This window comes from Eleutherodactylus coqui, chromosome 3 (assembly GCF_035609145.1).
Source record: "Eleutherodactylus coqui strain aEleCoq1 chromosome 3, aEleCoq1.hap1, whole genome shotgun sequence".
Lineage (NCBI taxonomy): Eukaryota > Metazoa > Chordata > Amphibia > Anura > Eleutherodactylidae > Eleutherodactylus > Eleutherodactylus coqui.
Genome location: NC_089839.1, coordinates 202,792,191 through 202,915,558, shown reverse-complemented (window position 1 = coordinate 202,915,558; position 123,368 = coordinate 202,792,191). Strand labels below are relative to the sequence as shown.

General features: G+C 46.6%; 3 protein-coding genes across 5 annotated transcripts; 1 reads left to right on the top strand and 2 right to left on the bottom strand.

Moving 5' to 3' along the window:
• Positions 1–3,917: 3,917 nt before the first annotated feature.
• Positions 3,918–34,421, bottom strand: ARIH2 (ariadne RBR E3 ubiquitin protein ligase 2). 2 transcript variants are annotated; one of them, XM_066596811.1, is made up of 15 exons: positions 34,276–34,421; positions 25,309–25,666; positions 22,594–22,661; positions 20,334–20,397; positions 18,653–18,800; positions 18,434–18,555; positions 16,609–16,718; positions 15,565–15,682; positions 13,250–13,300; positions 9,176–9,197; positions 8,847–8,998; positions 8,614–8,757; positions 6,076–6,144; positions 5,918–6,001; positions 3,918–4,523 (listed from the first exon to the last, which is right to left on the bottom strand). In XM_066596811.1, exons 2-15 carry the CDS (start codon positions 25,555–25,557, stop codon positions 4,452–4,454), a joined length of 1,473 nt encoding a protein of 490 aa, XP_066452908.1. In that variant the 5' UTR covers positions 25,558–25,666; positions 34,276–34,421; the 3' UTR covers positions 3,918–4,451. The 2 variants fall into 2 exon arrangements, with proteins under 2 accessions (XP_066452908.1, XP_066452910.1); XM_066596813.1 differs by having other exon boundaries at positions 34,291–34,399.
• Positions 34,422–41,012: 6,591 nt separating this feature from the next.
• LOC136621355 (rab GDP dissociation inhibitor beta-like) lies at positions 41,013–72,248 on the bottom strand. 2 transcript variants are annotated; one of them, XM_066596809.1, is made up of 11 exons: positions 72,204–72,248; positions 64,193–64,300; positions 59,795–59,891; positions 58,794–58,928; positions 57,261–57,459; positions 52,980–53,111; positions 52,172–52,271; positions 48,227–48,398; positions 46,727–46,871; positions 43,327–43,381; positions 41,013–41,351 (listed from the first exon to the last, which is right to left on the bottom strand). In XM_066596809.1, the coding sequence occupies exons 1-11, from the start codon at positions 72,246–72,248 to the stop codon at positions 41,199–41,201; spliced, it is 1,341 nt and encodes a 446-aa protein (XP_066452906.1). In that variant the 3' UTR covers positions 41,013–41,198. The 2 variants fall into 2 exon arrangements, with proteins under 2 accessions (XP_066452906.1, XP_066452907.1); XM_066596810.1 differs by lacking the exon at positions 58,794–58,928.
• A 5,531-nt stretch (positions 72,249–77,779) lies between these two features.
• On the top strand, positions 77,780–108,596 carry SLC25A20 (solute carrier family 25 member 20). The gene is made up of 9 exons (XM_066596808.1): positions 77,780–77,953; positions 80,114–80,206; positions 89,625–89,752; positions 90,658–90,748; positions 94,194–94,311; positions 97,261–97,333; positions 103,274–103,383; positions 104,677–104,801; positions 107,790–108,596. The coding sequence occupies exons 1-9, from the start codon at positions 77,846–77,848 to the stop codon at positions 107,850–107,852; spliced, it is 909 nt and encodes a 302-aa protein (XP_066452905.1). The 5' UTR covers positions 77,780–77,845; the 3' UTR covers positions 107,853–108,596.
• The last annotated feature ends 14,772 nt before the right edge of the window (positions 108,597–123,368 follow it).

Sequence of the window (123,368 nt, the reverse complement as noted above, 5' to 3'; positions counted from 1 at the left end):
ACTGGAACCATTACCTTGTGGAATGCAGTCTGTGCAGAAAACTACAGCAGCTGCCTGGGCATGCTGGGGGTTATAGTTCACTCTGATAATGGGGCCCCCCACAGTGCTGTTAGGGGGGGATGACCCTGAAGTGCACCATCACCTACCCTGTTTCCCTGAAAATAAGACATAGCATGATTTTCCAGAATTTTTGAGGATGCAAAATGGTCTTTCAGGTTTTTTGAGGATGCTTAAAATATAAGCCCTACTCAGTTAATTTAAAAAAGTCAATTTAAATAGTGTCCATGCAGCTATACATGTAAAAAAGTTAAACCTTTTTGAACAAAAATTTAATATAAGACACTGTCTTATTTTTGGGGAAACACGGTAGAGGTCACCTCAGCCAGCTCATGCGTCTATATATGCACAAGCAAATTTGTCGTACCCCCGCCTTAGTGCTTAGCGGCCAGGGGTGTGGGGTCAAACTCATCTCCTTCAAGGACCCCCGAAATGCTGAGGATTTAGCTATCATCATAACTCTCATCTTTCCATCAATAGCACTCTGTGAACGTTTGTTCTATTCTTGCTCTTTTTATTTTTAACCCTTTCCAATCCAATTTGTATTCTGATTTTCCTAGATGGCTTACTCTTTTCCTGCAGTTATACAACGGTGCTATATGCTGGCTAAAGCCAGTACTGCATGAGGTGACACGTTGGATAGGCTCCGACAGCAGAGAGGCTGGCAATATACAGTGAGAACCCTGACGGGCATCTTCCAACATCAGAGCTGTACAGACAAATCAGAATGTCTTCAGTCGTCAGACAGTGGATTGGAAAGGGTTAAGTATGTTTCAGTCTGCTATGCTAGTCTATCAGCATCCTCTATAAGCGCACCCCCACCCACTGACTGCCTCTACACAGTCAGCTTTGACCCCAGCACCTAAACAGTTGATCATGGCAGTTCCTGGCGCCTGTCAGAGCCAGCTGTGTTATATTAACCCATTATAGTCATTGGGTTCATTCATATGTTGTGATAGTTGGATCTCATGTCCTGTTTTCATGCAAGGTAATAGGACTTGTACTGTCCAGGTTCTGAATGATGGGAGTTTTGCCCAAGAGCCTTGGGTGCTACTCCCTCGCACCTTTATTCAGTAGCTCATCCTCTTGGAATAACTAGGCTGATTTGCCATTCAGGATTCTAGGAAAGCTGGTGCCAACCAACAAGAGTGACCGTCATCTAGCTTTCCTGGACTTCCTAGGACTCCCCAACTCTCATGGTCCTTGAACTTATTTTCCTTAAAGAAAGTTGGACTCTTGTAGGTTAGTAGCAGCCATGTTAGTCATCACTCACCTTTCCCCAGACTCCTGAACGGCACGTTTGACTAGAAGCACCACATACCCTCAGGAGTGCCCCCAACCTTTATGCTGACTAAGGCGAAGTGTGAAATGGTGGAAAAAAAACCAAGACACTCATTTTACAGGCGATGAAAGTACGAATACCGAACACATATTTGTATCACTGAGAATTGCCTGAAGTGACAAAGTAATGACCCCCTTTAATGACCCCAGTAGTTATCAGGAGCCCTATAGCGGTGCCACTAGTAACAGTTACACCCCACCCCCCAATAGCAGCAACCAAACAAGCATATCACACAGGCCATAGCCGTCTGCTGTAATCTATCTGTGACCCCCGACCTCTAAGCAAGAACAAACAGGTTGGGGGGAGAGGGCAGGGGGCACAGACCGATTACAGCAGTGGTCCGTCATACAACTGGAGCCAAGGCCGGAGTGAGTGAAATGCTTGTTGGTAGCTGCCTGGCGTAAACACAGGCCGGGTGGCAACCCTTTCACCACCCCTCAGAGATCCTGCACCCTGCTGCCTCATGGTAGGGGTATCCCTGCCTACCCGAATAGTGGGGCATAACTAGGCAGATTTACCATCCAGGAGCTGTGATCGTCACACGCTGTAGTCACCCAGAAGCAGACAGATGACAGCGCTGCATACCACACAATGGCTACATCTAAAAATACCGGCAATCTTGGACTTATCACAAAGCAGGAGCCCGAACTGAGCGCATTCCCCCGAGATAACGGTGGAGGAGCTGGTCTTCATCAAATCCCACACAATTCTCAGTGTGGCACGACCCCCCGGGTATTTATAGACACACATTCAGTGATTGAGACGTTGTGCGCATCTCACATGATCTAATCCCAGCGCACTTACCAGGCCGACGTCTCATTTATCTACAGGAACAGGCTGGCACAGAGAGCGGGCATGTGCTTGTTATTAGAAATGCAGCCCTGGCACCAAGGCATTACAGCACAGTGACAGGACACGAGATGGATAGCAGGGGGGGGGGGGGGGGGATTTGGACTTGGCACAAGCCCCTTAATTGTTCATTGTCGGTCCCATATCTTGGGCAGCATGCTGTATGAGGCTTGTGTAGATGCCTCCATACGGGGAGGCGCAGTGTTGACAAAAAGGCATCGTGGCTCTCAGCATCCAAGCGGTACAGCAGGCAGTCGGTCGTAAATAAGGAGCAGGACCACCAGGTAAATGCGGCTGCTTTTATGGTTTTAACACAGTTAAGCTAGGTTTACAAAAAATTAAAGAGTGTCTGGCAGTAGAAGTTGATGCCAATCGGCATTATTAGATTGTGGCTAAAACAGACATCGGCAGGATTCCTTTGTCTCTGCTGCAGATCTACTGGTTACCAGGCCCAATTTTCAGTCTCCCAATATGGCCACTGCACTTTTCCAATTACCAATGCATTATACCTGTTCTGATTGGCCAGCACTCGCTCACATGAGCAGCACTGGCCTATCCAAAAGAAGCACGAAGTGCCTCAAACTACCAATGGAGAGGTGCCAACATAGACAACTAGCAGAAGGTACCGTGTTTCCCCAAAAGTAGGTCCTACTTCCAGTTTCCCCATCTGCCATCTCAGCTTTAAATACCCCACTTTCAACAAAGCGAGCGCTGTGATTGGCTAATTAAAAAGACAAAAAGTTGAAGATTTTGGTGCACTGGAGTGTGCCAAAATGTGACATTCAATGCCAGTTTTCTGGAGTACAGCCACCATGTCTGAAGGAAGCCTTACTGTGTCTTGACTGGGCATATAAATGATGCACAATTCTCACAGCAGGACCTGCTGTGGAAAAGCTGCAGCATTTACAATACATGCAGGGGGACAAAAAGTAGAAAAACTAAGAACTTTCATGCAGAGAGCGGAAAAATTCTGCAAAGAATCCACAGCCGTATATGACGTACGTTGCCAATTCTAAATCCAGGGATTTTATGGGAACCTGCATGTCCCCACAGTACCGTAACGGAGTTAAGGTGCTGTTATGGGACGCGACAGGGAGACGAGTGATGGATTTTTTATACTCAGCTGCTCCAGCGATCAAGCTGTGTCCTTCTTTGAAGTCCGTGCGCACTTTCCCATTGACAGGTGCAGACTTCAGAGGGGGAACACGCTGGATAGCAGGAGCAGGCAAGTATAAAAAAATCAACACATCACCCGGCTCCCTGTCATGTCCCATAACAGCACCATAAGTCCAATTAGGGTGCAGTAGGGATGTGACAGGTTCCGTTTAAATGTGCATTTTGCCCCTGCAGATTTTCAGCTGTAGAAGGCTGGCAGATAATGTGCCCCATGGGAAAGTGCCCTTAGGGTGACTTCACATGTGGCAGATTGATTTTCAGTCTCATTCACCTGGATGGGGATGTTTTTGTAGCCTTTGCAGGAATTTCCCCAAACCTCATTCAAAAGAGAACTGTGTGTAAATTCACTGATATACATATATCATTCTCACAGATGGCAGCTCTACAAAAAGGAGCCCTAAACATGGAGATTCAGTAACCCCGTATTCATGCATGTCATAGCAGCAGGGTACAAAAGGACAAACAGAAGAAAAAAAAGAAAATCTTCCACAAATTAAGGTTTTTAAAAAGTGTTTTTTTTGTAATTCTATTTTTTCTGTATAATTGTACAACAGTTCAAAATGACGGTTTGCATAATAATCTAATTCTATTAACAGCCATTCAAAAAATTGAACTACTTTTCCAACACTTGCCATCCGGAACAAAGAAAGAACAACGAAAACTTAAGATCGAACCCTTTCACTGCCCAAGCAACTGTCTGCAGGCTGGTGGAGCACTGAAAGGGTTAAAAAAGAGGGATGGAGGGAGGGGGAAAAAAAAACTGGAAAAGAGCGAGCAATGTCTGGACCGGCGCACCGCTGACAGCATCTACTCAGGGAAAGGAAAGCGCCTGGGACTTAGAAGAAAAAAAATAAGATGGAGGGAAAAAAGTACGAACGGACACGTTCCAAAATTAACGAGCGGGGTAAGAAAAGTGGATTCTCTGGTTGTCTTCACATTCCTCAGAGCTATTGTGTTTCTTTGCAGCATCAATTCCTCCTCACGTCATAACATGCGCTCACTTCCCCAAAGGAAACGCTTCAGCCTTCTATGTATCGTGAAAGTCCTTTAACAAAGTTCTTCTACGCTGCTCGGCTATATGCATCTGATTCTCCAGGTCCTGCGGGAGGAGGAAGCAGACGTCCTCATCAGTCACCGTCCACAACCTAACTCTTATGGCCACGATTTCATGCTTTTTAATTTTTTTTTAAAAGGGGTTGTAGCAAAAGTGACTCATCACCCATCCACATTGCAGGTGATCAGCTGATCAGCAGGGATCTCATTGCAGAGACTCCCACTGATGCTGTGAACGGGGGTGCTATGTCCCCCTCTACTCCTCACTGCAGGCTTGCTGCATCTTCTGCAGTGATGTGGAGATTGAATAGATATGTGCCGCTCCATTCCTCTTCAATGGAACGGCTGGAGATAGCCATTTCCATCAGCCCCATTGAAATGAATGAAGCGTCACCACTTATATGTGACCATAACTCTATTCAATCTCCATATCACTGCGGGGTGTGCAGTGATGAAGAGGGGGAGACACCGGACCCCATTTCTCAGAATTGGTGAGGTTTCAGTGGCGAGACCCCTACAATCAGACTTCTCACATATCCTAAGCATAGGCTACAAGTCTTTTGGTACAGCCCCCTTAATATACCATAAAGTGACATCTTAAAGCTTTGGTTGCAGTAAGGCCAAGGCATACAGCTGTAAAGAGAGTTGCACCCGAGAAACTATTGCACAACTCACATTGGACAGTACACAGTCGCCCATGTGCTGTCAGATACGCATGACCATTGCACGTCCTGTTCTCGTCCATGAAAATGAATGAGAACAGGACATGCCATGAGTTTTTTCACGTGGGCCATCGGTACATGTGAAAAGTCGTGCATGTGACTAGTCTCAGGCAATAATGGGACCATGTGGTGTCTGAAATTAGACAGCACATGGCCCAAAAATACTAACATGTGCCTTCAGTCTTAAGAGTGTCTAAGAGAAAGTTGTACAAAAAGGTTCCTGCTGCTATGCAAAACTTCACTGCAGTACGGCATACAAGAGTCACATCAGCCCGTCTGCGTCACAAACTTTAGTTTCACATCCACCACAGAAACAGGGTTAACGGGAACCCCATCACGTCCCCACAGCACTATAAACTAAGTCATGGTGCTGTTAGTGAAGGCGACAGGGAGCCAGGTAATGTATTATTTTATAGTCACTCGCTCCCACGATCCAGCGGTGTCCTTAGAAGTTGGTGCACAGCACGTAATTCTGACTCTTTACAGTCCCATGCGCGCTCTCCCATAGACTTGTATGGGACTCTGAGAAGTCAGATTTTTATGTACTGCCAGGACTTCATAGAGGGACAGTGCTGGATTGTGGGAGCGGGAGAGTATAAGGAAAAAACAAAACACATCACCCAGCTGCCCATCACCTACACTAACAGCACGATAACTTAGTTTTTGGTGCTGTCGGGGATGTGACCGATTCCCTTTAAGAGCTTAACCCAATACTCACCCCTCTGTCATAACTGTCGGCTCTCTCTACCTTCCAGGAAAGGTTCTCAATTTCTGCCTCTAGCTGGGCCTGCTGATACTCAAACTGCAAAAAAAGTCAGCAAGAGTTACCAATTACAGAACAGACTACGGTTCTAGACGTATAAAACACGAACTTACCAGCTTCTTGCGTGGGCCGGACTCCATGTAGTAAGCATAGGGATATGTATATTGCAGAGTGTATCGGCACTGAATGTACAAAGAAACAGAAGTGGCATTAGGAGCAGAATAGAATGAACATCAGCTACTTAAAGGGGTTGTACCTTAAGTTATCCTGCCTCCAAAGGATGGGAGCTAACTTGCTGATCGGGGAGGGGGGGGGGCCCTGCTGAAACCCCCACTGATCTAAGAATGAGCGTCCAGTGTCCCCCATCCTCCTCACTATGGTCTTATTGCACCCCCTGCAGTGAGGAGGAGATGGAATGGAGCTATGGTCATGTTAGCATGCTGCCGCTCCATTCACTTTCGATAGGACTGCCAGAGATAGTCGAGCAGCAAGCGCTCAAGTATTTTTGTCAGCGCCATTGAAAGGAAGAGCGCCGACCGCACATGCCGTGTCTGTGCTCCATTCATTCTGCCGTCAGTGTGTGGGAAGAAACGCCGCAGTGACGGGCAGAGGGGGACATTGAACCCCTGTTCCAGAGATCAGCAAGGCTCTCACCCCCATCAACCAACAAGTTAAACACACCCATATCTGGTGGACGGGGGATAACTTGTGATCCTGGCACAACACTTTAAAATGTGCCAGCCATGCCAACAATATGCAAGACAAATCAAATCTAGGAGAAAAAAAACCTGCATGACTGAAAAATGTGTGAGACTTCATTTTATGTGACTATTTTGGAGAAGGACAGGCAAAACAAAAAAGCCACATTCGCACATGATCTGCATTCCAGTATTGGATTGATTTGCCTACAATTTTGGATTTATTGCGACTGTCGCATCACAATAGGTCGCAATGCAACATCACTGACAATCATGAGATGCGATGACACCGTTCTTGCCTCAACGTACAGCAGGTAACAGGAGAATGGCAGGCAGCAAGAGGAGCTGAGAAACCAGACATGGAACAGAAACTGGAGACATGTGAAAGGAGATTGAACCCCCATCAAAATATGGCTGTGCAAGCACCGGACGATACCAGACCTGTGAGTTGGCACACACACATTGTCAAAAGAGCAACAAAAAAACTAATCCCTCCTCTGGAAGCTGTCAGAATAGAATGAAACTTTCTCTGTGATTGTAACGTTAATATAAGTAATTGATTGAGAATTTATTGTGGAAAACTGACCCCTTGATGGGAGGCTCTAGTACCCTGTTGTACCACCTCTAGCGTGGATGCAAGATGTGATACAGGTAGACATGGAGGCTCTAGGACCCTGTTGTACCACCTCTGGCTTGGATACAAAATGTGATACGTGCAGGCATGGAGGCTCTACTACCCTGTTGTATTCAAGCTAGAGGCGGTACAAGATGTGATTTGGGGGCATACAGGCTCTGTATGGTATCGTGCAGTATAACACTCTACATTTGCTTTAACGGAGCCTCTAGATCGTGCAAACTCATAGGCTGTCGAAGTTGGCATCCCAGATCTCGTACATGTTCTACTGGCGATAAATCTGGTGACCACAAGTGTGACAATGTTGTGGGGGCTCCTGTGACCCCCTTGTGTGTGCGGCCGAGCATTATCCTGCTGGGAAATGCCTCCTGAAAGCCGACATGAGAGGAACACATGTGTTCAGGACATCCTGCAGCCACATCACTAAGCTGTCATTGTCCCTCATACCACTACTAGGGGTGACTGTCATGTGATGCCCCTCAGACCATCACACCAGCAGGGGGCAGTGTGCCGCTCCACAGTATAGGCAGGATTGAGGCGCTCACCCCGAGGTCTTCAGACATGAGCACAGCCATGGTCAGTGCCCAAACTAAACCTGGATTCATCGCTGAAGACAAACCAGTTCCAGTCTGTGGTGTCCAGTTTGGTCGTTCACGACACCACTGCAAACAGAGGTGATGGTGAAGGTCAAAGGCAGTAGACGTAATGGGCGCCATGAGACTAAATGTCCTTCAGCCAAGCGCCTAGAAATGTTACCGGCAGACACGGGTCTGTAAAGATGGTGCCTCTTATCTCTGGATGGCCGGATAACGAGACAGTTGGAGCTACTTGTGCTTGCCGGACGGACCAGATGATCCTCTCTACTGGTGGCCTGTTGAGGGTGTTTTGAGACTTGTGTGCCTCACACATCCACTGGTCCCAACACCTCCTAACAGTCTGGTCAGAACGGCCCGATGGGGGACAATTCATCGATACAACCATCCAGCTTCTCACATCCCAATAATGCGCCCCCCTCTGGTAACGGGGTGACATCTCTTCTCTCCGTCGTAGAGGCGTCTAGTGGCCAACAAGCGGAAGAAGAGGTCACTACACACAAGGAGCCTCTGAGAGCCTTTTATAAGCCAAGGGGGGGGGGGGGGGGGGGGGACAGACAGACCACTTTCAGGGCCTCAGGTAACAAAGCCATCTATCTAATCATATTGCTCTAAGCATTTGTATATCTGCCCAAGATGGAACTGCATGCCCAGTTTTGCAGCAAAACAACTCCTTTTTCCGGAGCGGGATTGTTTGACATAGTGTATTATACAGGAACGTCTCACCTTTGCCAGCAGCTTTGCAGCATTTTGTAGGTACTGCCAATCAATCCAGGTTCCAAGGTTGTTCATTACCCGTTCCTGAATCTTCTCCTGAATTTGCTGGTAGGTCTGAGCTTCCAACTGCAGACTCTTATTATGATTTTCCCACTGCCGAACAGCAAAATGAGGAGGAGATGTGGGTCAGTTATACGCTTTTCTGCATAATGCATTTGGAAGCGCCAATAATGCTTACTTACCCTCTCAAAGTAGAAGAGGTATTTCTTGAGGGCCTCTCTGGCCTGAGCCTGCTGACTCTGGTTTACAATATCAGGGTTCTCTTTATATCGGCTGCACTCGTAATATTCACTGCCGTGGGTTTTCCAGTCGCCAAGGCACATCCAGCAGAAGTCTGAACGCAAAATACTATATTATTGTACAAACAACCATATTTCACCTGTGGCCATAGGTGCATGCTGGGAGATGTAGTTGTGCAGCAGCTGGAGCTACTGTAACGACAGCTCATGAGTCAATATAGATGCAGAAATATAATGTTGCCTAATCTGACATAAAAACTGAAGTCGCTTACCATGCTTGCACTTCGAACATTGCTGTAAGAGATAAAATACAGAATTACATGCGGTTCATCCAATCAGGACGGTATCTGCAATGCCTAAGAGGGTTGCACCAACGTGCACAATACAGGTCCCATTCTCTGCACCCCCAGCAAACAGTCGATGTGGCCCCAATGAGACATCTCACAAGTAGCAGCTGCTGCAGGGAAATGACGTATTACAGGACAGCCATCCTATAATTACAAGGACGGCACACTGCCCACTCAGACGGGAACCCCTGTTACAAAGAGGCTCTCTTTTCCAGCCAAAGAAAAGGGTTCCAATTGGGGATCCCTCTCGGACGTTCATATATCCCAATAGGAACTGAGAATGGGGGAATGCCATTTTGGTGCAAGCACTTTAAAGGGGTATTCTGCCAACTGATAATCATGGCATCTCTCTTGGATGTCATAAATGTCTAAAAAGGTGGAGAAACAACCACCAAGACCTCAACCTATCTGGAAAATAAGTATCCCCACAATGGCCGAGTGTGGCAAGCAAGGCTGCAAAGGGAAGGAGAAGAGGTAGTCCAAGTGTAGGACAGCCTGGCCGATTCTTCAGTGCTTTTCCTTAACTTTGTAGCAGGGAAGTCAATCTACTACTGATGACTTATCCTGAGGATAGGTCATGAGTAATTGACAATCAGACTACTCCTTTACAAAGGGTATTACCACCTGAGACATTTAGGATATCAAGAGTATATGCCATAAATGTAGTTCTTCTAGAACTTCAATCTATGAGGGGAATGGGGGTCCTCTTCTCCCACAGTCATAGCCCAGGGAGGCAATACCATGCATGCAGCCATCTCCCTTGTAGTCTATGCAAGTTACTGAAACGGCCAAGTGTTTCACCACTCCCATAAAAATACAATGAAGATAGCCACACGCACGACCGCCTCTCCACCTCATCTCCATTCTGTAGTGCAGCATATTGGGGGCCCACTCTGCTAAATATATGGAGGCCTGGTCTCACAGAGGACCACACAGTGCACCATTAGTACTTAAAGGGGGAATAGGATAGGGGATAGTCTGATTGGTGGGGGGTCTCACTGCTGAGATCTCCAATGAACCCAGAAAAAAGGGTCCTTCTCTCAGTGCTGGTTTAGTTCTCCCTTTCCCCCTTTGCGTCAAAAAAGGGGCTGAATGAAGTGGCGGTTGTGCATGCACGGTGCTACTCCATCTTCAACTTCCATCTGTATCATTGAAGAGGAATAGAGTGGCACCGACCATGATCGGCCACGGCTCCATTTAATCACCGAGTGGGGAAAACTGGGCCCACAGTGAGGAGACCCAAGACTGCCCATTCTCAGAATCAATGAGGGTCCCAGAAGAGAGATCCCCAATCAGACTTATCTCCTATCACCATTGATAGGTGACAGGACAATTTTGGAAATACCCCTTAAACCCCATAGGTGACTCACTGTATGTCCTGTTAAAAGCCCATTAGTCAGGACAGTTATTTGCAAATACATCTTTTTAAGGCAATGTGTTAGCCGACAGCCAGCCAGGAACCTGCGGTAACTGGCAGGAACGAAGAAACCTCAGATCCTGCCAGTTTACACCCTTATTTGCTTACATGCTGCAGTTGCTACTAATTGTGGCATATGACAGGTGAAGGGAGGTCCTTCTGTCACCCATCAGCACCCCACAGTTTGACTGCAAGGTACTAATGGGTTCCTATGGCAGCCAGAAGACTGACAAAGGCCTCCATATCTGCCATGTAACTCAGCCTATAAGACCCCCATCTCCAGCAGAGTCTAATAGGCTGCTGTCATAGGCTTGGTGAATGCACTACGTAAGTAATGCAATGTACTATCCTAGCGATCGAACTATCGCACCTTCGAGTCCTTCTGAGGGACTAAAAAGTATTGTCAAAGCTCAATAAAGTTTAATTTGCAAGAAAAAAAAAACGCTTTAAAAAAAAAAATAAAAAAATGGATAAACCACCAAAGAAAATATTAAAACAGCAACACAACAGGTATTAATTACCTGGATCACAATGACAGACAATGAAGATATTTTTATTTATTGCACCTGTTGAACGCTGTGAAAATGTTAAACTAATGCCAGAACTACCATTTTTCTTTTGTTCGCCTCCCCCCCCCCAAAAAAATAAAAATCTGGAAGTCACATGTACTTCGAAATGGTACCAATAAAAACTACAACTCTTCCCGCAAGAAACAAGGACCTCAGAGCTCAGTTGTCAGAAAAATAAAAATGCTAAGTGACGTAGGTCGATTTTCATTAGGAAATGTGTTATTGTGCAAAAATATTTTTAAAAAATTTAAAAAACCTGCATAAACTTGGTAGTACAGTGATAATGTTGATCCAAATAAAAAGTTATGTTCATCTTACTGAATGGTGAATGCCGTAAAAACAAAAGACAATGGTGGATTTAAAAGGGATTATTTTTACCTCCACCCCAAAAGAATATAATAAAAGTTATAAAGTACAATATATGTACCCCAGAGTGGTGCCATAAGAAAAAAACAAAACAACAAAGCTGTACAAACATAACCTGTTGGGGTGCCTTGAGGACCGGAGTTCAGAATCACTGATCTAGGTCATCCATGGCACAACGCCAGAAAGAAGTGGTGTTAGGAGGCCCAGTCCGGGCAGCCCACCAGTCTGCTCATTATGAATTTACATGCAGCACAGGAAAGTTTATACCATCTTCTCCAAGGCATGAGTTGATTAAAACGTATTTTGGTCAAGTCCAATCCTTGTTTTAGCAGTACAACTGGTTTTTTTGCACACAAACTGACGACAGATCCCATTAATTTTGGGGTCTGGCCTTCTCACTAACATACAATAATAATACATCTCAATGCAAATACGTCCTCATTTGTAAAACATTCAGATAACATTTTCACTCTTGGTTTTCAGCTCGGACATTGACCGGTCCACAGACCCTGGTGAGTGTCCTTTATTAAGGCCTCATGTCTACAGGCAGGTTGGATTCGGCATGCGGGAGCTCGCAGCGGAATCAGACCTGCCAACAGCCGAAGCCAGTGCTTACCTGTCTGGGTCTTCACTCGGATGTGTGCAGAAGTGCCGGCCGCCACAAATGCACAGAAGAGATTTTTATTTACAGAGATACCTTGTGTTAAGAGTGCCTCAGCTTACAAGCTTTTTGACTTGAGATCAGGCTCTCTCCCGAATTTTTGCTCAAATTTAAGAGGAAAACTTGGGTTACGAGCCTGGTCAATGGTGCCGCCGCTGCTGCCAGTGGCCCCATTGAAAGCAATGGCTTGCCGGCAACCCCTGCAGTGATTTTCAGAAGAGCTTTAAATATAAGCCCTTCCCTGAAAATCATCCCTAGCTGTAGTAAAAAAAAAAACAAACAAAAAAAAAAATACAAAAAAAAAAACTCACCTGTCCGCCGCTGCCGGGGCTCAGGCATGTCTAGCCGCCACTTGTTCTCCCTGCATTTTTAATTCTCGCCTGCTGAAAAGCATCAGAGCAGTGAAGGGAGAACAAGCGGCGGCTAGATGCGCCTGAGCCCCAGCAGACAGGCGAGTATATACTTATTTAAAGCCCTTCCCCGAAAATCACTGCGGGGTCGTCGGCATCCTACTGCTTTCAATGGGGCAACACCATCGCCATTGAAATCAGTGGGAGAGCTTCGCGATTCGTAACGGATTAATGGCTTTTCCATTGATATCAATGGTGAAAATTGATTTGACTCCGAGTGTTTTGGGTTAAGAGCTCCATCACGGAACAAATTAAACTCTTAACCCAAGGCACCACTGTATTTTTTTTTTTTTTTTAAATCTTCTGTCTTCCCGCGGAACCCACTGCCCACTTCCATGGATATCAATGGAAGTCATCTGTGCGGGAACCTCAGCAAAATGGAGTTTGCTGCTATCAGTTTTCCGGACCACAAGGTCTGCAAAACAAATTTGCATGCTTCAATTAAGCTGCAGACGCCCGTGTCTCCCTATGGGCGGCTTGTCGGCAATTCAAATTTTTTTTCCGTGGACATTGGGCCTATCAGTAGCTGAGTATCCCTGATCTAGACAAATGTTCTCATTCGTGCTCATTACTTACCATGTGGTTGCAACCTCCATTTTTTTCAATACAGATATTGCACTTGGGACACTATAGGAAACAAAAAAAAACAAAAAACACACAGTAAGTGTGCGGTTAGTTAAAGCAGCAGCACCATTTGCCCCTTTCTTCCAAATATACTGTATATAGTGCTCAGTCGGTTGAGTAATAATTTATCTAATACCGCCAGCTTTAGGTCTCCTCTTCCCTCCCCTTCTGGCACAAGGCCAACATGAATAAAGGGTTTAGCAAGAAAGGGGGTGAGATTTTCTAGCGTGTGATGTACACCTTCCACCACTGTGAGCCTGTGATACCGCTGACGTGAAGCTGGATTACTGACACAGCAAACAGCTGCTACAAATGCCAGCCTCTTAACACTGTGCCAGAGTCAGTGCTGAGCATGCTCTACTACTGCAGATCAGTAGGACCCGAGCGGGCAGTCGTGTGGGCGAGGAGAAAGTATAACTTGTCACTTACGGATTTTAGGGGGTATTCCAGACAACACTTATGGGCCCCCCAGCTATCACTAGAACAGGACACACCACCACCAAGACATGAGTATGAAATGATGTATATTCACCTCTATTCAAGTTAAAGGGAACCCGTCACCAGCTAAAAGCACCATAAACATATATGCTCATCATGCAGGTTCCACGGAGTTCAGGAATGTAGATTTTATACCTACCCAACTCTCCATTCACCCCCGGAAAGACGGCATGGGACCTGCGGCAGACTTAACCCTTTCCAACCCACTGTCTGACCTCTGAAGACATTATGATTTAAGGCTGTACAGCTCCAATGTTGGAAGACGTCCGTCGGGGTTCTGTTACTATATGTTGCCAGCCTCTCTGCTGCCGGAGCCTAGCCAATGTGTCACCTCATGCAGTACCAGCTTTAGCCAGTATATAGCGCCGTTGTATAACGGCAGAAAAAGAGTAAGCCCCCTAGGAAAACCAGGATACAAATTGGATTGGAAAGGGTTAAAGCTCCAGGCTGAGCACATACACTCCCATTGATCTCTATGGCAGTGCGCACACACAGCTTGCAACATCGAGTCCGCTGCACAGTTTGTGTGCAGTGAATATTGAGCAAGTATAAAAACTACATCCCTGGAGTGCTGGAAACCTGCACCATGAGCACATCGCTTAGTCTATGGTGCTCATAGCTGGTGACTGGTTACCTTTAAGTCACTTGGCTGGAGCGACAACACGCATGTTCAACCGCCACTTCCTGCAACACATTGTGAGAGCAGAAGATGGCCTTTAAATTTCTTCCATGAGCATCTATACCAGTAAGGTATGTAGTACAGGAAAGCAAAATCCTTCCCCAAACCAGCAGTGTTGGTACCTCCACTTCTAACCAGGTTCGAACACCAGGTAACATGGTAAGGACCCATTCTGTGCCCGTCGTGTCATTGAAGGGAGGTGGTTGCAGGGCTCATGTTAACTAGGCCAGCCCCTTTGTCTCTGCAGTGGCTGTGACAGAAGGGGGCTGGCTTAGTTACTAAAGTTTAGCCAACAGTCACCCCTTCTAATGAAGCAAAAGGCACAGAGAGGGTCCAAAGCACGTGACCTGGTGTTGGAACCAGGACAGAAGTGAAAATCTTAACACCGCAAGTCCCAGTAAGGATTTTGCCTCCCTAAATAATCCCTTTAAGTCATGCAATAAAAAGACCTGCAACTCTAATAACTTTGCATCTATTACTAACTTTTCTAAATTTCTGCCTTCTTAAAGGGGTTGTACCACAATAGATAAAGTCTGATCAGTGGGAGTCTTGCGACACTAACTGATACCAAGAGTGGGACTCCTGCGCTTCCATCTCCTCTTAACTACACCCATCTGCAACAAGGAGACAACTAAATGGAGCGGCGGCTGAGAATGTGCAGTGCCACTCCAGTCATTTTTTATGGGATTGCCAGAGATAGCAGAGCTCTTGTACTTAGCCATTTCTGTCAGGTCCATTGAGATTAATGTAGCAGCGCCACATTCAATCTCCTCCTGACAAGACAAGGGACATGGGAGCCCTATTCTTGGGAATCAATGGAGGTCTCAGACTTATCACCTTTCCTTATGCATAGGTGACAAGTCAATTGTTGTAAACCCTTTTAAATGAACACAACTGTTTCCAGCAAGTAAAGATATTGAAAACTGAGGAATCAAACCGAAATATATTAGAATAATGCAAAAAAACTTATTTTATCACGAAACTTCAATTCCATAAAATTAAAAGCTCTTCTAAAGTGTCCGAGATCACAATAGGACACACGAGTAAAGTTCTGCACGGTCTCCTAACTTTTTGTATGTACATTTCTTACATCTTTAGTGTGAGCACTGATGTAGTTTGCTGTTTCCGAGTCGTCTGCACATTTCGTCAACCACTTCCGGATGGTGGCGCAGTCTGTGGGAGCGTGGTACATTTGGCGGCACCGAAAGCTGATAAATATAACATGCAGAGATATTACTAATTCAGAAAGTGAGGCATAGGACAATGGCATACAATAGCTGGCTAAAGTGTACATGAGTGAGTTTCATGTCTATAGTATTGAAGGGAGGGCTGTGAAATCATTACCAAGCCAACCCAGTGAGGGAAGGGTCAAAGTAAATGGCAAGAACTTTATAGACGCCGCCGTGTAGTCAGCAGCCTTATAAAAATAGCCCTGGCAGACGGTGCAAATTTTCTGCCTTTTTCCTGAAACATTAACCCATTTGTGTCTGAAGAGCTTAGAGCTAGACATTGCAGGTTTGTACTGAATGATGTAGTAAGACCACTCATTTATTCAAAGAGCCAAATAAGGATCTTAAAGGGGCTGTCTGGTTGTCGTAAAAAAACTTTCATATTTAAACCCTCAGCAGTATTAGAGGAGCTCCATTCGTTCTGCAGGAAAAGGACTCGACAGTTTTGTATGAACAGAGCCCATTCTACTTTTAATGGCTGTAGCTCCTGTTATATTAGAGCTACCAAGATTCTTAGCTTTAAAATGACACCAAAAGCATGTTGGTAGCCCTTATATAACCGCAGCTATAGCCGTTTGAAGTGGGATCGGGAACAATGAATTTACAGCTGTCATTTCAGTCAGTATGTGCAGAGGGAGGAGGCACCAGCAGCAGCAGACAAAATTGATTATTCTCTTGCCTCTATCCCTGTCACAATGGAGGGGGTGACATGAATTTTTGTTCATTTCATGCCATCAATCAGAAGCCAATTCCATCAGAGAAGTAAAATTATATTGTATTGAGAGGCAAAACAACCACGTCTCAGCACAAAAATGTTGTATGAATGCAATACACGAGTGTCTTTACCCGGTCACAGAGAAGACAGATAAAGAAATAAGCGTCCCCGGACATGACGGAACACTTACCAAAAGACCTCGCTGCACCTATTGCACTGCACTCGCCGAGCCTTGGGCTCCTGAACCTGTATGACCATTGGGCAGTCAGCACCGGGGCAGAGCTGGAGCTGATAGTGGCTCTGTGCATGGAGAGAAAGATAATCAAGATCATTATCCCCCCTCAATATTGCATTAGGGAAAGACCGAGGTAATGGGAAAACTGCAGGAGCAAACAGGAAACCATGCATTAGTAATAAGCAGGATGTAACAGGTTTAAAGGGGTATTCACATTTAGTAACGTGATGGCCCATTGCTATGATGCGCTATCAAAATAGGGTACGACCTGCAAGACCATCATGATAGAACCAAGGAGCTGCAGCAATCATATAATGGTGTGTACAAGCATATATTGTGCAGGAAATCATTTCATCGCTGTGACCCCCTGGGTGCCGGGATCTGGGAGATCTCACAGGTTGTACACAGTGTATTAGCCAGATACAAGATGGAAATGCCCCCTTTTAGGGGGAGGTCCAGACATGGTGGATTTGTGGTGCAGACTTCACAATACACATCCACAGCAGTTTACAGTGCATCACAAGTAGTCAGGGTTTTTGATCCCTAATCCTCATGAAGTATAATCCTGTTTTTTGCACAGATTTGCAGTCCTGCTCGTTCTTGTACAGACAAAAGTGCGAATGTTCACTGCAGATTACACCCACTGCAATGATTTGCAATTGAGGTAGGGTGAAATCTTCCAGAGAATCTATAGCAGAAATCATACATTTTTGGACCTAGCCTTAATTATTATTATTGTTGTTCCAGGATCAGCTTACAGCCTTAAGAGCGGCCCCCCTGGACAAACAAAGATGGCCACACTGCTTCTCAGGCTACCTGATGTTCATCTGGTGAGTCAGTATACGCCGCTTTGACTGACCAGTGCCATCCCTGTGAGCAGTGATGGTAAGTCAGAGCAGCATGTATAGTCTTAGGCACACTGTGCATCAGGTACAGAGAAGCTCTGCGGCCATCTTTGTCCAGAACCAAAAGAGAGAACCTCAAGTATGGAGATATTCCCTGAAGAGTGGCATACCACCTCCCCTCCCAGTAAAATAAATAGAGTGCAGATCCAATATGGTGACCGTTGGCTGCAAGATATCCTGCTAGAAAGCTGTCTGGATGCATTTTGCCCCACAACCAGAAGTATTACCACTATATGGGCCCCCGATGTTTATGCCCACTAAAAGTGCCCTTTTCCATGGGCACGACCGCTGCGGAATAAGTTGGCGCTATACAAAGAAAGATTAATATTGAACGCGCAACAAGCCCTGACCAACTACAAGCATGTAGACAACACTCCTTCCCATGGACAACCTGAACATTGGCATGCATTTACATGTCCTAATTCTCGTCCGTGATACAGCCAAGAATAGGACATGGTATATAAAAAAATAAATAGTAGTGGGCGTGGCCTCGCTGAATATTATGGGCCCGTGCGTTGTCAGTTTTAAAAACACACAATGCTGGTGTATCGGAGACCATAACCAAAAAATAAGCGAGTGCTTGCTTGCTGGCTGATCATTTGTCCTTTCATGTAGCCCAACAAAGGGCTGAAGAAACGTTTTTGCCCAATAATCAGGCTGTGTACCAGTCCCTTAAGGTAGAGCATAATGGCCGCCTGTTCCCAATGCCGGAGTGATTATGGCTCACTGATACGTTTATCAGTTTATATCCTTCCTGTAAGGGAAACCACCTCAAAATACACTGAGCAAGCCCGAAATGCTGAAGTGTAAAGCATAGGGGAGGGATAGAGCCTGTGCCAATGATGAGAATGGTTTATGGTCGTAATTAGATCTACCTCTACGTAGTCCCTGAAAAGGTATCGCTTGTATTTGTCCTTCAGCTCCTCGTTAGGCAGTAAAGGGAAAACAAAATCCTCAGGCGTCCGGAGCAAGCATTCCTGGGCCATGCAGGAGATCCCTTAAGGAAAGAGGAAAAAAAAAAAAAAAAAAGTTTAAGAAAGCAGAAACAATCCCAATACGACTCAGCAAGCATAAGGCGAGTTGTGTGACCTTACCAACACCGGCTCCATCTTTCACTAGGACCGTGCAGTGCTGCTCCCAACAGCTGCGGCAAAACTGGTGCTGACAGGCGAGAGACAGCAGGTTCTCCTTCCGGACAAACTGCATGCAGACGGCGCAGTGATGGGAGGAATGTGCCAAAACCTGAGGACAGGAAAAACCCAGCAGATCACCACCTCGTCACATGCCAACAAGGGGAGGAAACGCCAGCTGAAACCCGAGAGTTAAAAGCTCTAGGCCAGGGCTCTGTGGCGAGCTTGGGTCACTGAAAGAGCAAAATTGTAGAAGGGAATTCTTGGGGCTGTTGCAGAAACTCCGTTATATTTAGGAGGTGCCAACTCCAAAATGAACTCGTTAGAGGCCAGCGTTGTGCAACCTGTGCAGCAGTTTGCCTTTTGCCATGGAGAAGCATAAATCTGCATTGCAGTTGTAGACACAACAGTAAGAAATATTTAAAGTGAACCTGTCGCCAAAAATTTTGCTATTAAGCTGCTGCCATGTTTAATGCATTACACACATCTAAAGGCCCAGAATAAGGCCTCATGTCCACGGGTGAATCGGATTCCACATGCAGGAGCCCACAGCGGAATTAGATCCTGCCCAACCGTCTGGGTATTCTACGCACCTGTCTAGGTCTTCTATTCTCTTCACTGCAGATGTGTGCAGAACCGCTGGCCGGCGCACCGCCGCACATGCACAGTGGAGTTTAGTCCTTTTAAACTCGTGCTTTCCCGTGGAATTCAATTGTAGATGGGCCGTGGAACGGACGGCTTCCATTGACTTCAATGAAAGCCGACCATGCGGGAACTGCACTGAAATGAAGCATTCTGCGATTTTGTTTTCCGGACCACAAGGTCCGCAAAACAAGTCAGCATGCTTTAATTCAGCTGCGGACGCCCATGACTGTCTAAGCGGCTTGAACTGCAGATCGTCCGCGCAGATTATGCAATTCAAGCCCACCTGTAGACATTGGGCCTAAGAGTCACTATAATTCTTACTTTTATTCTTGCCATGCTGAAATCCCTTGCCCATGCTGTGCAGCCCTCGGCTTGAGGCTTCCGGCGAATGCGCAGTAAAGCGAGGTGAAGTAGAGGTGTATACTCTTCATTGTGCATGCGCTGAAAGAGGTGGGCAGGGGGCACAAAACTTGCACAATTTCAACTGAACAAGTGCTAATGCAAGGGAGGCAGCGGCTGAGAGGAGGGGGCATAATACACTTCAACATGACACCAAGAAACACTGCAGTGTGTACACCATAAAAACAAAATATTTTTTTTCCCCCCATTTCACGCTACTTATTACATTTTTAAAGATTCCTAAATACATTATTTGGTACATTGAATAGTACCATTTAAAAATAAAGCTCATCCCACAAACAAGCTCTGAGTTACATCGACAGGTAAATAAAAAAAAAGTTCTGAAGGTTAAGAGGGGTAAAAAAAAAAAAGGGCCGCATCCTTGAGGGATAAAAGGGTATTCCTTTCCCATCTGAGACTCCAATGGCATTTCTAGAGTAGGTGCCACCACCATCTCATTTGGGAAGACCCCTTTAGTACTGGACGACAGGGAGCATTACCAGCAATGTGCCAGCACTTCGGCCTCCGCTCAGTAAGCAGCTGAAGGATCCAAACGGAGTGTATTATGTCCTACAATGAGAAATGTATACAAAGTACTCACATGTTTAGACGATAGAGGCTGCACCCTGGCGTCAACTAACAACTGTACAGAATTCAGTTTATGCCTAGAAGGAAGAGAAACAATGAGATCATTAAGAGGCATGTAGTGATGGAGACGCAGGCCAGCAAGTCTGCAAAAAACGGTGCCCATTTAAGGCAAGCAGAGGTAATAATGGGGTGTTGTCCAAATGTGATCCCCTCTATAAGAGTAGAGAGCCCCTGCAATGAGCAGACCAACTATGTCCATGTATTATACAGGGCTGGTCATGGATTGTGTCTTATCACAGATCACTTGATTACGTCATTTGTTGGGGTCCTGTGGTGAGCGCCCCCAATGAGTTCAGCTACGTTCATAAAGCAGATTAGGTCGTGGATTTGACGTACATTTCACATTCTAAAAGTGTAGCATTCAAGTGTCCCTTCGGTCCCAGATGAACCAAGCCTGCCACAGGACTTCTCTTGATGACAGATACATTACCAATGCAAGACACTACACGCCGCTGATTGGCTAGCACCGCATCGGGCACCCTGTAGAGACTTCGGCTTTACATGGTATGATTATCGTTTATTCTCTCTCAGTATTGTGCAAATCTGAATGATAATCGTTCCAGGAAAACAAGGTCAGTAACTGGACGAACGATAATTTGCTTGTCGTTAGTCGTTCAGTTTCTGCAGGCATGAAAATCAAGAGACGACCGTCATTCATCTATGCTTGTTTCGTGAATGGAGGCAGCTGGAAGCAATCTGCGGCCCACTACGCCTCCAATGATTGAGCGATCATCGCCCCTGTATGAGAGCACAGCAGTGATAATCGCTGGGATGAGAATTGTCCCATATAAAAAGGACCCTTAGACTACCAATGCACCACCAGTGCTCAGGGTGAATTAGGTAATCAGAGACGTGGTGCAGCCATCTTGGTTTGTCTGGGACTGGAGGGTCACTTTCATTCAAATGGAAATCTGGGCTGTAGTCCAAACTTGAAATCTGCATATGCGGCCAGAGGAGGTGGGGGTGGGAGTCACTGCGGATTAGCCAAACGGAATAAAGCTAATCTCTGCAGCAGCTCTCAATGCAAATCCGCGGCAGATCTGTACGCTTAAAACTCCCGATATCCGCTACGGAGTTCCCTCTCAGACTTTCTTGATGCCTGTCTGAATATAGCCTGAGTCGCCAAGAGACTCACTCACTCAGAGGCTGCAACGCTTTATTTCTCCAAACATACAGCATGTGGTCCGACCGAGCCTGAGGAGGTTGCAATCTGTATACTTGCCCACTGACCTAATAGTCAGCAGTGTTCAGAACGTATACAGATTGCATAAGAGGAGTCGCCGGCTGACTTCTGAGCTCGGGCTCAGTTAATGCTACGTCCTGGATGTGAGAAGTTCTGCAACAGCAAAGACTGCATCTATGAAACCAGATACAAAGTGAAAAGCTGAGCCTGCGGTCATCTGAGAAACCGTGACAGAGTCACAATCCTGTGCAAGAAGTACAACCCATCCCTCCGAGCGATCACTCACTCCACATCTTCTAGCAAGCCCAAAACCAGAAGGATTCTTCAACCATCGTTTTCAGGGCTCGGCTTCCTTCACTTCTCTTGCTCTTGAGTTAGATTAAAGGGGTTGTACCAAGTTTACTAGTCATCTTCTATCGTGCACCCCCACAGATCTTGAGAATGGGGGTCTTGCGACCCCCTCTACCTGTCACTGCAGGACTTGCTGAAATCAGAATGAATGGAGTACTGGCCGAGCATGCACAGTCCGCACGCCATGCATTTTAATGGAGATGATGGAAATATCCGCGTGCTTGCTGCTCAGGTATCTCCACAGTCCCACTGAAAGTAAATAGAGCAGCAGTGTGCTTATGCAACCAGCGCTCCATTCACTCTCCTCCTCACCATGAGGGGTGCAGTAACAAGTGTCCCCTATTCTTGAGATCAGTGGCAGCCTCAGTGGTAAGATCCCCACCCATCAGCACATTACCCCTATCCTCTCGATGGGGGATAACTTGCCATCTTGGTAAAAGCAGTTTAAGCTTTCTCCACTTACATCCAAAGCTGCATTCATGCATCATTGGTCGTTAAACCCCAGCATCAATTTTGGTATCAGAAAAAATAATCCCTGCAGTGTGAATCGATCTTACAATGGAAGATTGCGGGTGCAAATCAATGTGCCGAGAGCAGGAAATATTAGATGGGGAAGAAGGGATAATGAAGCTTCAAGCTGGGAAAGTGCAAAGCGCTGAAGACCAGCAGGAACACTCACCGCTCTAAGATTTCTGAGACTTGCCAATGAAAGTGAACCAAGATGAGTTTCGCCACTGAATGGGATACCTAGAAAGAGAATGTAGGAGTTAAACAGTGAGGTTTCATTAATCCAGCATCCCATAATCTAGAAAGTCTGATAATCCAGAACAAACTCCTGAATTCCACAAAATGAGGAGAATGAGCAACGACAAAAAGTTATTAGACTTTGTTATTAAAAGTTATTAGACTAACAGCTCTGTGAGCCATACGGTCATGGCTGCCACTGAAAAAGGCAAAAATCTGTAGTGTACATACATTACATTTTTTTTTATTGAATATTTCCAACTTTTTTCTTTCCAGATTTTAAGCATATCACGAAATATGTTGGTGAATTATAAGGGTCACTTATTGCTCATAGTTGATGTCATGCTTGCATGAAAGTCATCATTGGCTCGAGTTTAAATTCTGATCATTAAGTTATCATTCATTTATACAGCAAGTGACCGATTTAGTGAGTGAACGAAAAAATTATTCATCTGCCTGTATAAACAGGCCGCACAAGTGAGCTCTGACCGCGCTCGCTCGGGAGAATGAGAAGTCACCCTTAGATTTTTCTTGTTCAGTCACTAATAATTTTTTTTACGGCCCCCTGTCCACGGCTGAGGTGGAATATCGCTAGTGATATTCCATCACAGGGGAGCAGAGGGGAGCGCTAACAGGCTCACCGCAGAGAATTGCAGCATGCCGCGATTTAGATCCTGTGAGCGGAGAAGCGCTATAATTCTCCACACTATGGAAAGTGTCACACAGCATAATCCGCAGGCGATTTATCGCCAGGCGATCATCACCCATGGACATGCAGCCGTACTCTATTTTTGAAATCATGCTTAATTTAAAGCATTTTCTCCCCATGCTGGACTGTGCAGAGAAAAGTCCCTGCAGCCCACAGCATAGACAAACTCAACATGTTATATGAAAACAATCCGCGCAGAGACCACAGACAGGGATACAGGGGGAGCGGGGTCTCCGATGACACGCACAGCAGGGGGCTCACTCAGGGTTTAGTACAAGAACGCTGAGTCAGCATGTGGTCGGGATCGGATGGTACTACCTGCTTCCGCTGCCCTATCAGTTCCCACAGGCGGACGTTGCATTAACCCTTTGCCAGCAGAGAGATGCTCTCTATGATAAAGCAGCTGAAGGCAGCGATGCACTCTGAGATTTCCTCTGCCTCACGGACTGGCACACAGCCAAAAAGCCCTTCCATAACCCCACAATGCATCACATCTCTGATGCTGCTAGATGACAAGGATTTTTCTACCCCGGATATGAAATGTGCACAGTTGAGGGGAAAAAAAAATTGCCATGTCACTTCTTAACCCAGATCTGTGTCCGAAACTCTGGTACACAGAATTGTCCACTCCCAAGTGATAAAACAGTCTGCGGGTCTGCAGCACAATTCAGGGCCCGAATTACGTGGCCGAGCAACCGATCCGTGCTAGGTTTTAGAGGCAAAAAATCCACTTTGGATTCCATCGCGCGAACATACCCCCTTAGGGCTCCGTAACACTGGCGATCGCGAGAGAATTGCAGCAAAACACAATTTTTTTTCACGCACATTTTGACCGCTAGCGCTGCTTTTTCACACTAAAACATCGTTGCCGCTTGAAGTTTTCTAATGCGATTTTGCAACGATTTTTTGGTGCAAAAGTCCATAGGATTTTTTAACGTGAAAAACACATTGCATGAAAATTGCTAGCACAAGCTTTGCGATGCGATAAAAAGGAGGCTCCATAGGGAAACGTGCGAGAGAAAGAAACGCAGATCGGCGTAAGATAGGGGCGCTCACGATTTTGTTTTTTAGCGCAACATGACAGGAGGTAAAACATCGCAAATGTGAAGGAAGCCATTGAAAATCATTGGTTTCATAATTCTGCGTTTTCTCTCGCATTGTGCGATTTTATCGCCAGCGTGAAGGAGCCCTCACAGTGAAGAACGTTTTAACGATGTAATGGCCCATTTACACAACGATTATTGCTGACAATTCACTCAAATTACCAAAATGGAGCGATAATCATTCAGCGCAAAAACAAAAAAGTCGTTCACTATTTGTTATCGCTGAACTACATTCAGCATAAAAACCATCGCTGAATCGCGGGCTTCTCGTTCCGTGTAAACCGCTCCCTGCTAAGAACTTAGCATAGAAGTCTCTGTCTGTCTAAATGCTCTGCACGAGCACCAATGACCTTAGCGGTGATGTCAGTCGTTAAGACTTGTCGTGCCATGTAAGAGAGACAATAAGAAAGGCTTTGACTGCAATCAAGAACATTCACCGACAGCAAGCAGAGATCCTGAGAATGATATGGGTGCTTTCACACAGGAGCAATAGTCGTTCAATGGAGGCAGAAAACACTAGAGATTTCATCCGACAGCCCGTCTCTATAAACTGCGAACAGGCAGTCGCTCAAGATGACCAACTGCCTGTTCCCACGGAGTGAGAAGTTGTTCACTAATCACTTCAGTGTTCTGAAATGAAACGACTAGCAAGCAATTTCTCATTCAGCACTGTCAGGTCCCACTGCAACACAAGACTCCGATCGATCAAAATCCCCCGTTTAAGCAATTTTTCGGCCGAAAGTTGCCCTGTGTAAAAGCACCCTTTTATCTTGCCTTCCTGCCCCTGTCAAGGTGGCGACAAAGCAGTTCGGTAAAAAAGGCCCTGCCTTCTGCTCACCTTGACCATGGCCGCCAGGCTAGCCATCTGCTCGTTGAGCGCGCTCTCCGATTCCCTGTAGGTGAGGCAGGTAAACTGATATTCCTCCGGGTCGAAAGAGTCTGCCCCCTGCTGCTCCACGTCATTAGCAACTCCCTCATAGTAGTCCTCGATGTCTCCTGGGTCATCGTCTTCCTCCTCCTCCTCCTCGCAGTTAGGGTCGTAGTCTTCATTGCTGTCTGATCCTTGACTGTTCATATCTACAGACATTTTACCATCGGGGTGGGATGGGTCAAAACGAAAGCTACAAAATCCTGTGCATGACCCTCACAGCGGGATGTAGGGCTGGTGTCCGGCACCCATCTGGGGTTGTAGTAGTCTGGGAAGGGAAAGGACAGAGACCTTAGTAAATGACAAGATGGAAGTTACGTAACCGTAGGCAAATCCCTTTATAACAAAGAAAATGAGACTGCCCCGCAGCCATGGTCTCCAGCTGCTGCATGCTGGGAGTTGTAGTTTGGCAACAGCTGGAGACCACTGGTCAAACGACCGATGCTGCAAGAACAAAGTCTTTATGATCAAGATCAGGCGGCAGCCATTTAGATCAACAACTACATTTTCATCACCGTTTTTATTTTGTGCATCACAGTTACAATCCCTTGGAAAGGTACATCCAGAGCAGCGCTCATAATGCTGTTGGTTCAAGGGGTTGTCTCGCGCCGAAACTGATTTTTTTTTTCCATAGGCCCCCCGTTCGGCGCAGGACAACCCCAATGGAAAAAAAAAACATATTACTTACCCGAATCCCCGCTCTGCGACGTCTTCCTTCTTCCTACTTCTTCCTTCACCAAGATGGCCGCCGGGATCTTCACCCACGATGCACCACGGGTCCTTTCCCATGGTGCACCGTGGGCTCTGTGCGGTCCATTGCCGATTCCAGCCTCCTGATTGGCTGGAATCGGCACACGTGACGGGGCGGAGCTACGAGGACCAGCTCTCCGGCACGAGTGGCCCCATTCACCAGGAAGAAGACCGCACAGCGCAAGCGCGTCTAAAAACGCCAGAAGAAAGCGAAATTAGACGGATCCATGGCGACGGGGACGCTAGCAACGGAGCAGGTAAGTGAATGACTTCTGTATGGCTCATATTTAATGCACAATGTGCATTACAAAGTGCATTAATATGGCCATACAGAAGTGCGGAACCCCACTTGCTTTCGTGAGACAACCCCTTTAATATTAGAACCTGTCAGCATGCTGGTCCTCAGATACTCCCCTCACAGTTAGAGGTTTCATTACCAAAAGCATTCAATGTTAACAACAGGAGAGTTTAAGAACGTACGAACATTCGTGAATGTGCAATTTACCCGCGGATGCAGGGTGTTTTTCAGCATTAGAAGCCCACATGACAGGATAGAGGACGTCACCAGGCAAGCTGGCAGGGCGACTACCTGTCAAAAGCCGAAGCAGCGGTCCGGCACCACAGTCTATAGATTGAGTCTATATAGTTTTGGGCACGGGAACCCAACACTATATACAATCAGTAACCCCTGTACATTCTGTGGGACCCCGGCACGCCTGCGAACAGGACACTGAGAGGAGCGCCGAGCTGCGCAAGTAGGGAATCATTCAACAAAGTGAAGATCAGCGAGCTGCAGCAGGCGGCTCTCAAGCATGGATACATCTAGTCACTGTCCTGGGAGGTCCTCCTATAATATAAAGAGGTCATCTGAGTTATATATGACGCCTCTCACTGGGTCCCCATGTTGTAAAATAAACCAGCGCACACTCTCCTCTCGTTCCCCTGTTAACCTCATCTTGCAGGCTGCAGTCTTCCTGAGCCCGTCTGCAAACAAGCTGCTGCAGCCGATAACCGTGCTGAGTGCCGTTGTTGGCTGCAGCAGCAGGTTTACAGGCTGCCTGTAAACAAATGCAGCACAGAACAGAGATGGCAGCGAGGGATGAGCAGCGAGGCGCGAGTATCCGCTGCCTTATTTTACAGCATGTGAAGGACTTTAGTTCTTCGTACAACTGTTATTAACTGCTCCCATTATATCACTGCTGCGTTGCTATAAGTACATAACTAGACTGCTGGCCCTTTAACTCCTTTAGTGATACACCCAAAAAATCTCCAGGGCTTGCTGCACTGACCATGAAGTTAAACCCTGGAAGATTTCCGTGGACAGCTCTAGTGCTGAAATGTGCAGAGCACTGAGCTGTTATCTGAAATCTTCAGGGGTTTTTTTGTTGACTCATTTAAAAAAGCCTGCCCTTTGAGGCATGACATGGTAATAATAAACCTGCCACTGAAGGGGTTAAGACCCCTGTGATTGGCACACTACTTCATTCAAAGTTCCCATTTCCAACTCTTCCAGGTGGGCACAGAACCCGTCATCATGGAGACGGCTCTGCTCTCCCACAAGGTGACAATATGCGACAGATCTGCCCACACCGTCAATCTGACAGCTCAGTCGCTGCGGTGAGGAGAACGCTGACGTCTTCATCCAACGTCTCAAACTAGTTTTATATAGATCACACAGAGGCACAAAACAAGCCGCTACGTAATATTAATCCCTTGACGACGGGGCCATTTTCTTTTCCCTTTTGGTTTCTCCTCCCAAACTCAAATAAAACCCCCAAAAACATAGCGTTATTTTTCGGTCATCATCGCTGTATTTTTCTGTGGTCCCATTTAATGGACTGAAAAATGTTTAAAAAAAAATTTTGAAGTAGGGAAAAAAAAAAAAAAACCAAAAAAACATTGGCGCCATTTCTGCAGAGCCTTTTTACAGTGTGCACATTGCAGCAAGAGTGTTCTGTGGGGCAGTATGATTACGGAGATATCCAATTTATATACAGTAGCTTTACTACTAATAAAATGTTAAAAAAATATATATATATTCTGTTGCCATTTTTTTCCCACCCATACGGCACTGTGAGAGATCGTCTCTTCTGGGACAACCTGCACGTTCTAGCGGTACCACTTTTTAGTCGTATAAAACTTTTTAATCACTTTAAATTTTTTCTTAAGACATGGGGCGACCTAAGAACCTAAAAGCGCAATTTTAGGATTTTTTTAGAATACATTTTTTTCACTTCGCTTCACGGCTTTTTTTAAGGTCCTCTAGAGGATTTGAACTTGCAGAATATTGTATAGGCAATCAGACGATTGTATTTCTACAGGCAATCTATAAAAGGGCTTTTCCCGAGGCTTAAAGGGGTTGTCTCATGAAAGCATGTGGGGTTATGCACTTCTGTATGGCCATATTAATGCACTTTGTAATGTACATCGTGCATTAATTATGAGCCATACAGAAGTTATACACTTACCTCCTCCGGTGCTGGCGTCCCCGTCTCCATGGATCCGTCTAAAATCGCCTCTTCTGGCGATTTTAGACGCGCTTGCGCTGTGCGGTCTTCTGCCTTCTGCATGGGGCTGCTCGTGCCGGAGAGCTGCTCCTTGTAGCTCCGCCCGGTCACGTGTGCCGATTCCAGCCAATCAGGAGGCTGGAATCGGCAATGGACCTCACAGTGAAGATCCCGGCGGCCATCTTACTAAGGTAAGTAAGAAGAAGGAAGAAGTCGCCGCAGCGCGGGGATTCGGGTAAGTACTACCCGTTTTGTTTTTTTAACACATGCATCGGGTTTGTCTCGCGCCGAACGGGGGGCCTATTGAATAAAAAAAAAAACTGTTTCGGCATGAGACAACCCCTTTAATATTGCTTCACAAGCACTCTATCCTTATTGGTTGCTGCTGACCAGAACATGTGACTGTTATAGCCAATCACTAGCTGTAGAAGGTCACTGCTGTGGCCATGTGACACGCAACACAGAGGGGTGGGAAAGCAGTAACCGGAAAACTCCTTTAAGCCGTGCCTATGACATGTCTTAATAAGCAGATATACATGGCAGGCTTGGGGGCTTTCACAAGACTGGGCAGCTGTGACAGTCAGATGGCGCGCCGCTATCTCTTCACAGGACGGACGTTTAAATGCTGCAGCCAGAACTAATAGCGGCATTTAAAAGGCTGACGGCCATGACTGGCATGGACTCCGATCGTGGCCTTTACAGATGGGTGTCAGTTGTCAAAGACAGCCAACACTGTATGGAATGGGCTCATCATACAAACCCTGCGCACAACGGGCGTACATGAACAGCGGATGTCGCCAACAGGCTAAGTCGATCTGAAGTTGCAGGCCTATGTCCCCATGACAACACTTCCTGCCCTGTATATTCCCCATCATCATAGAGGATTGGGGCACATGCATTATAATTTGTACACCAGTTTTCCGGCATACAAAAGTTGCAATTTTGGACACAGATGACAAGATTGCAGCTTTTCAAAAGGTGGATGGGGCGTAGCTTTAGGGCCCACGTCTGTCACTGACCATAATATAAGTAAATACCAATGGAGAGGTAGTATGCAGGTGCAGCCACGATGCCATTCATGGTCTATGGAGATAGCAGCTTCATTCACTAGGGGTACTCTGAGTGATTCCCGGATGTCCTAGCCATCGGACCACCAGCAATCATACATATGCTACATTTGTGGTAGGACAGCCCCTTTATTGGCTGCTCTTCTCAGAACGGGTAACTTCAGGTCACCAGGATCTAACCGGGTCACACAACCACTTCTGTTCAGCCTGGATAGAAAGCGGACGGAAACGGAAGACTCTGAACGAAGCAAGACAAGTCATTAAAACGGGTCATTAAGACCTTTAAAGAGGTTGTGCCAAGATTTAAAGGGAACCAGTCATGACCTTTGAGCCCCAGCAACGGTGTTATGGGAACGGGAGTCCAGGGAGCGGGGTTATAAACTCCCCAGGCTCTCGGTTTGGCGCTGCGTCCCCACGCACACACAGTGCCATTCTTTTCAGCCCACTTAATGCGTGCGCTCTCCCATTCATCTATGGGAGGGAAAGTGTATGGAGCGGGCTGAAAACAGTCACGCCATGTGCGCACAGCGCAGGAAGAGGGCACCCGACAAGCATCACACCCCGCTCGCCGGACGCCTGTTCACTGACCCCCATAACAGCTTAAGGACCAAATAGGCATGACCGCTTCCCTTATCCACAGGAGGGGCTATAATATCTGATCGCCCCACGAATACGGGCCATAAGGTTATTTGTTCTCTTTAGCGCCATATTCATGCCAGTTTTTGCGAGCCGCAAAGAACAAGTCAAATATTTCATGCGATTGTCCTGCAATATTCAAGCATTTGTTGTGATTTCCAGTCGCATTGCGTTCGTTTTTCATACGTGTAAAGAGTCAAGGTGTCCAACTCCCCAGCTCTCCGCTTCCTGGTCTCGTAGAGAGTACCGGCAGCCTCACTGCGGAGCGCTCCGTATACAAGCGCTATATGGGGCCGTCTTCAGCTGCCGGAAGGAGACGTAAACGGCCGATGGAGCAGGAGCGCCCCGCCATGACAGTGCAGGTACTTTAGACACTTTTTATGGTCCCCATGGTTACATGCGTTAAAGGCAGATCGCATCTCCATCATGCGACTGCTATTCGCTTTTTTAACGCACCCATCGACTTGAATGGGCGATTCTCAGTCGTAAAAAATTCTGACTAGGACGCGCTGCGGTTTTTCTTAACCGACTTTCCATCTGAGCAAAAACCGCTCGTGTTAACACTTCCATTCAGATCAACGCGTTCTCTTTGTGAGAGATTTGGGTCTAAATTTGGTATAAAAGTGGCAAGGAAAAAAAAATCACCAATTTGATTATAGCCTAACGGATACGATCCTCTCCTGCGCACACTATGGCGAAACTAGAAAATGGAGCGCAAAATTACATCTCTGTTTCTATTTTTGGTCAGAAATGTCCTACAGAGCCATCTAAAAAAACGGAAATCATACTATCGGTGTGCTTCAGCTTCGCACCCGGATTGCAATCCATTTAGGGGATTGTACATGAGGGTTTTTTCCCCAAACACGGAACCCAAAAGCAGAGGTGAACAAAGCCTAAGGGGTCCCTGCCGCTGTACGGCCCCCGGGGTACATAGCGCCTCCTGCCAGCGGTCGGGTACATGCACATGGTGGAAACCACCGCTGACCTTTCTACACAGATTCTACCTCTAACGAAGTGGTAGAGACCCACAGCCAAACCGTGTAGATCTCGTCCTGTGAAGGGGCGCCATCTGTGTGCGGACGTCCCAACATGGACTCCACATGTATAAGCGCTAGACGTTATTCACATGGATGAAGGCGATCACAAAGAAAAAAATCAGTTTTTCATGGATCTTTATACGTTTTTTGCTTTTCTCACACACTAGCGTCATTTTTTTCTGCAATAAAAAACAGACAGAAGGTGGCCCAATTTATGTTATTTTTAAAGGGGCTGTCCAGATGTCAACAACTGATGGCCTATCAGCATTACAGGCCATCAATAGTAGACCAATGTTGGACTGGCACCCAGTACCCCTGCTGATTAGGTACGATTATACAATAAGCCGTTTTTTTGCAGGAAGCAGACAGCTCCGTTCCCACTGCAGTGGCCAGGCTTGGTATTGCAGGCTGGATTTCCATTCATTTCAATGCTAACTTTGCCTACGATACCAAGCCTGGCCACTACAGAAATCAGCTGAGCACACAAGCCCAACAAACAGTTGATTGGTGGCAACAGACCCCATTGATCTACTATTAATGACCTATTTTGAGATTATCCCATCATTAGTTTACAACCCTTTTGAAAATCCTATTGAAGTTAATGAGTGTGTAAAAGAAAAACCCAAAGACACTCGCATTCCACACAACGTAATCTTTTCAAAACCCACCCACTGACTTTAAGGGGCGATTCTCATCCAAGAACTGAACCAAGATGGGACATGCCGAGATGTTATTTTAATTTTTTTAAACTACCCATCCAAGTAAAAAAAACAAAACACAAAAACACACTTACATGAATAGAATTATTGAAGTCAATGTGTTCGATTGCCATGCAGGTTCGGCCCAATTTTTAAAAAATCAGACCGTGCTCACAAAAATGCCTGTGTGAATAAGCCCTTAAGAAACTGACATCACTTTCGCTGCACTGCAGATATCACATCTGTGGCAGAAAAGTCCAGATTCCCATTCAAATTAACGGAATGCAGATTTGGCGCAGAACCTGCGTCAGACCCCACCGTACAAACCCCTACCCCTAGGGGTGACTTCACTGTAGAGAGTACTTCGGAGTGCTTTCCATTACCAAAGCAAACTCCACTTGCAGGAGCCCCCTCTAGTGGCCATGTGCAGGTTAGGTTTCTGGCCAGTCCTATTAGTTGCGGCACGAGGGGCTCCTGTAAGCAGAACTTGCATGAGGAACAGCAACAATTTTTGGGGCCCCTAAAGTTTCAAGACAGCAAACGTGTACCGTCTATAGATGGCAGCTCTCCCTATATCCAATTTAAATGGGGCGAAAAGAAATGCTTAAAGCGACGCCGTCATTAAAGGGGCGGTCCTATAAAATGACGTCACCCCCTATCGATAGGATAAATGATTGGTGGGGCCCCCCCCCAACTGCTGAGAACCCATCGATTACAAAAACAGGCCTCCAAAAGGTCCATAGATGAGTAGAGACCGCACGTGAACTCCACCGTCTCCATCAGTCCCGCTGAATTAAAGCGATTGTCCAGAGTTAGAAAAAACATGGCTGCTTTCTTCCAAACACAGCGCCACCCTTGTCCATAGGGTTGTGTGTGGTACTGCCGCTCAGCTCCATCAAAGTGATTGGGAGCTGAGCTGCAATGCCAGTCACAACCAGCACTCTGGAAGACAGCAGCCATATCTTCTAACCCGCACAACCCCTTTAATGGAGCTGCGGTTCCCAGAAGTGACCACTGTACTCCTGCTACCAGCAGTTACATCCCCACCAATCAGATGAGGATCCCCATCCTGTGGGTAGAAAATAACTGCACTGCATGGAACAACCCCTTTAATTATACAGAACCAGCTTAAAGGGGTTGTCAGAAATCCATTCCCACATCTAATAGAGATGTTAATCGGGGGTCGACCATGCAGGACCCTCGTTTATAAGCCACATCAGCTACAGAGAGCATCTCTCACTTTGGAGGACCCATTCAATCCTGCAGTTTATGGATTTTTGTGGTCACTGTGTAATGCTTCATTCCTCCTGCAGGGGCGCTGCAGGGAAACTGACAAATTGCAGCGAGGTCCCTCCACAGATCACAATTGATCACTGGCGGTCCTGTGATCAGGCGGAGATGTTCAGAGACAAAAAAAAAAAAAAAAGAGGAGGCACTTAGTAAACGCGGCGGACATCTGTTGGGCCTTTGTGGCAGATCCGATCATTCTGCCATCGTGCTGACTGCGGCGGTCTTCCCTGCCCTGTACATCTCGATGGGGCAGAGACGCAGGGCGGACACCGCACTCCCGTGTGGCCCCTCTGAGGGGGGTCTGGATGGGTGGAGTAAACTGTATCGGGAGACCCCTTTAAGTAGCGCAACTTTGCTTCATTGCAAAAGTCCGAGACGGCTTCACACCGCGCTGCGTCCGGTGATCACGGCCATGTCAGGGGTCTGACACACAGCGGCCTGTAAGAGCCGCGTTGGGGTGCGACAGCCGCCATCACCTGGGCTTGGTTTCCACTTTTGTGAAACCCGAAACTCCACAGAAGTCAGTGAAATTCTCACTGACTTCAGCAAAGAGCCGTGTGCCGCCATCAGCCGTAAGGCGACCGCGGGACATGATCTTCAACACAGTCGTATGCTGTGAAGAAAAGGGGGGTCTGCCCACATGGCCATGCCAGCGCAGCACCCGCCGCCATCCCCTGGTGAATGCCCCATAGACTTCACTGGTAGCACTATTACTCAGCCATTTCCATAGAAAGCTGCCCAGAGGGCACAGCTGTGCCCCCCTCACACCACATCCAGCAACCTCAGCCGCCCCATCCCCACCCTGCCCCTCAGGAGTTCCCACTGTGTGCCGCCCGCCCATCCCCCATTATATACCCCTCACTCCTCCGTCATACCCCAGTACCAGCCTCACCTAACCGGGACGAACCTCTGTCCCAAACCCAGCACCGCTGCAAGGTCCCGGCGGTAGGCGGCGCTAATCAGCCCGAGCGCTCCACCTCCGCCAGCCTCTTCACCGACTGCCTACACAGGAAGTGCTGCGCTCCTCCTTACATCACTTCCGCCAGGCAGTGCGGCCGCTGTGACAACTTTCAAAGGCGGGGCTTGTGAGCTGACGAGGGCTAGAGGGCGTGGTTAGAGCAGCTCCGTCCCGTGGAAGCCCATAGTGGGCGGGGCTAGGTCTGACAGTCACGTGTGTGGTCTAGAGCTCTTGCCGCTGTGGTTGTGTCTTGGAGGAGATTGAGGCACTACAAGCCCCAGCAGATTCCAGCAGCTATTCTGTGCTGATTATTGTAACTGTAGAATTTGTGCATCCAGGATTCTTCCATTAATGACTTCCACCATTGTGCTTTTACCATGTGATGGAGTCCTGCAATTGACCGCACCTTATACTTTGCACCGCATTGCACTTTTGCATATTGCATATATATTTTTTAAAATTCCCATGACCTTTGCACCCGAGGAGTCGTGCGCGACTGAATTCTCTAGTGACAGGATCATTTTCACAAGTTGTCCACAAAAAATGAGATTTTTTACCATCTGGGTGCAGTTGTAGAGGCGCTCCAGGTGGCCATTTTTTGCTTTTATATGTCATTTGTTTTTCATGTCTACGAAAAAAAAACCTGAAACGGTCCCCAATTCGTGTTTTGTCGTTTTTTTAAGCAAAAGATCTGTCCCCATTTACGCGAATGGGCGATTCTTGTCTGTACATCAAACCAATATAGAGCAAGATGGGACTTTCTTTCTTAAGCGGACTGCGTGTGTGAAAAAAACGGATGTGTGAATTAGCGCACTGAACGATCATTAGGAACACCTACTCAATAACAGGCTGGTTCACCTTTCTGGGCGATCACAGCTCTCAGATTTCAGGGAACAGATTCCACAAGGCGGTGCACACCCTCCATCCTCCACTCGCCCCATGCCCGCTGCAGCAGCTCCGTCAGTTGGCACACATTTTGTGGATAAATGGGAGCAGATCTCACAGGCCTTTGCAGCAGATCTCAAACATGTTCAATAGGGTTACAGTCCGGTGAGGTTGGGGGCCAGGGTAGTGTGGAGAGTCCATTGTTGTGTTCCTCCAACCACTCCCTAGGGATCCGAGATCAATGACACGGAGCGTTGTTCTGTTAAAAGATGGCACTGTGGTCGCGGAAGACTTCCTGAAGATATGGATGCAGACGGTCAGCTAACAGGTCCCTGTAGTGTTCATCATTCAAGGATTGTGTTCTGATGACCAACGGTCCTACACCAGGAAACCGCTCCCCAGACCATGACACCGCCACCACCGGCCTTGCTGAACCGCAGTGGCGCACCTGTGGGATATGGCTTCATGTTGTTTATATCAGATGTGGCCCCGGACATCCATATTATTCACCAGGAAACGGGACTCGCCACTCCGGACGACCTTCTGCCATGTGTCCAAGGTCCATTAACGTCTTTCCTCGGCCCATGTGAGGCGTTGTTGACAATGACGCGGGTTTATCAGTGACACCCTTGTCGGTCGTCAGCTATTGAACCACAGCCGATGCGAGGTATGCCGTGTGGTCATTGGGGAACTTAGTCTAACCTCCCCGCTGTAGTACTGCTGGCTCAGTTGGCCCCCTGTGGCACAATTCTTCAATACTAGCTGTGCCACATGACGTTGGTATCTAGAATTAACCACACGTGTCTGCCACGGTGTGATCTTCTGTCGCATGTCTGTCCATGGTTCAGCCAGCCTTCAGCCCAGTAACAGTCAACAAGAACCATTTTCTGAAGGCATAAAAATCATCACTGGCTCATTCACTAATCGGGGTAAATACTGTTTTTCTGTGTATTTGCATACCAAAGTTCCCCATAGAATCACATGAGGGGGCAAAAATGTCTGCGCAAGGACATTCGTGCAGAACTGCGTAATTGCATAGGAAAGAGAACACATCTGGAACTCATTAGATGAATTAGTCATTTCAATCTGTACATTCTTATTTCCCGCATGCAGATAAACATGCCCTACGGCTGTGGTGGCGAACCTATGGCACGCGTGCCAGAAGCAGCAAGCAGAGCCCTCTTTGCTGGCACGCGCCATCGGCGGCTCACCACTTGTGAATACCGGCAGGAGCCGCCACTCTTCTGCCGGCATTCAGCTAGCAGCACTGATCCCAGCGCACACTGGGATGTCAGTGTGCAGCCGGCATCCTCCTCCCTCGATGTCTCCTCGGGGTACGCATATTAACATTTTACACACCACTTCAGCCGTATTCAGCAATTCCATCAACCTGATTGGTTGATTCACCAAACAACCAATCAGGTTGCTGGAATTGCTGAATAGGGCAGAAGGGGTGTGGAAAATGTCAATATGCCCAAGAGGTGGTGGGGGGGACTGGTGCATTATATCGCCACCAGAAGTAAGGGGTGGCGACATAATACACCTGTCAAGTAACTGATTCACGCCCCCAGCTTCTGATTGGCTGCAGGCAGGGAACTGCGGCAAGGCTTAGAGTGGTGGGCCTGAGGCTGGGAGTGCCAGCAGCCCCGGCATAGAGGGCAGCGGCGGCAGAGGCTGAGGTGCAGGAGGAGAGCGCACCACAACTGCGAGTGACAGAGTGGGGGGTGGAGGGGAGGCCGCTGTGGGATGCCACTATTACTCTGGGGGCCGCTGTGGGGGTCACTATTACTACTGGGGGCCGGCGTGGGATGCCTCTATTACTACTGGGGGCCGCGGTGGGATGCCACTATTACTACTGGGGGCCGCCGTGGAATGCCTCTATTACGCTGGGGGCCGCCGTGCGATGCCCCTATTACACTGGGGGCCGCCGTGGGATGCCCCTATTACACTGGGGGCCGCCGTGGGATGCCCCTATTACACTGGGGGCCGCCGTGGGATGCCTCTATTATGCTGGGGGCCGCCGTGGGATGCCTCTATTATGCTGGGGGCCGCCGTGCGATGCCCCTATTACGCTGGGGGCTGCCGTGCGATGCCCCTATTACGCTGGGGGCCGCCGTGGGAATGCCGCCATTTCTCTCGGGGCCGCTGCCGTGGGAATGCCGCCATTACTCTGGGGGCCGCCGCTGTGGGAATGCCACCATTACTTTGGGGGCCGCCGCCATGGGAATGCCGCCATTACTCCGGGGGCCGCCGCCGTGGGAATGCCGCCATTACTCCGGGGGCCGCCGCCGTGGGAATACCGCCATTACTCTAAGGGCCGCCGCCGTGGGAATGCCGCCATTACTCTGGGGGCCGCCGCCTTGGGAATGCCGCCATTACTCTGGGGGCCGCCGCCGTGGGAATGCCACCATTACTCTGGGGGCCGCCGCCGTGGGAATGCCACCATTACTCTGGGGGCCGCCGCCGTGGGAATGCCGCCATTACTCTGGGGGCCGCCGCCGTGGGAATGCCGCCATTACTCTGGGGGCCGCCGCCGTGGGAATGCCGCCATTACTCTGGGGGCCGCCACCGCGGGGTGTCGCTATTATTGTGGGGGCTGCTGCGGGGGTGGAGTCACTATTACTCCTGAAGTATGTTTACATGTGGTGGAAATGGGCAGGGCTGTTTCAAAATAGACAGGGTGCAGATTTTGACGGCTTTTTGGATGCGGAAATGCTGCAGAATTTTCCACAGAATGTTCCGCTGAGGACGTTCTGCAGCATTTCCGCATCCTAAAAGCAGTCAAAATCTGCACCCTGTCTATTTTGAAGCGGCCCTGTCTTTTTTAGAATGACGGGGATAGAATCATACATCGTGATAAGCCCCGCCCCCTGATGTGTTGGTACTCTGCAATAAATAAGTGGGCTTTGGGTTGCAATTTGGGCACTTGGTCTCTAAAAGGTTCGCCATCACTGCCCTCCAGGCAGAAAAAGTACAGTAAAATGCACCAATACGCACGCAGAAAAGCCTTGTTCAGTGCTCAAATATGTTGTGCTGAGACGCGCGCAATTGCACATACGCTCCTGTGAAGTCCACCTTAGGGTGGCTTCAGATTACCGTATATTGGACGGGTTTTCACGCCCAGGCGATATACGGTGTCCCTCTCTGCAGGGGGTGGAAGCTGGAATAGCCTGGAGCAGTGCACTGAGCTCCCGCCCCCTCTCCGCCCCTCACCACTATTTTCAATGGGTAGGGCGGGGCTAAGTTCTGAGACTTAGCTCCGCCCCATCCCATTACAAATAGTGGCGAGAGGCAGTGAGGGGGCGGGAACTCAGTGCACTGGCTCTTCCAGCCTCCTTCCCCTGCAGAGAGAGACGCCGTATATCGGCCGGGTGTGAAACCTGGCCGATATACGGTCGTCTGAATAAGCCCTAAGTCTCAATTCACATCACTTTTTGGGCACAAAGGATTTACTTGCCGAATCCTCACCACAAATGACTCTTTAATTAGCGCTTAAAGGGATTTTTCTGCTAATGACATTTTTTCCTCTGCCCAGAGGATAGGAGATCATATCTGATCACTGCGGGTCGAACCACTAGAAATACTAGCAGTCCCAACATATCATAGAATGGTAGAGTTGGGGTCATTGGGTCCAACCCCCTGCACAGTGCAGGATCCACTAAATCATCCCAGAAAGATATTTGTCCAGCCTTTGTTTGAACACTTCCACAAGGAAAACTCACCACCTCCCGTGGTAACCTGTTCCACTCATTGACCACCCTCACTATCTAATATCTAATCTCTGTCTCCTCCCTTTCAGCTTCATCCCATTGCTTCTAGTCTTCCCTTGTGCAGATGAGAATAGGGCTGATCCCTCTGCACTGTGACAGCCCTTCAGATATTTGTAGACAGCTATTAAGTGTCCTCTCAGCCTTCTTTTTTGCAAGCTAAACATTCCCAGACAACACCGCGATAAAAAACACAGCGTTTTGCTGACGCCGTGTGTGAGAGTGGCCTTAGGGCTTTTGTGATGGGTGATGAGGTGCATTAAGAAGCGTGAAAATATGGCAAAATAGAGCAGGCAGCGCCTAAAAATCGCAACATTAGAAAACACTGTGTTCAAGCGCAGGTCTGCGAGGCCCTATTGAGATCAGTGGGAGCGGCGTTCAAAACACCACTGTAATCGCAGTAAAAAGCGCATTTATGAGAGTGGCATCACACACACACCGCTTTTTTTGGCATTTAATGCTGCGTTTTACTGCTGCATTTTTTAAGCGCTGTCTGTTCTATTTTCGGGCGTTTTTAAACGCGATGCGTTGCCCATTGTAATAAATGGGGAATGTTTTCAGCGCTGTCAAAAACGCATGCCAAGGCAGCTGAAAACGGAGTAAACGTAGCGTTTTTACAAGCGTCTGTGTGAGAGTGGCCTAAACCAGACTCTCCAGCTCTGTCCCCGAGTTGCTGCGCTGTCTGCTTTTACTTGTCTGCAGGCATATACCCTAGCACGCTGCGGACACTCATCCTTGGACTTGCACTATTCAGTGGTTAGGGCCACAGTGGCTCCGGAATTCTGCAGTTGGCTTTGTGTCTCTCATTCAGTGCTTGCTGTACTTCTTACTACGCCCTCACCATAGAGGTACAACACTGTCTATTTTCTTCTTGGTGGCATTTGAGCAGTGTGACCTCGCACCTAAGAAAGATAGGACATGCGTGACTGCAGTGCCCGCATCTAAGGTCCGTGCTGCGAGAAGAGATACCTCCTGACCTATCTTTGGTGTGTGATGCACAAGAGTCTCCATAGACCCCTATGGGAGCTGGAGTTTAGCCGTGTCCCATACTCCGAAAAGAAGATTACAAGTCATTAAGAGGATTTCTGCCGAGCGAGGCAATTCAAAACAGCAGAGGCGCCGTTACACCCAGAAGCACATTTTAAATGTCCCGCTGTCCCAGCGGGGATGAGGGGAAGCCCCAAAGATTCTGTTAATCTGCCTTAGTTCCCTTAATCCCCACAGGGACTAACACGAGTTTACAGAGGGACATTTAAAATGTGCTCCTGGGCTGTAAGTTTTCAATGTCCCGCTGTAAGCAGCAGGGAATCCTCCAGCTCGCTACTCGGCAATTTCCTAGCAGCAGGGGGGCAGTAAGGGACTCCCTCCACCTCTCTCCCCAGCAGCAGGTTTCCCAAGGGATTTCCCTATAGCAGGGAGAGCGAGGGGGCGGGGTTAGAGGGCTTCCCTGAGAGCAGCGGGGGGAGGTAGCTAAAGGAATCTGCCCTCTAGCCCTGCCCCTCTCAACTGGCTATGGGGGGAATCCCTGAGAGAAGCCCTCTAACCCCACCCCCTTTCTCTATGGGGATATCCCTCGGGGATCACCATAGCCCCGCTCTCTCACTGCTATGGGGATATCCCGAAGCTTTGCGGGGCTCATCTCTCTCTCCTCCAGGAGCAGCTGCACTTTTTTTTAAGCAACACGCTGCTCCAATGAACATGAGATTTTCACGTGCATGAAGCTTGGGTCTTCTGTGTGTAAAAAATTGCTAGTTCAAACAATTTTTAGTGCAATTTAGCCGCAATTTTTTCATGCTCCTATACTATGCTAAAACCAAGCCCATGTGAAAGAGCCCTTAAAGTCCCTAAAAAACCCTTTAAATGATAAAACCACAGATGTCTAAATATTTATATCATTGAACTCAACACTAAATCTGTAACCAAGGAGCTCCCTCTAGTGGTGGCTGCGGACAGTTATTGTTTAATGTAACTGCAATGCTTAAAATTTGACTTATTATTGTGTAAAGAAACTTTTTAAAATGCAAATATAGAATGATTTATTAAGCAGACATATGACACGTGTCGGCAGGTAAAGCTATGTACAAAACTCAGTCATGGAACGGTCCCAGCAAGCAAGAACATCGCCGTCCGCAGAAGATGGAATACAGTAAAGGCAGTGAAAAAAATATGTATATTAATCTTCAAGCTGAGTTAATTAACATCGTGTCACTCTCCATCTTGTTTGTCCATACTGGAGGCTGCGCACCACATGTCTTTGAAGTCCAAGGGGACACCAGTCATCCTCTGGAAGATGTCCCTAATGTCATCGCAGGTCGTCTCGAAGTGAGTGGTGGCATCATAGGATCGGGAGATAAAAATCTAGGGGAAGACCATAGAAGTCAATTCAATTAAGAAGACGCTGTATGAAGACATTACTGTAGGTAGTGCCCTGCCAGAGCCTTCCTTTTTCATGACATCAACACAGAACATTTCCTGGCACTCTTTTAAAGGCATTGAGCCTGGAGCACAACCCCTGTGCATATGTCCTATTAAGTCATATGAATGTAATAGAGTCCAGTTCCCCTCTCAGGATTCCCCTCAATGTCATATAATGGAGAGCCACAGTAAGGGCAGGTCTCATTCTGGTGAACCCTTCTGCCCAGGGCGTAACTATAGAGGGTGCAGGGGATGCGGTTGCACCCAGGCCCAGGAGCCTTAGGGGGCCCATAAGGCCTCTCTTCTCCATATAGGGAGCCCAGTACTATGAATAAAGCATTATAGTTGGAGGCCCTGTTACAGGTTTTGCATTGGGGCCCAGAAGCTTCAAGTTATGTCTCTGTGCAGCATGGTTTAGGTATGGGTACGGGTACAGATACAGATAGAGGGGAGGCCCCATCTCACCTTTTGCATCAGGACCCCTGAGCCTTTACTTACGCCCCTGCTTCTGCCTTCCTGGTATTAGATGATGGCCATTCATGTAATACTATATTTTTTCTGCAGTGACTGGCCACAGCTTTCGCCGGCCAATTGATTGCTGGGGGTTGCCAAGAGCGGGACCTGCGGCCCCACATTCTGGGAGGGGTAATGCATCTTGGTACAACCCCTTTAAATTGGGCGTATGGTTATTCCCATGCATTAAAGGGATTGTCCACTTTCTGCTCAAATTTCAGAAATATCATTCTAAGCGAACCTTAGCCTGCATGTTGAAAACCCCCAAGTCCATGGCTAACATATGTGCAGTCCTCAAACTACGCAGTCTATAGCTTCCGAAAGTAGTGACAGCGGCGTCCTATACTGCCATGAAAAGCATTCAGTGCTCCTCCTGTCACCCTTCGGGACACCGCAATGCAATCGCAAGGCACCAATGGGTTCCTATGGCAGTTGGAGGACTGACAAAGGCCTGTTTATCTGCCATGTAATTCAGCCTATTAGATGCTGCTCCCGTCAGGGCCTAATAGGCCTATGACTTAGGCATTGTAGAATGTACTACATAAGTAATGCAGTGTACTATTCTAGTGAACGAATGATCACATCCTCAAGTCCTCTTAAGAGACAGAAAAATAGCATAAAGAAAGTTCAATCAGGTGTATCCACTTAAAAAATATGCATTTTTCTCCACAGGAACCTTTTTCTTAAAAAAGCAGCACATAATAGGTATTACTGCATTCATAATGACCCAAACAGTAAAAATATGTAGTTATTTATCTCGCTTGGTGAATTCCAGCTGCAAATTGCGCTATTTTAGCATTAAAAAAACTATTCCTTTTTTCCCTCAGTTTCTCTCCTCCAAAAACGGACTATAAGGATGGACAGCCTGAACTGAGCCATAAGGCAGGTCTGAATGTAGCCTGAAGCCTTATTTACACTATTTAGCCATGATAAAACGTCGGACGAAAATTGCGACCATGTGAAGCCTTGGATTCCAATGCATTCATTCACATGGGATTATTTTGGGGGGCGTGAAAAAAATCACACCATCAAAACGTCAAATCGGTGAGCTTTTTCAGCTACCGATTTTTCATGCTGCGTCAAAAGATAGGTCTTGATCTTTTGATAGAAACAAAGATGCGAATTTGCTGCGATTGTCTTGCGGCGATATTGCCCAAGTGAAACTAGCCTTAAGCTGGGTTCACACGGGACTGAAATCCATGGCATGTCAATTTCAGCGCGGCTTGGCCGCAACAGATCAACTGCAGCGTGTGAACGAGATTTTTGCAAATCTGATGCACTTTGCTGGCTAATTCCGGGATAAAAAGTCGCAAGGGGCATTTCTGCGCAGAAAGTCTGCATGGAAGTTCCATGGCAATTACGCCCCGTGTGAACCCAGCCTTACGACGACGTTCTGTTATCCCACCTGGTTTTTTGTTCCGTCATGTTTCGGGATATACTGGTCACTAACGGACACAAACCTGTGAAAAAGACAAAGGAGTTGAATACTATAAAACACAGTGGGCCTCATTTAGCAAAACTAGCTAACAGAAAATGTGTCTTCATTGCTCGTAACAACCAATCACAGCGCAGCATTCATTTCTGCGGAATTGAAAATGGCTTAAAACCTGCCTGCAATTCTGCATCAAAATCTGCAGTTAGAACTGCAGATTTTGGAGTGTAATTCTGCAGCTGCGGATTTGGCGGCGTGATTCCAACCCGCGTGAAAGGTCCCTTAGAAGACTGCGCTCGATCCTCTTTTTTCCAGCATGTGATAGGACAGACACATTCCATAGATCACATCTTTGAGGGCTCTCCACCCCTCCTTATGAAGAGTACATGATGTCAGTGCCGGAATCCTCCGGCTCACCCCAGGAACAGTGACTCACTGCGGCTGTATTTCCTGGATTCCAAGGAAGTTCTAGGAAATTTTCTGCCCACACATGTTGCAAAAGTAGAATTTTTTTTTTTAATGCTGTGTGAGATTAAAAAGGGAAGGCTGATGTAGTTGTGAAACAGTGCCACTCATGCCCAAAGGCTGTATCTGGTATTGCAGCTCAGCCTCTTTTAATGATATCATTGACTGCCCGGCTCTAATTTTTCAAGATTATATAAAGAAAAAAAGAACAGCAACTTTTTTCTTCTTGGGTGGTTTCCCACATATTGCCGCAATCTTTATGGTCTTTATTGCAGTGTTTAGCCAAGTGTTAGCTGTAGATCAATAGGAAAGACTACACACTGAGGGCTCATACCAATGATAGGAAACACTACACACTGAGGGCTCATACCAACGATAGGAAACACTACACACTGAGGGCTCACACCAACGATAGGAAACACTACACACTGGGGGCTCATACCAACGATAGGAAACACTACACACTGAGGGCTCACACCAACGATAGGAAACACTACACACTGAGGGCTCACACCAACGATAGGAAACACTACACACTGAGGGCTCACACCAACGATAGGAAACACTACACACTGAGGGCTCACACCAACGATAGGAAACACTACACACCGGGGGCTCACACCAACGATAGGAAACACTACACACCGAGGGCTCACACCAACGATAGGAAACACTACACACCAAAGGGCTCACACCAACGATAGGAAACACTACACACCGAGGGCTCACACCAACGATAGGAAACACTACACACTGAGGGCTCATACCAACGATAGGAAACACTACACACTGAGGGCTCACACCAACGATAGGAAACACTACACACTGAGGGCTCATACCAACGATAGGAAACACTACACACTGAGGGCTCATACCAACGATAGGAAACACTATACACTGAGGGCTCACACCAACGATAGGAAACACTACACACTGAGGGCTCACACCAACAATAGGAAACACTACACACTGAGGGCTCACACCAACAATAGGAAACACTACACACTGAGGGCTCACACCAACGATAGGAAACACTACACACTGAGGGCTCATACCAACGATAGGAAACACTACACACTGAGGGCTCACACCAACAATAGGAAACACTACACACTGAGGGCTCACACCAACAATAGGAAACACTACACACTGAGGGCTCATACCAACGATAGGAAACACTACACACTGAGGGCTCATACCAACGATAGGAAACACTACACACTGAGGGCTCATACCAACGATAGGAAACACTACACACTGAGGGCTCATACCAACGATAGGAAACACTACACACTGAGGGCTCACACCAACAATAGGAAACACTACACACTGAGGGCTCACACCAACAATAGGAAACACTACACACTGAGGGCTCATACCAACGATAGGAAACACTACACACCGGGGGCTCACACCAACGATAGGAAACACTACACACTGAGGGCTCACACCAACGATAGGAAACACTACACACTGAGGGCTCATACCAACAATAGGAAACACTACACACTGAGGGCTCACACCAACGATAGGAAACACTACACACTGAGGGCTCACACCAACAATAGGAAACACTACACACTGAGGGCTCACACCAACGATAGGAAACACTACACACTGAGGGCTCACACCAACGATAGGAAACACTACACACTGAGGGCTCACACCAACGATAGGAAACACTACACACTGAGGGCTCATACCAACGATAGGAAACACTACACACTGAGGGCTCCCACCAACGATAGGAAACACTACACACTGAGGGCTCATACCAACGATAGGAAACACTACACACTGAGGGCTCATACCAACGATGGGAAACACTACACACTGAGGGCTCACACCAACGATAGGAAACACTACACACCGGGGGCTCACACCAACGATAGGAAACACTACACACTGAGGGCTCATACCAACGATAGGAAACACTACACACTGGGGGCTCACACCAACGATAGGAAACACTACACACTGAGGGCTCACACCAACGATAGGAAACACTACACACTGAGGGCTCATACCAACAATAGGAAACACTATACACTGAGGGCTCACACCAACGATAGGAAACACTACACACTGAGGGCTCACACCAACGATAGGAAACACTATACACTGAGGGCTCATACCAACAATAGGAAACACTACACACTGAGGGCTCACACCAACAATAGGAAACACTACACACTGAGGGCTCACACCAACGATAGGAAACACTACACACTGAGGGCTCATACCAACAATAGGAAACACTATACACTGAGGGCTCACACCAACGATAGGAAACACTACACACTGAGGGCTCACACCAACGATAGGAAACACTACACACTGAGGGCTCATACCAACAATAGGAAACACTATACACTGAGGGCTCACACCAACAATAGGAAACACTACACACTGAGGGCTCACACCAACGATAGGAAATACTACACACTGAGGGCTCATACCAACGATAGGAAACACTACACACTAAGGGCTCACACCAACGCGCGTCGCAGGATACGCCTGCGGATTTTCGCCACGGGAGTACCGCTTTTAAAAACAAAAAGCGCCTGCTGGTGATCGCGGAATTTCCACATGTATTTCCACGGTCTCCATTAATGCTATATTAATGGAGACCCCTGCGGTGTAAATTAGCGATAGAATTCCACATGTGAGCATTGGCAGGCCGAAAAGCTGGTAGGTTCAATAGAACCTAATAGCTGCGGAACTTAAGTGCGGATTTCCGCCGTGGAAAACGCGGCAGAAATCCGTCCGTGGGCATTCACCCTAATTAGGGTGGTTTCACATGGACAAGAAAATCGTGCGATTTTTACACAATTCCTTTGCCTGTAGCGAACTCCTATATGGTTCCAAAAAGACAATTTGGTCCCCCTGATTTACTGGTCCAACTTACTTCTGATCGATGGGCTCCAGTAGTTCCAGGGCTGGCAGGATTTCGCTCTCCGGATTCTCACTTTCTACCGTTGTACTAATGATAGCGATGTACTTCCCGTCCGATGCCACACAGTGGGCACAGGAGACCACGCACACGTAGATGTCTGAGCAGAGCAAACACATGCAATCATCAGGGCTCATAGTGAGACATGTCTGCACTCAGCTTTCCTAGACTCCTGAAATGCAGGTCTGCCTAGTTATGGAGCAGTATGTACTAGAAGTTAGTAGTAGCACGCTGGCACTAAGTAGGCATACTAATGGGGCTGTACCAAAACCCACTTTGATCAGCCTTTTATCCCCTATCCTAAGGATAGAGGATAAGTTAGGGATCTCCCTCTCTTCTCATTACTGCAGACTCACTGTATCCCCTTGCAGTGACCTGGCAATTGAATACAGTGGTGGTGGCGCATGTGTGGCACTGCTTCATTCATTTCAATGGGGCTTGATGGAGATGGCGGAGTACAAGCACTTGACTGTCTCCAGTAGTCCCATTGAGAATGAATGGAGAGGCACTGCGCATGCTGGACCGCCGCTCCATTCAATCTCCTTCTCACTACAGGAGGTGCAGAGAACCTTCAGTGAAGAGGAAGAGGGGTACAGGAGACCTCCATTCTCTGGATCAGTGGGGGCTTCAGCAATGACACCCAACCTATCCTATGTATGGGTGATAATAGTAAATTTTGGTACAAACCTTTTAATGAGGGGGACAGGAAGAAAGCTGTCTATATATCTGTATAAGCTGTCTTAGATCTACATCAAGCTTAAAGGGTGTGTAAAATTTTGCAACCAATTTTCTTTATTGCTTCTATGCATTTGAAATAAGGAAAAGGGAGCCAACTTTGCAAATAGTATTCATTACATATCTTCTGACAATTTGTGTATACGAGGAGTACAATTTAAGGGCAGCTTCATACGGACATATGTCCAACCGCGCATGCATCAGCGCAATGTATTTGTGCTATGAACAAGGTTTTTTTTGCGCACCCATTGGCGTATTTTACTGTACTTTTTGCGCCCAAGGCCTGTTAATATGCGTGCGGGGCACAACCATGCCCTGATTTAAATAGCTATTTAGCCTAATGAGTACCAGATGTGTTCTATTTACAGTAGAATTGCGCAGCGTATTGCAGGCACATTTGCGCACCCCCATAGACGTCTATGGGGACCTTACAAAAGTCAAGCATGTTGCTGGACTTTTTGCATGTGTGAAATGAGCATGCCCTGTAGGTGCAAAATGTAAGATAAAATACACCAATACTTACGCAAAAAATCCTCATTCACAGCGCAAATACATAGCGCTGAGCAATTATACAATTGCGCATTAGACCATGTGAAGCCGCCCTTAATACGGAACGCATATATGCCCGTATGTATGAGGCATAACCCTCTGCGTATTCTGATTCTGCAGTTGGATTGCAAAAGTGCACATACCCTTTAACTCAATTTTAAGCTGTCTAACCTGATTTTCTGTTGACCTGCGTCTGGGGAATGATGATTTGGCAAGAAGTGCATTCGTTGGTGTTCCTGATGGGATGGCTGAGGATGCAGATAACTCTTATCACCTGGCCGACTTTCTTCACTTGGTTGGGGACGTAGCTGGGGTCGCAGATTAACTGTTTACAGTGGGCAATCTAGAACATAAGAGACAACGTTAACTGCTTTGGGGGTCTCGGGTATATGGGGTAAATTATAAATAATGTTGTGATCATGGGGTGCGACCGCTGATGCATGTATTTGGAGACACTATGGAAACCCAATTATTAGGATCGGTGGTCAGACCTCTACCCAACAGCAAATTATCTCCTATGCTGTGGATAGGAGTAATTTTATTTTGGGGACAACTTCTTTAGCTGGAGTCACTCCTGAATTTTCAAGGTTGCATACCTGACAGCGACTGTAAAGGTCCATTTATACGCAACAATTATCACTCAAAATGCATTCAAACGATGGCATATGATTGATAATCGTTGCGTGTAAACCATCATTCACTTTTCAGCTGAAGGATGATTTTAAGGTGAGCTTAAAATCCATCATTCAGCCAGAGAGAGATAACAGGGACAGCAAGATGTGTTCTGCACAGGGGTCGGAGATTACAATGTATTCTGCAGGCAGCCAGTGCAAGGACAATGGATTTGGGTGCAGAGCTCAGACCACATGCTGTTCTCTACAAACAGCTCCTGCAGGCTCTTTTACATGCAAATAAGGGTGATAAAGTGTTAATGGAGTGTCCATTAACACTTTTTGCAAAATGATTACTAAAACTGTCAATCTTTGATTATCTTTGCGTGCAAAATGGGCCTTAAGTCAAGGTCCCCTTTAATAAGGCAATATGAGGCTTACAGGAAGTGGAAGATTCTCGGTATCTTTACCTGTTTCACATGTTACAAAAAGCAAAAGAATTTTGAGGCCCGCACCCATAAATGCTGACACTCCCAAACTGAAGGTGGCAAGAGAGTAGAACACCCAGCAGTCTGCCAAGATATCCAGAATACAGTAAATCTAGCGTTACACAGGCGAACCAGTGTCCAAAAAGTCGCTTGGTAGAGCAAATGTAAGGGCCCTTTTACACGGGACAACCTGTCGAGCGCAGATGCCTAACAGGTCATTCCACTGCTTTTACACAGGAACGATCATCGCTAGTGAATGGTGGTGGAGTGGGCTGGGGCTCATTCCAGCTCGCCCACCTCCATTCACCGTAAGGTCAGATTCACATGACCATATTTGCGCACGCAATATGCAGTGAATGGAATCCATTGATTTCAAAGGGTTAGCTCACAAGCAAGTTTTTTGCGTGTACAATTCCATCACAAAAAAAAGCACATACCATGTTCTATTTTCCTGTGCACTTGCACAGGAAAATGGAATATATGAATCTAATGAGCCATTTCTTTGTAGAGGACCATGGCTGCGGGTTACTTGGTGCGCAAAATAATCCCATTTGCACGCAAAAAAGCTGCAAAAAGTACAGTAAAAATTGTAGTTATGCGCACAAATACACAACGGCCAGTACGCAGAAATGTGGGGTAAATGTGCACGCAAATACGCATACACTTGTGTGAGTCTGGCCTGAAGGGCTTCATCACACAGGCGTATTTGCACGTGTTTTCGCATGTGCAAAATTTACGTGCTCTAGGGTTGCAAAGGGTTCATACGGATTTCCATATTTTATCTGTGCAAAAAAATCACAACGTGCTCTACGTTTGTGCGCATTTGAGCACCAAGGGTCCACAAAGAGGTCTGTGCTGGAAAAAAGCACATCTGGAACTCATTGGACTATTTAAATCAGGGCGCCAATGAACGCACCCGGTGGGCTCAAAAAGTACAGTCAAATACGCCGACAAACAAATCTCGTTCATAGCACAAATACATCGTGCTGAGGCATGCACAATTGCACATACGCCCGAACAGGCAGTCGTTCATAGATGAGTGACTGCCTGTTTACAAGGACCGATCTGTTCAGTGTTTTGCTTGCAGAAACTGAACGATAAACGAGAAGCGAATTAATTCTAATTCATCGTTCAGTCGGTGCGTGCGTGTACACTGAGTACAATGTAGGAAACGGAATGATTTATCTGCCCGTGTCAAAGGGCCCTTAATGACAGTTATTCTATGTAGACACAGCAGGGCTGCCAACTGTCCAGAAATTCCTGGACTGTCAGTAAAATTAGGGCATTTTTTTTGGAATATCCATGAAAAAAATCAGGTACATATGTCTGCACGTCTTTAGCCCACCAATGAAGTTTTAATTAATATTGTCTAAACCTGGGTGCGTCCTAGGGCTCCTTCACGTGGGCATATTTGCAACACACAGAGAATAGAACCCATTGATGTCAATAGGTTTGTACGCATCTCCCAATTTTGCGCTTGCGAAAAAAAAAAAAGCATGCTCTTTTTTTTTTTGCGCATTTGCGCACAAACCGCTCCCATAGGAATCTACATGGGGTGCACGCAATGTGCAACAGCCTGCGCAATACTCTGTGCAATTTTACGAGCAAAATAACACATCTGAATAGCCATTTAAATAAGGGAGTGATTGTTTCCTGTGCACAAAAATTCTTCCCCTGTGAACGCAAAAAGTACAGTAAAATACACCGATATGCATGCAAAAAGCACTCGTTCGTAGTGCAAATACGTTGGACTGAATCGTGGAAAAACACATATGCCCATGTGAAGGAGCCTTTACAGTCAGAAAAATATGGAATATATATGCGAGTGATCTGCAACTGAACAGTCCCTACTAGTCTTTGAAAGACCAGTGCGGCAGCCTCTTGCAGCTGCAAATGTTCACACAACAATTTAGACTGTGAGGCTGGACTGATGGCTTAAGGCCCATTTACACGCAAGATTATCGCTCAAAATTCATTCAAGCGACCGCAAATGAGTGATAATCTTTGCATATAAACGCTACCATCATGCACTTTTTGCCTGAATGATGATTTTTAGGTGAGTTTAAAATCCATCATTTAGACCGCGCACTGTTATCTCCACAGGAGCTGAAGATTATATTCTATTCTTTTAGCAGCCCCTGCAAAAACAATTGAGCTGATTGCAGAGCTCAGACCACCTGCAGGGAACTGCAAACAGCTCTTGGAGGCTCATTTACACGCAAATGAAGCTAATAAAGTGTTAATGGACATTACTGTCCATTAACACTTTATGCAAAACAATCACTAGAACTGTCAATTAGAGATGAGCGAGCATACTCGCTAAGGACAATTACTCGATCGAGCATTGTCCTTAGCGAGTACCTGCCTGCTCGGAAGAAAAAGTTTGGCTGCCGATGCGGGCGAGAGGTGAGTTGCGGTAGTGAGCAGGGGGGAGGGGAGAGAGGGAGAGAGATCTCCTCTCCGTTCCTCCCCGCTCTCCCCCATCGCTCCCCGCCCGCCGCTGGCAGCCGAACCTTTTCTTCCGAGCGGGCAGGTACTCGCTAAGGGCAATGCTCGATCGAGTAATTGCCCTTAGCGAGTATGCTCGCTCATCTCTACTGACAATCTTACAATCGTTTGAAACATTGTCCTTGCATGTAAATGAGCATTTCGTTTTCAGACCTTAATTCATCAAATTTCTTCTCTCCTGCTCCTTCCTATCAGCTAATCTATAACCACAAGAAAGGTAAACTTTATTGTAGTCATTAATGAGCTGATAAAAAGGTGAGGAGAGGAGAGAGCTGTCAGTCTAGCCTCATTGACAGATCTATTGAGACTCAGTCTGCAGTGAGTATATACAGTGATATGTAGAATCTGCAGAAGAGGAATGGTGCAACATTTTTAATTAAACCCCATTGCAAAAATGATTGTCAGCCCAAAATTCATGCACTTAAGTGAAAAAAAATCTGCCTCCAAAGCCTTTGATAATGCCTATACTGTAAGCAGGTTCTGCATAGTAGATAACATACATTACTCACCTCTCCCTCAGATTTCACTCCAACTACTTTCCCCTTCTCCATTAGTATCTCGTCCACAGGTTTACTAAGCATATAAATCCCACCGTACAAAGCACTGAGCCTAAGGGGGGCAAAGGGGAGAAATTTAAAAGACTAGTACTTATTAGGGATAATCACAATCTCAGCAGTCCGCAACCCATGTGTTACCATGCAGGGCGGCGCTGGGTCCCGCGGCCATCGCGCACCGCTCCGGTATCGGCTCCGGCGTCCCGGAGCTCTGCAGTCGCTTCTTTATGCAACAGTGGGAGAGTCGGCTCCTCCCACTCTCCGCCCCTGGGTGGAGGCTTGAAGTTAAAAGGCTGGCAGTGACCTGAGCTCACTGCCAGTTATTGGTTCTATTAGCCACTAGTTAGTCTGTCTGCAGTGAGTCGCAGCAGCTCCTAGTTTGCTATTCAGCTTCCTCCAGCCTGTCTTTGCTCAGCCGTTGGTCTGTTCCACCTGCCTCTTCTGTCGGCACTCTGTCCCCCGTTAGTTAGTTCCATCTAGGTAGTCGCCAGGTCCCTAGCCAGAGCAGGGACCGCCGCCCAGTTGTCCGCCTGGGGTTAGCCAGGGCCGAGGCAAGTAGGCAGGGACAGTGGGGTGCGGGAAGATCAGGACACCCCACCTGGCGCTCGGGGGGCAGAGTGCCGTAACACCATGGCTCTCCAGCTGTTGTGAAACTACAACTTCCAACATGGCCTCACAGCAGGCTGGCATGTTGGGAGTTGTGGTTTTGCAACAAGAATATAAAAATGCAAGAATTATGGATAAAATAGGGCAGGGACTTCACCTGGCAAAACCCTGCGGCAGCTCCCCGAGCCCGTACAGGGGGTAGAGATAAGGACTTTTGTTATACTTCGATAGGGAGTCACAGTACAGTCTGATTCGGTTTATGGTCTCCAGACATGGATGGTCCAAGTAGCTGCAGAGAAGAAGCAGAATAGGTTATCAATAGCTGATCAGTGGGGGTCTGCTTGGGACCCCCACCGATCAGCTGATTCCTGATGCTGCCACCAATGTATTCAATGCTGGAAGCCGATAGCACTGACAACATCGCAGCAACCCGGTTTGGTAATGCAGGCACAGCCATCCCTATTGAATTCAATGGGACCTGTGCCTGCAATACCAACCTGAGCCACTGCACCAAAGACAGCGCAGTCTGCTTCCACTGGGAATCAGCTCTTCAGCGGGGATCCTAGAGGCAGACTGACAGCTGGATGTTTCCATTCCCATTGTTGTTCGAGGTGTGTCCTTAAAGAATGTGACATAATCCAATCATTGCTGTCAGTCTGTGTGGGAACACGCCTCCATTGACCATGGGAGTTGTAATTTTTAATCACACCAGGAAGGCCAACAGAGGAACATCCCAATCTACAGTATAGATGAGGACATACTCAAAAAAAGACATACTAGGAGAGATAACTAGTCCTCTTTTATACAAATTAACCATTAAAGGGGTTGTACCTGGATCACAAGTTATCTCTTATCCAAAGAATAGAGGATGACTTGCTAATCAGTGGGGGTTTCAATAATAAGACCCCCATCAATCTTGAGAATGGGGGTCCTATGCCCCCCTCTGCCTGTCACTGCTAAGTTGCTTCACTCCCCACAGTAATGTCAGACTGAATGGAGCACTGGCCAACCCTGTCCAGCTGCCACTCCATTCATTTCAATGGGGCTGTTGGAAATAGTCAATTGGAAAGTGCTTGGGTATCTCCAGCACTCCCTTTGAAAATGAATGGAGCAGCAGTGTGCTTGCATGACCAGTGCTCCATTCAGTCCCCTCCTCACTGAGAGGGGTGCAGTAAGCCTACAGTGACAAGGATGGGAATACCCAGATATTGGGATCAGTAGGGGCCTCAACATTAAAACCTCCACCGACCTATGGGGATCTTTCTGTGGTCTGACCACGCTCCAGTGTATGGTGGCCTATGCGGGGTTATCGGAAAAAGAGAGAACCATACATGGTGCCTTAACGATAATCTTCTTAACGACTCATTATGCGCAGAGGAAATTAGACAGGCGACACAGGACTTTACCAGTGTAATGCGGCTGACTCCACACCCTCTCCCATTCAGTGGGAAGCACTCAAATGTGTAGTTAGAGGAATCTTCATCTCCATAGTGCCATATTAAAAAGAGAGCGCATGCAGAACCTGAAACTACTACTAACGAAGCTCGACACCCTCGAAACCTCGAACAAAAAAGCCCCATCAGATGAACTTAGAGCAGATATATCAGACACCCGGAAAAAAATTCTCCCCATCTTAGACCAATTCAGGAAGTGATCAAAGATCTTAAGATAGGCAAAAGTCCAAGGCCAGATGGGTTCACTCCCAGATTCTACAAAACATACGGGAATCTGCTGACCCCCCTCCTACTGAAATCCTTTAACTCCATTTCAGGATCATGCTCGTTCCCACAACAGGCCCTACAAGCCATAATAACAGTTATCCCCACACCAGGGAAAGATCCTTCTTCTTGCAACAATTACCGTACCATTTCCTTATTAAATATAGACACCAAAATATTCGCTAAAATCCTAGCAACCCGCCTGAAACCACTTATCCCTGCCTTAATTAATAAGGAACAGACTGGGTTTGTCCCAGGACAAGAAGCAAAAGACAACACAATAAGATCGATTTCTTTGCTCTCGCAAGCCCATCTTGCAGGGAGCCCCCTGTGCCTCTTGTCAGTAGACGCTGAAAAAGCGTTTGATAGAGTGCACTGGGGATTCCCGGAAGAAATCCTCTGAAAAATTGGAATGGGACCTAGGTTCTTGATCTGGTTATGGCTCTCTACCACAACCCTACGGCGTATATTAGAGTAAATGGCTCTCTGTACTATTCCCTAAAGATCAATAATGGAACGAGACAAGGTTGTCCACTGTCCCCATTCCTATATGTCCTGGTGATGGAATCCCTGGCCAACGCCCTCAGGAACAATCCCGATATCCAAGGATATAATACCGGCACATCCGAACACAAACTTGCTTTGTTCGCAGATTACCTCCGGATGTATCTTACCAACCTGAGGGTGGCCCTCCCAGTAGCTTTGTCAGAACTTATACGCTTTGGCCGGGTCAGCAACTTCAAAATTAATGCCCATGAATCCCACCAGACGAGGCCTTAAACCTGGAAGCTTCCTTTACTCTAAAGTGGAAAGATGACCACATCTAGTATTTAGGGATTAACCTCACCAACAACCCCAATAACCTCTTCAACTTAAACTACAAACTGATTCTAGCCAGCCTTAGGAGAGATCTCAAAAAATGGCGCCCCCGCACCATCTCTTTATCCTATCTTTTTACAACCCTGCCACTAAAGCTACCTAAAACTTATTTTGACAGGATTCACCAAGTATCTCGGGATTTTGTGTGGGGGGGTTCCAGACCCCGGGTGAAATTAAAGACCCTTATACGCCAAAAGAAAGATGGAGGAGTAGGTCTCCCTAGTTTCTCTCTATACTGTAAGGCCTCCATTTGCAACTGCATCATAGATATTTTGCAGAATAGATCATCCAAGCTATGGGTTTAACTTGAGTACGAAAACATCCCCTCACAATTAATGGGCTCATTCTGGCTCCTGCCTGCAACATCCCACAAAATACCATCAATGTCGCCTTTTACGAGTCGGCTTCCGGACATCTGGAACAGTTTTGCTATTGCCTTGGTCTGATATCTAGACCTGGTCCTCTCACTCCTCTGACTGGAAATCCAGATTTTCCCCTAATGTCCGAGGGGTTCCCTCTACCACCCGAGGAGACTCGTTCTGCCCTGCGGATCAGGGATGTCATCCCCGCTTCAGGAGTTTGTCTTATGAATGAGATCCTGGTTGGCGGGGCCACCAGACTTGGAGCGTGGTTACAATACCTTCAGATCAAGCACTTTATCCAGTCTCAAGGATCTATGGATGTTCTCCGGTCTCCTCTCTCTCAGTTTGAGCAACTTTGTATGTCTCCCACACCGATTAAATCGAGGGTCTCAGTGATTTACCACCTCCTTGTGTTGGCAGAGACCCATAACGATACAGTTAGATGTGTGGGGAACTGGGAGAGGGAACTGGGGAAATCTTTTTCAGAAGAGGACTGGCTTAATTCCTTCACACTAGCTCACACTCTCACAATTTCATCCAAATTCCAAGAGACTAATTATAAGCTACTATCCCAGGGGTATAGACCACCCACAAGCCTGGCCAAAATATACTCCCAGACCCTGGATACCTGCTGGCGTTGCTCTCAGGAAAGAGGCAGTTTTCTCCATATATGGTAGGATTGCCCTTTGATCAGCCCCCTATGGTGAGATATAGCAAACCGCTATAACGCGATTTTTAGAGACCCGGTGGTCCTTACGCCGGAAGCAGCCTTGTTATCTATACTCCCTGGCTCCATAGCCAAAAACAAAAAAAAAAGCCCACTCAAATTCTTCATAATAGCCATGGGACAAAAAATTCCAAGGCTCTGAAAGTCTTCCTCGCCCCCCACGAGAATCTTATGGCTGGAAACTATGGACCATATAGCCCAAATGGAAGAAATAATCGCTCATGATGAAAACAAAAGAGAAAAGTTTTACTCAGCTTGGTCAACCTGGATACTCTTCCGTAACTCAAAGGATCTGAAGATCTGGCTCCAATCAGGTGTTGTCTCAGTCTAACTTTTTCTATTCCCATTGCCCAAGCTACGTCAAATGTATGCTGTTCTGGCGATGCCATTGGCTCCTTCCACTTCCCTTCCCCTACAACCCCCCCCCCCCCCCCCCCGACCTTCTAGTCTCTCTCTCACTCAGTCTTTTCTCTCGTCTTTTTCTCTATCCCCTTCTTATCTTTCTATTTTGACATCTTGATATTTTTATAATTTATTATATTTTCTCTCACGAAAGGCTATGTTGAAGACATTTAGTGATACCCGAACATGTGAGAAGTCTACGATTTGCTGTTAATGTTAATGTACTTGAAAACCCAATAAAAATACTTTGAACGATAAAACCTCCACCGATGAGCAAGTTATCCCCCATCCTGTGGATAGAAGATAACTTGTGATCCAGCTACAAGCCCTTTAAGACTACTTCTACTTACTCATCCGTCCTGTACAATGCCAGTGCATGCCCAATGAATGCCATCACATCTGGTCCAAGGTCGAATTTCCTGTAAAGCTCACGCATGGTCATTCTCTTGGGATCTAGATCCTGATGAGTCTTATAGTCGTGCTCATTGAAATTTAAGACGAATAGTAAAAATTTGCGGAAACGTCTCTTTTCGAACATTCCCATTAAGTCTGAAAGCACAGGGGAAAAAAAAATCATTTATGTTACGCCTCCCTTAAAGGGGAACTCCATTTTTAAATCTGCTTCTGACAAGTCATAGAGACATCAGAAGATGGCCAAAGAAGTGAGATACTTGTTGACCTGATAATAGGATGTCTACTGTATGTAATTAGTGGAGGTCTCTGACTTTGGGCCTCTACAACTGAAGGGGTTGAGTCCCTTATTTTAATGCATGAGGTCTTGAAAATCATAAATCTGGCCCATTGAATGAAATTATTCTTTGCATTTTCATTGATCAGTTTTATATCAGTGTTGCCTGGGGAGTAGCTATAGAGGGTGAAAAGTGGCAGTTGCTCCTGGGTACTGGTACCAGAGGGGGTCCAAAAGAACCTTCTGTCACATAAGACACATAGTACATGATAGTTCAGGGATCCTGCTACAGCTTTTGCACTGGGGCCAAGGAGCTACAAGCATGACCGGCCATAGCTACGTGGAACCCATGTGGTCACACAGGGCACCGTCTACCAGCTTGTAGGAGGATCTCTAGGCATATGTAGGCTGGTGGTAATGATCATCCCCTTAGATCCACCTGGTCAGATGATGTTTTGCTTTCATGCTGCAACGTCTACATGAATCATCCTCCTCCTGGCTCTGTCTCCTTCCCTCTAATGTTCTGAGGCGCTGCTGTCAGCCCATCAGCGCCCCTGCAACACAATCTCTTAGTTCAGCTACTGAATTTATGTTATGAGCTTGGTTTTGTTATTGTATCTTTGTACTGAGGTTGGTTAGTGTCCTATTTATGTACTGAGCTTGGTTCTGGTGCTGTATCTTTGTACTGAGGTTAGTTCTGGTTCTGTATTTATGTTATGAGCTTGGTTCTGTTGCTGTATTTATGTTATGAGCTTAGTTCTGGGGCTGTATGTATTTTATGAACTTTGTTCTGGTGCTCAACTTATCTTTTGAGCTTGGTTCTAGTACTGCATTTATGTACTGAGCTTGGTTCGGATGCTGAATTCACGTTATAAGTTTGGTTCTGGTGCTGTAGTTTATGAACTTTGTTCTGGTGTTGAACTTTATCTTTTGAGCTTGGTTCCAAAGCTGCATTTGTTATGAGCTTGGTTCTGGTACAGTATTTACTCACTGTTCTGGTGAGGATATGCTGCTGTCTTTCTATTTTCTGCATAAGTAGAATACAAACTGATTGCCTATCTGTGCAATATATATATTGATTTGTTTCTTACAATGGGGGAGGGCACCAAAATAAATTCCACATGTGCTATCTAAGCTAAGGCTGCTACTGGCTATAAGTTACGCCTCTGGATGGTGCTGAGTATTGTCTACTCACCAGAGACCATGGCTTCCTCCTCTGTACAGGGCACCTTGTGGATTCTCCCAGCTTTATACACGTAACTTCCATCCACTACCTTGAAATCGATATATCGAGTGACTTCTGTGTATAGTAACATCTTGACTAGTTGACCTAACAGAGGCAGACATATTGGGAGTTGTGCAGAACACATTGAATTCCAAATATCTGTGCCATAAATATAATTTAGTTTACAAAAAACACATCAATTTGGGCCTCTTTCACACAGGCTACGAAATCTTGCTGTAAAATCAGCACTACAAGACGCATGTATGTGAAGCCCATGGTGTCCAATGGGTTCATCCACATGAGATGTTTTGTAGCCTGAAAGAACCCATTGGAAACCATGAGCTTCATATACATGTGTTTTGTAGCGATGACTTTGTAGCCCGTGTGAAAGAGCCCTAAAGAGACACTAAGGCTGCCTGATCACAGGCGAGTTGTCATTGTGAGATCCGCAGCAAGGAATTGCACATGGAGCTCACATGACACGTTTTCCATAGGAGAACTATGGAAAGCGCAGCCAGAGGTCCATGAGCGGAGAATCATAGAGATTTTTCGCTTGCGTGATTAAAATCACAGCATGCTGCGATTTGCCGTGGTGAGCCTATCATTAATATAGGCTCATCACGGAGACCGTGTAGTGCTCCCTCCTCCTCCACCGCAGCGGGATATTGCTAGTGTTATTCCGTCCCACCCGTGGACAGGCGGCCTAAAACTAAAGTCTATATTATCTCTCTTTGTTGAGCAGTTGAATATAATATTTGCTCTGTTACCAGCCATTTCAAAGTGGAGAGTGATCTTTAATGGGATGCAAAACAGGCAAACCAGAAAATGTCATCCCCCATTATCAGTACTATCTGTCACAAATCTATATTCCTAGGAACCTTCAGACTTTATTATGACGCAGCTCATTTGAGGTTTGGTGGTCCTTAGGAAAATAACATGTAACAAGCATCATTTGCTATTCCCTTTCTTACCATTGGCCATGAGAAACTTAGGTATAAGATCAACATTCCATTCCCTGCCTCTGCCCATTGGTTCTGGCGGACCAATCACATTAAACCTTCGATAAAGCTGAAAACATGAAAATAGTTACAATGTTTACTATAATACTGCTCCCCGTGTACAAGAATATAACTACTATAATACCGCCTCCTATGTACAAGAATATAACTACTATAATATTGCCGTTTATGTACAAGAATATAACTACTATAATACCGCCCCCTATGTACAAGAATACAGCTACCATAATACTGCTCCCCATGTACAAGACTATAACTACTATAATACCACTCCCTGTATACAAGAATATAATTACGATAATACTGCCCCTATGTACAAGAATAGAACTACTAGAATACTGCCCCCTATGTACAAGAATAGAACTACTACAATACTGCCCCCTATGTACTAGAATAGAACTACTATAATACTGCCCCTATGTACAAAAATATAACTACTATAATACTGTCCCCTATGTACAAGAATATAACTACTATAATACTGCCCCCTATGTACAAAAATATAACTACTAGAATACTGTACCCTATGTACAAGAATATAACTACTATAATACTGCCCCTATGTACAATAATATAACTACAATAATACTGCCCACTATGTAGATAAATATAATTCTATAATACTGCCCCCTATGTTCAAGGCTATAATACTGTTGCCTATGTATAAAACTATAACTACTATAATACTGGTCCCGTGTACAGGACTATAACTACTATAATACTGCCTCCTATGTACAAGAATATAACTACAATAATACTGCCTCCTATGTACAAGAATATAACTACTATAATACTGCTCCTATGTACAAGAATATAACTACTATAATACTGCTCCATATGTGCAAGACTATAACTACTATAATAATGCCCCCTTATGTACAAGAATAGAGCTACTATAATACTGCCCGCTATGTACAAGAATATAACTACTATAATACTGTCTCCTATGTACAAGAATATAACTACTATAATATTGCCGTTTATGTACAAGAATATAACTACTATAATACCGCCCCCTATGTACAAGAATACAGCTACCATAATACTGCTCCCCATGTACAAGACTATAACTACTATAATACCACTCCCTATATACAAGAATATAATTACGATAATACTGCTCCTATGTACAAGAATATAACTACTATAATACTGCTCCCGTGTACAAGACTATACTATAATACTGCCTCCTATCTACAGGAATATAACTACAATAATACTGCTCCTATGTACAAGAATAGAACTACTAGAATACTGCCCCCTATGTACTAGAATAGAACTACTATAATACTGCCCCTATGTACAAAAATATAACTACTATAATACTGTCCCCTATGTACAAGAATATAACTACTATAACACTGCTCCTATGTACAAGAATATAACTACTATAATACTGCTCCATATGTGCAAGACTATAACTACTATAATATTGCCGTTTATGTACAAGAATATAACTACTATAATACTGCCCTCTATGTACAAGAATATAACTTCTATAATACTGCCTCCTATGTACAAGAATATAACTACTACAATACTGCTCCCCCTATGTACAAGAATATAACTACTATAATACTGCCCCCTATGTACAAGAATATAACTACTATAATACTGCTCCATATGTGCAAGACTATAACTACTATAATACTACCCCCTATGTACAAGAATAGAACTACTATAATACTGTTCTCTATGTACAAGACTATAACTACTATAATACTGCTCCCTATGTACAAGAAAATAACTACTATAATACTGCCCCCTATGTACAAGAATATAACTACTATAATACTGCCCTCTATGTACAAGAATATAACTACTATAACACTGCTCCTATGTACAAGAATATAACTACTATAATACTGCTCCATATGTGCAAGACTATAACTACTATAATACTACCCCCTATGTACAAGAATAGAACTACTATAATACTGTTCTCTATGTACAAGACTATAACTACTATAATACTGCTCCCTATGTACAAGAAAATAACTACTATAATACTGCCCCCTATGTACAAGAATATAACTACTATAATACTGCCCTCTATGTACAAGAATATAACTACTATAAGACTGCCCTCTATGTACAAGAATATAACTACTATAATACTGCCCCCTATGTACAAGAATATAACTACTATAATACTGCCCTCTTACATACAAGACTATAACTACTATAATACTGCTCCCTATGTACAAGAATAGAACTACTATAATACTGCTCCTATGTACAAGAATATAACTACTATAATACTGCCCCCTATGTACAAGAATAGAACTACTATAATACTGCCCCTATGTACAAGAATAGAACTACTATAATACTGCTCCCTATGTACAAGAATATAACTACTATAATACTACCCCCTATGTACAAGAATATAACTACTATAATACTGCTCCTATATACAAGAATAGAACTACTACACCTTGTAAATAATAACATAACTTTTAATTACTAATAGGAGTTGTCCAAAGACTGCAGAAACTTCGATCTTAAGGCTGCCTGCACACAGGCGGGTCAGATTCCGCTACAGAAGTCTTTTCGCTGTACTGAGGATAGTCCACACGGCGAGCCATCGGACATGGGTCGTACAGATTATTTTCTTCTTTTTTAAATCATTGATTTTCCCGTGTCATCGCTACGCGAAATTTGCCCCCTTTCGGCAATGTCATTGTGGAAGAGCCGTGGAGTGGCCGGCTTCCATTGACTTTAAACTGCAATTGATTTCCGCTCGTGGAGATGAAATCGCGATTTGCCATGCTATTGGCTGTGTTTGCTGCAGAATCCGGAGGCAGACACCCATTCCGGATTGTGCCATGTAAATCCGCCCGTGTGCAGGCGGCCTTACGTGTAGTTTGCAGTGAATGGCAAGTATACAGTAATAACTGGTATCTGTTAGGCCGCCAGCTGACAAGCGGGTCGGATCCGCCGGCGAGGATTCTCGCCGCGGGACCCAACCCGAGCGCCTGCAGGGACGAGCGCGTACTTACCCGCGCCTGGCGCCCCAGCTCTTTCATGTGCCAGCTGCTGGGCAGCCGGCGCATGCACAGACCGGAGCCGGCGGCCAGGTGAGTGACAGAAATAGGACATACCGCGGTTTTCTTGCCACGCGAGATTTTGCGCGGCCAAACCGCAGCCGTCTGCATAGGATTGCGGCAAGTGTTTTCTATTGATTTCAATGGAAAACATCGCATCGCACTCGCGTTCACCTAGCGTGCAGTGCAATGTTTTTTCCGGCCCAATTGAAAACAATTGGCAAGGCGTTCGAGGGAATGTCCAAAGATAGGACATGCCGCTATTTTTTTTTCTGCACTGCGATGCGATCCTGAAGAAAAAAAATCGTATCATGTATATGACCCCATTCAAAAGAATAGGGATCGCATTCATGCGAGAATTGTGCGTCTTGCAATGCACAAGTCTTGTGCGATTTTCTCGGCCGTGGGAAAGCAGCCTAAGACTGTCTAGTCTTAGGCCTCATGTCCGCAGGCGGGTCGGACTCCACATGCAGGAGTCCACAGCAGAATCCTACCCTGCCCACGCCCGAGGACCCTGCTTACCTGTTGTTTTTTCTGTATTGCGGCTGGCATGGCGGCGCACATACGCAGCATAGTTTTTTCCCCCATCAAACTCCTGCTTTCCCGCGGAATCCGCAGTCTGTCTGCAATGTCAAGTGCGGACAGGCCGCGGATCAGAGGGCTTCCACTGACTTTAATGGAAGCCGTCCTTGCGGGAACCGCAGCAAAATGGAGCATGCTGCAATTTCTTATCCGCGGACAGAAACCGTAATTGGTTTCCGCTCGTGGACATGAAGCAGCTTTTTACCATAGCATGCTATGAAGGATTATTGCTGCGGAATCTGGAGCGGAACGTCGGCTCTGGATTCAGCAGCAAAAATCCGCCCGTGGACATTGGGCCTAAAGCTAAGTTCACATCTATACTAGCGATTCCGTTTTCCTGCTGTGTTATGGGTGGAGGAAAACGGAATCCCCTCGGATGAATGGATCCGTCTCATAATGGAACCATGACCATGATGGGGTCTGTTTAGTTCTGAGCGGAGGCCCCAAGTCTGATATGAACAGAGCCTAGGGTTTGACCGCCTATTAGTTGGCTTAGTTTACGCCCAAAACTGTGACAACATTTTGGCGCAATGTGCAGCAATTTAGCGCGGTTCTTGGTATAATTTACGCAATGTCCTTTTTTTTTTAACAAGTCAGAAAAACTAGCCAAAAGTATCTAAAAACGCACGATATCATATGGCTCAAGCATGTAAGACAATTTTCTGTGTAATTTGCACCAGAAAACAGTCGTATTCTGAATAGTAAATAAGCCCCACCGTACCTCTTCCAGGGGTGTGATTGATGCCGTCTCTCCTCCATAGCAGTTGTTTCGATCTATGTGCAGAACTTTTTTCCCATTTACAGACATTATCCCGGACAAGACACATTCCTAAAGACAAAATGGGAAAAACAGGGGACATCCTATTATTCTAGCCAGTAGGTGGCGATGCTTTGTTGCATCACTTGACCATTAGGTGGCGCTGCTCTATCATAGTATTCATTATGGCAATACTTATGAGAAATATGGGGGAAAAATTCACCTGACATGATTGATGGGGGTCACCTGAATCACTGATCTGGTGCCACATTATGGTAGCACCACAACAGTTGTGTGACTAGGAGTTGCTCTGGAGTTGTCTTTGGAATTTGCAATTCTCTGTTATGATTTATACAGCAGCGTTTCACTTCTAGCTCGCGCTCTGCGCCGTTTTTGTTGTTGTTGTGAAGCAAATAAGGCTAATCCCTCTTCCCTGACATGTTAGATTGATATATAAGCCCGTGATTGGTGACGGTTTCTGAAATCCCTCAAGCAGATTAACCGTGACAGCCTCGCTGATCTGCCGGTGATGTCAGCTAATGTGCGCAGGGATGTGAGTGGGGGACACGGGCTGCAGAGGTAATAAGAAGATGTGACCGAGCAGAAAGCAGAATCGGGTTATCTAAATCTTAACCCATTAGTGACCGGCCTATTTGCGTATTTCGCTGTAATGATCAGGAAATTTTTTATTAGTTTTTTTCATTTTTGCTTTTCAAGAACCATAACATTTTTAATGTTGTCATCAACATTGCCAATTAGTGCTTGTTTTTTGTGGTACATTTATTTATTTGTGGTACAAGTTTTTTTATTAAATGGCACCACTTTGGGGTACATACCCTGTTTCCCTGAAAATAAGACATACCCTGAAAATAAGACATAGCATGATTTTCCAGAATTTTTGAGGATGCAAAATGATTTTTCAGGCTTTTTGAGGATGCTTGAAATATAAGCCCTACCCTAAAATTAAGCCCTGCTAACAGTTAATTTAAAAAAGTCAATTTAAATAGTGTCCAGGCAGCTATACATGTAAAAAAGTGAAACCTTTTTGAACAAAAATTAATATAAGACACTGTCTTATTTTCGGGGAAACATGGTATAATGTATTAACTTTTATTAATTGGTGAGGTTAGAAAAGAATGAAATTCCACTATTGTTTTTTTTTCATTGCTTTTTTTTTTAAACCGCTCTCCCCATATGGTATAAATGACATGTTACACTTACATATGACACTATTTATTGTCTTTTTTTCGGTGAGTTGGGGGGTAGGGCAGATGAACAAAACATAGTAATTCTGTCCATTTTTGGTTTACGGTGCTCACCGTGCAGTACAAATAATAATGGGTTTTCAGAGTTATTGATTTTCTGTAGTTTTAGGCCCCTCATGCCCACAACTACATAAAATCTATATACTCGCCGTCGTGCTGGAGCACCACTCTGGCGCTCCCGTGCCATGACCTCCTATTGGCTGCAGCGGTCACATGGGCAAACAACCCATGAGACTGCTGTAGCACAAAGTAAAGAGAAACCAAAGCCGCCGCTGGAGAGCAGCGGGGAGTGGAGAGGGGGAGTATTATGTAATGTGTTCCCCAAGTGAAACCAATGTTAGGAATTCTCGGAAAGCCCCTTTTAGGGCTTAGTCACACGGATGCATCGTGGATGCGCCCGTGTGACTGTGCGCTTACTGCAGGAAGAAGACGGCTACACTTCAGGACGGACGACTCCCCGCAGCGCTGAAGAAAGAACACATGACCGGCAATGAAGCCAGTCACATGTTCTTTCTCCTGGCGCTACAGAGAAACGTCCGTCTTGAAGTGCGGCCGTCTCCTTCCTGCAGTAACACGGGCGCCGATGCGCCCGTGTCACTAAGCCCTTAACATTCTTTGGGTCAATACAATTGTGGTGATACCAAGTTTATTATTAGTTGTCTTATTTTGTACTACTTTTGCACAATAAAAAAAAAACTAAAAAAAAAAAAATACTTGGATTTACATCGCTGCATCACACGACCTATAACATTTTTATTTTTTGTTTGATCAGCTGTGTGAGGTCTTGTTTATTGTAGTTGTAGTTTCCATTTTTATCATTTTGGGATAAATGCAACTTTTTGATCACTTTTTATTGCATTTTTTTGGGAGGGAGATGAATGAAAAATAGCAAGCAATTTAAAAAAAAAGGTATGCCGTTCACTATACAGAATAACGCATATAACTTTTTTATATGGGGTAGGCTACAGGAAAGTTGCCCACCTATGATCTCAGCACCACAGTCTTATTAAAAGAAAATCTGTCTTTGTTGCCCATAGAAACCAATTACAGCGCAGCTTTCATTTTTTTATACTGCTAAGTTAAATGAAAGCTGCACTGTGATTGGTTGCTATGAACAACAAAGACAGATTTTCTTTCGTGGTGTTGGGATCAGAGGCGAGTGACTTTGCCATTGCCCACTCTGTAGTATGGGTCATCATTACAAATGCGGCAAAACCTAATATGTTTTTTTCGTTTTTTTGCACACAAAGGGCGTTTTGTAGAAAAAAAATTTTAAACTAAATTTTATTTCATTTTTTAGATTTTTTTTTTTTCCCTTAAGGTGACTTGAAAAGGTGATCTTTCACTCGCTGATATACTATACTGCGCTACTCATGTGGTGTAGTATACTTTTGACATTAGGGTCCAACTTCTGTTAAGGCTCATTTACACGGAGCGATGATCGCTCAAAAATCGCTCACACTACAGTCTGAGTGACAGCTTTGAGCGATCATTTTGCATGAACTATTAAGTAGCTACTCAGCTACTTAATAGCTTATTAGTGTGCAAATGAAGCTTTTAGCTGAATGCAGTTAATAGCCGGAGGGCTCTTATCTCCATTCAGCTCCTTTGTTCTCTGTCGGGTAACAATGCTATCAGCACTACCCACGGAGAATGAGCGTGCGGTCCTGATAAGACCGCACAACGATTTTTAGGTAGGCTTGAATTTAACGATCAACTAGCAGTGCACGAAAAGAGCACGATGGCCACGCGTTTAGATGCAACGATTATCGCTCAAACGATCATTTTCAAGCGATTATTGAGTGATCATTGCTCCATGTAAATGGGCCTTTAGACCCCTAATAAGCTGGCTTGCATAGCAGACCTGGGGGCCTTGATTAGGCCTTCGGCTGTCATGGGAACCCTTCGGCACTTCATGATTGCATTGTGAGATGTCCAATGGCTGACAGTGGGAACAATCTAGTTTAAGGCACTTTGGTGAATGTTTTAAAACCATGTATGGTTAATGATTAAGGGGTTGAAGGAGTTATACCGGAATTTCAAGTTATCCCCTATGCATAGGATATCACAGGATAAGGGATAACTTGCTAATCGGTGGGGTTTTCTCACTGTGGGGTGGCTGCACTCCCACAGAGAGGAGGAGTCTGAATGGAGCGTTGGCCACACAAGTGCACTAGCGCTCCATTCACATTCAGTGGGACTGAGGAGATAGTGTAGTGGCCCAGTGTGACTGAGGCCCCTCCATAAGCATAAATGTATTTGTCCCATGCTTACTGTATTGCCAATGTCTTTGTGTTGTATGAATATGATGTGTATTACATAGATGCAGCACTGAATGGGTTACTGTCTGGGTTATGTCTGGAAATGTATCTTTTGTATGTCATGTGACCTTGTTTTATATATGTGGTTGCAAAGTGTATGTAAGAGAAGTGAGTCAGTGGTTGTTCGGTTCTGGACCTGGCAGCAGATGGAGTGCATGGAGCTGCTAGAGACCCCCACGGACATCCTCAGTCCATGAGGGCCAGTATGGGAGAAAGTGAAAGGTAATCTCAGCTTTCCCTGGGCCCATTACACCCAGGAGATATCGGTGGGTTGCCCCCGCTGAAGTTCTGGAGTAAAGGAAGAGAGTGGCCCGCCATTGCAGAATGGGATGTGTGTTGGACGTGAGTGCTGACTGGTAGAGAGTTGGAGAGGAGAAGAGGAGTTGTGCCGAGCTCGCAGACATACAGATAACTGAGACTGTAGACTAGCTGGTGTACTCGTGATTGCCTCCCTGTCGCACCACTTTATGAAACTTGTACTAAATATCCTGCTGGCATGGATTATTTCTTGTTGAACTGAAACTAGGTTTATTCAAGTGAAGTGGCACTGCCGACCATTTCCGGCTTTGCTAATTCCAAATTACTCTGTGCATGTGGACCAAATCTTTCAGCAACCGGATTCACCGCAGAGGAAGGAATGGTGGCATCACCCGTGACAAAAAGACTGAGGTAAACTGCAGCTAGGTTCACCAGCCCTTTTAATAGCCTGCTCTCAGCCCCTTGGACATGTCCCTGGTTACCCTCTGGGTGGGAAACAGTAATGCCACCGTGACAAGGCCTAAACTCATCCCCTCCATCTCTCAGGCTGGGGCCTGCTCCTCAGACAATGCAATAGCAGAGTGGCACCCTCTCAACTAGTTCCGACAGCCCCATTGAAATGAATTGAGTGAGAACCATGTTAGGACAGCGCTCCCTTCATGTTTATGCCACTGTGGGGGGGAGCAGCAATTACTATGAGGAGTCACTAAGGAGGGGGCTTAGTGTAAAGGGATGTGGCCTAACTGAAAAATATTGTCTCTACATTATCCTTAAGTTGGAAGATATGATTAACACCGTGCCTGCCATCTATGTACGTGCATATCCTACGAACATTGTTTACATCTAGAGGCTGAACGACCCTATTACTACTCTCCCCTGAAAGTTTGTTACAATGTATCAGTGCAGGTAAAATGTCTGGAGTTCAGACTGCAGCACATGGAGCAAACTATTCAATAGTGCAGCAAAAAAAAATGTCACTTAAAAGGTAGGTTACCCACAGCGCAGTGCATACCGGCAGCTGCTACAGAGCGCCGCTGCCAGTCATGTGATAAGGAAGTGGCATCATATGACCGACGCATCAGGACGGTGCTCAGTAGCTGTTGACGCTGTGCACTGCCCTCTGGGTACCGCAGTGCAAAGTATGGGGAGGTGAGAGGAGCGCAGGCTGAAATTAGCTGTGGATGTACAGTTGATTTCGAGTCAAAATCCGCATCAATGGTGTGGATTTTGATGATGTTTTTAATGCAAAAATTATGCAGTTTTTACTACGGGATTTTCCACTGTGAAAATCCACAGCATTGCCAGTGAGTGTGAACATACCCAAAAGGGTTTTCCCTATTGTCAGGATTGGTGGGTCCAACCGCTAGGAATATCCAAGGAGCACAATAACAGCACAACGCGAGTCAGACCTTTAAGAGGTCTTCTCCATAGACAGTGAATGAAGCGGTGGTTGCACATCTGGACTGCTGCTCCATTCAACCGATGGACTGGGGGGGTGTCGTTCTCCTGATCTCAGCGGCTGGACCTCCAGCGATTAATTATGTAGATCGGTGATAAATGGTTTTGATGGGAAAGCCCCTAAATCTGCCCCAGTGTCTTCTTGTCTTGGGTCTCATTGGGACCCCTTACTTCTGGCAGCAGACTCCCAATAGTGGAAGCCTGGATGTGGAATCAGTGGCCCTGCCTCCTTTCCATCACCCAATTGTCTACCCACAGAACTCTTTTTTGACAGTAGTGCTCAGCCACTCAGAGATCCCAGATGCTCTATGCAGAGGACATCCTGACTCATCTCCTGCACATACTATACCCTAGAACAGGAGATGGGGAAGAGTCAAGGTTTCCTCTGCATACAGCGCCCGGCATCCAGAACTTCTGACAGGCTCAGTACAACAGTGAGTGAGAGATCTGCTGCGTGGCTGGATGTTCGGTGGGGAGGGAGAGGCAAGGCACTATTATACTCATGGAGCCACTGGAGGCACTGTTATACTAATGAGGGCCATAGACGGCACTATTACCAAATGGGGTCACCGAGAGGACACTATTATAAAGAGAGGTCATAGAAGGGCACTTATTTATTGTAGGCACTATTACTATGGGGGAATGCTGAGAAGCGGGTATAGCAGCAAGATGAAGACAGTGTACCAGACGTTTTCATGGAGGTCTGAGCCCAGATAGCGAAGAAAAATGAAATAGTGTCACCAATCACAGAAGATGTCACCTGTGATCACTGGAGGTACCTGCACTGTAATCACTATCATTGTGTTGAGCTGGTATCTGACTTATTAGGTGATGGCCTTATTCAGAGGTATAGTAGAGCCGAGTGCCTATTTGTAGGCCTGCTGTGTTATAAAAGTTGTCTTATGGAATATGCAGGGTGAGACAAAAGTATGGAAACACCCATTTGACTGGTGTAATAATGAGAAAATTGATTTTTAATGTGTAAAAATACTTGGGAGGGAGGCTGTATTTATTGGTGGAGGAGACGTTTTGGGCAGCCATTTTTAACTCTGCCATATTGAATTCAGCTTAGGTTTTTCAAATGGGATTGTGGTCATGTGATACATTAGTCTTGCCTAGAATGTGCTCAGAAACGCTCTGAAATTGTCCGTTTTGCCCTATTTTTACATGTCAAGAGTTAAGTGAGGGCAAAGTTGATCAATTGTATCTGACAACCAAGGCATTTATTCATTGACGGATCACTTAACGATGAGAAGTACCGCCATATGTTGCAGGATACCATATTCCCATCTGTGCTCTTAGAACAGCAAGTTCCCTCATTACTTTCAACAGGATGGCGCACCGCCGCACTTTGCTATGGCTGTACTCAGATGGCCGAATGTATTATTTCCTGGACACTGGACTGGGCGAAGAGGTTCGGTAGAATGGCCGACAAGGTCGCCAGACTTAACATCTTTAGACCTTTATCTCTAGGGCCATAAAAAACCCTTGTGCATGTGGGAAAAAAAAGTAATATGCTTCACCTGATATGGCAAATCCTACAGCGCTGTGAAGAAATAACACCTTCAGTTCTTCAGTGTGCTCACAAAGATTGGCGTAAACGTTTAACCATGCGCATCCGGCAGAATGGCGAATACATCGAATATGTCATGTAAAGCACTTTGTGAAACTTTGCCCTCACTTAACTCCAAAACAAGTACAGATAGGGCAAAACTGACTTTTCCAGTGTGTTTCTGAGTAAATTTTAACCAAAAATGATATATCATATGATCCTCTTCGCATTTGAAAAACCTGAGCTGAATTTAATATGGTGGAGTTCAAAATGACCACCAAAAATGTCTTCCACCCAAGAAAAGAATGCTGCTTCGCTCCTGATTAATACTTTCACACATTGGAAGTCAATTTTCTTATTATTACACCAGTTAAAATGGTGTGTCCAGACTTTTGGCTCACCCTGAATATATAATTTTTTTTTCTTGGGGGGTGGGGGTGCAATTCTGAGTTTTGCTATAGGGCTCCATACGTTCTACGTGTGGAATCCCTATGGACTGTTTTCTACAACTGATTCTCCTGGCTGATTGCTCTATGGCAATGATACTGAGAACAACGCAGCATTATCCAGCACACGATAGTAAATGCTCCAATGAGCTTCTGCAGGGGCCGGACGGTACCTAATGCCCAGTGCGATCTTCCCTATATAGTAATTCTCACCCATGTCTAAAATTACAGGGAATAAGCTAAAGCGGGACGACTCATTCTGCATCATATAACATTGACCTAATTTTGTCGTTGTGTTACATAAATTCTTCATATGAGGTCTCGGGCACTCAGCTGTATTACGGCAAGTCCCGAGTAATACAGAACTGTAATATGGCACCCATACAAGTGTATGGCCCTAGTGTACCTCCAATTTCATGCACAGGCCAACAGAAAAAAAATATAGCATCCCCCATAGAAACATTGGCATAGAGGAGAATACCCCATAATATAGTACCATACAGAGCACTATATGGCGGCACTCATAGTACAGGACGCTGTATGCCAACATAATGTTCTTCAGCCATGAGCAGGAGCAAAAACATTGTAATTCCTACATTTATCATTACATCTGAGATGTAGGACCCACCGACATGTACCAAGAATCCAGTAGATCCCACACTGTGGATCTCCTACCTTCAGCCCCGTTCCCAGCACGATGACATCATACTCTTCCTCCATGCCAGAGAGATGGGTCTGTTCTTCACATTCGCGGCTACCTGTGTTGTTGCAGGTAACAGTGTGTTGTACTAAGCTGATCTGCCAGACGGTGATAAGCCGCCAGCTTTCAGACTGTCACTAGGCCCAGTAACCCAAAGCCGGGCCACCTGCTGTAATCCAGCTAAACCACCCCAAGGGTTCTTCCCTCAGGCTGTGCGGGAACGGAGGCTGCTGCAAAAGAACAAGAAGAAGCAGATGATCTTATTTATACGTAGACTGGTTATAAAGAGGCAGTAATGCCCCCCCTCCCCAAATCAACTTTTCCCCTTTGCACTATTATAAGCCTTTTAGAAGTCACCAAAGATTTTCAGGAAGAACTGAAGAGGTAATGAATGTACGCTGAATGGCCCCATCCAGTAGCGCGTTGGACTCTCTTGGCCTTCAGCCTTCAGCAATTCATTGTGGTGTAGACTCCACTAGGTGATAAAATCATTCTGCAGGAATATCGGTCCTTGCGGACAGGAAATTCCTTGTAGTTGCCGCAGATTAGATAAAAGGTAGTGACATACTGGGATCAGCTGACAGGAAGGGGTCATCGATTCATGCTGCTTGCTTCTAATTCTCTCCCTCCCATAGGCACGCTGCAACAGAAATCTGAATTCCTCTGATCAGCTGATGTTTTTCCGCTGCTCAGTGATACAATTTCTGCGCTCTTTAGCCTCGAGGGAGTCTCGCCTTTCTATTTCTCATAGCCAAAATGGCGCTGGAACTGGTCGCCTGCTGTTATAGCCCATCCGTGCTAAGTTGTTCGTTTGGACGTTATATGGAGCACCACGAATTGTTTCCGTCCACAGGATCCCCTTTTGCTGGATGTTTTTCCTCGATCACGTTATTCTCAATATACTTGCCACGCTGCTACATGAGAAAACCCCATGCGGTTGGCAGTGACATCCCGGCCCGGCTAGTTGGCACTTATGACCAGGCCTCGTTGGAAGTCACTCAGATCGCTGGATTTTCTCATTTAACGTGGATTCACACTGAAACTGATCCACGGAGAACTGGTCACGTGATTTTATGCTGCACTCCGGGGTCACAGGGAGAATTTACATACAGGGTAACGCCAACCATGGGAGGGCCAGGGCACTAATAAAGGGACCATTCAGTGTATAGAGGTCACAGAACTCAACTAACATTCTTAATCTTTTATAGGGGATGCATTTATCCCTATAATACACACCTAAGCTGCTGCAGAACCCCTTTTTGGAGGGAAGCAAGAACTTATAGTCAATCACTGATTGAATAACACAAACCTTTGCTTCTTACTTAATAGGAGGTTCTGTAGTAGCTGAGGTGTATATTGCACTGCCAGCCAGAGTGCCCACCATATAGTGGCAAACACAATGCTTCCAGTAACTGTGGCCACAGTGTAAACCCCATAAGGTGGCCCCATAGAGTACTCACTATAGTATGCACCCCATAAAGTAACATAGTATGTTAGGTTGAATGAAGACAATGTCCATCTAGTTCAGCCTGTTTTAAACCCTAGTTGATCCAGAGGAAGGCAAAAACCCCAAGAGGCAGAAGCCAATTAGCCCATTTGGGGGAAAATTTCTTCCCGACTCCATAATGGCAGTTAGAATAATCCCTGGATCAACCCTCGATAATTCCTACCTAAATAGAAGACCAGCAAACCCACTGGTCACCTAATGTCTATATCCTGTAATATCATAGCGTTCTAGAAAGACATCTAGTCCCCTCTTAAACTCCTCAATGGATTTTGCCATCACCACTTCCTCAGGCAGAGCGTTCCACAGTCTCACTGCTTTTACAATAAAGAACCCCGTTCTGTGTTGGTGATTAAACCTGCTTTCTTCTAGACGTAGCGAATGCCCTCTTGTTCCAGACGTCGTCCTGGGTATAAACAGATCATAGGAGAGATCCTTGTATTGTCCCCTCATGTATTTATACATAGGTTTTTGGTCGCCCCTTAGCTGTCTTTTTTCCAGGGTGAAAAATCCTAATTTTGATAGCCTCTCTGGGTATTCCAGTCCTCCCATTCCATTTATTAATTTAGTTGCCCTTCTTTGGACCCCCTCGGGCACTGCAGCAGCTGACTGGCATTGACTACTCCAGTTTAGTCTACAGTCCCCTAGTACCCCAGGTCTTTCTCCATATCACTTTTCCCTAGCTGTACCCCATTTAGTGTATATTGGTGACATCCGTTTCTCCTGCCCATGTGCAGAACCTTACATTTATCCACATTGAACTTTATTTGCCATTTCTCTGCCCAAGCCCCCAGCTTATCTAGGTCCGATTGTAGCTGTACCTTGTCCTAAGTTGCATTGATTATATTGTATAATTTTGTATCATCTGCAAATATTGATATTTTACTGTGCCGCCCCTCTATCAGGTCATTGATAAATATATTGAACAGAATGGGGCCTAATACTGAGCCCTGTGGCACCCCACTAGCGACGGTGGCCCAATCAGAGTACGAACCATTTATTACCACCCTCTGCTTTCTATCTCTATTAGGTACTCACTATAATATGCCCCCCATGAAGTGTCCCCATACAGTACTCACTATAGTCTGCAAAGTCTTCTCATAGAGTACTTACTATAGTGTGCATCCCTATAAAGTATCTCCATATAGTACTAGCTAGTGGGCATCCAATAAAGTTTCCACATACATTACTAGCTACAGTTTGCACCCCATAGTGTCCCCATACAATACTCGTCATATCTGAACCCCATGTATTTCCAGTTATGGGAGCAGAAAAAGGTCTCTAGGTGCCCAGAGTCTGGCCTTACCCACCTCCCAGTTCTGATATTCAGGATGGCATCTCTCAGATGGGCAGTAATTAACTGTCCAATGTCACCCCCTGCCCCACCCATGAGTAGCATTGAGACCATCTTGTATCTGTAGCCCGCAGTGTCCTGCCGCTCTTCTCTCCGATCCCCTCAACCACCAACAGCATCCAATTACTTATACAAAGGCATTTAAAGGCATAGTTGTGTTTTCACTCATTCATTAAAATCCTCGCCCCATTGTTCCCTTGGGGACGGGGGTCTCCTATCTCGTCTGTCTCTACAGCCGCACTGAGCCCCTCATACACTGCCAGCCACAAGGTCTAGGAAGAGGTAACAAGGAGGTGAGACTGTCAGCTCTCTGGTGATATCTGTAAGGCCCCCTGCACACGGGCGGAAATTCTGTGGCGGGATTTCCCGCAGAATTTCCGCCTGTGGCCGCTGCCATAGGATTGCATTAGATAACGCAATCCTAGGCAGACGGCCCTTTTTTTGTCTGCGTGAAAACACACGAAAAAACAAATCGCGGCATGTTCTATTTCTGTGCGGGTCTCGCAGAGGCCCGCACAGAAATGTCGGTGGTGACGGGACAGCCCCTCTCTGTGCATGTGCAGGCTGGCCGGCAGCCGACACAGCACAGAGAGGAGACACCGGGAGCGGGTGAGCTGCAGGGGCACGGAACTGCATCCCGGGATCCGTCCCGGACGTCTGCAGACGGCCTTACTCTACATAAATATAAAAGTTAAAACAAAACAACTAAATGTTTTTATGCCAATGCACTGAACTTATCCACAGACCCCCAACATGAGGGGTGCAGAAAGAAAACTAAGAGGTCCTGTACAAGAGCCTGAGAGACCACTATGGACTACGGCTCTAATTCTGCTATGGTGAATCATAAGCGAAGTCATACGGAAGGGAATTCCTTTACTCTGTACGAGATCGCCCTCTGCTGACCCAATGAGGAACAAGGCAAAGGAGCATCAGTCCATAGTGTAAGACTGATACATTTTTAGCCAAAATCAGAAATGATCCTACAGAGTGAAATTTTATTTGAACATTCATCTTGGAATACAATTTTCAATTACTACCGGTATGTAAAGAATCACTGTGTGCATACATCACATATCCTGTACTGATCCTGAGTTACATCCTGAATTATACTCCAGATCTGCACTCACTATTCTGCTGATACATTCACTGTGTACATACATCACTTATCCTGTACTGATCCTGAGTTATATCCTGTATTATACTCCAGAGCTGCACTCACTATTCTGCTGGTGAAGTCACTGTGTACATACATTACTTATCCTGTACTGATCCTGAGTTATATCCTGTATTATACTCCAGAGCTGCACTCACTATTCTGCTGGTGGAGTCACTGTGTACATACATGACTTATCCGGTACTGATGCTTGGTTACATCCTGTATTATACTCCAGAGCTGCACTCAATATTCTGCTGGTGGAGTCACTGTGTACATACATTACTTATCTGTACTGATCCTGAGTTATATCCTGTATTATACTCCAGAGCTGCACTCACTATTCTGCTGCTGGAGTCACTCTGTGCATACATTACTTATCCTGTACTGATCCTGAGTTCCATCCTGTATTATACTCCAGAGCTGCACTCACTATTCTGCTGGTGGAGTCACTGTATACATATATTACTTACCCTGTACCAATCCTGAATTACATCCTGTATTATACTTCAGAGCTGCATTCACTATTCTTCTGGTGGGGTCACTGTGTACATACATCACATATCCTGTACTGATCCTGGGTTACACCCTGTATTATACTCCAGAGCTGCACTCACTATTCTGCTGGTGGAGTCACTGTGTACATACATGACTTATTTGGTATTGATGCTTGGTTACATCCTGTATTATACTCCAGAGCTGCACTCACTATTCTGCTGGTGGAGTCACTGTGTACATACATTACTTATCCTGTACTGATCCTGAGTTACATCCTGTATTATACTCCAGAGCTGCACTCACTATTCTGCTGGTGGAGTCACTGTGTACATACATGACTTATTCGGTACTGATGCTTGGTTACATCCTGTATTATACTCCAGAGCTGCACTCACTTTTCTGCTAGTGGAGTCACTGTGAACATACATCACATGCATATATCTATATTCCACAACACGTCTGCTCGATTCACAACCTGATTGGTTGTTTGGGTTGGCTGATTCACAGTGATTGGTTGTTTGGGTTGGCTGATTCACAGTGATTGGTTGTTGTACTGTCAGGTATAGTGATGCCCATTTCAAAGATGGCAGGATACAGATGTCTTCATATCACGTGGTCAGTTCTTCATTGGTTCAAATCAAGGGCCAATATGAACCCGCACATTTCAATGTCATTATATGCCGTTCGTCCATATTTTCCCTGTTACGAATGCTAGTCACTCTAAACCCAACGGAAGCAGGGAACCTGTGATAGCTTTATCTCTAGTGATAAGAGGCTTAACTAGGGAAGGTTTAAGAAGGCGGGGTTTCTAACAACTTAGTTCGCTGATAGGTGGATTTGACTGTCATTTATCTAGGTTTGGCACACATCACCTGCATAGAGACGAGGAAGAGGTGGGAAATATGAAAAAACGAGCTCTGTGATTGGTGAAGAGGACTGTCAGTCAGAAAGTGAGGGCGGAAGTTGTAAAGAGGGACGCAGCTATAGGCTGGGAGCGGCCGGCATTAAGTAATGTGATTGGTTGGCTTATCTGTAAGGTAAAGTAGGGCAAAGGTCGAGGTAGTAAACCTTGTCCGGAGGCGGCTGTCAGTGTGCGGGATCTGCCGTCATGGCCGAGAGGAAGCAGCAGCCCATCAGCCCCCTGAAGAACTTCTTCGCGGGCGGCTTCGGCGGAGTGTGTCTGGTGTTTGCCGGCCATCCGCTAGACACTATAAAGGTGGGAGCCCCGGCGGGGAGCAGTGACCCCGAGGAGCGGCCTGCGGCTCTCTGGTGCTGCTGTGGTTGGTGGGGATAATTCCCAGCGCAGAGCTTCCTTGTAGGCAGATACTGGGGGGCTTCATAGAGGAGGTGGTGAGATAGCGGGGGTGCAGGCATTAGGGGGCGCTGCAGACTGCGCGGGGGGTGCGGGCATTAGGGGGCGCTGCAGACTGCGCGGGGGGTGCGGGCATTAGGGGGCGCCGCAGACTGCGCGGGGGGTGCGGGCTTTAGGGGGCGCCGCAGTCTGCGCGGGGGGTGCGGGCGTTAGGGGGCGCCGCAGTCTGCGCGGGGGGTGCGGGCGTTAGGGGGCGCCGCAGACTGCGCGGGGGGTGCGGGCGTTAGGGGGCGCCGCAGACTGCGCGGGGGGGTGCGGGCGTTAGGGGGCGCCGCAGACTGCGCGGGGGGTGCGGGCGTTAGGGGGCGCCGCAGACTGCGCGGGGGTAGCGGGCGTTAGGGGGCGCCGCAGACTGCGCGGGGGGTGCGGGCGTTAGGGGGCGCCGCAGACTGCGCGGGGGGAGTGCGGGCGTTAGGGGGCGCCGCAGACTGCGCGGGGGGTGCGGGCGTTAGGGGGCGCCGCAGACTGCGCGGGGGGGAGTGCGGGCGTTAGGGGGCGCCGCAGACTGCGCGGGGGAAGTGCGGGCGTTAGGGGGCGCCGCAGACTGCGCGGGGGGGGGGTGTGCGGGCGTTAGGGGGCGCCGCAGACTGCGCGGGGGGGGGGGGTGTGCGGGCGTTAGGGGGCGCCGCAGACTGCGCGGGGGGGGGGGGGGGTGCGGGCGTTAGGGGGCGCCGCAGACTGCGCGGGGGGGGGGGTTGCGGGCGTTAGGGGGCGCCGCAGACTGCGCGGGGGGGGGGTGCGGGCGTTAGGGGGCGCCGCAGACTGCGCGGGGGGGGGGGTGCGGGCGTTAGGGGGCGCCGCAGACTGCGCGGGGGGGGGGGGGGTGCGGGCGTTAGGGGGCGCCGCAGACTGCGCGGGGGGGGGGGGGTGCGGGCGTTAGGGGGCGCCGCAGACTGCGCGGGGGGGGGGGGGTGCGGGCGTTAGGGGGCGCCGCAGACTGCGCGGGGGAGGGGGGGGTGCGGGCGTTAGGGGGCGCCGCAGACTGCGCGGGGGAGGGGGTGTGCGGGCCTTAGGGGGCGCCGCAGACTACGCGGGGGAGGGGGTGTGCGGGCCTTAGGGGGCGCCGCAGACTACGCGGGGGAGGGGGTGTGCGGGCCTTAGGGGGCGCCGCAGACTACGCGGGGGAGGGGGTGTGCGGGCCTTAGGGGGCGCCGCAGACTGCGCGGGGGGGGGGGGGTGCCGGCGTTAGGGGGCGCCTCAGACTGCGCGCGGGGGGGGTGGGGGTGCGGACATTAGGGGGCTCTGCGCAGGGATTAGGGAATGCTGCCACAAGTGAGGTGCTCAACAGAAATCGGTGGGCATGGTTAGTCAGTAGGAAAATCTGGGGGCGCCCCTTTGGGGAAGTCAGTGTCTGTGTGTGCGTGCGTGCAGTGGGGGCGCCCCTTTGCGCAAGTTGGAGTGCGTAGCCCCAGGGGCAAGGTGGTGTGCACGTGTGCGTTCTTTCAGTTGGGCGCCACTTTACGGAAGGTGGCTGGCGTCCGTGCTCCTGAGGGGCACCCCTTCCGGAAGCCACTCTGTAGTGTTCATTAAGGAGTGTATTGGACATAGGGAAACTCAGCCGTTTTAGGGCTCTGTGCCCCCAGGAATGGCGTAGAGTAGTAGTAGCAGCAGCAGCGGAAGCTGATCAGCGGCGCCCTCTCTGGTGCTGACAGTACTTAGTTACACAGGCAGCTGACTGTCTCCTCTCTGGCCTTGGGGGAACTTGTATAAAGGTGACTACTGCATTGTGACCTGCAGGGGGCGCTCGTGTTCAATGAGTTTTTAGGCCGAAGGTTGCAGTAGTGACAGCTGATGAGATGTGGCACACGCTGTAATATCATCTAATACACATTTTGTGACATGACGTGGCAGCTCTATCATTGAGAGTCCTAGGAAGAAGCTGCGAGAACCTTCTGGCTGGCCCTCTGCACCCCGCTGCTGTATTTCGTGTCCCCCCTCGTTACTGTTGATGTGATCGTCTGTCTCCTCCATCAATCTTCTTTTTACTTTGTGCTTTTTCTGTAGGTTCGGATCCAGACACAACCCAAGCCGGCCGCGGGGCAGCTGCCCTTGTACTCAGGAACCTTCGACTGCTTCAAGAAGACTCTTGTAAATGAGGTATCGCCATCTAGATACTGGGACTTAATGCATGCTAGGGCAGAGTGTTACATAGTTTGGGGGGCTACTACCCCTGCCTAGGGTAAGTTTTGGGGCTCAGCCCCCAATGATCGATACTTAAAGGGGTCTTCCAGTAAATTAACATTGTCTTTTTTAGCTTTCACCCATCCACTGGGTGGGTGAAAAGTGACAGATCGGTAGGGAGCCCCTGCCTATCCTGAGAATGGGGGGTCCTCTTTGGCCCCCTTCTGCTTACCTCTGCAGCGTTGTTCAGACCCGAATGTTGTCCGATTTCAGTGGACTGGCGGAAACAGCCGAGCTGTTTTTACCTGTCCTCTATTGTTGTGATCTAGCGCTGCAGCCCCGCTGTGGTCCCGATGGTTTTTGTGTAGCAGATTCTGTTGGTGGCAGTCAGGTGACTGCTGTAGCCAGTCAGAGGCTGCAGCGGCAATGCCCATTCCTCTGGCATCAGCGCCCACATCTTTGGTACCATGATGCCTTTAATTGGCTTCAGAGGTCACCTGACTTCCGGTAACGTCATCTGTGAACACAAGCATTGGGGCACTCTAGGGCAGAGGTCAGGTAAGTGCAGCCCCTCTTATGTTTGGACAGTGGGCCCTATAGGGGGAGTACTATCTGATAACGGGACAACCCCTTTAACAAGACACATGTGTTGGCAGCTATAGGTAGTGCGACATGTCTTGTTGATAGTGTACCTGAATTGGGACCAGTAGTCCTTCACCAGCACATCCTTGTACCATACCTGAGTGCAGCCTATCTGTTCTCCCAGTAGGGCAAAACAAGGACAAACGTCATGGGGAGCCATACCAGGGGTCCCCAACCACCGGGGCCGGGCCGGGCCCGCTGCCTTGTGCTATGTGGCCCGCGGCGTGCCGACGCCGCTGACCACTGAAGCGATTACCAGCGGGGGCGCCGCAGCTCCCCGCTGGTAATCGCGCTGATCCAGGCGCACACTGTGCAGCCAGGATCCTCCTCCCCGAGCCCCCTGCTCATTAGTTCCGCAGGAGAGGACTCGGGGAGGAAGCGTTCCGGGCTGCACACTGACATCAGGGCAAGCAGAGAGAGAGCGACGCTGACAGCAGGGAGGAGGTAAGTATATGGGTTGGGGGGCTGTCTATTACTGGGGGGGGCTGTCTATTACTGGGGGGGGCTGTCTATTACTGGGGGGGGGCTGTCTATTACTGGGGGGGGCTGTCTATTACTGGGGGGGGCTGTCTATTACTGGGGGGGGCTGTCTATTACTGGGGGGGGCTGTCTATTACTGGGGGGGGCTGTCTATTACTGGGGGGGGCTGTCTATTACTGGGGGGGCTGTCTATTACTGGGGGGGGGCTGTCTATTACTGGGGGGGGGGCTGTCTATTACTGGGGGGGGGCTGTCTATTACTGGGGGGGGGGCTGTCTATTACTGGGAGGGGGGCTGTCTATTACTGGGGGGGGGGCTGTCTATTACTGGGGGGGGGGCTGTCTATTACTGGGGGGGGGCTGTCTATTACTGGGGGGGGGCTGCCTATTACTGGGGGGGGGGGGCTGCCTATTACTGGGGGGGGGGGCTGCCTATTACTGGGGGGGGGGGCTGCCTATTACTGGGGGGGGGCTGCCTATTACAGGGGGGGGGGCTGCCTATTACAGGGGGGGGGCTGCCTATTACAGGGGGGGGGGCTGCCTATTACAGGGGGGGGGGCTGCCTATTACAGGGGGGGGGCTGCCTATTACAGGGGGGGGGGCTGCCTATTACAGGGGGGGGGGCTGCCTATTACAGGGGGGGGGGGGCTGCCTATTACAGGGGGGGGGGCTGCCTATTACCGGGGGGGGGGGCTGCCTATTACGGGGGGGCGGGGGCTGCCTATTACGGGGGGGGGGGGCTGCCTATTACGGGGGGGCGGGGGCTGCCTATTACGGGGGGGCGGGGGCTGCCTATTACGGGGGGGGGGGGGAGAGGCTGCCTATTACGGGGGGGGGGAGGGGAGAGGCTGCCTATTACGGGGGGGGGGAGGGGAGAGGCTGCCTATTACGGGGGGGGGGGGGAGAGGCTGCCTATTACGGGGGGGGGGAGAGGCTGCCTATTACGGGGGGGGGGGGGGAGAGGCTGCCTATTACGGGGGGGGGGGGGGAGAGGCTGCCTATTACGGGGGGGGGGGAGGCTGCCTATTACGGGGGAGGGGGCTGCCTATTACGGGGGAGGGGGCTGCCTATTACAGGGGGAGGGGGCTGCCTATTACAGGGGGGATTGCTTACTGGGGGGGGCTACTTATTGCTGGGGGGGGCTACTTATTACTGGGGAAGGGGGGGACCTGCTTATTACTGGGTGGGCGGGCTACTTATTACAGGGGAAGGGGTTGCTTATTACTGGGGGGGGGGACCTGCTTATTACTGGGGGGAAGGGGGGATCTGCTTATTACTGGGGGGGGGGGGGGGCGAAATTATTACTGGGGCAGGGGCTGCTAATTACTGAGAGGTGGGGGCTGTCTATTACTGGGGGGGGGGGGGGGAGATAAATTATATACTGCCCTATGTGTGTACTGCCAGGACATTCTAAATGTCATAATTAAATAAGAATGCACTAAACTCCAACTCCCTTCATAACCCCGCCCCCTATAACCAAAGCCCCGCCCATGCCCTGCCCCACTCTGCCGGGCCTTGTAAAAATGGTCTTGCTTGAAGCCGGTCCCTGGTGCCAAAAAGGTTGGGGACCACTGGTCTATACCATTCGGGGGTCATAAAATTGCAATTATCAGGAACATAAGCATGAATTCACACACGGCAGGTTGTGATCTGCACCTCTGTTCCATCCATGTGAATAGGGCTGTATCTGCATTGAGCTGGTGATGAACGCCCGGACACTCTGCCTTGTGTGACTAGAGCTTAGAGTATTTCCATTTTCGACTTTTATGACCAATCTGCAGGATAGGTGATAAAATCTCATCAGTGGTGTCTGAGACCCCGCTTATCCTGACAACAGGTGCCTTATTTTCCCCTATTCTTGTCATTGCAGGCTCATTGCCCCAAGCTGCAGCGATGTGGAGATTGAATAAGGCGGCAGTCATACATGCGTGGCGCCTCTCCATTCATTTCAATGGGGCTATTGGAAATGGCCGAGTCCAAGCGCTCAGTCATCTCTTGCAGGTCCGTTGAAAATGAATGGAGCCGCGCCACGCTTGTGCGACTTCTGCTACATTCAGTCTCCTCTTCACTGTGGGGGAAGAGTGTAGTGTGCCTGCAGTCAGGAGGAGAGGGAAAAGCGGGGCTCCTGTTCTTGGCATTGGTGGAGGTTCCAGTGGTGAGACCCCCACTGATCAGGCTTTTATCACCTATCCTAAAGTTTATTGTGGCACAACCCTTCTATAGCGGCGTTCCCATAATTGACTTTTATCACAGGGATAGGTCTGATAGGTGGGGGTCTTACCACTGGAACACTAATGTCAAGAAGAGGGCTTTAGCATCCCACTTCTATCCTTACTACACTTGAATGGAGCAGCATCCAAGCATGCACACTGCCTCTCCATTCAACTCTGAGCCAGCTGGAGGTAGCTGCCTGCTTGAGTGCATTGCACGAATGGAGCAGCAGCTTGCTCAGCCGTCAGTACAAGGGGTGCATTGAGCAGGAAAGAGAGGCTTAGGACCCCTGTTCTTAGGCTGGATGGGGAAGGAGGGGGGGGGTGTAATACCTGTTTAATAGTCCAGCACGCCAAGCAGCCAACACATTGTTCTAGTGCCAAATTGCCCACGTGTTCTGAGTCACCTGCTCAGTGCTTTGCACCAGGCTGCAGAACATGTACTGACCAGTCTTTCTTGAACTGCTGAAGTATTGCTGCTTTCACCACCCAACGTTCCCAGTGTCCTGGCTAGGGAAACTGTCTGATAACTCCTGTAGAAGCTGTCGCAGAGGGTCTTACAACCCCCTCTCACATAATGGTTATAGGGTGGAGAGCAAGCAAAGCATTCATTGCTGCTGTAGGGCAGCTGACTATAATGGTGGCCACATTGCTGTCACCCAGCTTTACCAAAGGTAACTACAGTTGCACTCCAAATTATCCCCCCCCCCCACCCCCAATTACGAATTTGGTTTATTTGCCAACTTTACAAACTTTCATCTGTTTGCAAAAAAGCATTTAAACAAGAACGATATTCATAGCTCAACACGACCAATATAGCAAGCGGTTTCTCCAAATTCACCACAAAATGCCACTTTTACTAACTCTTGCCGTCTCAAAATTACCCTCCCTCCAGTCCCAATCAGGGGAAGGAGGACTGAACCCCAAGAGGGAAGACTATCTGGTCAAGGTGGCAGCAAGGTCACTCTGACACCCCTGGAGGACATAGAACCCCTGAAAGACATGGAGCTAAACAAAGAAAGCAGAAGAGGTGAGTGCTGGATAAGCACATGCACGTGCAAGCTGGGGCGATCGCGAAGACGGTGAATCTGCGGGTGGACCTTGCATCCCGCATTGCAGTTAGCATGGGAGCATATGAGGAGTCCATGAGGCAGCTATGTTATCACCGTAGGGAGCTCCATGCTGCCCATTGTGACAGTGCCCTCTGTGGGGGAAAAAAAAGTAGCCATCACCGAAATAATTGTAAACTGCAAGGAGGCAATTGAGTTTTATAAAGAGGAGAGGGAAAGCATTTTGGAGAACAGCGGCTCTTTCGGGGAAAAACTTACAGAAGATGCAAGGTTCTCCCGAATGGCGTCCAGGAGTGACTGCAACGTCTGAGGAGGGGCAGGCCATTTACTCTGGTGAGCAGCAGTCCTTGCCGCAAAGAGGGACTGCAGATCCCGGCATTCCAAGTAAGCAAGTTGGCCTGCCTTCCACAGCAAAGACTCAGATGGGGTGATGGCAGCAGCAGTAGTAGTGAAGAGGAGGTCCTGATCATGCAGCAAATTGGGCTGCAGGAGTCACTTGAGAGGATGAGGAAACTTAACTTTGGAGAGGAATTGCCAACTGGTGAAAATAAAAAAGAAAGCCTTTGTTCAAGAAAGGTACATCTGTCACCAAGCACTCTCGCTTAGCTGCACAGTTGGATCAGGGTGCTGTAATGCCTGTAGGCCTGGGCTCCGTGGTGGGTTCAGTGCAGGGGACTGGGGAAGAAAGGGTCAGTAGAGTCAAAACTCGCTTGCGCCAGTAGTAGATTGGGGGGCTGTTGGTTGCCTCCCAGTAGGAGGGTGGGTGGAGGAGTTATCCAGATCCTGCTTCCAGCAGCTTGGCTGTCCCTCTTGTGTCCCTGAAATGCCTGAGAGGTGTGACGGGGCACAGTGAGTGGTGGCCAGATCTTCCCATCCTGGAAATCTGTTGCTATGAAGGTCAGAGGAACTACAGATGCCATAGTGCGTCACGTGGGTACAGCCATAGCCACCGATACTAATCCTGTAAAGACTGCTGAGAAACTGGAGTCGGGTGAGTTTAATGTGGCCTCTAAGGCCTCCTTCACATGAGGGACAAAGTGGCGTTGCTACAATGCTACAAATCGCATGTATGTGAAGCCCATGCTTTCCTATGGGTTATTGCGATATTGCCGCGAGAAGACTCTGTGATATCGCACGGTGCAGCGATGTGATTTGGCAATTTTCTCGCCGCAATGCCGTATCGCCCGTGTGAAGGAGGCCTAAGGCTGATAATGTTAAAGAGAAAAATAAAAAAGGTCCTGGTCCAGTTAGTGATGGCAGAGGTGCGGAAGATGGGATGGAGGTTGCGATTAGTAGCCCCTGTTGCCTCTGTTACCACAGGGGGTCCCAAAACATCAGGTGTCCCTGATGCCCTTAAAAACATACCACCTGCTCCAAAAGCATGTACGGGTTCAGGAGGTATGGAAATGAGTCAAGATCCAGTTGGCCCTCCAGCAGCAACGTCTGGTAGAAGTTAAGCCGCTGCTGTAGGGTGGTGGGAGTGGGTGGCGAACGTCGTCCTTTTTTTTGGCATTGTGCAACATTGCCTCCTGAAGGCTTTGAGGAAAGGGGAGAACTTAATGACTGTAGGGGGTAGAGTGGTGAATATGTTTCTGGGTAGAGCGACACAGACTTGGTGCTTTCCGAGAGCAAAGAGGGGAGACCATATGGTCCCTGCTGACAACTTGCCAGGATGTCAGCCATAGGAATGTGGACAGTCTTCTGTGGAGAGTTGGCGATGTGTGCCCCATAAGGGGTAAGTAGGAACTTTTGCTGAAGATGAGTTTGACATCGGCTTTGTTCACTCGGAGCGCCTTGAGCTCTTGTGGGGGAATTATGACTGGTAAGGGCTAGCCTGACTGGCGAGGTTTCGCTGTACAAGTCATAACCCACCAGACTGAAGTTAATGGTGACCATTTTGACCCGTAATAAATCACTCTTGCTATGACCTCTTGACTTGGCTCAGTCAGTACGGTAAGATGGTGGACGTGCCCAAAAGGAACCAGGATAAACCCGGCATCTGGTCTGAGAGAAAAAGCAAAAGTGCAGCACTGAGAAGGAAAAATGAGGAATAGTAGAGGTGGGAAGAAGAAAGCCTTCTAACTCCAACATCAATGATGGCGGCACCCTCTCTCACACTGGCATCAATTAACATTGCCAGCATCAAGTCAGATATAGCTAGATTTGAGGCCTTTGATTATTGTTAGTTTTTTTTTTTTTCAGTTGCGTTGAAGCCGACATTTTTGTCTTTGTAAGAGACCAGGCTGCCAAATTTGGCAGCTGTACATAAGGGTGGACACCCACTGGCGTTTTTTTCCCCCCTGCGCTGCGAGAATGGCAGTGCAGTGCGAGAAAAAAACGGCATCACGCTGGGACATCGCCAGTCTTTTCAATGGGGCCAGCGGCAGCAGCGCTAGCCCCATTGAAAAGAAATGCAGAATGCCGCGGACTTCTGCCACAGCTGTGGCAGGAGTTTCCTTCATCCCCACGGTCCCCGCGGGGATGAAGGAATCCGCTGTTACAGCTGTGGCAGAAGTCCGCGGCATGCTATCCCATTGAAAGCAGTGCGTTCGGGCAAGCCCCGCAGTCTGATTATCGGGGAAGGGCTTGAAATATAAGCCCTTCCCCGATAATCATCAATAAGTGGTAAAAAATTTTTTAAAAAATTACTTACCTCTCCGCCGCTCAGACGCGTACTGGCTCCCCGACACTGCTGTCCAGCACTCTCAGCAGGCGGGGATTTAAAAATTCCCGCCTCCTGAAAGGGCTGTGCTGATTGGCTGAGGGCTCAGCCAATAGCAGCTAGTGCTTAGCTATTGGCTGAGCGCTTGGCCAATTACAGATAGTCCTTGGCTATTCATTCATGAATAGCTGAGCTAGTGCTATTCATAAATGAATAGCTAAGGACTATCTGTAATTGGCTGAGCGCTCAGGGCTGTGCTGAAAGTGCTGGACAGCAGTGTCGGGGAACCAGCCGGAGGATGCGACGGAGAGTTGAGTGTTTTTTTTTTTTTTTAACTACTTATTGATGATTATCGGGGAAGGGCTTATATTTCATAATCATACTGCGGGGCTTGCCCGAAAGCACTGCTTTCAATGGGATCGGCAGCAGTGCCGATCCTATTGAAAGCAATGGGAAAGCATGCCGCGGACTTCTGCCACAGCTGTCAGAGCTGTGACAGCTGTGGCAGAAGTCCGTGCTATTCTCCCTAGGTCTTCAATAGGGCTAGCATTGCTGCCGCTTGCCCCATTGAAAACACTGGCGATATGCTTGTTGTATTTCGGCGTCTTTCTTGCGCTGCGAGGCGAGAATTTTTACGTGCTCTCGCAGTGCAAGAAAGAAAATATCGCCAGTGGGTGTCCAACCTAAGGCAGAGAGGGAGTGGAGATCTGGTCCATCCTACTGATCTCTTGCGGCTGAGCCATATAGTGCAGTGGCGCTCCATTTTTACTGCAGCGGTTGAATGCCGATGGGTTATTGCGTTAGAAACAAGGGGGTGCCTGATTCTATATGTCTTTATGAAGAGACGAGAGACTCGGCTAGTTAACATCTATGATCACCAAACCAAGCAGGACCGCACAGGTATCTTTGAGGATCAAGCCATATTTGTGAGACTGCAGTAGTCATTAAAAGTAGCATCTTGTGCAAGACCCACACGGCAGACCTAATTCATATGATGTGGCGATGCCCAAAGCTACATAGATATTGGACCGAAATATGCAGAATAATTAATACAACATTCGGAATAACTTTGGATCTCACACCGTTTGTGTGCATTCTGGGCTACATCCACGACTTGGCATTAGATGAAAACGAAAAGCTAGCGGTAGCCAGACTGCTATATATGGCAAGAAAAACGATTGCGCAGCACTGGCTGGATGAAGACCCTCCCATAATAGGTGAAATTAAAAATAAAGTGGCCCAAATACTTCCATGGGAAAGAAACATATATGTTCAACGCAAAAATAGCCAAATATATTACGATATATGGCTTAGATGGATACAGGCTCAAACCAGAGCAAATCTAGGACAGATAGCGGGATAGGAAGTGCACGGGCGGAGAGAGAGATGGAATGCCGTGTGGGTCAGCATCTGTAACCATGACATCTAACCCGGAAGGGGAAGTAAATAAATGAAAAAACCACAAAAGATGTGTGGGAGGGGGAAAAAATATATATGGTTTATTGAAAAAGAGGAAACGGATAAACAGAACAACGGTTATGATAATAATAAATCTTTGTTGACATATGGTACACGGAAATATGTGAGGTGGAATAGAGAGATCAAATAACTGATGGTGGCATTTGTTCAACCCCCCCCCCCCCGGGCCGAGGAGGAACAATCTGCATTTGTATCTGGACGACGAGAGAAAATAAAACAATGGAACTATAATGGACATTTATCGTTTAAAACCCTCTTTGTTTATAACATAACCAGAACACGAGATGGAACTTACTGATCCTAAGCTACTCATATATACTGGACCAAGGGAGGGAGGGAGGAGGGGGTTGGGGAGGGAAACCGTTATGGACAATGATGACTGATAATATATTTGAAATATGTAAAAGAAAAGTTGGAAATGTTCAATAAAAAATATCTAATTAAAAAAAAAAAAAAAGAAAGGAGCATCTTGTGGTTCATTTGGAGAAACCGCCTGCTGTATTAGTTGTGTTGAGCCATCTAAATTGTTTGTGTTTTTAGTTTTTTTTTTCATTTTTGTTGACAGCTGAAAGTGTGTAAATTTGGTAAATAAACCTAATTTGTAATGGTGGGGGGTAACTTTGATTGCAAGTGTATGACAGAAGAATCATCTTGGTGGCTTGTATGTACTCCGGTGCTGCAGATAAGTGGCTGCCAGTCACTGCCCTTTATCACCTTGTCAGCTAATAAGCCAACCTGCGCGAAGGGGTCGGGGTGCAGCTATGACTTCTGTATATTAGACTATTGTCCTCATTTATGAAGCTCATGACTGAAATCAGGAACAAAACCTCACTTCTCACTTTCTTTACTGCAGGGCATCAAAGGTCTCTACAAGGGGATGGCGGCTCCCATCATTGGAGTCACCCCAATGTTTGCAGTTTGCTTTTTCGGCTTTGGTCTTGGGAAGAAACTCCAGCAGAAGCATCCTGAAGAAGTTCTCACGTAAGACGTAGACTCCAGTATTCTGTGTCTTGGGGGGGAAATAATCATCTTAATTAATTTCTTCAGGTAGTAAGCGATTCCCCTGTGCGCAGGAATCCTCATTAAACAGCGACTTTCACTTCACTGTCGTGTTCAGTTCATAATTTAATTGCTGCTAATTAATCTTCAGTCATCTCAGCGTGGCAACCAAGCGCTTGTGTAATGAATGCTGTGGGGTTGGCAGGTTAAACTCTGAGGTAGTGTGATCTAATATACACTGGTCCCTTTATTAGACCCCATCTAGTAGCGCATTGGACTCCTTTAAACCTTTAGAACTGCAGCAATTCGCCGTGATGGAGACTCCACCAGGTGATGAAATTGTTCTGCAGGAATATCGGCCCCTGCGGACAGGAAGCTGTTTGTAGTTGCCGCAGATTATATGGAGGTTCTGACCAGCTGACAGGAAGGGGTAGTCACTGAGCAGATTAGGATGTGTTTGGACTTCTCACGCTATTTAAGGACGCAACAGTCTCTCACAGCCTGGCTGATAACTGAGAACAGTAGATTGCACTCACCTGCACAGTACATGGAGATGACAAATTTTAGTTTTAGTGTCCCTTTAATACTAGGAGTGACCTTAATGCAGACATCTTTCGGTTGCCCCTCGGTCTTAATTGCTGCTCTTTCAGGCTTTGGATACTGGAGGGGCATGTTCCTGCCACCCCTACTTCCGCCCGGCCTGTGTAAGGTATGTGTGCCCGGCCGTCAGTGTACATATTTGGTGTCGGTCTGGTTGTTGTATCTTCACCCACCATTCCACCTCCGCCCGATACAACCCCAGTCTCCTGCAGATTAGGTGCATTGTGATACCATCTTCTGCTCTATCATGGAACTGTGTATATATAACAGTCTTGTCGTCTTTAAAGGTATCCGCAGCTGTTTGCCGCCGGTATGTTATCCGGGGTCTTTACCACTGCGATCATGGCACCCGGCGAGAGAATCAAGTGTCTATTACAGGTACGCAGCCCACAGGGGAACAAGGTGCATATGTGAAATGATGGCACTAAATAAAATTACCCACAGCTGTAGTGCATTATGGGAGATGGAGTGTTTTGAAACCTGTCGCTGTGCAATGCCTTCCTGTGGTCAGCAGGTGGCATTGTTTCTGACAATGATGAGAATGTACTTCTGCAGCCACAGATACTCCATTGCAGTTTGCATATGTTAAACCCCAGACCATCCCTTCTTGTTATTATAGGGGTCATCTAGTATTGCAGTTCAGCTCCAGTGAAGTGAATGGGACTGAGCTGCAATACCACAGACAACCTGTGTACAAGTGTGGCATTGTTTCTCTTAAGAACGCAGCCATGCTTTTATTAACTCTGGACAAGTCCTTTAACCCCTTAGCAACATCTGTGATACATCGGACGTCTGCAGAGTTTACATGCTGCCGGCTTGTGAGCCAATCTCAATTCCATACACCGTGGGGGTCTTTTGTTGTCTTTGACAACTGACGCATGGTCGTAACAGCTGTGATGGGAGTTCCTTCCGCTTGCAACCGCTTTTTTTTTTTTCCCAGATAATTTTTTTTAAACATCTTCTGACAGCCATAATTTTTCCCTCGACATAGTTGTGCGACGGCTCGCTTTGTGTGGGACGTCCTGTAGTTTCCGTTGATACCTTTTTGGAATTCATACAACTTTTTGATCGCTTTTTATTACATTTTTTTTCTTGGAGACGGGGGTGACCAAAAAAGTGCAATTCTGGCGGGTTTCCCCCCCCCTTCTGCTGACGTTCACTGTGTGGGGTATATAACGCGTTACTTCGATAGATCAGACTTTTTCAGACCCAGCAAGACCAAATGTGTATTTTTGTTTTATTACTTAATGGCTGGAGCAGAGGAAACAACTACATTTTCCAAGACTTTTCACTGGGTTGATTCCTAAAAACTAACTTTTATTTATATTCTAAATAAAATAGGCTCCAAAAACAAACAAACATAAAATGAAACCATTACAAAGTGATTAGATTCCCCACCACCACGATCAGGATTCTGCAGTCTTAAGAGCCCAATGTCAACGGGGGAATTTGATTTGTGGAACCCACGCGGGAGATCCACGAATCAAGCCACCCATAGGGATGCATTAGCACCCGCAAAACAATTTCTAGCAGGCAATCTGTATCATCACAGCCTTGGGGCTTTTCATAAGGCTCTTGGCTGCCATGGCAACAGCACGGCATCCCGCGATCTCATCGTGGGGGCAGTTTGGGACTCCCAAACATAAATCGGGGTATTTAAATACCGCTGTCAGAATTGACCGTGGCATTTAAAGGGGTTCACACCAATAAGTGGGGCAGTTTATCGGAGCTGTTGCCGGTGAGTGTCAGCTGTAAAAAGCAGCCTGCACCAGTGTTTGATAGATCGTGTTACTGTCATACTGCAGGGACGATCAAAGCATCACATGATATAGTCCCCCAAGGGGACTTTAAAGTAAAAAAAAAAATTCAATAAAGTTTTATTAATTGCCAAAAAAAAAGTAATAAAAGTTTTAAATAACCCCCATTTTGCCATATCTATTAAAAAATCTAAATCCATAAGAGTCTGATCTATCAAAGTAGCACATTATTTTTCCGCAAGGTAAATGTCATCCAAAAAAAATTAAAAATAAATAAAGAACGCCAGAAATGCACTTTTTCAGTCACCCTGTCTCCCAAAAAAATGCAATAAAAAGCGATCAAAAAGTCGTATGTATTCCGAATTGCTACCATCGGAAACTACAGAACATCCCGCAAAAAATGGGCCATCGCTGAACTACGTCGACGGAAAAATAAAAGTTATTGCGCACACAAAATGACCGCAGAAAATAATTGAAAAAAATTAAGTCTTTGAAAAAAAATAGTATAGTAAAATAAAAAACCTATACAAGTTTGGTATTGTAGCAATTGTACCGACCCATAGAATAAAGTTATCACGTTGCTTTTGTTGCAGTTTGTATGCCGTAGAAAAAAGCCGCACTGAAAGATGGCAGAATGTGTTTTTTTTTTTTGTTTTGTTTTTTTTCATTTTACTCCACTTAGGATTTTTTAAAAGTTTTTCAGTACATTATATGGTACTTGAAATAGCACCATTGAAAAATACAACTAGTCCCGCAAAAAACAAGCCCTCCTACAGCGACGTCGATGGATAAGTAAAGGAGTTACGATTTTTTTGAAGGGGGGGGGGAGAAAACGAAAATGGAAAAAGAAAAAGGGGACACGTCATTAAGGGGTTAAAGAATAAAAATCCAGATAAGAAAGTTCTCTTTTACCAAATGGTGGTCGCTGAGAAAGCCAAAACCTAAATACAACGGCGGAATTTCAAGAGGGAAGGTTCATCTCCTCTCAAACATATTAAAGCTCTACAACGCATTACATGTACCCAGAGTGCAGCCTTAAAATACAGTTCATCCCAAGAACAAGCCTACATACGGCTGTCAACCAGTTATGGCTCCTGCAATGAAAAGTGCTTGGTTCTTAAGGCTGCCTGCACAGAATCCTCCTGGAAATAGAGCATTCTGCAAATTTTCTTCCCGCGAGCGGAAAATCGCAATTGATTTCTTCTCATGGGCAGGAGAAAACGCTTTTCCATTGCATGCTACAGCCGGCATTTGCTGCGAAATCCGGAGTAGGACGCCCACTCCAGATTCCGCAATGCAAATCCGGCTGTGTGCTGGTGGCCTAAGGCACAAAATAGGCTGGTCACTAAGGGGTTAAGAGCATTTTTACATGTGCGGATCAACTGCCTGTAAAACTAGCGCTGACTGAGAATAAGCCTTTCCTTCATTATGTTTACTCTGGCGAATGATCGTTAGTTACTATCATTGTTCGCCGCCATACTGCGATCATCAGCTGTACATTTCCCTGTTTGCAGCCGACCGGCCATCATTTTTATGTCTGCATAAACAAGCTGATGAGCCAACGAATTGACTGGTCGCTCATTGGGTGATCGTTGGCGCATTTCCACGGACGAATGTTGATCGTCAGGCTGTGTAAAAGGTCCTGAACTTCTTAAGGACCCCAGTGTTTCAGTCCTAAAGGAGCCCCAGTTACAGGGGAAAGAATCACCCTAGTATAATAGTAGTCACTAACCGAACTGGTCTGGGGTCTTCTAAGACCCTGTAGCTCTGCCATGCCAGGGGTCACCAATAATCACATGATTGCTGCGTCAATAGAGAAAACGGCACTGCCGCTTCCTGTATTCTCTACATAGTGCTTCTTGAGCGCAATGTTACCTGCAAAAGAGAAGGTAGAAGCAATCTGCTGCTGCTAGATTGCAGGAGCTTTAAACCCGCACCATATATATTATGATGGTGTGGAGTTAAAGCCCATGACCAACTGCTGTATATTGATGACACTTGGTCCTGAACGGGTTAAATTGCAATCGTTGTTCACAGTTCTTACAGCATATCGTTTCATTTTGCAGATCCAGGCCGCCAGCGGAGAGGTGAAATACGCTGGCCCCATGGACTGCGCCAAGCAAATCTACCGAGAAGCTGGAATTAGAGGAGTGTACAAAGGAACGGTGCTGACGCTGATGAGAGGTATGCAGCACGGAGCACAGTTATAGATCATTTAGATGGAAGCCAGGGAGAGATTCACACTGCAGACTTCAGCCACTAGAGGGAGACGTTACAGAGCAGGAGATGTGTCAGCTTGCAGCGGGGCCAGGGCAATGAAGACAAAACTTTACAGCAGCCTATAGGTTTATGAGGGCTTTCATTAATTCTCACCTACTTCAGCCAGTGCGGGGTACCCTGGCGGCAGTACTTGGCATGTTGGTGGATGATTACAGTCAGCAGCCCCTTCTGCAGATAATGAGAATCAGCAGCAATGTGTAATCTGTATGTTGATTAAATTTCACATCCTAATCGGAATGACGGCTGCACAATTCTGTAAATGAGGTGATTCAAGGTCGGCCCCCCCTTTCCTTCCCCTGGTAGTGAATCGTATTCTTCACGCTGATCTGTACGCCTCCGGAACCTGAAGCTTCAGATCAGTAACACATTCTGGGAAATGACTTTCTATACAAATCAAAGGAGCTTTTACAGAACTGCAGGGGTCCTGGGAAGCAGGTCAATACTCTGGTGGTACTTATCCGCCTAATGGAGGCACTATATAAGCTCCCATACTGTGTTCACAGCAATACAGATGCTGAAAACTGAGGACTTCATGGAGGCTTGAGGCACAATGTACCTCATTGACCTTACTGCTATCTGATCTGCATAGTATTCAGTGTTGCTTGGGCAAACAAAATAGCAGCGCTGCTGACTATCCAATTACTTAGAGGGGTTTTCTGGGACTTTTATTGTTAATGACTTGTCCTCAGGATTGGTCATCAGTAGTTAATCAATAGGGTCCACCAATCAGCTGATCCCAGGCTGCTGTATGATGCTCCGAGTTTGGGTCCGAAGACCTGCGGTCAGGCTGGGACACGCTTCCAAAGTCTGTATGTTAAGCAGATGCTGCAAAAGACAATGTAGACGGCCCCTAAAACCTTCTGTAATGACGTTGCTTTACCTATTCCAACTCCTTTCACCTGTTCCGAGAGTTCACCAGGTGACACGTCTTGCAGAGTTTTTCAGCTACTGCTTATGTCATGTCCGTTGGCTTGCTTTCCTGTAGTCTTTTTGACATCTGGTCCAAATGCTGATTTGAGGGATAGGCGGATAGGACCACATGCATTGGCTGGCTATGCGTAGTAGCATCACCCAAAATGATCCAATTGCACATGCCTGCTCCAGAAGCACCTCTGAGAGGGCGAGCCAGCACAATGCAATTTGGAACTTGTAGTAGAGCTGAAGCACAAGTGATTATGGCAGCAGTGAAGCATATAAGCCATCACAGAGCATGGCAGGAGCAGCAAGTGATCTCAGGATTGGGTAGAACACTGTAAGAAGGTACCAGGCAGACTTATTAGAGTATCTTGGTAAGCTATAGCCAGTTCTTGGGAAATGTCTACGCACTTGGACAAGCCATTTAAAGGGAACCTGTCAGCAGCTTTGAGCCCCATAAACTTATGGGGTCAAAGGTGATGGAACAGGGAGTGCAGGAAGTGATGTTGCATTCTGGCTGGATGCCCCGTTCCAACTGTGTCCCCTCCGAAGTTGGCGTGTCACACACAGTGTGACTCTTTTCAGAAGGCTGTGTGCATAGTCTCCCATTCATCTCTATGGGTGAGCATGCACACAGATGGCTGACGAGTCAAAACTGCATCAGGGCACCCAGTGAGTTTGAAACGCTGCTCCCTGGAATCCCCATTCCCTGCCCTCTTGGCTCCATAACATAGTTTATGGGGCTCAAAGGTGATGACCGGTTCTGTTTAACCCCTTAAGGATGCCACGATTTTTGGCAGATTTTCATTTCTATTTTTCAAAAGCCGTAACTTTTTTTTTTTTTTCCGTTGACGCGGTCGTATAAGGGCTTGTTTTTGCGTGGCGAACTGTAGACTTTATTGGTGTTATTTTTGGGTACATAGACTATATTGTAAAACTTATACATATTTATTTTCTGAGAGTCGGTAGAATTACGATGCCAAACCTCTTATGTTTTTTAGGTTTTTCCGCAATAACACGTTTTTTGAAAATCAATTTTTTTTTTCTAAATTGCTGCATTCGAAGTCCTATAACTTTTTTATTTTTCCATAGACTGAGCTCAGTGAGGGCTTATTTTTTGCGAGACAAGCTGTAGTTTTTATTGGTAAAATTTTGGGGAACATATGGCTTTTTTGATCACTTTTATTGCTTTTATGGGGGGGGGAATTAGCATTTTGCCTCTTCTTCTTTTTTTTTTTTTTTTGTTTGTTTAAATTCTTTTTGCCGTGCAGGATAAATAGCATGTTCAAGTTATTGTACGTGTTGTTACAGATACAACGATACCAAATATGTGGGATTTTAATTTTAAAAAAATTATGCTAATATGAGAAAAAGCACAAAGTTGTTTGTTTTTCTTTTTGTACATTATTTTTATATCTTTTACACATTTTATGTCCCTGTAGGGAACTTGCACCATATGAGCTATGATAAGGCATTGCAGGACTTCTGACACAGTTACGCCCTGTGGTGGGAAAGGGGTTAATTCTCTAGACTGGTATGGGGCCCAGAGGACATACTTCCATAAGGCCATATTCACACCACCAATAGTGAGTTGTGCCTGAGGTTCACGGTAGCAACTCGCATTGCACAGCAGATGGACACCCTGTCCGTGTGCTCTGTGAGACATCCCACATTGCAAGTCCTATTATCGCATGAGAATCACATGAAAATAGGAGCGGCTTCAGTTTTTCCATCTCGCACTATCGGTGCAAGAGAGAACACTCATGTAAGTTAACCCAATGAAAACAATGGGTTAATACAACGAGTGAGTTCAGTGAGTGACTTTTCTATCTGGGCTAATTGTTATAGGTCAGCAGGGTATATTTAATTTCTTGCCGCATTACTGGAGATTTGAACTGGAAACCAGCGCAGAAGCTGAACTTTGTCATTTTCTTGTAGATGTACCTGCAAGCGGAATGTACTTTATGACCTACGAATGGCTGAAAACCGTCCTCACGCCAGAAGGCCACAGGTAATTTGCTGGGATTTTTTTCATCGTTGGTGGACTTTAGACAGGATGATTTATAGTCCCTGGGATTCATAACGTGATGAAGATCAGGTGTTAACAGCATAAGTGTTGATGCGGTTTCTAACACCCTCGTTCCAATAATAATAAACTTTATTTGTATAGCGCCAACATATTCCGAAGCGCCTACATAGACACGGGGAATACAGAAAGACAAAATACAAACATTACAGAACCACAATTGCATAGTAATCAGTTGATGGAAACAATAGGGGTGAGGGTCCTTCTCCAACGAGCTTACATACTACAAGGAATGGGGTGATACGGAAGGTAAAGGGGCTGGAGATGTGCACGGTATGGCGAGGTGGACAGTGAGGGATGCTATACACAGACAATGGTCAGACGTTTAGCCGTGTGACGGCAGAAACGGTATGACTGCAGGAGCGGTTTATGACTGCTAGCAGGGATTGCAGTCAGTAGGTCAGGGAGCATGTTATCAGGCGGAGTACAGAGGGGTTTGTTTAGGGAATGCGGTATGCCTCCCTGAAGAGGTGCGTTTTTAGAGCACGCCTGAAGTTCTGCGAGTCCTGGATTGCTCAGGTAGCCTTTTGTAGTGCGTTCCAGAGGACCGGTGCCGCTCTGGAGAAGTCTTGGAGGCGGGAATGAGAAGTTCGAATTAAAGGGGCGCTCAGTCTGGTTTCGCTAGCAGAGCGGAGAGCCCGGGCTGGTTGATGTATTGAGATGAGGGAGGCGATATAGGAGGGCGCTGCACTGTGGAGGGCTTTGTGGATGAAGGTAGCAAGTTTAAATTGAATTCTGTATTTAACGGGCAGCCAGTGCAGTGACCGGCACAGGACAGAGGCGTCTGAGTAGCGGCTGGACAGGAAGATGTGCCTGGCTGCCGCATTCAGGATGGATTAGAGAGGGTAGAGACTGGTGCAGGGGAGGCCGATCAGCAACGAGTTGCAATAATCGAGCCGGGAGTGGATGAGGGCAACAGTAAGCGTTTTTAACGTGTTCACAGTCAGAAAAGAGCGGATTCTTGCGATGTTCTTGAGGTGCAGCTGACATGTTCGGGCAAGAGATTGGATGTAGGGGGTAAATGATAGATCAGAGTCGAATATGACCCCAAGGCAGCGGGCGTGCTGTCTAGGTGTTATGGTGGTGCCACACACTGAGATGGAGATGTCAGGATGAGGTCGGAGGGTGGAAACACCAGTAAGTCAGTTTTAGAGAGGTTTAGTTTTAGGTAGAGAGGACATGGTGTTAGAGACAGCGGACAGACAGTCAGTGATGTTTTGGAGGAAAGGTGCAGAGATGTCACGGGAAGAGGTGTATAGCTGGGTGTCATCAGCATAGAGGTGGTATTGGACGCCAAATCTCCTGATGGTTTGTCCAATAGGGGCTGTGTAGATAGAGAAAAGAAGGGGGCCAAGGACCGAGCCCTGGGGGACCCCAACAGCAAGGGGAAGAAGAGGGGAGGTAGAGCCAGCAAAGGAGACACTGAAAGAGCGGTCAGATAGGTAGGAAGAGAACCAGGAGAGGGCAGTGTCCTTTAGGCCGATGGAGCGAAGCATACTAGGTGGAGTTTGTGGTCAACACTGTCAAATGCTGTGCAAATGTCGAGGAGGATCAGTAGGGAGTAATCACCCCTCGATTTAGCTGTCAGTAGGTCATCGGATACCCTTGTAAGGGCAGTTTCTGTCGAGTGTAGGGGTCAGAAGTCAGACTGTAGGGGGTCTAGGAGAGAGTGCTCTGATAGATAGCTTACAAGGCGGGAGTAAACCAGGCGTTCTAGTAGTTTGGAGATGAAGGGGAGGTTTGAGCTGGGTCGGTAGTTTGCAGCATCAGTCGCGTCCAGAGTCGGCTTCTTTAGCAGTGGGGATATAATGGCGTGTTTGAAAGAAGAGGGAAAGATGCCAGATGTCAGAGAGAGGTTGAATATAGTGGTGAGATGGGAGATGACCACTGGGGAGAAGGAACGGAGGAGGTGTGAGGGGAGGGGGTCGCTAGCGCAGGTGGTGGGGCGAGCAGAGAAGAGCAATTTGGAGACTTCTTCCTTTGTCGCTGGTCTGAGTACAGACAGTGAGCAGGAGCTAGATGCAGTGCTGACAAGACTAGGGTCGGGGTTAGTCTGGGATTGGGAAGTTATTTCCTGACGGATGTCATCAATTTTCATTTTGAAGTAAGCAGCCAGCACTGGGATCCGTCACGGGGCTGAGAAGGGAGTGAAAAGTATCAAAGAGCCATTTATGGTTGTGCGATAGTGAGGAGACTACAGAGTAATGGTAGTTACCCATACTACAGGTGAATTGTGAGTGTCCTAGGTCCCCGGTCTGGGACTAGTGACATCACAGAAGGCAAACATTGGCATCGTTTAATGTGAACAAGGGGAAAGTAATCGCCCTGCTACCGAAGACCACCACTGGGCACCATGAAACTTGCATAAAGTGCTTCTAGACATGTCATCAGGATTATGTTGGTCATATGCGCTTTCTTCTAATTGACTTGGAAGAGGAAAAAACTGCTACTTTAGGGCGCCTACCCACTTGCGTTGCCGATTTTCGCGCGTGAAAAACGCGGCGTTTTCACGCGTTTTTCGTCGCGTTTTTTGCAGCCCTCCATTGACAATCATGGGTGCATTAAGAGAAAAATAAGGAGACCTATGCAACTGACAGTTCCTATGTGAAAAAACCCCACGAAACGGAAAAAAAACCCCAGATGGACAAGAACACATTCTATACGAATTGCTCTTGAGAAAAAACGCAAAACATCACAGGAAAAAAGTTGCATGTAGCAGTTATTGGTGCGGATCCACACCAGTTGGTGCAGGTTTTGACACAGATCCACAGCAGATTTTACCCTTTTAATTGAAGAGATGAAGTCTGCTATGGATCAGCATCACATTTGTATCAAAATCCCCACTAATGGTGCAGAAAATCCACACCAAATCCACTTCGTGTGAACACTCCCCAAAACTGGTCTACACACCATAGGAATCCCAAAGATCTCTGCATGAATTGAATGCTGGTCACACAGGTGTGCTGCTGCTACATCTTGGGAGAACTGGAGAGTGCCAAGTGCTTGAACTCTGCTATCAGCACAACCGCTACTCCGTTCATCTGGGGAGCTTTGGGACCCCCATTCTCTGGATCAGTGGGGGTCTCAGCAGGTCTACCTCCACTGATCAGATCCTGTAGATGGGGGATAACTTTCTATTTTGGCACAATCTCTTTAAGTATCTCCCTGCACTGAAGATCTGCCATTTAGGGAATTGCAACACAGTCCTATTGGCAGTGGTCCTAGAGGTTGGCACCTTTTGCACTGAACAGAATGTCATGATGTGTCCTTGTAATCTGCTTAAAAGAGGAACAGCACTTTAAAAAAACAACAAAAAAAAAACCCCTTTTAACATACTGGAGCAACACATTACAGGTTTTGATCAGTGGGGATCTCGGTTCTGAGACCCCTGTTGATTGCTGAAACCAAAGAGCTGTAGCTAAAGATAGACATGGTTTGCTTGCCTCCGGGTTTTCTATTTTTCTGTGTTTTTTTTTTTTTTTGTTTTTTTTTTAATTTAAAAAAACACTTCTATTAACATCTATGCATCCATCTTTAGCTGCTGAGAGGCTCCAGTTGACAAGCAGCGATGACAGTCAGAGGGGCACAGTGCTTGGATGAGCGCTGCAGCGCCTTCATGATTAGCGGTCAGCTGAGGTCTCAGCACCCAGACCTTCACTGATCAAAACTTGACATTTTTTAAGACTATGCTCACATGGATCAGAATTGGTGCACATTTTCCACTGTGGAAAATCTGCACCAAAATCCGGATCAAATCTCTCGTCAACAACCGTACCATTGGTGCGAGTTTGGACAGACCGCAGCAGACTTTAATCCTTTCAATTGAGAGGGTGAAATCAGCTGTGGTCTGTGCTTAAAAAAAAAAAAAAAAAAAAATGCTCCAAATAGTGATGAATTTGACATGGATTATGTCGCAGATCTTCACCCAAATCCGCTAAATATTCCCCAAGATTGTTACTCTTTAAACAATCTTGGGGAATATCCCTTTAAAGAGATTCTATGAACGTGTAATAAACGTCTGGTGGGGGCTTCTAACTGCAAGGACCTCTGTCAACTGAAATGGGAAGGTCGATCGTCCTCATTTCTTTCTGAGACCACCTGAGAGATTATGGAGGCACAGCCCCTTCGTTTTGTGGTTATTGTATATTACCCGCCCAGCACTTAGACAAGCGTATAAACAGCAGAGCCGTTGGTTGTCGGCACTTCCTGCTCCGGGGTAAGTTTGCTGATTCTCCGCGCGATTTAGCGCAGTTCTGTGCCTTTTCCCTGTGCACAGGCGGAGGGAGCCAGAATATCTGGTTTGGTGAGTCCGCAGCGCAGTGTGGGAAGGGATTCTGTCTGTTTGTTGTGTGCACAGATATAATTGGTGTAAATAAAAGTAAATCCCTATAATTATCCAAGTATTACATGCCATCCATCACAGTACATGACCTCTATTATCACGTGTAGCTTAGTAAGTGGGAGAGGCGGCAGAATAGAATGAGACTACAGATGCAGCAGAGCCAAAATGGTCACCGTAATATGCTGTTCTCTGTGGTTTTACATGGGACTGCAAGTAATGCTGTGGTGTATATCATAGAGCACCGCAAGGAGGAAAAAAATCAGCTCTACTACATCTTGCTCATCTACAGAATGTGTAGAGGTGAATATGAGTGCATGTGTACATTCACGCGTAGGGCAAATGCTGCGGATTTTCCAAAGTTGAAAATTACGCCGTATTTACGCATCCAAAATGATTGTTGCGAATTTTGACTAAAAATCAGCTGGCAGATACAGCGCTCGCTTACTGATTCTTTACACTATCGGCACAGCCCGGCATAGAGGGGTCTCTAGTGAGTGCAGCGCCGCTGGTGAAGGGATGCTCTGCTCACTAGATGGTACCAGACTGTGCTGATAAAGCGCCTCCCAAGTCTTTGCACAGACTTTCTGTTGGATGCGGAAATTCTGCAGCATTTCCACCTCTTATAAACGTACCTTTTAAGAGTTTTTCCCCAGAAAACCCGTCTTCAGGATAAGTGATCAGTAGTCGATCGTTGAGGGTCCGCCACTCAGGATTCCTAGTGATCAGCTGATCGAAGAGGCTACGGATTTCGGGTGAGCACCAAAACCTCTTCTCAGGCCAGTGATGTCTCGTTCATCGGTCACATGGCCTGAGAGTTGCTCCGTCCCTTTGAAATGCACCTGGGTCCGCGACAAATGCGTAATGCGCATGTATTAATGCCCTGATACAAATCAATGGGGATTTGGTGCTCCATATTGTGTGCATAATACAGAGCGTATTTTCGCCCGTGAGACTGATCCCTAAGGTGATGTTGACGCGGGGCAGGTTTGCTGTGGATTGTCCGCAGCGGACGTTCTGCAGCAGATCCACAGCTGAAAGTCTGCATCAAAACCCTCACTATTTGGTGCAGAATTCCCCCCTCATTGAGAAGAGGTGGATTCCTTAAGTGTAAACGGCGATACGATTGGCACGCTGCGGATTAGAATGACACGGGTTTTATGCAGACCTTTTTTTTGGCAGCGTGTGGACAAGATTTTGTAAATCTCATCCACTTTGCTGCTACTGTAAATGCTGTGGATTTTCTGTGCGGCCAAATCCGCCGCGTGTGAACCTGGTCTAAGGGGTTATTTCTGCATATGATGCATTGGAACAGACTATCAGGACAGGTGAGAGATCTGTGCAGCTGCTGATGTGCTTGGCTCACAGAGGATTGTCTAGCAAACCCTCAGCTGTGAGAGGTATCAGGACTGATTTTGCAGTATATACCATGTTGGCTCAGTCGCCCATCTGCTATATTCTGTTGTGAGGCTGGCTGTCCGCCAATAAGTTAATTTGGATTTTTCCTTCCTCTCCCCTCCTGGCAGTGTAAGTGAGCTGAGTGTTCCTCGAATTCTGTTTGCCGGAGGAATGGCTGGAATCTTTAACTGGGCCGTCGCTATTCCCCCAGACGTGCTAAAATCCCGTTTCCAGACAGGTGGGTGATCGGCTCTTCGCTGTGAGTATCTGCGGACCGGCGTGTTAATGGTGGAGTCATATTTCATGAAATCCCTCTTCTTTTCTTCCTCCTCCTCCTTTTTCCACCTCTTCAAGTGCTAATAATTTCTGAGCCTCTTGTGAATTGAATGAGAGTCTGCGTGCCGATAACGAGTGATGAAGCAGAGCCGAGCTGCAGCCAAAAAATGCTCCATATTGATATGTAGTGCAGGCAAAACAGTGCTGCAGAATACAGAGATAGCGGGTCAGGCAGTGATCAGTGATGCCCAACAAGAGGCTCACCAGCAGGTGATGGAGCACTACAACTCCCAGCATTCTAAAAGGGTTATCCTTTTAAATGCACTAGCTATATGGACAAAAAAAATGTACATATAGAACAGAAGAGGCTGATTTTTTTTCCCCCCCGCTGTTGCAGCAGGAGCTCCGCTGTCCATCACAGCCGGCTTCCGCTGCGGTATGGCGCAGGCTCACTTATGAGCCCATGCCACCGACAAGATGTATGTTGCGTCCTGTTGCATTAAGTACCATGCGCTGAGTATGTAAACTTATGTCATGTGTCCTGTGGTTTTAAAGGGTTAGAGGAGTTGTACAAAGATGGACTTATTACCTAGCCTGTAGATAGGTGGTAAGTCTGATCGGTGAAGATCTCACTTCTGAGACCCCCACTGATCCCAAGGATTGGAGAGGAGATTGAATGTAATAGTGGTCACACGTACGGCGCCGCTCCATTTATCTTCAGTGAGACTGCCAGGGATGGCTAGGCAGTTGTACTCTATTTCCGTCAGCTCCATTGAAATGAATGGAGAGGCACTACACATGCGTGACCGCCACACCTATCGTTATCTCCTCTTCTCCAGTCTGACCCACCGATCAGACTTATCGCCTATACCAGGAAGAAATAGATGGTGAGTGGAGGTCTGAGCGCAGAAATGTCTGATTGTTGTAGGTTGGACTGCTGAGACCTCGAATGGCACATGATGAATGTTATGTGAATGGAGCGCATGTTTTACCACCACTCCATTCACATCTATGCCAAGCACATCGCTGTTCCTCCATTCCATAGAAGCGAATGGAGTGGTGGTCCCAGATGTTCACCGCTACTCCATTCACTTCTAGCATTTAAGTGTGCCGGTTTTTGGATCACTGGGGGTCCCAGTAGTTGGACTCCCAGCAATCTGATCTTTAACCTCTATCCAGTACATAAGTGGTAAATGTCTGTAGTGGAAAACCCCTTTAAGAATAAAGCATCTAATATATTTCTATCTCTTCACAGCCCCGGCAGGAAAATATCCGAACGGATTCCGGGATGTCTTGCGTGAATTAATCCGTGAGGAAGGAATCGGATCGCTGTATAAAGGCTTCACGCCAGTTATGCTCCGGGCCTTCCCAGCCAATGCTGTAAGTATCAGCTTGCTGGTTCTAGTCTGTTATGACTAGTTCCTGTGCTGTGTGATGCAATCTATTGCTCCCTGTTATCAGTCAGTTCATGATGGGCAGAACCTGACTGTTGTGATCCTTTACCAAAGGCTTCACAGTCCAGAAACCACCTGCGCCCAATGATTAGTGCTTTATTACTTCTCTCCTGGGCTGCGATAGATATGTAGATATATAATATGATTGCTATCATTATTACATAAGCAGCTGACTTTGGCGGTCCTTTAATATACTAGCGCCGGACCTGATTTTGTGATGTTTCCGCACCTACCACACTGCTGCTCTGCCATTAATGTAATTGATTGTTTGAAAACCATTAGGGATTTCCAGACCAATTGCAGAAAACGGTTCATAATCCTGGATTATTGGATTTCCCCATGCTGGAAATAATCTCTAAATCCTAGGTGGTCTGTTCAACGTGCACGCCGACCTGTTAATCAATAGGCTGTACAAAAAGAGAACCAGAACATGGGCTGGGTTTCCACAGAGCGTTTGTAGGGCGGAAATGTGCAGGTGGGTGTGAACCATGTGATAACGAAAACAAAGATCTGGTACCGTGTTAGCCAGTAGAGCAAAATGTGATTGTTCTCAGCAAGAGAAACGACGTAATCTTGTAGATATGATACCTTTCAATGGCTAACAAAAATACATGATGTAATAATAGCGAGCTTGCGAACCAACGCAGGGTTCTTCTTCAGGCTTATGGATTGGATCTGAAGAGGCATGGATATTTATACACACTTATAACATGCATACTTATGACAAGGCACAGATATGGATGTGATTGGTTCGCACTTAAAAGGAATTCTGCAACAGCAAACAAACTTTTTTTGTCTAGGCACTGATAGCGGAGTGAACGTTTTAGGGTCCCTAAATTACTGTTGGAGGGGGGGGGGGGGGAAAGGTCGTCAGGCTAGAAATGCTACAAGAGGTACACTGACATTTTTAGCTAAACACTGATAAGGGAGTGAAAGTTTACGGTCCCTGAATTACTGTTGATGGGGGTCTTATCTGTATAATAAATGTCTCACACTTCCCATTCACGCATAAATCCTGGGGAATAATTTAACCCAGTATCCAGCGTGTCAAAGGTTGTTATCAATTTATATTCCCAAATTCTTCTGTGGTTTTGTGACTTGAAACCACCCTTCAATATCAAGACTCTCATATCTCCTATGTCATGTCCACGGTTAGAGAAGTGCTCAGCCACAGGTAATTCTATTTTTCTGTGTTCAATCGTGTGGCGATGAGATCTCATCCTGGCTTTCAGTTTTTGCCCTGTTTCTCCAACATAAAGACCCCCAATAGGACATTTACTGCACATGATCAGGTACACAACATTGGACGAGGAACATGTGAATGTCCCTGGGATCTTATAGTCCTGCTGTGTGTTGGGGATCCGTATCCTGTCTGCAGTCAGTATATGAGATATGAGAGTTTTGATATTGAAGGGTGGTTTCAAGTCACAAAACCACAGAAGAATTTGGGAATATAAATTGATAACAACCTTTGACACGCTGAATACTGGGTTAAATTATTCCCCAGGATTTATGCGTGAATGGGAGGTGTGAGACATTTATTGCACAGATAAGACCCCCATCAACAGTAATTCAGGGACCATAAACTTTCACTCCCTTATCAGTGTTTAGCTAAAAATGTCAGTGTACCTCTTGTAGCATGCTGACCTTTCCCCCCAACAGTAATTTAGGGACCATAAAACGTTCACTCCGCTATCAGTGCCTAGACAAAAAAAGTTTGTTTGCTGTTGCAGAATTCCTTTTAAGTGCGAACCAATCACATCCATATCTGTGCCTTGTCATAAGTATGTATGTTATAAGTGTGTATAAATATCCATGCCTCTTCAGATCCAATCCATAAGCCTGAAGAAGAACCCTGCGTTGGTTCGGAAGCTCGCTATTATAACATCATGCATTTTTGTTAGCCATTAAAAGGTATCCTATCTACAAGATTACGTCGTTTCTCTTGCTGAGAACAATCACACCATGTGATAACATCACACATGAGTCTCGGGTTTAGCAGCAGGTACAGGTGAGGCATTGGCTTGTTTTTCACCTGTAGTTGCTGCAAACCTCTGGCCTTCGTAGTATGATACATGCTGTTTTGCCCCACAGTTTGAACCTGCACTGTGGAAAGCAAGCCTTAAAGGGGTTGTACTTGATAAATGGCCTGTCTGTAGAATAGGCTATCAATAGGAGGTGAGCAGAGGTCTGCTGCCCGGAATCCCTGCCAGTCAGCTGTTGGCTCAAGTACAAGTGCACCAGCCCAGCAGAGTTATGCAGAAAACAGACAGCTCCGTTCCTACTGCAGTGGCTAGACTTGGTATTGCAGGCAATGTTCCCAGTGAATAGGAGCTGTACATGTAATACTAAACCTGACCACTGCAGTGGGAACGGAGCAGTCTGCTACATTCAAAAAAATGAGTTTAGTGCACAAGTGCTTCAGCCCAGTGAACAGCTAGTAGTTGTAGGGAGTTCCAGATGGTAGACCCCCCACTGATTTTATTATTGGTGGCTTGTTCTAAGCATAGCACTTCAATCAGCAAAAACCACAATGTATATAAAACGCTCTTAGGGTACATTCACAGGTAGCAGAATTGGTGCCGCTTTTTCCACAACAGAAAATCACCCAAATTCACAGATTCTGCAACACAATCCGCACTACTACTGCAGATTTTACCACGGATCCACAGCAGATTTAACCCCTTCAATTGATAGGGTGAAATCTGCTGCAGATCCATTTCAAAAACCATCTCCATCTGTGGTTTTTGACAGTTTCGATGTGAATTTTCCACTCGATTGGGTGAGGCTATTGGAAAGGTGCGTGTGGCCATTTTCTCTTACACCTTTTTCTGCCCTCCTGTGCATTTATTTATTTATCCCCTACATTTTGGAAATCCCTGATTAAATCTCCTCCCATCTCTTCCATCCTCAGGCTTGTTTCCTTGGATTCGAAGTCGCCATGAAGTTCCTAAACTGGATAGCGCCAAACTTGTAAGAGTTCCGAAATCCTCCTAGAAAGCAGGCTGACTACCTAGCACGTCTGGCGCTGCCACCTTCGGGTAGAACTTGAACTGTTCTTGACGTAACAACTTGCCTTAGTTCCCTCGTGACCACAACTCGCGGGGGCTTCTCCATAACTGGCACCTGCCAGGTACCAAGATGGAAATAACTTGAAACACACATATTCTAGAATCCTCCACGTGAATGTAACAAGCTGCTCGCCATGGACTGTGATTAATTTGGTCGTAATTTACATGAAATTTATTTTTATCTGGTAGATCGATAAGGCGATGATCCGGCACTGACCTCTGTCTTAATAACTCCTGATGATGGCGCCGTAGGACACCAAAACACTATATCTCTTCACATGTAGTTAAATGCCAGCTGCAGGTCGCTGGAACCCACTGCACAAACCATAAGCCACGGAATGAGAAGACTGGTACCTGTCCTGGTACCTTACCTCACAGTTGTACAACACACAGTGCCCAGCGCTGCTCCCCTCCCCCTATGTGGGCACATTCTTTCCTTGCATCAATACAGAGGTTAACCCGAGCAGAGCGACCTCCAAGTGTGCTGCATGCATGAAATATCTGGAACATGGTGCACATTGAGCAGGGCTCCTGTACATATCATCCCGGCTCCTCGTAGCCTATGAATTGTTTGCCGATCCGTGTATTTAGCGGGAGAGATTTTATATGTAAAAACATTTCTATCAGCAGTAAATTTTTGCCTTATCACACGGCTGTTGTATTGTGCTATTTTCATATTGGTGAATTGGTATGGATGCGGGTACAGAGGCGTGATATTGCACACTTGCAAATTGATTAGAGCCCCCATCTAGTAGTGCGTTGAACCTCTTTTGGCCTTAAGAATGGCAGTTCTTCATCATGGTGTAGATTCCACTAGGTGAAATCACTCTGCAGGAATATTGGCCCCTGTGGACAGGAAACCTCTTGTCAGCACCCTCATCTAATGTATAGCAATGCATGTCCTGAACCACTGACAGGAAGGGGTTATCGATTCATGCTGCTTGTGCCAAATTCTGACCTCCCATCAGCACGGTGCAACAGAAATCTGGATTCCTCTGACCAGGTGATGTTTTTCCGCTGCTCAGTAATGCAATCCCTCAGCTGTAAGGAATATTGGGCTCGAACAGGGTTTTTAACAATTTCTAAATGTTCCTATAGTCTTCTTAATATGCTACAGACCATAACTATCCAGTCAGCAGGATGAGCTGTGATCCCCTTTATTATACCCGTGTGACAGGAACTGTATGATCATCGGTAACCAATAGGAATGTCTGTCTCCCTCTAGGTAGTTTATGCGGTAGATCCATGTACCAGGATCATACAAAAATGAGACATTGACTAGAAAATGAATCTGTAACCCCAAGTACATCTGAGCTGGTCAGAATGACCATCGGAGGAAAAAAAGAGGCTGGGAGTTTCCGATAAAAAGATATGAGTAACGCAAGCTCCCTTATATATTCTCTGGGGAAGAACTACGCAAGGAATTTTTTAAAAAATCACTGGCGTGGCCCTTTAAGGCTAGTACTAGAGGCAGCAGATGCAGAATCCAGCATAACGGGGCTGCAGCGCCCTTAATCCTTGTAGTTTAATGAATGGTGTAAACCTGCTGTCAAGGCTTTCGCTGGTTTCCTTCATTAAGGATATAACTTTTCCCTTTAAGAACATCATATTGAAGTGTAATTAATTTGGGAGGAACTCTCCGAGAAGCAGTTCGCCCTTTGCTGGCGAGAAGTGATCGGCGTAGGGTGACGGTGCAGTGAGTAATGCGCGGCTCTGTAGGTGTGAGTGGGCGGCGAGGAAAGGTATTTCAAAAGTAAGAGATTAAATTCTACAACGCAGCACCGGAGAAGTCGTCTGCTGTTGTGATCTATCTGAATGCTCCCACCAGATGCCAGTCACGAATGCGGGGGTATCGCTGCTCGCGTCTCCCACCTTCTTTTAGCTTTTGTCTTCTGCCTTGTTTAGGCTGTGGCTCCTCTGTGATCTTCAGCACCATGTTTATTGTACTTGGGTTCATGTTGTGTTTTGTCACACGGTACACCCCTTTCATGCGTATCGGAAATAAGGCGGATGGTTCGGGTAGATTTGTATATGTAAAATGTGCGTCAGCTTCCGTACCGGCGGTGGTGGTTGTCGATATCTGTTCATATATCCTTTGTATGCTGCAAACTTTTTCCAAAAGGAAATGGACCTGCGATGTTTGCTTTTTTTAATTTAAATTTTTTTAAATTTCACGTGTTTGGGTGACTTTACACGGATCGCCTGTTGTCTGAATAATTGCTTGAAATAGTCGCTAAAGCGTACGAACGACTATGTGCTTTTACACAGTGAATGATTTTCACTTATTTGTTTTTGCGCTCACTGAACAAATTTATTGGTACCTCGTTTATCTACTAGTTAGGGGGCCGGTTGGTTATTTGGTGGGTAGGAATTTGTATTTTGACCCCTCTCCAACACGCTCATTGGTGGCCGAATCCACATATAAATACATGTGAGCGGTCTCTCGAGTGAACACCCTCCAATAGGAGAAGGCCGCAGCACCGAGTGCTTCATCAAAGGCCAAGCCAGCAAGTGACTATAGCAGCAAGTGCATCTTAAAAGACCAAAACGTGCCAGGGACCTCCGCTTTCGAATAACAGCAGTCGAGGGTCACTCGCATATATTTGTATTTTCTGGAACCAATGAGCATTAAGTGGGAAGGCAAAATGGTCAAAAAAAGGAGGCAGCCAATCATCGTTGGGTGAGAGATGCATGCCATATTTCTCTACAAAGTTGTTGGCTGGCCATTGAAAGACAACAATTGCCTGTTTACACCAGACTATATAATAAGTGACTATTGAATAGTGAGCTGAAATGAAGTGATTAATGACTGAATTCTCACCTGGTTGGTGGCCGTGTCTACACAGAACAACTCACTATTGATCAGCTGGATGATAGTTGTCTCACATAAAGCCATGCTTAGATGGGGTCCAAAGAAGCAGGACCTCCCCAGCCCAAGGATGAGCCGGTGCCTGCTGTCTACAGTGCACTAAATGATCACTGCATTAGTAACAGCGGATGTGTGTCATCTTTTGATCAATAACCCAGTACCATGTGATGGCCAGTTCTCCTCTGCACAGTTGAAGGTAACATTTGTCAGTCATGGGTAAACATGGTGACTTGGGTGGCTTTGACTGCAGGCATATTGTTGCTGGCCAGAGTTGTGGCATCAGTCATTCTGAAACAATTGCACTTGTTAGCTGTTCCCGAACCACGGAGTGTACCACGACTGGTTGAACCATGGACAGATGCCCAACAGAAGATCACACAGCAGCAGACTACATTCCTAGAAGTGAGTGTTGGGTGGCACAATGGGCCAACTGACCTAGCATTACAACATACTTTGGAAGTTAAACAAATTTCCACAACGACCATGCAGTGTACCTTGCCTCAACTGAAGAGCAATAGCCGGAATGCCTGACAAGCGTGTCCCTGATGACCCTGTGTCATCGCCAACAGTACCTAGGAAAGTCATCAATGGACCTTGGATACATGGTGACGAGTCTCATTTCCTGCTGAACTATACGGATGGCTGGGTCGGTATCTGGCGTAAATAACATGAAGCAATATCCCACAGGTGCACCACGTTGGCTCAGCAGGCCAGTGGTGGCGGTGTCCTGGTCTGGGGAGCGGTTTCCTGGTGTAGGACCGTTGGTCATCAGAACACAATCCTTGAATGATGAACACTACAGGGACCTGTTAGCTGACCGTCTGCATCCGCATTTTCAGGAAGTCTTCCCCGACCACAGTGCCATCTTTTAACAGGACAACGCTCCGTGTCATTGATCTCGGATCCCTAGGGAGTGGTTGGAGGAACACAACAATGGACTCTCCACACTACCCTGGCCCCCAACCTCACCGGACTATAATCCTATTGAACGTGTTTGGGATCTGCTGGAAAGGGCTGTGAGATCTGCTCCCACTTATCCGCAAAATGTGCGCCAACTGATGGAGCTGCTGCTGCGGGCATGGGGCGAGTAGAGGATGGAGGACGTTCATAACATTGTGGCATTTGTTCCACGACATCTGAAAGCAGTGATCGCTCAAAAACATGACCCAACCAGTTATCCCATTATGGAGGAGGTGTTCCTAATGCAGTGATTTAGTGTAGAAACTGCTCGTTTTCCACCCTGATGAACGGAGCCACTGCTGATCAGATATCATGTTTTGGCACTGCTCCTTTATGAATTTTGTACACCAAATCTCCTGTCCCCAAGGAGGATGAATATCAGGACCGCAGGTGAAGTTTACAAATAAACACACAAAGTGCGCTCGCTTGGCTACGAAACTGTTTCCCAAATAGCAGAGCTGCAGCAAAGAGGATTAAAATAGTAGAGGGAGTCTAATGAGGTGTTCAGCGAGTTGTAAGAGATCCGGGCAGGTGACCGCGGCGCCGCCACCGCTGACGTCTCACCCGGCAGTGATTTGGAATTAACGATTTACAAGGACTGATAAATAATGCAATGCGCGGTCACGGCCTGCAAAACAAAAGACCTTGAGGGTGTAGGACACGCTGACAGCTTGTAGCGGGATTAATGTATTACGGGATTACATAAACTGCTTATAAGTGGCAGGTGACGTCAGCGCACATTGTGGAGAGCGAGAGGGGGGCAATTACATGACGGAGTAATTAACCCAGCTGGATGATATCCCAATTACAATTGTTTCACTAGGCAACAAGAATGGAAAGGGTTTAAACTGGATTCTCCCCTGTGATGAATTCAGACCTGACTTAAAAACGAGGCAGCGAGACTGTCACGGTGACGCTGCCAGGGTTGTGGTTTTATATATACAAGTTCTATATGGCTGGTATTCTACATGCATTTATACCGTCATACGCACTTAAAGGGGTTGTCCCACGAAACAAAGTTGGGGTATACACTTCTGTATGGCCATATTAATGCACTTTGTAATATACATCGTGCATTAATTATGAGCCATACAGAAGTTATTCACTTACCTGTTCCGTTGCTAGCGTCCCCGTCTCCATGGTTCCGTCTAATTTTCAGCGTCTAAGCGCCCGATTAGACGCGCTTGCGCAGTCCGGTCTTCTCCGTGTTGAATGGGGCTGCTCGTGCTGGAGAGCTGCTCCTCGTAGCTCCGCCCCGTCACGTGTGCCGATTCCAGCCAATCAGGAGGCTGGAATCGGCAATGGACCGCACAGAAGACCTGCGGTCCACCGAGGGTGAAGATCCCGGCGGCCATTTTTGCAAGGTAAATAAGAAGCCACCGGAGCGCGGGGATTCGGGTAAGTACGATCCGGGTTTTTTTTTCCAACACATGCATTGGGTTTGTCTCATGCCGAACGGGGGGGGGGGGCTATTGAAAAAAAACAAAACCGTTTCGGCGCGGGACAACCCCTTAATAACATGAAAATATATTAAAGTTACAAATGAAAATAAAGATTACAGATGAGACATAGAATTAAAATGAGGTATATGCCTGATAAAGACAGTGTTTACGGTTGAAACGTTGCTATGCAGTGAAGTCTGTGCTCAGAATAAACAACTTGATTTGATGATCCTTGTGAGCATGGATTGAGCCTAGTACCTCAGCTGCTGCTCCTCAATCTTGGTATATGGACTATATAATAAAAATTGGGTATATGAAAAGAAGTTTTTTTTTCTCATTGGGCCCCAATAATCGTTGATGATTGGAGATAAACAGACTGAAACGGGGTCCTGCCAGCTACAAGGAAGCCAGAAGATGGACGCCGGACCTGCCAGGATGTGAGCATGATCTCTGTGTGTTTGTGGGGCTGCGTGTCCTGCATTTTTTTCAAGTTGCCGCTGAGGGACCAATGGTCTCAATGGCAACTTGTAAAAAATGCAGGGCCTGGTAATGCGAATGAACGCAATTGTAATTGCGTTAGATGGGTCTCCTATCTTTCTCAGGGCACTGCGTTCAGAGCCTCGTCTAATGCGATGAATAAACGCATGCGGAAAAGGGGCCGAAGACCCCACTGTTTCCGAGAGTCGTTTTGCCTGGAGCAAACCTTATTGGGGACAAAGAGTCACCTCACACTTTCCAAAAGTTTCTAGAACTTGTTTATAAGTTCATTACTGCCTGAAACAAAACTACATCCTGTACAAACACAAAGGAAAGGGCGGTATATAAAGAAAGAAAATCTGGTCACCGGACCACAAGACACGCTTCTTCTTTACAAAAATCGATATTCTATCGCCTTAAATTATCTCCAATGCATTAGCGATTTATCGATATTTAGATATATATGTTTTCGATGTCCCAACCTTAAATGCAACACGCTATGAAGTCCGTCAGTGAGGATGAGCCCTAAAGCTGGGGTGTCACGGCGACTGTGTGCGACCAACGATTGCCCTGGAACCTTGTGATTTCTCAATACAAGTGAACTGCAAGCCATTGCTAGGTGTCAGGAGCCGGACATGGAGATCATAACCACTACAATGAGGCTGGCTTGTGTGAAGAGTGCGGCAACTAGTGAGTCCCAACACTAGTGAATTGTGAGATTGCTGGGTTATATTGCAGTCTTTGGCTGCACAATCCCTGTTGTAACCAATGGTGAACTGTAGTTGTTGCCAAATTCATAAATTTCCAGGAGGAACAACAGCGGAATAACACATTGCAGAGAGCAGATGCTCCAGAATTGGTGTTTATAGGGAAGGTATTACTGGATTCAGAAGAGCTTGTTATACAAAGTTAGTGAAAGGAAACTTTCCCAACTTGGAGGCCTCTGGAGGGCGTTCTGCTGCTCCAAACGAGACGAAATCCAGAAAATGGCCACTTCAGACATTCTGCTTACAGTTTATGAAAAAAATATTTTAGTTAAAAAGTTACTGATAGGTGGCGCTGCAGCTATAGAAATCACGTTAAAAATATTTAATAATTTCCCCTTGGTTTTCAACAACGCTCTCCATTTGCAAAACCACGTATTCCACGACTGAGTCGGCTTTAATCGCTACAACACGAATGCTGTCTGATACTGATGCAAGTCGGTACCGGTAGCCCTGACCGCTACAGTGCCACCTGTCAGCAGCTTTTTTTTTTTTTTTCTCTCTCCATAAATGGGCAGCGCATCATCGGAAGTGGCAATTGTCTGATTTTTGCGCATTTGGAGCAGCAGAACGCCCTCCAGAGGCCTCAGAATTGGGGGAAGTTTAATTTCACTAACCCTGTACATAGAAGCTTGATGTGACTTTCTCATACACTGTGTATTAATTCCACGTGCTCGTCAAGATCTCTGCTTGTGGACATGGAATGGAAAAATAGCTGTGTATTCCATGCGGAACATTCGGTGGCGGAATTCGCTGTTGGGGCATTTTGAAATGGCTCATTCAGATCAGCACTCCGATATTCCGTTTTATTGCTCCATTGTATCGAGCAGGTGAACCGCCGAACGGATCCAACTCAAGATGGAAGCAAAGCAATTAACTATAAAGGAGTCCATCTGGTTTCCAGCTGGGCTCCTGGCTTTCCGTGAAGAAATAGTGCAGCATGTTGTGCTAGTTCCTGCTGTTTGTAAGCGGAATTCAGCGACGGAGATTCCAAGCGGAACGTCCAACACTGATTGGAACTTATAACTACAGTATAAGTCAGAGGGGCAGTTTGAGCCAACTGGGTGTGACAGCCACAACCCCAATGGGTGCCCTCACCCACTCCAGGGGCATTGGAGTTAACAAGATGGAGATCACTGTTGTAACCTGATGAGTCTCCATCTCCTGTCCTGCTGTGCTGTGTGGCCTTTTTGGACGGAGGTCTGGATTATGGAGAGTAAAATGCGTAGAGTAAAGACGATTAAGAGCTTTAGAGGGTGTCTGCAGGGCAGCATTAGTGAAACCTGTGGAATCAATGAGATGTGAAAGTAAAATACGGGACACAAGACGCCATTGTCACTTTCTGTTTCAAAAACCTTTCTGGCGGCAAAAAAAATTGCATGCTTTTTTTCACGTTAATAAAAAAAAAATTGCTTTGCTGTGACTATAATGTGCTTTCCACTTTTTCGAAAAGAGAGTGAGGCTTTACATAAGAGCACATGGCCTACTGCAGCCCTATGGATTTACACTCATTGTCAAACCAATCCCTCCCCTAGAAGAAGTTGTCGGATGGAATGAAGCTTTCTCTGTGTGATTGTAACCTTGATATAAGTGATTACAATATCAGAGCAAAAGGAGAATTTATTGTGGTGAACTGACCCCTTGAGGGAGGCTTTAGTACCCTGTTGGGCCGCCTCTAGCTTAGATACAAGATGTGATACAGGGGCCATGGAGGCTCCAGTATCCTGTTGTCCAGACACTAGCTTGGATGTGATAGGGGGGGGGGTATGGAGGCTCTAGTAAGTTCTATTGGCGATAAATCTGGTGACAAGGCAAGAAGTGTGACAATGTTGTGGGGACATTCCTGTGACCCCCTTGTGTGTGCGGCTGAGCATTATCCTGCTGCCTCTTGGAAGCCGCAATGAGAGGAACACATGTGGCTGCAGGATGTCCTGAACATATCGCTGAGCTGTCATTGTCCCTCGTACCAATACTAGGGGTGACCTACTGTCATATGTGATGCCCCCCAGACCATCACACCAGCAGGGGGCAGTGTGCCGCTCCACAGCAAAGGCAAGATTGAGGCGCTCACCTTGAGGTGTCAAGACACGAACACAGCCGTTATCAGTACCCAAACTCAACCTGGATTCATCGCTGAAATCCGGTTCCCCTCCATAGCGTCCAGTTTCATGGTTCACGACACCACTGCAAACAGAGGCGATGGAGGGGGTCAAAGGCAGTACTGACACCCGCCCAACGTAATGGGTGCCATGAGACCAAATGTCCTTCAACCATGCGCCTGGAAATAGTACCAACAACGACACAGTTGGAGCTGCTCATGCTTGTCGAACGATCCTCTATACTGGGGGTCTGTCAAGGGTGTTTTGAGACTTGTGTGCCCTCAACCATCCACTGGATCCAACACCCCCTAACAGTCTGGATAGAACGGCCCAGTGGGGGACATTTCGTCGATACGATCATCCTGCTTCTCACATCCCAATAATGCGCCCCTCTCAGACTCCGGTAACGGGGTGACATCTCTTCTCTCTGTCATACAGGCGTCTAGTGGCCAACAAGCTCTACACAAGCAGAAGAGGCCACCACACACAAGGAGCCTCTGAGAGCCTTTATAGGCCAAGGGGGGAACCACTTTTAGGGTCTCAAGTGACAAGACCGTTCATCTAATCACCACGACTCTCATCATTTACATATCTGCCTGAGATGGAACTGCATGCCGAACTTTACAGCAAAACGACAACTTCTTCTAGGGGTGGGATTGTTATGTTTGCTAACTAATGTACACGCTCTTTAAAAGAAAAAAAAAAACAAAAGACCCCATAAATAGGTCTTGCAGTGAATGCAGAACAGTTCCACTCCCCCCTTAGTCATACAGGAAATGGGGGGCAGCCTAGATTCCTCCAGAAATGCCCCTCTTTGGTAATGTTTTCATGTCAGCCTCAGTCCTGCGGAGATGATGGGGGTTTGCTCTCATGACAGCAAATATTTGTCTTCAGCATGTCACTTGTGAAAGCCGTGTGCGTGCGGAGCTGAGAACGGAGTCTTCTGAGGAAATCACCCCCAGTGATTAACCCCTTCAAAGCTGCTACACTAGACTGATCACACAGTTTTCTTCTTTCACCTTCATCATATTGTTTTATGCTCACACAGTAGAATCTGACACTAATTTTTCTACTTCTAAGAAAAAGCAGCAGAAATCAGCAGCTCAACCCCATGTTATACCACTAATCTGCACGTTGATTTAGCCCTTGTGAATGGGAAAGATCCACATGTGCAATTTCCAATGCAGGTGATATGTTACTTCTCTTTTTTCGCAGCATAGACTTCAATTCCATGGCTGAAAAAGCACAATTTCTATTCAATGGGATGTGGATTTGGGCAGGTAATTTGGGCCAAAATCCACTATCAGAACATACTCTAATAGTTCTAGTTCTCCTCTTCGTAAATAACTTCATCCATCCTGATCCTCCTGTTTCACAAATGAGAGACCTGGTCATCAGGGCGAGACTAGCCGGGCCAGGATTTCACTGCCAACCGTGTGGGGTTTTCTTGTGTAACGGTGTGGAGAGTATACAGAGAATGATGTGATTTAGGAAAACATCCAGCGAAAGGGGATTCTGGAAGAAAGGGGTCAGAGGAGGATGTCAGGAGTTGTTCTGATGAACAGGTGCTGCACATTCAAGGATACAACACTGGGGCTCCAGATAACGTATCCAAACGCACAACTAGCCATTCCTTAGTACAGATGGGCTATAACAGCTGAAGACTAGCATAAACTGGCTGCTATTAAACACTAAGAGGCCGTGCTAGGTGTTTCTATACATGTACGGACACTCAGGAGACCAGAGGTAGGTTCACGTAGTGGACTGCATGGTCACAGTCTATAGACAGGCAACTCTCACTGCTAGTCCTGGCTCGTGGTGAAGTAGCCACAGATTCATGAACCTATAGAGAGAGCCACTTGTAGCAGTACATTAGTTGGTGGGGATCTTATCCATTCAAGTGTCCCTTATGTACTCCAGGGTCGGGTTATGATTCACAGAGATACCATTGAATGCATTGAATCCCATCATTTGGCCCAAAGAGGTGATATGTCCCCTGATAACCTTTGATTACACCTGCCGTATACATAAACTACTGTGCACTGGAAACACTTTTATTACATCACCCTGCAACCTATTTCCAGTCTCTATATAGACTCTATTCGCTGAAGCCCTGAAGACCCCTAATCAGGTGGAAACGCATTGGGTCTAGAAATCTTAGAGGTTTTTTAGCCCAATTATTTGATTCTAGGGCATATTTCACCATCAGCCCTAATCAAGGGGTCAGGTACGTTCTAAACTATTACCCTTTCTCCCGCTAGTGTTTATACTGCGGGGATAGAAGTGGGAAGTTTGTATCTGTTTGTTTGCCCCCATTTGTGATACATTACTGAGTCTGGGGATTCTTTATATTTTAATATATACAAATAAAGTTATTTAATTGCCATCCTATTCTGCTTGCCACTATCTGTGAATCATACGGCCATGCAGCGTATGTGTAATACATGCCGAAATCACGGTCATGTGAATGAGCCCTAAGCAAAACAGGAAGACCAGAATCCAGGGGGCAAAAGAGGGCAAAAATTGTATCACTGAGCAGTGGAAAAACATCGCCTGGTCAGATGGATCCAGATTTCTGTTGCACCGTGCTGATGAGAGGTCAGAATTTGGCGCAAGTAGCATGAATCGATTACCCCTTCCTGTCAGCTGGTCAGAACATGTCAGCTCCTCCATCTAACCGTTACAGTTGTACCTTGACGCCACCGGAAGTGGTGGGTGTACACCAGTGTTAGGTACCGCCCCCACTGCCTGATTGGCTAGCAGCGTGGAAAGAGTTTTGTGTGAGATGGAGGGTTAGAAGTCGTTTGAGTGTTAGGCTTACATTTACCTGTAAATGCTTCCATGTGACAGGCGGGCGCCATTAACATGGAAGAATTTTCAGCGATTAATGTAAGGCTAACTGTAAAAACGGGAGGCCAAACATTACTGCCTGCGTCAAGGGAAAAGGAGGAGCAGGCCTAAATAAGCCACTGCATCGGCGGGGTCACTCACTGCAGCCGCCATGGAGTTGTCCCCACAGCACAAGGCACACCGCTGGAGGGGTCTATTCAGCCAATCAGGCAGTGGGGGCGTCACCCATCTAACCTGCAGCAACTCCAAGAAGCTTCCTGTTCACAGGGGCGATATTCCTGCAGAACAATTTAATCATCTAGCGGAATCTACACCACAACAACTTGCGGCGGTTCTGAAGGTCAAAGGAGTTCAACGCGCTACTAGATGGGGCCTCTAATAAATGGGCCATTCAGTGTATGTACATACTACCTCGTTATCAGCCTGTGTGACTCCAGTCTTATTTAACCCCTTAATGACACAGGACGAACAGTTATGTCCTGGGCATTTGGGGCTTGTCTGGAGGTGGATCGGGGGCCTATCCCACTCTATACAATGCTGATGCTGGCTGGTTCTTACAGTTGACACCAAAAAGCAACAACTGCTACTCCTTTAAATGCCACTGTCCATTCTGACAGCGGCTTTTAAATCCCCAAACAAAGTATCCCCCCGGCGATACGATTGGGAGGTGCAGTTTGGTTGCCATGGCAGCATGGGGCCTTCTGAAGGCCCGCAGCGCTGCCATGACTGATTGCCTATCAAGACCTGCCTTTGGAGTAACTTGGTAGACTGCCTGTCAGATCACGGTATAATGTCATACTGTGTTATTACATTATAGTGCAGGAGTAATTAATTAAATACAAGTAACGAAAAAATTATTAAAAAAAATAAAAGGAAGTAAAAGTTTTTTAAAAAAAAACCTTGATGAATAAAAAATTAAAACAAAAAACAAAAACATATTCAGTATTGCTGTGTCCATAAAAGTCTGTTGTATCAAGGTAACACATTACTTATGCCACACGGTGAATGTCGTCAAAACCCAAAAATACATAAAGCTTAGAATTGTGCTTTTTTGGTTATCCCGTCTCTATAAAATAATGAAATAAAAAGCGATCAAAAAGTCATATGGACTCCAAATTGGTGCCATTAGAAACGACAGGATGTCCCGCCAGAAACGAGCCCTCACACAACTATGTCAATGGAAAATAAAAAAGTTATGGCGGTTAGAAGATGGCGACAGAAAATAATTTTATGTTTTTCCACAGATAATTTATTTTTAAGAGTAATACAGCAAAAAAAAGTTGGTATCCTAGTAATCGTAATGATCCACAGAATAAAGTTATCGTGTCATTTTTGCCGCAGTGTGTACACCGTAAAAAGAAGATTCCCCCAAAGATGGCGCAATTACTTTTTTTTTAACATTTCATTCCATTTACATACTTTTAGATGTTTTCCATTAAAAGTAGGTAGGAAAAAACAAAACAAAAAAAAACAGGGTTGGGATGGTCTTCAAGGTGTTAATGCCCTCCATGATACCAATAGCATGGCTTCTGACTCCGGCTTTCATACATCACTTTCCGATTAAATGAAATTTTTTTGAATGAGACGCCGATTAATTGTCCGCCATGCAGTGAGTACAAGCCTCCGGTGTGTGAAGTGCTCAGAATACGATCTCTTACTCCCATCTACACCTTTTGTTCTTCATTCAATTTAGTTAAGAGCCCCTGCTCCTCGGCGGGGTCTCCATGGAAACATTGCTTCTATAGCGGGCGCTCATTGCCAGATGAAATGCACTTCATTCAATGAGAGAAAAAATACGAAAAAGAGAAATAATATATTAGTCCTGCGAGTCCGGGAGCAGGAAGAAGAATCCCGTTATATCGCATTGTTAGCACTGATGATTGACATAGAGACATCATAAAAAAGCATAAAAACCATTGAAAATAAAAAACAAAACTAAAAAAAAAAGTAAACTAAATCTTTATAAAAGGTGATTGAGTTTCCACTGGATTTAAATGAAGTTGGATTTTTATATAGCTTGCACTTGTAGTATAGCAAACTCAATATTAAGGCTCATGCACATGACCGCATTACAGCTAAGTGTAAGCTCTGTGTTGTACTGAACTGTAATACAGCCCCCAGAGCAGCTATTTGGCCATAGCATGCCTCCATATAACTCCAAGATCACACTATATATTATGGAAGTTGATTGATGCAGTATCAACTAGCTGCCCATCAGCTGTAATTCAGGATTCTGGGAAAGTTGAACTGTTATCCTCAACCCTTGTCTTTCCCCTACCTCACAACTGCCCGGCCATTGATGACCATGTGACCTTAGGAGGTGCTTTGTTCAGATGGCCATAAAGTTAAGGCAGTGGCAGGGGGATGTTGTCGGGGAAAGAGAGTGGGAACCCTGACCGATCTCGCTTCTGTCGCCGATTTGTCACGGATCGACTACTTTAGCGCTGTTGCCACTATGACTACTTGTCACGGTAGGGCCTCTAGCCGGGTTGCAAGCGCAGAGTCGTTAGAATACAGTTGAATTTGTATCCAGCTTTCCCAGAACGAAAGTTCAAATCACCGCCTGGTCGGTCTAATGTCTTCTGCACTCTGCAATACCCACACACACTCGCTACGACCACCAGCTTTTATACTACAGGGAAGCTGGAACCCGGACTAGGAATTGTGAACACAATCCTCGGAGTTATGGTTTGTTTTAAAACGGACAAGGCTTGACTGATAAATTGCAGATTTATTCTAAAAAAGACTAGCGGTGCTAAATATTTATAAGCATACAGAAATATACAGAAAAACGATGTACAATGGAGGTAAGGTTTACAGGTTTACACAACAGAACGTGGCGTATCTCCGAAGGTCTTACCGTAGGGGTTCGTTGAGCCCCAAGTTATAAAGGATTCCCCAGAACACACCTACCCCCGCCCCCTCTATATAATGTATATCGGGCTAGGACCTTCACACAACTAATAATTTTTAAGATTTTCTCTTAATAAAAATCTTGGAGCCAGGAAGTCTGTGGGAACCATCCAAGGTGTTACACCTCTTTGGCAGGGGTGTAAGTAACATCCGTGCATAATTTTGTTTGCGCCCCCATAAGTAAAAAATTAAATACATTGTACTGATAGGCAGTCTGTTTGTGAGAAAAGTAGAAAGATAGCAGCATAGCCACAGCAGAACAGCTCATAACATAAATGCAGTACCAGAACTAAGGTCAGTACATAAATACAATTCCAAAACAAGTGCAAGTAATAAATCCCAGCGCTCAAAGGGTCAAACACCAGGCTTAAAATATTAGTAAGGAATAAAAGGAACTTACTTTGTGGGTGGGTCCAAATAAGAAGAACCCCCTAATTTCAGATGTGCCAAAGTGAAAACTCAAGGCCGCGTCTTAGGATCCAGGCAGAGGTTAGATGAAACCATTAAATGAAGCCTTCTGTATGTGTTGATAATGCTGCTTTTCCACGGGCGACAAAATCGCGATGCGACACTGCTACAAATCGCATGTATGTGAAGCCCATGCTTTCCAATAAGTTCTTCACATTAGGAATGTTTTGTACGCTGCTACTTTGCGAGAATACAAAATCACAGCATGCTCTATACAGCTGCAATTTGCAATGTTTAGTAGCCCATGTTTCCCTATGGAACCTTTCTTTTTGTCGTCAGCCAGCGCTTCCTGGTCGGGGGTTCAAAAACCCTGCCTCCAGGAAGCGCTGGCTCTGATTGGTTCTCGAGTGCTGCGGCTCAGCCAATCACTGCAGCACTCGATAAATCAATCACGGCCATTCAAATTTTTTTTTTCTATGCAGGTAGGACTTATTTTTGGTTTGGTCCCATATTTCAAGCCCCACCCCCCAAAAAATTCCAGCAAAAAAGCGCGACGAAATCGCGCGACTTTCCAGTGCTACAAAATCGCAATACTGCCACGAGAAAACAGCGATTTCGCACAGGACACATCTGAAATATT

Coding starts and splice junctions, on each gene's coding strand:
- ARIH2 (XM_066596811.1), bottom strand. CDS start 25,557: ATGTCTGTAGATATGAACAGTCAAGGATCAGACAGCAATGAAGACTAC. Junction 8,758..8,846: donor ACCTCTTCTACTTTGAGAGG/GTAAGTAAGCAT, acceptor GCTGTTCGGCAG/TGGGAAAATCATAATAAGAG. Junction 4,524..5,917: donor CCGACAGTTATGACAGAGGG/GTGAGTATTGGG, acceptor CTCCTCCCGCAG/GACCTGGAGAATCAGATGCA.
- LOC136621355 (XM_066596809.1), bottom strand. CDS start 72,248: ATGGAGGAAGAGTATGATGTCATCGTGCTGGGAACGGGGCTGAAG. Junction 53,112..57,260: donor GCATTGTACAGGACGGATGA/GTAAGTAGAAGT, acceptor TCTTCTCTGCAG/CTACTTGGACCATCCATGTC. Junction 43,382..46,726: donor CTGGAGCCCATCGATCAGAA/GTAAGTTGGACC, acceptor TCTTTTTCACAG/GTTTGTGTCCGTTAGTGACC.
- SLC25A20 (XM_066596808.1), top strand. CDS start 77,846: ATGGCCGAGAGGAAGCAGCAGCCCATCAGCCCCCTGAAGAACTTCTTC. Junction 77,954..80,113: donor ATCCGCTAGACACTATAAAG/GTGGGAGCCCCG, acceptor CTTTTTCTGTAG/GTTCGGATCCAGACACAACC. Junction 97,334..103,273: donor CTCACGCCAGAAGGCCACAG/GTAATTTGCTGG, acceptor CCCTCCTGGCAG/TGTAAGTGAGCTGAGTGTTC.